This window comes from Budorcas taxicolor, chromosome 6 (assembly GCF_023091745.1).
Source record: "Budorcas taxicolor isolate Tak-1 chromosome 6, Takin1.1, whole genome shotgun sequence".
Classification (NCBI taxonomy): Eukaryota; Metazoa; Chordata; class Mammalia; order Artiodactyla; family Bovidae; genus Budorcas; species Budorcas taxicolor.
The window spans coordinates 86159503-86303681 of record NC_068915.1 but is presented as its reverse complement, the minus strand read 5'-3'; the positions used below and the strand labels follow the sequence as shown (position 1 = coordinate 86303681).

The 144179-nt window shown below is 39.8% G+C and overlaps 2 protein-coding genes across 3 annotated transcripts; one reads left to right on the top strand and one right to left on the bottom strand.

Moving 5' to 3' along the window:
* Positions 1-4366: 4366 nt before the first annotated feature.
* Positions 4367-22080, top strand: GRSF1 (G-rich RNA sequence binding factor 1). The gene is made up of 10 exons (XM_052641893.1): positions 4367-4741; positions 7213-7369; positions 8491-8646; positions 9032-9175; positions 11516-11651; positions 13208-13392; positions 14306-14427; positions 15794-15929; positions 16271-16346; positions 20951-22080. The coding sequence occupies exons 1-9, from the start codon at positions 4385-4387 to the stop codon at positions 16318-16320; spliced, it is 1443 nt and encodes a 480-aa protein (XP_052497853.1). The 5' UTR covers positions 4367-4384; the 3' UTR covers positions 16321-16346; positions 20951-22080.
* A 13136-nt stretch (positions 22081-35216) lies between these two features.
* On the bottom strand, positions 35217-129606 carry RUFY3 (RUN and FYVE domain containing 3). Of its 2 annotated transcripts, none has more exons than XM_052641738.1 (18): positions 129251-129606; positions 70347-70520; positions 69459-69576; positions 68530-68631; positions 63514-63637; positions 62405-62466; positions 61081-61146; positions 58872-58941; positions 54696-54788; positions 52415-52498; positions 50024-50191; positions 49207-49304; positions 44729-44848; positions 42911-43010; positions 41866-41930; positions 39372-39399; positions 38522-38593; positions 35217-36625 (listed from the first exon to the last, which is right to left on the bottom strand). In XM_052641738.1, exons 1-18 carry the CDS (start codon positions 129597-129599, stop codon positions 36482-36484), a joined length of 2037 nt encoding a protein of 678 aa, XP_052497698.1. In that variant the 5' UTR covers positions 129600-129606; the 3' UTR covers positions 35217-36481. The 2 variants fall into 2 exon arrangements, with proteins under 2 accessions (XP_052497698.1, XP_052497699.1); XM_052641739.1 differs by lacking the exon at positions 129251-129606 and adding an exon at positions 108323-108500.
* Between the last annotated feature and the right edge of the window lie 14573 nt (positions 129607-144179).

Below are 144179 nucleotides of genomic sequence, written 5' to 3'. Positions count from 1 at the left end.
CTGGTCCTCACTACATCCTGATTCGTTACTTCTCTATGGCCTGACTCTTTACCTCACTACATCCTGTCTCTTTTCCTCTCTATGGCCTGACTCTGATCCTCACTACATCCTGACTCTGGCTTCCAGTCTTGTTAACTTAAAAATATTTGCCATGGGAAAAAATGGACTACTAATATAAAATAATCCTTTTTTAAAAAAATTACTATTTCATGACTGTATTTCATTTAAACAATGAATCAGTTATTCTCTTTCCCAGATACTTAAATTTTAACAGGCTAATTTTAATAAGTGAAGAACCTGCAGTAGTTGGAGGTTTATTGGTCTGTCATATGTCAATCATTATTATTATTTTTACTCTGTCACAGAATGATTATGCAAATGCAATTTATGGAAAAGATAAAAATCGGTTACCATGGTCTTATTGGTGATGGACAGGGAAGTCCTGGCATGCTGCAGTCCACGGGGTCACAAAGAGTAGGACAGAACTGAGCGACCGAACTGAACTGATGGTCTTATTAATGTGAATATAAACCAAATGACAAAGCTAACCTCAGAAACATATCATTGCATCAAAAACAAATCTTTGAACTTGTGGATCCAGTGGATCAATTTTTCCTGTCAGATAAAAGAATGAAGCAGTGATAGTGGTGATAAAGTGCACCTTTGTCTTTCCTTGGAAATAACTGGTAGCTTCAATTCCCGAAGTTCTTTTGTATCTACTCAATGTAATAAACTTCCTTTAATCTTGGATGATGAATAGCACCTTAATCACAGGTTACACAAATGGGCACTGTTTCTTTATGGTACTTGACTTCAATTCCTTTTCCTTTTGCCACCCTAGGCTTATTGACATCCATGGTTCATGATTTTTTGTTTCTTTCAAATGCAAAGGCAGCTGTGGAGTGGGATCCTTTGAGATTAACTCAACTTCATTGCATATCAGAAGAAAAGTATGTTCACCTTTTGGAACTGAAGGGCACAGACAATAAAATGAGTCCCTTCATTTATTTGTTAGTAATCAAGAACAATTGTCCCCTTCTAGCTCCTTTCCCAGCTCCTAATAATGTGCTCTTTAGAGCCTAGAGGGCTTCTTTTGAAGACATTCCTACTGATGGGAAGCGGTTGTTTTTCTCATTCCTTTTCCTTACTTTTCCCCAAATTCAGAGTGTATCTTTCTACCAATTTAGACTAGTTCTACCTCTGAAATTCTTGTCAGAGAAGCAGGCTGACACCCTGTCAGTGCTGTGCTTAGTCACTCAGTTGTGTCCAACTCTTTGCAACCCCATGGACTTATAGCCCACCAGGCTCCTTTGTCCTTGGGATTCTCCAGGCAAGAATAATGGAGTGCGTGGCCATTCACTTCTCCAGGGCATCTTCCTGACCCAAAGATCAAACCTGGGTTTCCTGCACTGCAGGCAGATTCTTTACCATCTAAGCCACCAGGGAAGCCCATTTGGTACTGTGAAAGTGAAAAGTGAAAGTGAAAGTCGCTCAGTGTCTGACTCTTTATGACCCCATAGACTACATAGTCCATGGAATTCTCCAGGCCAGAATACTGGAGTGGGTAACCTTTCCCTTCTTCAAGGGATCTTCCCAACCCAGGGACTGAACCCAGGTCTCCCGCATTGCAGACAGATTCTTTACCAGCTGAGCCACAAGGGAAGCCCATTTAGTACTGTAGTAAGTGCTAAATAACCATACTAGAAGAATATGTTCATATGCTTTATGATTAAATTATCATAGACAAGGTGCTGGCGCTCTCTCCTATTTAATCTCTGCATCTGAGCTTGGATGCCTCTCCTCCTTCACCTTTCTAGGACCCCACACACCAATTATGCCTACTTTCTTCTAGTTATGCAACTAAATTTTTATCACCAGACTCCCTTCCCATCATTATTTCAACATTACTCTCGCTCAATTTAATCCAAACAAAGCAAAACATAGCCCACTTTTGACCTATATTTCCTTTGCTGCCTTGGGCCTCCCTAGTGGTTCAAACAATAAAGAATCTGCCTGCCAGTGCAGCGGACACAGGTTCGATCCCTGAACCAGGAAGATCCCACATGCTACAGAGTAACTAAGCCTATGCACCACAACTATGGAGCCTGTGCTCTAGAGCCTGGGAGCCACAACTACTGAGGCCACGTGCCACAAGTGCTGAAGCCCGCGTGCCCTAGAGCCTGGGCTGAGCAACAAGAGAAGCCATGGCGGTGAGAAGCCAGCACACTGCAACTAGAGAGTGCCCTTGCTTGCTGTGAGATAAAGCCATGCAGCAATGAAGACTCAGCACAGCCAAAAATAAATAAAAAGAAGATGAAGGCAAGACTAAATATGAGCAGAATCCCTAATATGTCCACATATTGTGATTTGTAGTAGTGATAATCTGTCAAGAAGGGCTAACCCATTTTCTTTCTTGAATGAGAGATCTAAGAAAAAACAATCTCTAGGATTCCTAATACTCCAGGTCCATAAAGCCAAGCCAGACTTTTTTCTGTTCACTTTTGTTTTTGGTGAGAAAAGGGTTTTCTAGGAAATACTGAACTTCCCCCTAAAAGTAGGCCAGAGTAAACAACTCAAACTTTAAATGCAATAATATCGAAACTTTACATCTACTATTAAAAACAAGACAACAGGGCCAAAATGGAGTCACTTATGCTAAGCCTCACATTTTCTGTTTTCCCAGAAATAGAATCTTAAATGAGTCAGTCAGGAATTACCTTGTCCCCACTAGGGATATAATCTTCCTGATAGACCCCAACTACTGGCTAAAAGAAAGAGACCTTGGCACAACCAATCCACTTTCTGCAAGTATAATTTCTCTGTCCTGCCCTCTTCTGCCTAGAAAAGTCTTTCATTTTATACAGCTCCTGTACAAAAGGGAGCTCCTTTTTACCATCCAACCTGCTAGGTGGGATGCTGCCCAATTCATGAATTGTTAAATAAAGCCTGGAAGATCTTTAAATTATACTCTGTTGAATTTTGTTTTTTAATGTAACTAATCTGAATGTCATTTTTTTCTAAGTCGTAAGTTTAAGATGAATACTGAAAGGGTAATTGACATGATCTTTGGAGTTTGCTTTAAAATACTCCAGTTAAGGATTAAAAAAAAAGGTTGGGAGTGGTGGTGAATTTCTGAAAGTCTAGAAATTTATCACCCTTTTGAGATTTTCCACAACAAAGTTTAAAATTTTTAGCTTTTTCTATTTTTCACTCTCTGATTTTTTTTTCCTGCTAAAACCTGAGACACTTGCCTGGGAAATTACATGGATAGAGGAGCCTGGTGGTCCATGGCATGTCAAGAGTCGGATAGGCCTTAGCAACTAAACATCATGGATTTGTCAGTTTCTGTTATGTGAGTACTGTAAGAGGCTAAATAATTAGAAGCATTATTTTTTATTAAAAAAAAAAAAAAAAACTTGAGCGGGTTCTGGCCACAGGAAAACAGCACAAGCAGTCCTTCGCAAACCTCTTGCTTGTCTATTCGTGAATACACTGAATCCTCGGGGGACCCTCTGATCTGTTACACACACTTCACTGGAAAGCAGAGCGTTCCTATGAAACCTGTTGGAAGCCAAAATGGCATAAAGGGAGCAAGCAATTACCCCAGCACATGTCTTGCTAAGGCGATAAAGCACAGACGGTCAAAGACGCAGTTCAAAGCTATGGCAGGGAGATGTTGAGTAGTTTCCCAAGAGAAAGCGTGGTGATGCGACCTCAGCCTCTTATCAAGGCTGCTGCAAAACAAACGCTGTTATTTTCAATTTTCGTCTTTTCACATAAAAGTAAAAAAAAAAAATCACAGCTTTCTGCTAACAAAAATAGGTACCGTGGGTCTTCCATAAAAGCTAAGTGGCCTGGAGTGAATTTTCCAACACCGGAAGAATATCTATGTTATCTACAGATTTCATTATAACTAATAAAGTTGGCTTTCCGCACATAACCCATGCTGGGCGGGGGGTAGGGGGAGCGTTATTAAATCTCCGCCGGCATCATCAATTATAACCAGAGTATCACAATTTCCTCCAGAAGCGGCGCTTTGGCACCTCACCTCACAAGGCGGGAGAAAGCGCCCGACCTCGGGCGTCTCCAGGGGGCAGCCCTCTCAGAACCGGAAGTCCTCTTCACGCCTCAGTTTCCACAAAGTGAGACAACCGCCGGCGGGTCTGACCGGTCCCCGGCCCCTCCCTACCCGCGTGCAGCCACGCCCCGAGGGCGGAGACCGGGCGGAGCCGCGAGCTCTCCTCCGCCTCCTCCCGACTCGCCGCTGCCCCCGGTGCCGGCGGCGCATGTGCCTGGCCACCCCTCCCCGGCCCTGGATTCCACTTCCTCTCCGCTGGCGCTGCCGCCGCAGCCGCCTTCAGGCCCCGCGCCGCCTCCCGAGTCCATGGCCGGGACGCGCTGGGTGCTCGGGGCGCTGCTCCGGGGCTGCGGCTGCAACTGCAGCAGCTGCCGGCGCACCGGCGCCGCCTGCCTGCCCTTCTACTCGACCGCCGGCTCCTTTCCCTCGGGAGTCTCGGGCCGCCGCCGCCTGCTGCTGCTGCTCGGGGCCGCCGCGGCCGCCGCCTCTCAGACGCGAGGCTTCCAGAGCGGGCCTGTGACCGCCGGGAGGCTGGCGGGCCCTCCCACCGCGGCCGCGTCCGCCGCCGCCGCGGCCGCCGCCTCATACCCAGCCCTGCGCTCCCCTTTGCTGCCGCAGTCACTGGCGGCGGCTGCGGCGGGCCCGGCCCGGGGCTACAGCCAGGTACGTGGGCGCCGAGAAGGGCCGCGCGCCGGACCCTCCCCTGGCCGCGCGCCGGACCCTCCCCTGGCCGCGCGCCCGCGCCCCTCGGCGTGCGTCTCGCCGGCGCGCGCGGGGTTCCGCGGCACGCGCCGCACCCCCCTTCCGCTCCCACCCCCGCCCGCCCAGTCCTCCTATTGGGCCCCAGAACAAGGGACGCTTTCCCAGGCCTCGGGTTTTCTTCTTGTTTTTGTTCTCCTCTCGAGTCTGTGGTCGGTTGGGCAGTGTAAGTGTGACTGGGGGTGAATGTTGAGGCCTTGTTTCCCGCCGGCCTATGGTAGGTTTTGTGAGGCGGTCTCCGTCCCCGCCGCGCATCCCTGTCGCTCCCCGCCCCCCGGTCGTGAAGTTGGGAGGCTGGACCCCCGGAGGGTCGAGACTTTATGTGTCGCCCGAGCACTAGGCCTGGGCGGTCCTCGGCGCACCTCGCGGTCCGCTGCTGCGAAGCTTCCCGCACTCGCGTGGGCTGGGTTGGTGGGGGGTGGGGGGCAGAAGCAGGCTGGCCCCCGGCGCTGTCCTAGCTCTCGAGTCCCGGGGGAAAGGCGGGTTGCCCTAGTTACTGAAGGTCACCTCCGCCTCTTCTGACGGAAGGTCCTTTAGGACCGTGGGTCACCGCCGGTGGGAAGGACAGCTTGGAGACCGATATGGGGGGAGGGGGGCCGAGGAGAGGAGGCGTCTGGGGCTGATGATGACTTGGGGACCCAGCAGTGAGTCTACAGTAATTTACTTGTTTTTTTTAGTGAGTGTGTACGGATTGCAAATATTTTGTGCCTCATAGGATGCTTTCCTTCTGCTTGTTAACGTGGCGTCTGGGAAATGTCAGCACACTTTTTTTGACTAACATGTTCCTGATGCCTTGGGTCATATTTATCTTAATTTGTGCTTCTCCTTGAACTTAGGGAAACTGGGAAGCTGATCAGCATGGCTGCTGTCTGCCAGTGGCTGAGCTAATGGATTTGAATCCGGGCCCAATAGTTTTTGCTGCCCTTTTTTGTAAAAGCTTGTGATGCTTATGGAATTCTGGGAAAATGGGGAATGTTGTTTTGATTAAAAGAAAATAGTATGCCTTTGTGACCTGGCTGCTCTCTTTTTCTGATTTTTTTTCTGTGAATTTGGCTAATATAATGATATGTGTTGAGCCTTTACAGTATTATACTGTGCTTACATTATTGATTTCTTAAAATTATGTGTAAATCTTCGTGAAAATGACGGGAACATAAAAAAGCATGAAGTATCTCTCTTCAGTAGAGTGCAGGTCACTTGACTTAAAGCCTGTCTTCCCTTGTTGATAATCGTAGTGCTTGTTGCATTCTTATTGAATACCTATTAGGCCTCAGCTACACGTTTACATTTATCATTGACTTCTTAAAATTAGACAAGTTGTCATGTAAATGGTAGGATGGTACAAAGGAATCTGTTTCCTTAGCCTAGTGGAGTGCAAGTCTTAAAACCTGAGTTGTCTTCCCTGGTTATGGTTGTGGTGCTTGTTAGAACCTTGTTATGTTCCGCTTTTTGTTTAGTCTGGTAAAATAGAGTTTTTTGGATGTGTCTCAAGCTCCAGTTACCTCACACTACTGCTTTTGCGATTAATGATCTTTTCGTTATTCAGTTGACCTGACATACCAGTTGACAGGTTAATCTTTCCAAGCATCCTGCTGACTTTTTGATTTATACGCTCCTAAATGTCTTTTATTAGCTCCCCTTTGCCTACCAGTTTAAGGACACACACTGAGCTTCACACTCAAGTCCCTCTGCTGTGTGGTACCCAGTTCCTTTTGCCAGCTCATCTTCTTTGGCTCCTAATTGCACCCTGCAGTTTAGCCAAATGCAATTATTGCTGTTTTGCAAATGGGCTTCTGTTCTTACTGTTTGTTCGCCTTACTTCTCAGACAGGACTGTCTGGCCTTTATATGTTGCTCTCAGAATTCTAGCCTGCTTTCAGTGCTCATCTCATATCTTGTCTTGATTCTTTTGTTTGTGCTCTGTTTTCAATTTCTATAATATCTTTTATCGTTAGCTATAACACTTAAAACATCTTGTCTGTGTCCTTGTCCTATGCTACATGGTAAGCTTTTCGAGATGGAGGCCTGTTTATGGCCTACTGTGTTTAGGAGATGTTTATACATTTGTCAAGTTAAAGGGACCTCTCTTGTCCTGCCTTAACTAAAACAGTATTAGGTGTAATTTAAGATTGATGCATTTAAAAACAAGCCTGGAATAAAATTTATGTTCTGCCAAGCCATTAGGCTGTGTATGCTTCTTGCTTTAGGATGTGCAGTGTAAGCCAGAACAGGATGAGTTAGATTTGTGAATTTTCCTGGCCTCTGAAATAACTAATTGTCCCTAAAGAATAACATTCAGAGTGTTTTTGTAGAAATAAACATTTGCTAAGTACGTTTTCAAGAAATATTTCTGCAATTCTTCATTTCTCTTGGAAGGAATCCAAAACTACCTACCTGGAGGATCTTCCACCTCTCCCTGAGTATGAATTGCCTCCGTCCAAGTTGGGAGAGGAAGTGGATGATGTTTATCTCATTCGAGCTCAAGGATTGCCATGGTCTTGCACTGTAGAAGATGTGCTTAGCTTTTTCTCAGGTATATTTTATGTGTGTTTTAAATATGTAACTTTGGGACTCCACTGCAATCCAGTGGTTTAGACTCTGCTTCCACTGCAGGAGCATAGGTTCGATCTTTGATGGGGGGCCCTAAGATCCCACATGCCACATGGTATGGCCAGAAAAAAAGTTGTCATTTCATCTGCGTAAAAGGTAGTCCCATAAAATCCAAGTTAGACTATACTATAGTCATCTTATTTGATGGATGGAAATTGTCACATTCTGAGGACATCATATGTATTATTTGTCATATATACCAGATTAAAGACCTTAAATATAGCAAAAATTTTAATGTTAAAATTGTATGGTGTGAAACCAGTTTTCTCAGAAGTTTTCATGTGTGCATAACCTGTTAGTGAGAATATACTTGAGTAGCTCTTTGTGTAACACATATGTTTGTTGTTGTTGTTCCCTTAATAACATGTTTGAAGGTTTATGTATTTATGGTTGATTTTAAGCTTTTGTATCTTCCTGCAATTTTTAATTTTCCTGCTTAAGAGGCTTCTAGAAGATGCTGACTTAAAGGTTACGTGTTAAATGAACATGTAATACTATACTAAGTACCTGATGTGCATTGTATTTACATCTTCAACTTGCTCCCAATATAAGGAGTGTGCAGTTTGGGGATGTCTTTTCTTTAGTAATGAAAAAAGAGGAAAAGTTAAATTATGTTGCAAAATTATTCTGATAGGAGATATTTTAGAGTTCTTATGGATATGGTCATAACAAAGAAGACACTTATGCATAAACCTAACCATATTTTAATTCCTTGAATGATGTCAAACCAGTTGTAGGAACATTTGGAAGAACATATTAATTTTGTGTCGAGCCTAGCCTGATTTGTCATTTACTGATCATGAGGTCATAAACTTATGTGCTAAGGTTTGCTTATCTTTTCCACACGGAACATTTAAGAGACTACCACCATCATTAGCATTTGGATGCCTTTGGTGCTGATTGTTTGTGTAAGGAATATGGCGGGCAGTTTGGATCCTGCTTCATTTTGTTGTTGGAAGATTGCAAATCTGATTACTTGTATTGATATGATTGAGCTAAAACATTGATTTCTGGTTTTGATTGATTCTACTCACAAACTTTCAGACTGCAGAATTCGCAATGGTGAGAATGGAATTCACTTCCTCTTAAATAGAGATGGGAAACGAAGGGGTGATGCCTTAATTGAAATGGAGTCAGAGCAGGATGTGCAAAAAGCCTTAGAAAAACACCGCATGTACATGGGACAGCGGTATGTGGAAGGTACGTGAAGTCATATTTTTGCTTTTTGGAATCATTACATTAAACTGTACTTTTCAAGGCAGTTTCATTTGATCCTGTGTTAAATATTATGAATAGTGAAGTAGTTAGATACTATGAATAACCCTTTTCCAAGGTGGGAAAACGAAGCCAAAAATAATCTCTGTTTCTTGTCTATAAAATGAGGATGTTGTCGAAGTTTACCTCTGATGTTGTGATGTTACAGCTGGCTCATGGTAAACATCTGAAAATGTCATTTATTATTTTCACCAGAGAAGTACTCAGACTTATGTTTTTAGATTCTTATATAATCTACCCAATGTGATTGTTTTTTTAATGGATTCTTTATTATGTAAAATTCGCATACCTTTTGTGTTCTTTTGCTTAGTTTATGAGATAAACAATGAAGATGTGGATGCCTTAATGAAGAGCCTGCATGTCAAATCTGCACCTGTGGTAAATGATGGCGTGGTTCGCTTGAGAGGACTTCCTTATAGTTGCAACGAGAAAGACATCGTAGATTTCTTTGCAGGTGCTTTTCAGTTATATAATGTTTGGGACCTCATATCATCTTCCTCCGGGCTTCCCTAGTGGCTTAGTGGTAAAGAATCTGCTTGCCAGTGCAGGAGACTTGAGTTCAGTCGCTGGGTTAGGAAGATCCCTTGGAGAAGGAAGTGACAATCCACTTCACTATTCTTGCCTGGGAAATCCCGTAATTAGGAGCCTGGCGGGCTAGAGCCCATGGAGTCACAAAGAGTTGGACACGACTAAGTGAGTAAACAACAGTAACAGTCTTCTCCCTCCGTTGTTTCCTTTTATCTTAGGTGAACATTTTCCCAGTCAGTCAGTTCAGTTGTGTTCAGTTGCTAAGTCGTGTCTGACTCTTTGCAACGCCATGGACTGCAGTATGCCAGGCCTCTCTGACCATCACAAACTCCCAGAGTTTATGCAAAATCATGTCCATTGAGTCGGTGATGCCATCCAACCATCTCATCCTCTGTCTTCCCCTTCTCCTGCCTTCAGTCTATCAGCATCACAGTCTTTTCAAATGAGTCAGTCCTTCACATCAGGTGGCCAAAGTATTGGAATTTCAGCTTCAGCATCAGTTCTTCCAAAGAATATTCAGGGTTGATTTCCTTTAGGATGGACTAGTTGGATCTCCTTGCAGTCCAAGGTATTCTCAAGAGTCTTCTCCAACACCACAGTTCGAAAGCATCAGTTCTTCGGTGCTCAGCTTCAGCTTTCACATCCTTACATGACTACTGGAAAAACGATTGCTTTGACTAGATGGACCTTTATTGGCAAAGTAATGTCTCTGCTTTTGAATATGCTGTTTAGGTTGGTCATAGCTTTTCTTCCAAGGAGTAAGCGTCTTAATTTCTTGGCTGCAGTCATAATCTGCAGTGATTTTGGAGCCTAAAAAAATAAGTCTGCCACTGTTTTCACTGTTTCCCCATCCATTTGCCATGAAGTGATGGGACCAGATGCTGTGATCTCAGTTTTCTGAGTGTTGAGTTTTAAGCTGCTAACTTTTTCACTCTCCTTTTTCACTTTCATCAAGAGGCTTTTTAGTTCCTCTTCACTTTCTGCCATAAGGATGGTGTCATCTGCATATCTGAGGTTATTGATATTTCTCCCAGCAATCTTGATTCTAGCTTGTGCTTCTTCCAGCCCAGCATTTCTCATGATGTACTCTGCATATAAGTTAAATAAGCAAGGTGACAATATACAGCCTTGACGTACTTCCTTTCCTATTTGGAACCAGTCTGTTGTTCCATGTCCAGTTCTAACCCTTGCCTCCCGACCTGCATACAGATTTCTCAAGAGACAGGTCAGGTGGTCTGGTATTCCCACCTCTCAGAATTTTCCACAGTTTATTGTGATCCACACAGTCAAAGGCTTTGGCATAGTCAATAAAGCGGAAATAGATGTTTTTCTAGAACTCTTGCTTTTTCGATGATCCATCGGATACTGGCAATTTGATCTCCACTTCCTCTGCCTTCTCTAAAACTAGCTTGAACATCTGGAAGTTCATAGTTCATGTACTGTTGAAACCTGGCTTGGAGAATTTTGAGCATTACTTTACTAGCATGTGAGATGAGTGCAATTGTGTGGTAGTTTGAGCATTCTTTGGTATTGCCATTTTTGGGGATTGGAATGAAAACTGACCTTTTCCAATCCTGTGGCCACTGCTGACTTTTCCAAATTTGCTGGCATATTGAGTCCAGCACTTTCACAACATCATCTTTTAGAATTTGAAATAGCTTAATTGGAATTCGGTCACCTCCACCAGCTTTGTTCACAGTGATACTTCCTAAGGCCCACTTGTTTAGGGGAGAAGTCTTCATTTGGAGTTCCAAAATTTATAGATTATATAAATATTTTGACCATTTGTGCTGATCTTTGAGGGTGTCATATTTAAAAGTGATTTCACGTGAAGTTGTTATTTTTTTTCTATGAGGAAAACATTCTTTCATAAAAGTGGCTGTATTTGTCTAAGACAGCAGTTTATATTACTTAAAAGCATTATTATCTAATTCTTAGCAGTAAGATATGCATGAGCAGTGATGTTAGTCTAAATTTCTAGTTCACTTAATGTGTAATTAATGGCAAAAAAAAAAGAGTTGTGTGTTTTAAATGGACTCCTTGGACCCTAAACATTCTTGGACTAGGTCGGTGTTATTGGCTTTTGACTGCATAATTTTCTTCCCTTTAGGCAGGTATAGGCTTTGAGACTGGCAAACTAGCTGCACAATTTTTACTAATAAAATTATAAAAGAAGTTTTTAGTATGTGATTGAATGTATTAAGTCGTAAGACTAAAAAAAGCTCCTGTTAGCAGCACTAATTTGTAATAATTTTTGGACACCTAGGACTGAATATAGTAGACATTACTTTTGTCATGGATTATAGAGGGAGAAGAAAAACAGGAGAAGCCTATGTGCAGTTTGAAGAACCAGAAATGGCCAGCCAAGCCCTTTTGAAACACAGGGAAGAAATTGGCAACCGGTGAGTGAAACAGATAGTAATGATGTAGAAAGATCAAACATTGGGTCATTTTGATAAACACAGTGTAACATGATTGTAAAATTATTTCAATACAGACATGAGCTGTCAAATGTCCATCACTTAGATGAATAAATTGTTAACATTTGTTATATTTGCTGCATGTTTTTTCAGTTTATGTCTTTTTTTTTAAACATGATCTCAGTATTTATTATCTAATGCCAGTCTGTAATCACATTTTCCTATTTATACCCAAAGTGTCCTTTTCTAGTTGCCTTCTTTTTCCCCACCAAAATCTAGACATGGTCCACACGTTGCGTTTGGTTATTATGCTTCCAGTTCTATTAAGTTTGAGAAAATCCCCTTTTCCTTTTTATTCCCTACTCCTTTTTATTATTTTTTTTCCCCATTAGGCCATGCCATGTAGCTTGTGGGATCTACGTTCCCCAATTAGGGATTGAACCCATGTCCATGGCAATAAAACACTGAGTCCTAGCCACTTGATCACCAGAGAATTCACCCACCCACCCCTTTTAAAATCCAGTTGGCTTTTGAAGAAATTGAGTCAGTGGTCCTGTATAGTGTCTCACATTCTGTATTTATATTTTTGCTTCCTCATGGTGTCCTCATGGTGATAACTAGATGTTAAAATCTTAGATTTATTCAGGTTAACATTTTGATATGAATACTCTATAGTGGCTTCCCAGGTGCTCAATGGTAAAGAATCTGCCTGCCAATGCAAGAGATGCAGGTTCAATCCCTGGGTTGGGAAAATCCATCCATGCTAGAGGAGGAAATGACAACCCACTCCAGTATTTTTGCCTGGAAAATTCCATGGACAGGAACCTGGTGGGCTAGAGTCCATGCGATCACAAAGAGTTGGACACAACTAAGCATGAGCACAGTAAATCTTAGTAAATTTAAGAAATGTTGCCCGTCTAGGTCTGTAAATGCAGATGACTCCTATAATTTGAGCTTGATAACCTAATTTGGAAAAGCATTGTTCAGAAAAAGGAAACTGGTTCCAGAAGCCTGAATTTAATAGTTCCACAGCCATACAGAAAGCAAGTTAGAACTGACATTTAGTTCATGAATTCTCCTTAGCCTCTAGTTAAGTCCTGAGGCAAGTTAGCTCCTCACATACAGTGACTTTTAATGTCTTGGCAGATATGATGAATTTTCACAGAAATGATTTGTAAGACCTCAAAAGATTATTAATTAACTGTATTATAAAAATAACAAAACCTCTCTTAACAGATTCTTTTTATATATACAGTTGACCTTTGCATATTTGTCCTTGTGGAGTTTGAAATGGGGTAGAAAACATTGGTAAAAGAAAACTGTTATCTTGTGGAGGATTAAATCATTGACCTAGTCTGTTGAGAGTACTTTTTCATGGGCTAATGTCTATGTCCATTCTTACTTTTCTCCCCACTTGTTATCTTTGGACACCCATGTTTGTTGAGCTTTGGAAATATATATGCATATTTTATTTTAAAAGAGTTCACTATGAAGTTAATTGGTACCATTTGCACATATTCACATTTGTTTTGTCATAGATATATAGAGATATTTCCAAGCAGAAGGAATGAAGTTCGAACACATGTTGGTTCTCATAAGGGAAAGAAAATAGCATCTTCTCCCACTGCTAAATATATAACTGAGCCAGAAATGGTCTTTGAAGAGCATGAAGTAAATGAGGATATCCGACCTATGACAGCTTTTGAAAGTGAGAAGGAAATAGGTAAGGCTTGCCTCTTATTGAAATTCATTGGGTCTGCCTTGTATGTTTTGATATTTGTTAAAAAAAAAACTTTTATGACCATGTTGTATGACACTAATAATATAGGATAAAGGGTATTGAGTTAAATATTTAATATGTCTTTGAGTGTAGTGTGTACTGTGAATGCACAGTCTTCCCTCAGTATTCAGAGGGGATTGGGTCCAGGACTTGTCATGGATACCAGAATCCATGAATGCTCAAGTCTGATAGTCAGCCCTCTGTATCCAGAGGTTCCACATACAGGGTATGAAGGGTTGACTGTACAGGCCGAAGATACAGGTTTTTAAAAACTTTACTTATTTTTTTGTAGATTCTGTGTCAAAAGCCAGGTTTCACATATATAACAAAAAGAAGTAGGTTTGTCAGCATCTTAAACTTAAGTTGGGAAAAGATGTGTGTAACAGAGCAGGATTGTTGACAAAGGAAGAAATGTTGTCTGCCTCTTTGTTTAATTATTCCTTTGATTCTTAATCCCAAAACAGTGTTTAGAATCTTGAAAGTTTGATAATACTTTCTAAGTTTGTAAGCTAGAAAAATCCCATTACCATATTAATTTTTTTTAAGTGATTATAACCCAGGAAATTTCTCTCCTTTATTTTTCATTCATAATTGTTTTTCCTTCACTTTGTTGTTAGAAAAAGATACGTTCTTTATAACCTGGTAATGGTTTGAGACACTAAATCCTTGTAAGTGTTCAGGTGATATCTGTTAGGTGGGGGAAATTTCAGATGATTGGCTTTTAAAATGGAAGCCCTCTTCCTTACTATTTGAAGAGGAATTGAGGATTTTGAAATTCAAATCATTCATAATTGCAGTCTGCTAAGAACTCTGAAGCTTTGATGTTCCTGACAGTGCTTTTTGTTCCACTTCTCAGAATCGCCTAAGGAGATGTCAGAAAAGCTTCCAGAGGCTGTTGATTTTGGAACTACGTCTTCACTACATTTTGTCCACATGAGAGGATTGCCTTTCCAAGCCAATGCCCAAGACATTATAAATGTGTGTGGCAGTAAGATATCCAGTCTCAATAGCTTTGAATAACAGTTCTGAAGTTTTGAACTTCTGTTTGGGCTCAGAGGTTATATATTCTGCCTGCAATGCAGGAGACCTGGGTTCGATCCCTCGGTTGAGAAGATCCCCTGGAGAAGGAAATGGCAACCCCAATCCAGTATTCTTGCCTGGAGAATCCCATGGACAGAGGAGCCTGGTGGGCTACAGTCCACGGGATCGCAAAAAGTCAGACAGGACTGAGCGACTTAACTAACTCTAACTTGGGAAAGGTAGAGCAAGATGGCATCTCCATGACTCTGGAAGCTTGTTTTATTTTCATTGGCTGAGAAGTGTGGGTTTTGTTACATTTTAAAGTCATTATCTATAATGCATAAAACGATTTTACAGATAGAATAATATGGTATCGGTTTAGTATTCAAAGTAAAAAGGCTTGGTTTTCTCTAAATTAGTTCAATCAGCTAATTTTTGAGTTTAAAAAAAGACCCAGAGCTTTTCTCACATTGTAATTATCTACTAGACATGAATCTACTTCTCCTAAATGCCTGGAGCTTTCAGTAGACCATATAACCTTCTTGCATCCAGCTTCCCTGATTTTTGAGAAAAGAAATTTTTAAAGTATTTTTATTTTATGATAGATATTATATGAAATGAAAAGATATGAAACAACAAAGTATTTACTGATTTTCTGAACTTGAGGATGTATACTTAAGGTAGATCCAAAGCTGGAGCCTTCAGTTAGCAGTGCATCATCAGAATGGTCATTATTTCAAAAAGCCTGATACAAATCATATCTTTACTCAAATGAAGGTTGCAGTCTCATTAAAGAATGGCTTTCTGTTGCTTTGGTTTGGAATATTAACCACTCAGTGTGGTAGCTCTGTTTAGGTGGTGCTGGTAAGAAAATGATTATTAGCTGCATATCTGATTAAAACATGGTAAAAATGAATGATTATTAAAAAATGAAGTATTTTTGATGGGTGATTTTTTAGAAACACAGAGGATGTATGTGGGAGGGATAATAAAAGTAGTCTTTGTTGGTATCAAGGAAAATTTGAAAAATATTTGTATATTATTGTATTTATAGTGTAAGTTCTCTGTGAACAGATATTTGAAATATAACCTTGAGTTCTAAGAAGATCAGAAGAGCCAAATGAAGTGGTAGATGTATAATTACATAGTTGCTTAGAGATTTCCTAAAAATAAATTTATTAGATGTATGAATTAGAGTCTGAAAGAAAAGTGCAGGGCCACCAGACTATGAATTAGAGTCTGAAAGAAAAGTGCAGGGCCACCAGACTTGTAGAAATTGGACCTAGTAACATTATGTTCCCTTTGGCTCTCTTTGTTTGTTTAGTTTTTTGCTCCATTGAAGCCTGTTAGAATCACCATGGAATACAGTTCCAGTGGGAAGGCCACTGGAGAAGCTGATGTGCACTTCGATACCCATGAGGATGCTGTTGCAGCTATGCTCAAGGATCGGTCCCATGTTCGTAAGTGCCGCCCATGATTTTTGTTATCAATTTTGACAACAAATCCCTTTTTCTCTTGTAGAGTTTACCCAGAAGTCTTTCATGGGGGAACTGTATTCTGCTAATACTATTAAATAAATGTAAAGAAGACAAAACTCCACCTTATAATGAGACACATTTATTTGTCTATTTACTATTCTGAATATTTCTATCCACAGTTAGGTTTTGTTTTGTTTTCGTTTTTAATTAAGGAAAGGATGGGACAGAGGGTTTGAATTGCTGGCTAAACTCAAAAAAATGGCTACAGTATTACTTCTGCCTTTGTAACTTTTTAAAAATGGACCCTTTTATGTTATTCTCAGACCATAGGTATATTGAATTGTTCCTGAATTCATGTCCGAAAGGAAAATAAAACTTCAAAGGATTCCAGATAATAAGGTAAATTTAACAGGTAGAATTGTGGAAATTATTTTCAGTTGATAAATTAATCATTAACTCACTACTTTGTAATATATAAAACCATTCTCTTTTTAATAAAGATGAAACTAATCATGATTGAAGCCTCACTATAAGAAATGAAATTTTCTGGGAAATAGAATTCATTATGATCGTATAGTGGCTTGATTTTCCCATTAGAATCTCTTTGCATCATTCCCAGCATTCATCATGCCGTGTGCCTAAAAAGAACTTTTCACCTTTAGTAGCTGTATATTATAATACACTGAAAATGTGCCTCATATTAGCTTGTCTTCGTAAAAAATTAACTCACATTTCTTAGTTCTAAGGTACAGCCTTGTCTATTAGTGAAACTAGGAGCCATGCAAAATGGATGGGTCATGGTGGAGAGTTCTGACAAAATGTGGTCTACTGGAGAAGGAAATGGCACACTACTTCAGTATTGCCCTGAGAACCCCATGAACAGTATGAAAAGGCAAAAAGATATAATACTGAAAGATGAATTCCCCGGGTCAGTAGGTGCCTGTATGCTGCTGAAGAGTGAAGAAATAACTTGAGAAAGAATGAAGAGACCAGACCCAAAGCAAAAACAACACCCAGTGGTTGATGTGACTGGTGGTGGAAATAAAGTCAAATGCTGTAAAGAACTATATAGCATAAGAACCTGGAATGTTAGGTCAGTGAATTGAGGTAAATTGGAAGTAGTCAAACAGGAGATGGCAAGAGTGAACATTGACATTTTAGGAATCAGTTAGCTAAAAATGGACTGGGATGGGTGAGTTTAGCTCCAGTAGTCATGTATGGATGTGAGACATGGACTATAAAGAAAGCTAAGTGCCCAAGAATCGATGCTTTTGAACTGTGGTGTTGGAGAACTCTTGAGGGTCCCTTGGACTGCAAGGAGATTCAACCAGACCTTCCTAAAGGAGATTAGTCCTGAGTGTTTGTTGGAAGGACTGATGTTTAAGCTGAAACTCCAATACTTCGGCCACCTGATCCGAAGAGCTGACTCATTTGAAAAGACCCTGATGCTGGGAAAGATTCAAGGCAGGAGGAGAAGGGGAGGACAGAGGATGAGACGGTTGGATGGCATCACTGACTCAATGGACGTGAGTCTGGGTAAACTCCAGGAGTTGATGATGGACAGGGAGGCCTGGCGTGCTGTGGTCCATGGGGTTACAAAGAGTCGGTTACAACTGAGCAACTGAATGGAACTGAACCATTATATCTACTACTGTGGGCAAGAGTCCCTTGGAAGAAATGGAATAGCCCTCATAGTCAACAAAAGAGTCTGAAATGCAATTCTGGGGTGCAGGCTCAAAAATGACAGAATGATCTCTTGTTTGTTTCCAAGGCAGGCCATTCAATATCACAGTAATCCAAGTCTGTGCCCCAACTAGTAATACTGAAGAAGCTGAAGTTGAGTGGTTCTGTGAAGACCTACAAGACCTTCTAGAACTAACACCCCAAAAAGATGTTCTTTTCATCCTAGGGAAATGGAATACAAAAGAGGAAGTCAAGAGATAGCTGGAGTAACAGGCAAATTTGGCCTTGGAGTACAAAATGAAGCAGGACAAAGGCTAACAGAGTTTTGCCAAGAGAACACACTGGTCATAGCAAACACCCTCTTCCAAAAACACACGAGAAAACTCTACACATGGATATCACCAGATGGTCAATACTGAAATCAGGTTGATCCTTTGCAGCCAAGATGGAAAAGCTCTATACAGTCAGTGAAAACAAGATCAGAAGCTGACTGTGGCTCAGATTATGAACTCCTTATTGCCAAATTCAGACTTAAATTGAAGAAAGTAGGGAAAACTACTAGACCGTTCAGGTATGACTTAAATCCCTTATGATTATACAGGGGAAGAGACCAATAGATTGAAGGGTTTAGATCTGATAAGACAGAGTCCCTGAAGAACTATGGACAGAGGTTCATAACATTGTACAGGAGGCAATGATCAAGACCATCCCCAAGAAAAATGCCAGAAGACAAAATGGTTGTCTGAGGAGGTCTTACAAATGGCTAAGAAGAGAAGTGAAAGGCAAAGGAGAAAAGGAAAGATATACCCATTTGAATGCAGAGTTCCACAGAATAGCAAGGAGAGGTAAAAAAGCCTTCCTAAGTGATCAATGCAAAGAAATAGAGGAAGACAACAGAATGGGAAAGACTAGAGATCTCTTCAAGAAAATTAGAGATACCAAGGGAACATTTCATGCAAAGATGGGCACAGTAAAGGACAGAAACAAACTGGACCTAACAGAAGCAGAAGATATTAAGAAGAGGTGGCAAGAATACATGGAAGAACTATACAAAAAATACCTTCATGACCCAGATAACCACAATGGTGTGATCACTCACGTAGAGCCAGACATCCTAGAATGCAAATTCAGGTGGGCCTTAGGAAGTGTCACTACAAACAAAGCTAGTGGAGGTGATAGAATTTCAGTTGAGCTATTTCAAATCCTGAAAGGTGATGCTGTTAAAGTGCTGCACTCTAAGGGGATATGTCAGCATTTCCATGTCACATGTGGAAGCAAATGTGGAAAACTCAGCAGTGGCCACAGGACTGGACAAGGTCAGTTTCTGTTCCAATCCCTAAGAAAGGCGATCCCAAAGAATGTTCTCATTACCACACAATTGCACTCACCCCATACGCTAGTAAAGTAATGCTCAAAGTTCTCTAAGCAGGGCTTCAACAGTATGTGAACCATGAACGTCAGATGTCCAAGCTGGATTTAGAAAAGGCAGAGGAACCAAAGATCAAATTGCCAACATCCGTTGGATCATCAAGAAAGTAAGAGAGTTCCAGAAAAAATCTACTTTTCCGCTTTATTGACTACACCGAAGCCTTTCACTGTGTGGATCACAACAAACTATGGAAAATTCTTAGAGATGGGAATACCAGACCACCTTACCTGCCTCTTGAGAAATCTGTATGCAGGTCAGGAAGCAACAGTTAGAACTGGACACGAAAGGACAGACTGTTTCAAAATTGAGAAAGGAGTACATCAAGGCTGTATATTGTCACCCTGCTTATTTAACTTACATACAGAGTACATCATGTGAAATGCTGGACTGGAAGAAGCACAAGCTGGAATCAAGATTGCCGGGAGAAATATCAATAACCTCAGATATGCAGATGACACCACCCTTATGGCAGAAAGTGAAGAACTAAAGAGCCTTTTGATGAAAGTGAAAGAGGAGAGTGAAAAAAGCTGGCTTAAAACTCAACATTCAGAAAACAGATCATGGCATCTGGTCCTATCACTTCATGGCAAATAGATGGGGAAACAATGGAAACAGTGACAGACTTTATTTTGGGGGGCTCCAAAATCACTGCAGATGGTGACTGCAGCTATGAAATTATAAGACGCTTGCTGCTTGCAAGAAAAGCTATGACCAACCTAGATAGCATATTCAAAAGCAGAGACATTACTTTGCCAATAAAGGTCCGTACAGTCAAAGCTGTGGTTTTTCCAGTAGTCATGTATGGATGTGAGAGTTGGACCATAAAGAAAGCTGAGCACTGAAGAATTGTGTTTTTGAGCTGTGGTGTTGGAGAAGACTTGAAAGTCCCTTGGACTGCAAGGAGATCCAACCAGTCAATCCTAAAGGAAATCAGTCCTGAATATTCATTGGAAGGACTGATGTTGAAGCTGAAACCCCAGTACTTTGGGCACCTGATATGAAGAACTGACTCATTGGGATAGACCCTGATGTTGGGAAAGATTGAAGGCAGGAGGAGAAAGGGACGACAGAGGATGAGATGATTGGATGTTTTTAGCGACTTGATGGGAATGTGTTTGAGCAAGCTTTGGGAGTTGTTGAAGGACAGGGAAGCCTGGTGTGCTGCAGTCCTTGGGATCACAAAGAGTTGGACATGACTGAGCAACTGAACTGAACTGAAGGTATTTTTAAGGTGTTTAAAACAATACGTTTGAAACCAGGGTGTATCATGGATTTATATACGTTTAATAGTACTACTGTACATTGGACACAACTGAGCGTCTGAACTGAACTGAACTGAACGTACTACTGCATCTTTTCCGAAAATGGTGTCATGAAAATTGTTTTCCTAGAAAGTACATAGATTTCATAGAGGTTTATCTATGACAAATCAAGTAAATATGTTTTGATGTTGCTTCCCTGACTCAGTGCTATGTGGTATCTTTTCCCCCATGATTAATGTATTGTGATCATTTTTCTACATGTAGTGGTGCGTTCCTTTAAAACATTTAACTATAATGATTTCTTGAAAACACATGGGGCATTTCTTTACTGTAGTCATAGGCTATTTTTGGATATAAAATCCCACAGTTGTGGGCCTTAAATATATTTACATTAGCTAAAATCTGTGTAAAATATATTTCGTGTTCAGCCTTGAAAATCTGCTATCTTCCTACCAGGCTGCAAACACTCATGCCTAACTAATTTTCTTTACCTTAGTTGTTTATTAGATAACTTGCAGTAAATCAGAAAGGAAAAAAGTTTTGAATTTGTAGTTTTAAATGATATGGGAATGTGTGCAGCACTTTTTTAGTTTGAGTAAAAATGTGCAACTTTTTTGTTTCATTTTCAGGATGAAGCAAGAAGCATTTCATTTGCACGTCTTTCTTGGACTTGGGATCTAAAGTTCCAGTTTTTTAGCGTCAACTGCTAGAGAAGTGATTTCAAGATTTTGGATTAATTGCTTAAAAGAAAAATTCCATAGTGGACTGTTCAGAGAAAAAGATTCAGTTTAGGATTATGATACAAACCTCAAATTTAGTTTTTTTGTTTAAATTGTCCAGGATCTGTTTTAAAAATCTGGTCTTTATTTTATATAATTGAAGTTTGTTTTCATAAATGATTTGTGACCCAGAATGCTACATATTTTTATTCAGCACTGTCCTTCAAAATCTTTCTCCCATTTTAAAAATTATCCGTTTGAGGTTTTGGTTTTTGCCTATGAATTAAGAGATACAGTGTAAAACTTTTCATGGAATAAAATACTGATTTATTTTAGCCAAATGCTCACCAAAGCAAGGAAAGGTTTCAGGCCCTTGAACCATTATAGTTTTGCAGAGTTATTTTAATTTTAGATGTATTTGATTACTTAGATGGGGTAGGAATTAAAAAAATAAATAAATACCACATGTTAGTGTAAATGACAATAATTTGGCAGTTTTATGTCTTTAGAAATGTTTTGCCTTTTTCAGCCTTGTGCTAAAGGCATTTAATATTGGTGCCTGTATGATTAAGGAGGGAATTACAGTCTCAACTTAAAAGTTGTCTAACCCATCCCCTCCTCATCCCAGTGCCCACCCCACCCCCACCCCCACCAATCATCTTGTTTTGATTTTTGGGTAAACCTTAAGGTGTGTGTTAGTCTGAGAACTGTGAAGTGACATGTCATAACAGTCCTGACTTGTAAGGACATTAATGGCTTCACTTGAATTTAAACCAGCTCTAGGTAGGAAAAAATCTTGTCTCCTCATTTGCTTTTTCAGTGGGGTAGCACATCCCATATTTTAGAACAAGTAGGGGTGCCTTGCTTAAATAAAAATAGCATTTAATGTATAATTGTGTGAAAGGTTTATGGGTAAAGCTGTATTTCTGTCACATTGTGGCAGTACCTTCTGCTTTAATATTAAACAGCTTGTTATTTAAATACTGGATCAAATTGGCTGGCTTCAAACTGTAGTCATTAATAAACTAACTTTATGTGCACCTGTGTAGGAGAATCAAAGTTCTGTATAGTTTCTTTGCCTTGTTCCTCTTCTCAGGGTGACAACTGTCATGTGGTTACCAGGAGATGCAGTTCTAGTTCTTAAAGTTGAATTAGCCCAGATTTCTGAGAGGTGGTATCTGAAAGAGAGATTATGCCTTCTCTCACTTAAAACATAACCATCTTCGAATACCAGCTAAGATGAAATCGCTGTACTGTAAGTAGTCAATAAATGAAGACTTGTTTCAGGCTGAAGATTACCTAAGAGTATTTATTTTGGAGTGTGTGAATCAACCTAATATATTTTTGTTACAAGTCCTGGTTTATTAATATAAGAAGAAATGGTTAATTTTTAGTTGTGTTTGTTTTTATCATCCTATACGAATGTGATTCAATCAACCAGCTTAACATCTTCCATGTTACTACCTAGATAGAAATGTATTTTCATATGTGGTTGAGTGTACTGAGCTATGTGAACTGGTGTTTGTAGCCGTATGAGCTATTAGAATATGATCTTTTTCTCTCTCTCTCTCTGTACAACTCTTAGAAAAGAATGAGAGCAAAAGCATTAAGATGTTCTGTGGTGGGTAAGCTTGAAGGGGTATATCTTCTTACTGCATTAGTGGCCAAGTTCTCAAAAAAAACTGGTGTGCATTCTTGGGAAGTCATCTCATGAATTCATGTAATACTTTTCAATACTCCCTTTAATAGGTTATTGCTCATAATTTATGTTAGTAAGTAATAGCTGACAAGGCAAATGTAGTGCAGGAAAGAGAAGAAAAGCACATAATAGAGTAAAATTAATTTTTATTTTTATCCAATCAAAAGACATACTCCCCCTGCCCCCCTCAAAATGTGGCAACACTGGTTTGTGCATCATCATTTTCTATTGAAAGAATAGTGGCAGTGAATTTGCTCTTGGCTTTGGGTCCTTTGTGTCTTTATAATCTCCTCTGTGGTAAAGCTGTCAAAAATAGTGGGATTGGATGTGTTGAGGTCTACCTGTATCCTTCTTTGGCCTGCTCAAAAGAATTACAAGGGGGAGGGGGTGGATACTGATAAGGAGCATATAGATACCAAGGGGAAAACTGCTGAAGACTGTGTTCTGATCTGATATACTCACTGTTAGCAGAGAGTGAAGCAGAACCGTTTTGTTTGTCCCTCTGTGTCTGGTTGAGAGGCTTCTGCCAGGTGCAGGGGGAGACTGAATCCACTACGGAACGAAAGGCTCTGAATCCTCCTCAGTATTTCTTCAGTGTGGCCAGGAAGAACCAGAAGAAAGCCACTGCTATTATGTGACATTTTGAGGAAGTGACCCTGCTAATTATTAGTTAACATGCTCTATTGGCATCCTCTGCCCTACAGTCCCTTAGCACAATGGTCTGCAACTTTTTTGGCACCAGGGACCGGTTTTGTGCAACAATTTTTCCACAGATGGTTTCATAATGATTCAGGGGCATTGCATTTATTATGCTGCAGCTGATCTTACAGGAGGGGGAGCTCAGGTGGTACTGTGAGCAATGAGGAATGGCTGTAAATGCAGATGAAGCTTTTCTTGTTTGCTTGCCCACCTTCTGTTCACCTCCTGCTCTATGGCTCAGTTCCTAACCGGAGTGCTCCGTGGCCCAGGGGTTGGAGACCCCATCCCTTAGCAGATTCTCATTTGGGAGATTTTTCTCTGGGTTACATCCTATTTATCATAATTTAAAACATACTGTTACTTTGAGAATTTTCCCTAAATTAAGTGAAAGGGTGGACATTCAGTTGCTAGGACCTGAATTAGTAGAATGTCATATCTCAGCAGTAAAGTGCCTAAGTTTCAGCAGTTTAGGGGAAAAAAATTGCTCTAATGTAGTAGGAATACATTTTCCTTGCTTGAATTCAGCAGATTAGAAAATAAATCTCTGAAGTTTGTACTAAGGGAATAAAGCTGCTATAAACATTTGTGTGTAGGTTTTTTGTGTATGCATAAGATTTCAGCTCATTTGGGTAAATACCAAGGAGTGTGATTGCTGGATCATATGGTAACACTATGTTTAGTTTTGTGAAAACCTGCCAAAATGTCTTCCAAGATGGTTGTACCATTTTGCATTTCCACCAGGAATGAATAAGAATTCCTGTAGCAACTCATCCTTGCCAGCATTTGGTGTTGTCAGTGTTTTGAATTTTAGCTATTCTAATAGGTGTGTAGTGATATTTAGTTTTAATTTGAAGGTCCATAAATTGTATAAGATATTGACATCCTTATATATATTTGCATGGGCATGTTGTCTTTGGTGAATTGTCTGTTCAGATCTTTTGCCCAGTTTTTTAGTTGGGTAGTTTCCTTACTGAATTTTAGGAAGGAGGACTATAGGAAGATTTAATTTGGTTCTAAAGCCTTGATAATACAAGAATAAATAGGATAATTTAAAAATTTTGTGTTTTTACTTTTTGAAGGAAATAAAATTCAAGAGATATGAAAGGGTATACAGTGAACAATCTACTTCCATCCTATACTTCAGCCACCTAGTTCCTCTTCTCAGGCAACCATGTCATCATGGTTATATTTTCTAATGTAAACTTCCAGTGATTTTACTGTATAATAGGTGAATATTGGCATTTTCATTTATTTTAAAAATATAGTATACTACTATTTACCTTTTTTTCCCATTTAATACATCCCAAATATTTTATATTGGTACATAAAATACTTTCTCATTTTTTAAAATGGTTATACAGTATGGATGTAATTTATAATTTAACCTGTCATTACTGATGAACATATAAATTGTTTATAGTCGTCTGCTATTTTAATGCTGGAATGAATTACCTTGTATAAATTTAGGTCATTTTGTACATGCATAAATTTCTCTATAGGATAAATGGTCAGACCATGTGCACTTGTAAACTTATATCTAAAATTCAGTTTCTATCTGTAGCTTGTTTTTTCTTAGTTTGCACCAGCAATGCAAGTTCCCATTTGTCCACAACCCCCTCAAACAGTGTATTAGCAATCTACTCTTTGCCAATCTGCCAAGGTTAAAAATCCACAATGGTATTCTCTTACAATGTAGAATTTCTTCATGTTTAAAGGCTTTTGGATTTTCTTTTGTATGAACTTGTCTTCATAGCCTCTCCCCATATTTCTTTTTCTCTTATAAGCCCCATCTACTTATCCTCATTAATTTTAAACAGATTCAAGACACCATCATTTTTTCTGAATATATGTATATCCTGTATTTCTTTTTAAAAAGAGGACTTTAGGGACTTTCTTGGCTTAAGACTTGTGCTTCCAATTCAGGGGGGTGGGTTCAAGCTCTGGTCAGGGAACTAAGATCCCACATGCTGCTCAAACCCCCCCCCCCCCCCCCAGTTTAAAAATAACCATTACTCCAGAAATACTAATTTCTTATCAAATAATTTCTTAAAAAGTACATTTGAATCAGGACCTAAGCAACAGACCATACTCTGCAGTGGTTATTATGTCTCTTTTTCCTCTGCAACATGTTTTGCTGCTAAGTTGCTTCAGTCGTGTCCAACTCTGTGGGACCCCATACATGGCAGCCCACCAGGCTCCCCCATCCCTGGGATTCTCCAGGCGAGAACATTGGAGTAGGTTGCCATTTCCTTCTCCAGTGCATGAAAGTGAAAAGTGAAAGTGAAGTCACTCAGTCCTGTCTGACTCTTAGCGACCCCATGGACTGCAGCCCACTAGGCTCCTCCATCCATGGGATTTTCCAGGCAAGAGTGCTGGAGTGGGGTGCCATTACCTTCTCCGGCAACATGTTTTAATAACAAATTTTAATAAAAACTTCAAATATTTGGAAAAATTGAATGCCTATACATACTACCACCTAGATTTTGGAAGTAATATTTTACCATATTTTCTTCATGTATTTATGCATCCATCAATGCATTTTGTTTATGTGTGTCCAAGTTGTAGACATCTGTACTTGAATCTTAAGCTTTGTAGCATCCATATTATTAAGTAGACTTCTTATTCTTGGGGTAAAATGTACAGTGAAGTGAACAAATGTTACTTTGATGAGTGTTGATACATAACTCTAACCCAAACCCCTTACAAGCTATGGAGCATTTCCATCACTTCAGAACATTTCTGCAGTCAGTTCCTGTTCCTCCTCTGTCCTTTCTGGTTAGGATTTTGTTTTCACCATAGTTTCGCCTGTAAATGGAATCATTATGTATTCTTATGTAAATTTCTCCCACTCTGCATTTGTTGAGGTTCATCTTTGTGTGTGAGCTCTTTGTTCCTTTTCATTGCTGAGTAGTATTTCACTGTATGAATATGCTATAGTTTAATTTTTCACTGGTCTGGTGAAGGGCTGTTTATTTTTTGGCTATCATGAATAAAGTTGCTATGAACATCTTGTGCAAGGCTTCTTGTGGACCTACGTTTTAATTTCTTTTGGCTAAGTACTTAGTGGAATATCCTGAATTACAAAGAGATATATATATATATATATTTTTTCCTTCTTCTTTTCCTAGCCATGCCACACAGCATATGGAATCTTAGTTCCTTAATAAGGGATTCAACCTGTGCCTCCTATAGTGGAAGTGTGGAATCCTAACCACTGGACTGCTGAGGAAGTCCCAAGGTTTATATATATTTAATTTTACTAGAAATTGACATACCCTTTTCCAAAGTGATCATTCTATTTTAGATATCCCAGACAATATGACAGTTCCAGTTGGTCCACATCCTCACCAGTTGATATTTCCAGCCTGTAATTTTAGCCATTCTCTGTGTAAAATTAGACACAAAAGGTTTTAATTTACTGTCCCAGTCAGTGATGTTAAGCATATTTTTGTAAGCTTATTGATCAAATATCTTAAGTGAAACTGAAGTTTCTGTTTTTTGTTTCTTTTATGTTTCCCCTTCCATTTTATTTATTGGAGAAATGCTGTGAACCTTTAGAGGTTTCCACAGGCTGAGTTTGAGTTTCACTGATCGCCTTTCAGTGATGTCAGATGACCTCTTTGCTATTGTGTGTGGTCTTTTTCTTAATTAAGTGGCAAGAGCCTTTCTCACGATGACCTGGCTTTAAACACACCCTCCCCCGCCCCCCAGTTTGTCACTTTATTTGCTTTTCATGGCAGAAATTACATGGTAGGTTTTTAAATCTCCCTTTTTTATGGCCTCTCGGTTCTGTGTCACAACTAGGAGGTTCCAGTGAAATGATTTTGAAAGCACCTGGTGATAAAGCATGAAGGTGTGTAGCCAAATTGACTCTAGGATATGGACTACTCTGAGAAACTCAAACATCACAATAGTACATTTAAGAATAAGCTTTTCAAGTGTTTCAGACTAAATCTGAAGCCTGTGAAATTTCACAAATATATTTAAAGACTTGTGATTCGAAAACTCACTTCTTTCTAACGGAAATAAAGAGGCTCTCAATCTTTCTATCACTTAATGATGTTTGGAAATGTAGACCAGAAGTAATAAGCTGAGTTGCTTGGAATTTCTAGTAGGCTGGCTATAATTCCATTTCTTGCCCCCTCAAGAGAACAAATAGGGGAATACAGGTGGTAATGTTGGGTTAATTTTTAACCTCTAATTTACAAGAACAAACGATTGGTGACAGACCTTATAATTGAATATGAATGATACTGTTGTGCTGAGATGGAGAAGGAAATGGCAACCCGCTCTAGTAGTCTTGCCTAGACAATTTTGTGGACAGAGGAGCCTGGTGGGCTGCTGTCCATAGGGTTGCACAGTCGGACACGACTGAAGTGACTTAGCACAGCAGCATTGTGCTGAGAAGTAGCATCCCAGGATGGCATGGTACTATGGCAGTCTGGAGACTTGAGCAGGTTTTTCCACCCTACCTGCCCATTGGAGGCCTGAGTTATCTTTACCAAGCTTACTTATATCCTCAGCAATGCTTACAGCTGGTCACTGGTTCTGTTTTTAACCAAGTTTACATTTCAAGGTGATACACCCTTGAATAAAGTTTGTCTTGTATCATAGGTGTAGAACTTATCAGATGCTTAATTTTTGATTTCGTAGATTGACATGCTTGCACAAATCTCATATACAAAAGTAATTAATGTGTTAACAAAATCAGCTGTCCTCATGAATGGTGAGAACAAAATAGAAGACCTTAATAATGGACAATCCCCAAGGTAACAAAAGTCTAAGACTCATTAAGATTTGACCCAGGAGAACATTTGGGGGTTATTAGGATGACAGGGACTGGACTGCAAAGGTAGGAAGTCAAGAAACACCTGGAGTAACAGGCAAATTTGGCTTTGGAATGCAAAATGAAGCAGGGCAAAGACTTAATAGTTTTGCCAAGAAAATGCACTGGTCATAGCAAACACCCTCTTCCAACAACACAAGAGAAGACTCTACACATGGACATCACCAGATGGTCAACACCGAAATCTGATTGATTATATTCTTTGCAACCAAAGATGGAGAAGCTCTACACAGTCAACAAAAACAAGACCAGGAGCTGACTGTGGCTCAAATCATGAACTCCTTATTACCAAATTCAGACTCAAATTGAAGAAAGTAGGGAAAACTGCTAGACCATTCAGGTATGACCTAAATCAAATCCCTTCTGATTATACAGTGGAAGTAAGAAATAGATTTAAGGGCCTAGATCTGATAGATAGAGTGCCTGATGAACTATGGACGGAGGTTCATGACATTTACAGGAGACAGAGATCAAGACCATCCCCATGGAAAAGAAATGCAAAAAAGCAAAATGGCTGTCTGGGGAGGCCTTACAAATAGCTGTGAAAAGAAGAGAGGCAAAAAGCAAAGGAGAAAAGGAAAGACAGAAGCATCTGAATGCAGAGTTCCAGAGAATAGCAAGAAGAGATAAGAAAGCCTTCTTTAGCGATCAGTGCAAAGAAATAGAGGAAAAGAACAGAATGGGAAAGACTAGAGATCTCTTAAAGAAAATTAGAGATGCCAAGGGAACATTTCATGCAAACAAGGGCTTGATAAAGGACAGAAATGGTATGGACTTAACAGAAGCAGAAGATATTAAGAAGAGGTGGCAAGAATACACAGAAGAACTGTACAAAAAAGATCTTCATGACCCAGATAATCACGATAGTGTGATCACTCATCTAGAGCCAGACATCCTGGAATGTGAAGTCAAATGGGCCTTAGAAAGCATCACTATGAACAAAGCTAGTGGAGGTGATGGAATTCCAGTGGAGCTGTTTCATATCCTGAAAGATGATGCTGTGAAAGTGTTGTGTTCAATATGCCAACAAATTTGGAAAACTCAGCAGTGGCCACAGGACTGGAAAAGGTCAGTTTTCATTCCAATCCCAAAGAAAGGCAATGCCAAAGAATGCTCAAACTACCACACAATTGCACTCATCTCATGCTAGTAAAGTAATGCTCAAAATTCTCCAAGCCAGGCTTCAGCAATACGTGAACTGTGAACTTCCTGATGTTCAAGCTGGTTTTAGAAAAGGCAGAGGAACCAGAGATCAAATTGCCAACATCCGCTGGATCATGGAAAAAGCAAGAGAGTTCCAGAAAAACATCTATTTCTGCTTTATTGACTATGCCAAAGCCTTTGACTGTGTGGATCACACTAAACTGTGGAAAATTCTGAAAGAGATGGGAACACCACCAGATCACCTAACCTGCCTCTTGAGAAATCTGTATGCAGGTCAGGAAGCAGCAGTTAGAACTGGACATGGAACAACAGACTGGTTCCAAATAGGAAAAGGAGTACGTCAAGACTGTATATTGTCACCCTGCACCCTGCTTATTTAACTTATATACAGAGTACATCATGAGAAATGCTGGACTGGAACTGGAATCAAGATTGCTGGGAGAAATATCAATAACCTCAGGTACGCAGATGACACCACACTTATGGCAGAAGAGGAACTAAAGAGCCTCTTGATGAAAGTGAAAGTGGAGAGTTAAAAAGTTGGCTCAACATTCAGAAAACGAAGATCATGGCATCTGGTCCCATCACTTCATGGCAAATAGATGGGGAAACGGTGGAAACAGTGTCAGACTTTATTTTGGGGGGCTCCAAAATCACTGCAGATGGTGATTGCAGCCATGAAATTAAAAGACGCTTACTCCTTGGAAGAAACATGACCAACCTAGATAGTATATTCAAAAGCAGAGACATTGCTTTGCCAACTAAGGTCCGTCTAGTCAAGGCTATGGTTTTTCCTGTGGTCATGTATGGATGTGAGAGCTGGACTGTGAAGAAGGCTGAGCGCCGAAGAACTGATGCTTTTGAACTGTGGTGTTGGAGAAGACTCTGGAGAGTCCCTTGGACTGCAAGGAGATCAGCCCTGGGATTTCTTTGGAAGGAATGATGCTAAAGCTGAAACTCCAGTACTTTGACCACCTCATGCGAAGAGTTGACTCATTGGAAAAGACTCTGATGCTGGGAGGGATTGGAGGCAGGAGGAGAAGGGGACGACAGAGGATGAGATGGCTGGATGGCATCACTGACTCGATGGATGCGAGTCTGAGTGAGCTCCTGGAGTTGGTGATGGACAGGGAAGCCTGGCGTGCTGCGATTCATGGGGTCACAAAGAGTCGGACACAACTGAGCGACTGAACTGAACTGAACTGATTTAAAAGTACTTGTTTCAGGTATAAAGTAAAGTGATTCAGTTATACATGTATATCTGTATGGATAAATAGTATATATCCTTTTTTCCTTATAGGTTATCACCAAGTATTGAGGATAGTTCCCTGTGCTATACAGTAGGCCCTTGTTGGTTACCTATTTTATATGTAGTAGTATATATATGTTAATCCCAAACTCCTAATTTTATCTCTCCCCGCTGCTTTCCCTTTTGATAATCATTGTCTTCTATGTCTGTGGGTCTATTTGTGTTGTATTTTGTATATATATATTTAAGTGTTTATTTGGCTGCATCAGGTGTTAGTTGTGGCCTTCGGGGTCTTCGTTGCTCCATGTGGGATCTCTAGTTGTGGAGTGCAGGCTTAGTTGCTCCGTGGCATGTGGGCTCTCATTTACAGTTCCCTGCATTGCAAGGTAGATTCTTAACCACTGTGCCACCAGCGAAGTCCCTGTAAGTTAAGTTTTATCCTTTTTTTTAAGATTCCACAAATAAGCAGTATCATATATTTGTCTTGTATTGGTGTAGCTTACTTCCTAAGTATGATAATCTCTAGGTCCATCCTCGTAGCTGCAAAATGGCATTATTTCATTCCTTTTTATAGCTGAGTAATTTTTCATTGTGTATATATACCATACCTTCTTTATCCTTGCATCTGTCAATGGAACATTTAGGTTACTTCCATGTCTTGGCTATTGTAAACAGTGCCGCAGTGAATATTGGGGTGCATGTATCTTTTCAAATAATCATTTTAATAACTTCACTAAACAATGAAAGAGCCATGTGCTGAACTACAGATCTGATTTAAAATCTTCATGCTGAGGAAAATCCTCAGATTCTATTTGGAAATAAACTTCATTTAGGGAGTTCCTTCAAGTTCTGTAAGGTCTGACCTATATAGTTGCTTGGAGTATGAAAGCACAATTTTTTAAATTTAAATAAGCTTTATTTTGGAATACAATAGTTTGAGATACACAAAAATGTTGCAAAAGCAGTAGAATTCTTGTAAACACTGGCCTAATTTCCCTCTTTACATTTTATATTGCTACCACACGTTTGTCATGGTTAATGTTAATATATAACCATTGACTGAATTCCACACTTTGTTCAGACTTTATTAGCTTTTCCCTAGTATCTTTCATTCCAGGATCCCACATTATGTTAGTCTTCCTGTCTCCTTAAACTCAGTCTTTGTTTTTGATGACCTGATAGTTTCAGAGTACTGGTCAGATATTTCATTGAATGTCCCTCAGAGTTTTCTAAGGTTTTCTCATGGTTAGACTAGTCTATTGGTTTTGGGAGGAAGAATACAAAGGAATTATTCTCACTGCTTTCACATCAAGGATTCTTGTTATCAACATGACATCACCACCCATGTGAGTTTGATCACATGGCCGAAGAAAGTATTTCCCTGGTTACTATAAAGCCCGTTTCTCTTTCTGTATTCTACTTTTTTGAAGCAAGTTACTAAGCACAACCCATATTCAAAAGGTGAGGAAGGTAAGCTCCACTTCTTGAAGGAATAGTAGCTACATAAATTTCTTTGTAGGAGACATGATACTTCTCTGTCATTTATTTAATCATATTAATATGGACTGATTTATTCTCTGGGTAATGCTCCTACATTATTTTGCTTGCATTTTTTCAGCTTTACCCACTGGAAGCTTCTAGTTTTTTCCTGTATACCTTTGCTATGCCTTCCTCCTTTTTTTTTTTTTTTTCCAATAGCACTTCCTTACTTTTTGGTGTTGCAAGATGTCCCAGACCTAGAATCAGCCATTTCTCCAATGAATCCTGGTTCCTTTTATTGAAGAATGGTATTATAAACCAAGCTATGGTTTCTGATGAAAGACCGGGCATTGGATGTGCCCATTGCTACTGGGGTGTCAGCTTCCAGCCCCTCTCAGCAGATGGGGATATATGTGTGTACCCACCCATATACACGTACATATCTATTTTCTGTATCCAATTGGTGTTTTAAAAGTTGTAAAATATACCAACACATTTTACCATTTTAATCATTTTTAAGTGTACATTTCTGTGGCATTAAGTACATTCATATTGTACGAACACCACCACCACCATCCATCACCAGAACTTTTTCATTCCCTCCCCCCAGTTGAAACCCAATCCATTTCTCACTTCCCCAAGTCCTTGGTAACCTCTTTGTTTGTCTGTCTACTGTTTGTGAATTTAACTAGATACTTCACATAGGTGGAATCCTATTTGTCCTTTTGTGACTGGCTTATCTCACGTCAGGGTCCATCCATGTTGTAGTATGTGTCAGAGTTTCCTTGCTTTTTAAGGCTGAATGTATCTACCATATTTTGTTTATCCATTCACTGATCAGTGAACACTTGGGTGGCTTCACCTTCTGGCTATTGTGAATGATGCTGCTATGAATGTGGGTATAACCCTGCTTTCATTTCTGGATATATATCCAGAGGTGGAACTGCTGTATTACATGGAACTTTTAATTTCTTTAGGAACTGCCATTCTGTTTTCTGTAGTGGCTGTACCACTTTACATTGCCAACAACAGTGCACAAGGATTCCAGTTTCTTTGCAAGTTTTTTTTTTATTTTGACAAAGCTAACCTATTTTCTTACATTGCTTGCATTTTTGGTCCTATCCAAAAAAGTCACTGCCAGACCAAGTGTCATGAATCTTCCTCCTCTTTGTTCTAAGAATTTAATAGTTCTAGATCTGTGTTCAGATCTTTGATCCATTTCAAGTTACTTTTGTATATGGTATAAAAGTCCATCTTAGTTTTTTTGGCATGTGCATATCTAGTTTTCCCAGTATCAGTTTTGAAAATACTGTCCTTTTTCCATTGAATAGTCTGGCACCCTTGTCAGAAATCATTTGAGTGTAGATGTGAAGGTCTATTCCTGTGCTCTGTACTCTGATGGGTCATTATGTCTGTATGCCACTACCATTCTGCCCTCAGCACTGTAGCTCTGTAAATTTTGAAATCAGGAAGTGTGAGACATTTAACTTTTTTTCAAGATTATTTTGGCTGTTTAGGCACCTCTTGAGGTTTCATATAAATGCTTCTATTTCTGCAAGATATTGGGATTTTTGATAGGGGTGGCCACCTCATGCGAAGAGCTGACTAATTGGAAAAGACTCTGATGCTGGGAGGGATTGGGGGCAGAAGGAGAAGGGGATGACAGAGGATGAGATGGCTGGATGGCATCACCGACTCGATGAACGTGAGTCTGAGTGAACTCTGGGAGATGGTGATAGACAGGGAGGCCTGGCGTGCTGCGATTCATGGGGTCGCAAAGAGTCGGACACAACTGAGCGACTGAACTGAACTGAACTGAACTGAACACTGAATCTGTAGATGGTTGAGGTAGTACTGACATTTAAAAGATATAAACTCATCATCAACTGAGGGAATTTTTCAGAAACTAAAGGCTGTGGTCAGCGATTTTTCTTTTGGCCAGCCCACAATTGTGTTATAACACTTTGTGGGTTATTACATTCAATAGTTACACCTGACATACCTGTAAAGTCGTCTTCAGCACTGTGAGTCTCATTTTCACTTTGTGTATTAGAATCAGTCATTAAGGCTTTTTGTGTGTGTGTAACATTCACATCATTGGAATCAACTGTATTCTGAAGAATACCATCTTCTGAGACACTAGTATGTATATCTCTTGGACAGTCAAAAGTATCTGCATAAAACCACAGAAAAATTCTTAGCTCAAAACTTCACAATGTGTCATTTGTTAAAGTTTTATGCTAATATACTTATGTTTATAATATACACAAGGTAGGAACAAAAACCTAACAGTAAAATGTGAATGATAATGACAATCTTCAGCTGTATAATGAATCCTTGATCAATTTTACATTCTAAAAACTCTGCACAGTGATGTTAATTGTATCACTCTTTAAAAATGTATTTATATGTCTCTGGTCAGTAACATTTGGGTAACAAAGATGTATTAATAGGTCTGGTCAAAAATGTAAGTTTTCCAATTCATGAACATGAGGTGTCTTTCCATGTACTGGTATCTTCTTTTGGCAGTGCTTTAGTTTTCAGTGTGCAAGTCGTTTGCTTCTGTGGTTAAGTGTATTCCTAATATGTTATTCTTGGTGATACTACTGTAAACAGTGGAAACCACAATTTTTAAGGAAGAAAGGCCTATCATTAAGTCAAGGTATTCATGACTTGGTCCCCTTGCTTTGTGGGCATATGCACTAATAACAAATCTCTGGAGCTTTGGTTTTAAAAAAATAACTGAAACACTAAACAGCTTATGTGCATTTCCAAAATAAATCTCAAGTGGCTAGTTATGCCTCCTTACATTCCATGTACAGAGTGGCCTCTTCAATTTAGTTCAAAACTAATTATAAAATAACTTTTGCTAATTTAGGATAACCCCCCCCCCCCATTTTCTGTAGAGCCTAGAACAGTGCTAACACATATATGTAGTCAAAAATAAGGAAGACGGAGAATCACAAGCAATAGATATTATTTAAAGAGAAAAAATGACAACAAACGACCTTGGAATTACTAATTTTATTTTTCCCTAGGACTCTTAAAAATTATATCCACCAAGTAACAGGTCACACTTTCCTGGGCTATCACTCTTTTCAGGAAACAGGATTTATCAAATATCATAGTTCCAGGATGTTTCCACCCCATAACTCTAAACCAGTTAACAGAATCTTATCTTCTTAGGTTTTAATTGGAATCAAACAATCTATGTACATGCAACATAATCCAAAGAGCATAGACCATTTCTTGCCTTCCCCTGCTGAATGCACGTCTCTTTTTTTTCCCCAAAGGGTTTGTTGCTAAGAACTGTTTTGAGTATCATACTTTCCAAAAAACCTGTCTACCAGTTCTGAATCTTGGCATGGAATAAGGAATCCCTTATTCACAAAAGAATTTAACAAATATTCTCAGCTAATTATTCTCAGCCATGGACAAATTAAATTTCTTCACTCTACACCTGACATGGCTTTGCTTTAGTACTTCCTGTTTGCGAAAGTCAAACCCTATCTTTAAAACCCCTTATAATTTCCATGACCCAGAGAGGAGGGAGACTGGGGAAGAGCTGGCTTGTTGCGTAGCAGATTCTGAAAAGGGCAGGTATTTACTTTCGAAGTCACTAAATGGAAAAACGGCAAACATTCTTCCTCTTTATTTTGATAGTGAAAACATGTAGGCCAGAACTAGAAAATTCTGGTCCTAAAACTATAATACATTATAATATTGTTTTAAGTACATTCAAAATTTATATTACTCTTTAATTTCTTTTCCCTGAGTTTGGGTTCACAGTTTGGTAGAGCTCTTTTAAAGAAGAGGTAGGTAGTAGGGGTAAAGAGGAAATAAATGTTTATGTCTAGCAGCACCTGAGAGAACATGTAACCTCCATCATTTCAATCTCGGTTAACAATGATCTTTCCCTCTTGAATCTCCATATATAATAAAGGGATGATCATTTTCTTTTTTATTCTTCTTCACTAAGGACCCTCTCTCCTTTAACATGCAGCTCAGTATTAATATCACTATTCATAAAAATGAATAGCCCTTCCAAAGACAAGCTATAAGATCAATGCTTCAAAGTGAGGTTGTTTAGATTTAGCAGAGAGAGGCTCAAATGAGTAACTTTTATTCATACAGTCGTTAGAGAAAACACGCAAATTTCCAGCACTGCTAACCACTGCCTTTTCTTCCTGGACCTGGTTTATTTAAAGCATTCCTATCAACTCAAGTTGGTTCTAAAGTCTGCACTAGGGGATTCCGACATCTAACATGGGTGGATACATTCTGGTCCAGATCTTAGCCTCCATCTTATGATGGACTGGTGGAATATTGTTTCATCAGATGCTCGTGGCAGGGATTGCAAACTCGCTCAGGCTTGATACTTGAAGGAAGAGGCAGTTCATTTGTTGAGCAGATGTTACAGAAGGTTCCTCTGCAGTTCCTACATACATTCTACAAAGAGAAAGCGAGGTCAGGTGGGTAACAGAAGAGCAGGGCATAGGTATGCATGGGATGCAGGAGGCCAGATATGACGTATGCTAAACGTCCAATAAAATACTGGCTGAGTATGTGCTGTATGCCACACAGTATCGGACCAAACGACCTGTCTGCAACGTGTACAGTCTAGTTCTTAGATTTAAATGAAGAGAAGCATTTCCAGAGTTCACGTGAACAAATGACACACAAATTGTTTATCTTCAAAATATATATACTTCCATTTATATTCACTTTTAGGTGGGCTAGTTCTAAAATTAGTTTGCTGTTACCTAAGCATACTCCAAATAAGGCAGGCGATGACCTAGCCGTGGTCATCGGCATAATTTCTAACACGTGATGTGTTTAATGTTTTCCTGCGATGCTCTGCAAGCACATCTTTTGGGATATTAGTGCAGCAGAGCACAGCTGCCTGCCTCCTTTCTAATTGGGAAATTAGTCTATTAAGCAAAGGCTTCCCTGATGGCTCAGCAGGTAAAGAATCTGCTTGCAGCGCAAGAGACACAAGGGATGCAGGTTCAGTCCCTGGGGTGGGAATATCCTCTAGTGGAGGAAAATGGCAACCCACTTAAGTAAAATTCCCTGGAGGAGCCTGGTGGGCTACAGTCCAAAGGGTCGGAGGCGACTGAGCGACTAAGCATTTGGAGTCTTTAGTAGCCAAACTGTGGGACAGCATGTGGGTCATTATGGCCGTGTCACAAAGAGTGACAGGACAGTGCACACAGCTCCAAGGTTCCCTATATAAAGGCTGTGAAGAATAATTTTCCCCATAAATAATGCTCCTTTCCCCCTAAACAATTCATCTTTCTGAGGGTGCAGTGGAGGTAGGGGGGAATCAATCTTATTTGAAAGCCTGGGAGGAATGTTTCCTCTGACATATTGCAATTACTTTGCAGGTCTTAGACAGGAAAAGCCAGAATTAGATTAGCAGCCTCTTCTGTTTCGGAACACATTTCTCTTAACTACAGCTTCCAGTTCTATAAAGGCAGTCCATCTTTATCTTGTTTCTGCTAATTTAAGACTAGGTCATACTACAATTTTGCTTGTTAAAATTTTAGCATGATCACAGACGCTGGCATGTAGGTTGTTAACGTAGAATTTGGGCACGTTTCCATCTCCTCTCTGCACTTGTTCCTGACATTTTTCTGTAACATTTCTTGAGCATCTGCTATGAACTGGGCACATGTTAGATACTAGGGGATCCTACTGGGAGCAAGGCACAGATGTGGCCATCAAAGATGCTTATTCTTCCTTGCGTGCTTCCTTCACGCTGCTGACTCTAGAATGACAAGCTGGGAAGGTGCTCAGACAGAGACCCTGAGGATCCAATGGGAAAACAAGTGGTTTGGTGGAAAGAGAGCTTGTTTTCCTTTCAGAGGGTGTTCCCCCAACTAGTTCAAAAAATTCCCTTCCCTAACCTGTCTTCTCTGTTGTAAACAGGATGGAGTACTGGAAGGAGTGTAGACTTTGAAGCCGAAGTCAGGCTGCATCTGAGCTTTCAGTAACTGGGAAATGCACGTGACACCTCTGAGCCCAAGGCTCTTCATAAAATGATGGCACAAAGGACATAAGCTTAACGAGACCAGAACTTCATGTACACTTTGCTCATTATCCTTTTGTAATGAACAAATTTATACATTTGTATATTTTAAATTCTGTAGTAAATTTTGTATTTAATATGCTAATGGGGATTTACTGACATGACTTAATAGGACTGAAAATAATAGGTGCACACCCACTGCCGTTCCTTTCACTTCCCCCCGACTCTGCACTCGACATGGCGAAGTCCCTGTCATCAGCAGCAGCTAGTCATGCAGTGGGCATCCCTATGAAGAACCTGTTTTTCACCATTACCTTTGTTAGGCCGCAGTCTTCCTGGCATAGCTGACAAGACTTCTGTGGCTTTTCGGAGGGCAACGGCTGATCCTAAACCACACAGTGAGCCAGTTAGTCTCCCTTAGTCCCAGAAATATCAGTATTTTCAGAATATGCATTTTTAGTTACATAATTAATATAATCACACTGCAGACTACTGGAAACTAGAAAAACAAGTTACATATATATATATATATATATAGTCTTACCACCTTAATACAACTCTGATAATATCATTATCCTTGTTGACCCTCTTAATTTTTATAATAAAGTAACATGCAATTTTACTGATATATGAAACTCATGTATATAAATGTAAAAAGCTCCATCCCTTTTGTATTATTCTGTCATGAGGAATGGAAGGGAGTAGGCTTCAGTATACCCAGTAAATAAAAGACCGTGGTAACTCAGACATAGTAGCATTTTTCATCTTTCTCGTGGAGTTGCCACTATATATTGTAATGTATTTCTTAACTAATGATGTTTGCGTATTTCCAAGTGATCAAGAGGTATTTTTTCCCTTCCTTTTATTTAAGGGAAAGCTAAGGGCAAGGGAGGTCTGGTGAGCTCTCTGAGGTCTCACAGTAAGTCAAAGAGAATCTAAAATACGGAGTGAGCATTGCTGTTTTACTTAGTAAATCGCTCAAAACTGTCCTACTTGCTGTGAGAGTGTCGGGGAAATGCATGTTTAGGATATTAAAAGGATGGGGCACAGAGACTTGTATGCATTCACCTACCTCCCTTGCTGCCCTGTTTACAACTAGGCAGGGCCCAGCCAACTACCTACCTAATGTTTTACAAGACGTTTTAGGACAGGAGACTCAGTTACCTGTTGATCCACAGGGTGAGACTGCAGCCTATAACAGGAAAGTAAAAACAGTAACTAACAGTGGCTTATATTTCCTTTATCATTTTAAAAGTACGGAGAAAGCAATACCATGGTTCTTTTATGTTGTTGGGACCAAAGTAATTATTAATGTTGACCTCCGAGGAGAGGAAATTTTGGTTGTTAAATCTATTACTAGGATAAGATCCTATATTAGTCTAGGTTCCTGTTTAAAAATAGACTAGAGTTATATTTTGTTTCCTTCCTACTATCAAGAAAATAGTCTTCATGTTTCCCAACCTACAAAGCCCCAGTGGCTGAGGCCATGCATTTTAATAGCTTTTTTTCCTGTCTAGTAGTATGGAAACCTGCCGATTCTCATATGTCATGTATTAGTCCCTTCTCCCAAGTTATCCATTTAGATTGAACTATTTCTTCATGATACCAGCTGAACTAACCCCAATTTTCCCAACTTGGAACAGAACTTATACAAGAGAAGCAGAGCCCACATTCAATTCTGGGGGAAATGGACCAGAAATCTGTAATGATTCCAATTCTCTTCAGTCGAATGGCAGTGTGACCATCAATATAACCAGGTTGGCAGCAGTTCCTTGGACCACAATCCAAGGAAACTTGGGTATGTTTTAAGATGGCAGTTTTCGCCAGGCGAGGCCCTGGAAGTGCAGAGACAAAGGAAGACATGATAAAGAGAGGCAACTTGGGTCTTTGTGTGCCTCATTTTTCTCACCTGTAAAGGAGTGGATGATTGAGCTTTTTTAAGGAGAAGTAAATTTGTAAGGAGACAATGAACGTGACCCATTTTTTAAGCTGCAGAGTACAATACATATATAAGGAAATACACTCATGCCTCCCGGTCTTCAGGTTCCACATCTGTGGTTAGTTAAATCCCAGAGGCACAACCCACAGATAAAGTCCATTATGTTCATTGCACCAGGCCATTTTTTGTAAGAGACTTGAGCATCCATGGATTTTGATATCTGAAGGGGCTCTTGGAACCCTGGATACCAAGGGATAGTCATTGTATTGTCTCTTATTTCTAGGGCCTAAAATCAGAACCTGGCATGTAAGACACTCCTGAAAGTAAATGACTTGATTTTTGTCTGGCATGAGCTGACTCTGAAAGGCCCTTTTAAGCCTTGGTTAATTTTATGGTCTAATTCCTTCCCACAGCCCATGCTGATCTGTAATGTTAGATGGACTGGAGTTTAAGGCTGGTCCTGGATCAGACCATGTTCTCTTGAGAGTAAAGCTTAAAGGTATTGGAATCACTCTGGCCTTGGAGGCAAGGAAGGACTGTTTAGGCTAAGCACCTGCAAAATCATCCTGCTGTTGGATTGTGTGATTTATCTTCTCCAGCAGCTAGTTTTGCTCCAGATGACATATTATCTCATTCTTAGGGCATCAAAGATTGGACAGATTCAGCTGCCAAAAATGTATACTGTATAGGTCTCTCAAAACTCCTCTGTGGTATCTTTCCTTGATAAGAATCTTTTGTTATTGTTGTCATTATAATTGACTTTAATTTTTGGTGCAGTGATAGGTTCACAGCAGAGCTGAGCGGAAAGGACACAGATTTCTTATATATTCTGTTGAACCTCCCACCTTTCCCCAATATCAACATTCCACACCAGAATGGTACCCGATGCTAACAGTTACTGAACCTAAACTGACACACTGTGAGTCACAGTTTACCTTAGGGTTCTCCCTTGGTGGTGTACATTCTGTGGGTTTGGACAAATGTATAATGACATGTATCCATCATTACAGTGTCACAGAGTATTTTCACTGCCCTATAAAATCCTTTGTGCTCTACCAATTCATCTATCCATATCCCTTAATCCCTAGCAATCACTATCTCATGGTTTTGCCTTTTCCAAAAGGTCATATAGTTGGACCTCCTTCATTTTTTAATATAGTGGCACTGTGTAATGTTTTGTTGTTAAAGTAACTTGTTAAAAGTCAACTTCCTGGAAGTGATCCCATGTTCTTCAGTGAGCGAATGAGATGAAGAGTTAAGAAAAATAAAATTAAACTGTTTTTCTCTTTAAGAGAAAAACATAAGGGAAATTAGGGAATTTATTTGAAACATAGCTGCCATTCACTTAGCACAAGGGGGAAGCAGGTCATGCTCAAGTCCATTAAGAACCCAGGAAATGCTATGATTTGTCTTTCATTCACTTGTCCTACTGATCCAGTAGAGATCAGATTAGAGCTAATCTTTTAAGTGATAGTTTGGGGATTAACTGGGAAAGAATCAGAAGACAGCCTGATCACCTTTCTTTCTTCTGAAACTGACTAAATGGGTTTGGTTCAATATGTGTTATCTGGTTTATTCCTTATTCACTCTCCCTTTAAAATGTCTTTCTGGAATATTAATATTACAAGTCAGTATCTGATCTGAGTCACTGCCAATGTATAAGAAAAGTTCCCTCTGTCCCACCACCCCAAAAGAGCTTAGTACTTTATTAATAAACACCTGTGGCTTTCTTCCAGGGGCTTGTTTAGTTTAACATTTTCTTCTTGGATTTTGTGCTTCCCATCCTGCCAAAAGAAAACAGCCCAGTTTATTAATTGTTCAGACTGCTAAACAAGTTTAACCATGCAGATATTTTCTTCTGTGTTGTCCTAGCTTGGTACGAAGCTAAGCAGCCTTTTTTTTTCTTTTTTTTTTAAGGTTAGGGGAGGAATTTAACTTTCAAGATATTTGTCTTTATTCTTTGTTCCAAGTAGTTTCTTAACAAATTATTTGGATAGGACTTGCAACAAATGATTTTCAGAGTAGATACTTTCTTTAATTCTTGAGATTGAAATGAAATTCAAAATATATCCTATTTACTTACAAAATGGGCTCAAGGTATCAGTTACTTCTTAGGAGAAAACCCTGTATCCTGGGTCCCAGGGATGATCCAATTTTGGCTCTCTCACCACTACAGGTGCTAGAGGTCTCTTTCCTAACACTATTCTCTAGAAGCTTCTACTCCTGCTCCTTAAACCACTCTTATTTCCCATTTCCCAAGCCTAATTCCCTCTTTTTTAAATTTTCCCCAGAGAAGCACCTTGAGTATGCTAAACTTGAAATCTTCATGACTTGGAAAAAGGTATACAGAAGCAAATCAACATTTAAGACAATTCTGTTAAAGGGGAATTCAGGATTAGGGAGGGATGGCTACCATATTATTAAAAATATCAGATACTAAAATAATCTTAACAAATTGAAAGGATTAAGATGGTCACTGTAGGACAGAGAAGTAAAGGTCAGGGAAGCCTTAGTGACTGAACAACAACGAAAAGATGGTCACTGGAAATTATGGTTATCAATCTCCTTTTCCAAATGAATTCAAGTTAGAGTGTCCTAGAAGCAGACTTAGAATCAAGCCTCCGTGTGTTTACCCCAGCACCTGCCTGCCACCTAGGTACTCAAGGCCATAGTAATGAAACGTGTTCCATAAGAGAAAACAGCCTGGTCCATCAGGGTAACCTCTAAAAATTAAGTAAAGGAACAAGGGAATAACAAGCATTACCATTTTGGGTTCTGGCTTCTGGGATCCCTTTCCTGGGATGCTCCTGCTGTTTTGTAACCTTCTTTCTCTTTCCTGTTTTAGCTCTAACTCAAGATGATTCCTGGGATGGGTAGGAGGAAAAAAATGATGAAAATTTGGATTTCTGTACTGTTTCCTAAAGAATGCCAAACCCTTTTCTTAGAATTCAGTAACTGAATTTTAATACTTGATTAACAGCATCACTGATTCAGTGGACATGAACTTGGGCAAATCCCGGGAGACAGTGAGGTACAGGGAGGCCTGGCATGCTGCAGTCCATGGGGTGGCAAAGAGTCAGACACGACTTAGCACTTAGCAACTGAACAACAACAATAAAAACAACCATGTATATATGGACAACCAAGTTTTAAAGTGCATGTGTGCACACTTGCTTTAGTCGTGTCCAACTCTGCGACCCTATGGACCGTAGCCCACCAGGCTCATCTGTCCATGGGATTCTCCAGGCAAGAATACTGGAGTGGGTTGCCGTGCCCTCCTCCAGGGGATCTTCCCAATCAAGGGGATTGAACCGGCGTCTCTTTATGTCTCCTGCATTGGCAGGTGGGTTCTTTACCACTAGCGCCACCTGTATACCGGGTATATATGGACAACCAGGTTTTAAAGTAAAATACAATACAATAAAACCAGTAGTACTAGAATACATTTGATGTATTTAAGCTTCCTGAGATGATTAAGAATTACTTTAGGATCTCCCAGTGCCTGTGGGCACTACTCTGAGTATTGACAATTAATACTAACTCTTAATGAACAGTTGTGGTCAACTGAATGCTGGTAGGATTCACTATAACTGAAAGATAGTATTTCTAAAATTTCAAGATACAGTATGAAAGCACTGATGCCGTTAAGTCCCATTACATTTTAATTAGCTATCTCTTTACAGTTATGCAGTCAATCCCCAGTTACACCCTCAGCCACTAGTGTCCTTAGTAGCTGTGTACTTTTATATCCAACAACAAACTTATATTTGTTTGAAATCAGTGCCTTTGGCACAGAGTTGAGTCTCATTTGAGAGATGGTATGGAAGAATTGGCTTCCCAGGTGGTGCTAGTGGGAAAGAACCCACAGGCTAATGCAGGAGATGTAAAGAGATGTAGGTTTGATCCCTGGGTTGGGCAGATTCCCTGGAGGAGGGTGTGGCAAATCACTCCAGTATTCTTGCCTGGAGAATCCCATGGACAAAGGAGCCTGACATGCTACGGTCCATAGGGTCACAAAGAGTCGGACACGACTGAAGTGACTTGGCACCCACACACGATATGCTGACTTAGCATGCACGTGCATGGAAGAATGGTTAAGGGCTTGGAGTCAGAGAAATACTTTTCGAATGTGGCTACACATTAGCTATAAGAATTTGGACAGTTTAACCCCTCTAAGGTTCCATTTCATCTGAAAGTACGGGAGATGAGATCACAAACAGGGTTGAAGGGAAGATGTTAGGAGAAAATGCATATAAAGTGCTTAGTAAAGTACCCAGCACACAGTAAGAATTCAGGAAATCCTGTTATTATTAGTGTTGTGTTGGCCATTACGGTCTCTTACGCCATCCTATTTATCTGGGATCTTGGGTTCTAATTTCCTATTTCTTTGGTAGCAAAAGATGCTGACAAGATGTGGGGAATGCTGGTGTACATGAAGCTTTCTGAATTCTAGTTCTGGAGAAAGGACATGGCAGAGACAGAATGGAAATGGCTGGAGCAGGAGACGCCCCCCTACCCCCTGGCTGTCTAGCATCAGTACTTCCCACGACCGCCCTGGCCAGCAAAGCTGCGCTTTCTTCACCGCTGCCTGGTGAGCGCTTCCACTTCCAGCTGCAGACTGTTGATCTTGTCTCCGAAGTCCTGCTTGAAGAGCCGGTTGTCCAGTTCAGCAGACTGGCGGCCTCGCTCAGCCTGGCGCAATCTGGATGTGAGCCATATGAACGTGTGATAAAAAAAACAAAAGCCATGGCGGGGAGGAAGACCAAGTTCACAACACAAAATAAAACAACCCAAGGAAGAAGGCATGGAGATACAGAGAGAGGAAAATAAACTCTGCAGGACATGGGAAGAAATTACGGGGGGAAAAAAGATGGAGGAGGAACAAATTCTTTAAGGAAAAAAAGCAAGATGAAGGTGAACCAGGCAGAGGAAAAGCTGATTTTCCATTTTTTTTTTTATTCTAGTACTACAGTTTACAGCCATTAGATGATAAACAATAAAACATCACTTTTTAGAAAATCCATACCAAAGCCAACTTCAAGTACACAGTAATTAAAGTTAAATCCACTTTTTTTTTGTTTTTATTTCCTAATAGGTTTGGTACTTTATATTTCTGTTTTACACTCATAACTGGAACTTGCAAATGGGCAACTACCTTCTTACGATATGGAATTAGAACATCTTCCTTGTCCCTTTCCTTAACCACAAAGTATATTAAATCACTGGACACTATACATCAACCTTTACCCAGGCTTCGGGTTTTTACATAATGAAAAGCCTTTGTCAGAGTCTGGCCATCTCTTTCCTTTTCCATATCTACCACATAGTGTGTGACTAAGTGGACATGGATTTCAGCACTGGGCCTGCCTAAGATTCCTGACCATATTCTCTGGAAGATTCTGATCAATGTTTTCTCCCATATATCCTATAACTTTGCACCTATAAAAAGTATGTTTAGGTGAAGTATCTGGGGCTGTCTCTAATAGAATTTGGAAGCATGCTATGTGTAGTCTTTAAAATGTTTTATTTTGGTGTTTGAGCACTCCTTCCAAATACTCATAGAAAAGGCAACTCATCACCATAAAAGGTTGATGAAGATAAGAGTAGATGCAAAATTATAAGAAATAAACTAAGTTCAAAAGCACAGGAGCTTCCATGAGGTTGGCCATAGGCTCTTTGACTTGACTTTGGCTCAAGTCTGCAAGGACCTATAAAAACACACCTATAAAAATCTATCTTACCCTCTTAATTCTGGTTTTTCTAAGGTGATAAAGAATTTCAACAGCTGGAAACAAAGGGGTTATCTTTGTCCCCACTTAAGCAGCTGAAATGCTGCAAATCCCATCAGAATGAGAAAAAAGAGGAAAACAAAAATTTTGCCAAGCCTTTTTTGAAGGAATAAAGGCTTATGTAATGCCTGTCCCCCCAAATCAAGTCTTTATAAAAATCAAAGTATTTATAGGATTATTATAATGTAAAGTCTAGGAAGGATTAGATCTGTGGTCACTTAGAAAAAGAAGCCCTGCTAATTACTGTTTATGAATACCTACTGGGAATCTTTATTTTTAGACTAAATAATAACAAATACAAGTTTATTTAAATTTGTCTGTTTCCTACTCTGAAATGGTTTTCTAATAGATTGTTATTTTTCTGAAAACTTAAGCAAATTCCCTTCTGAACAAAAAGTAATAGAAACTCTTAAGTAGAGGTTGTCAGCAAGAAACAAGAGGCAGGGAACCATTACTCGGGTCCATGCCTTGTCATCTTTACTTCAAAAGGAAAAGCAGAATAGATTTGAAAAGTGTGTAGCATATTTTCTTATATAGGAGAGGAGTGTCTGTATTAAAATTGTTTTCTCTGAGCTACCTAAACAGGAAGTAGAATTGCAGGAAAATGGCAGAGGTAGAAGATGACAAATATTAGGAGGGTTTTCCCAAGCTTCCATATTATTATGTTATCATAAGTTACCTAATCACTAAATTTATCTCTATGACTTTAAAGAACTGGAAGGATGCTGTTTTTTTACCCCCTGAAGTCACTAAGGCAAAAAAGTTGCAAGCAATCTCGGTTATGGAGAAGAGGACTGTACTGAAATATTAAGTACTTATCCTTGGCTTGGGGATTAAACCTAGATAACCAAAGTGAAAAGGGGTCATGGCCTAAGAGATACAGAACTACTTTAGGAGAGTCCAAAACCGTGTGGTCGTCACCTCTACTTCATTACATCGCAACGGCAGAACAGGCTCACTGACACAGACATTGTACCTAGAAACTGGTATTATTGGGGACTGGGTTGTAAAGGCATCAATCATGTATGTACAGAGCTTCCATTCCCTAGGATTTTTTTTTTAATGGGGTGTTTATATATTGGTCAACTCAGAAGTAATTTCTCAAAGTTTATTCGGTATTTCATTAAGAACTTATACTAAATTTGCTACCTCTGGGGAGAAAATAAAGAAGAAGGAAAAAACACAGCCTATATATCAAACTGTTTTTTTTTAAAGTCCAGCAAATTCAAAGTCAATTTTTGGTGACATTTTATGTAGAATCAGAGTGTAAATGCAATAGCTTTTAGATTTCTTCCTTTTACAATTAAGTCGTGATATCCAACTTGTGAGGTGACCAGCTGTAAAATGCCTAATGATGTTTTGGGATCAGTTTATTTGCTGCACTATTTAAGGTCTTTGCCTGTTTCACCAAATCCTTTTCACTATGTTAATACAAGTAGAAATAAAAATGAAGTGAAAGGGGAATGAGAAAATGAATAAATAGGAAAGACAAAAATAGCAAGAGAATAAGTCAGCTTAATATCTGAAGAGATAAGTCATTATTTCAGTTTTGTCTGCTTTAAATACCAAACCAAAAACCCACTGAAAAATAATCTGACACATTTCAAAAACACAATTTACGAACACTGATATTGATTTGTTAAATCATAAACATACAAATTTTATGAGCAAGTACCTAGACAACTTTTGAGATAGACTGATAACTTTTTCATTTACAATCAGCCAAGCCAGAGGTTTCAAGCTTATTTATTAATTTACAATTAATTTCTGAGTCAACAATAATATGCAGTGCTGTTCAGGACCTACCCTGGTCAAGAACCACTTGAATACAAGAAGTCATCCATTCACCTATTCATTCACATGTCTACTCAGTGAATGCTTTGGACACTTGGCACTGTGATAGATCCAACAAGGGAACCTAAAAGGTACAGTTAACTAGCTTTAATGAACTCACATTCTCATCAGAAGATAAGATACATATATAAAGGTTTATAAGGTAAGGCAGGAAGTGAGAAGTGCTATGAGCAGTATGGCTAGGTATAGATATAAGGCTACAGGAATTCCAACAAGGACAAACTGGCAGTTTATTTTTAGCTGGGAAGAAGTATCAGAGGAAGCTTTGGATAAGTGGCATTTTAGCCTGAACATAAAAAATGTATCTGAAGAACAAGGGAGTGAAAAGAGGAAGGACATTTCTATTTGATGAAACTATTAGAAAGCACAGTCAATTCTAAAGGAAATCAACCCTGAATATTCATTGAAAGGACTGATGCTGAAGCTGAAGTTCCAATACTCTGGCCACCTGATGTGAAGAGCCAACATTGGCTCTTCCAATGAAAAGACTCTGATTCTGGGAAAGATTGACAGCAGGAGAAGGGGACAACAGAGGATGAGATGGTTGGATGGCATCATCGACTCAAAGGACATGAGTTTGGGCACTATCCGGGAGATAGTGAAGGACAGGGAAGTCTGACATGCTGCAGTCCACGGGGTTTCAAAGAGCTGGATACCACTTAATGACTGAACAACAACAACAATTAGGAAAGACATGGATGGGGAAAATGGGAAGTGTGTCCAGGGGCCAGTTAGTAGTGTAGTTTTGCTCAAGTGCAAGAAGGGTGATCAGTGGGTGTTACAGGTAGCAAAGTTTTCATGACCATGGGTACTGTGGCGCATTCAATCTTGAAGCCTTAGCCATTTCTCCTGGCAGCTGAGTCACTAGCAAGAATGTGGTGATTTCAGACAGAAAGACAAAAGAATAGCATAGGAAGAAGACATACTTTGGGCAGACTGAGTTGTAGGTACTAGTGGGAAATAGCTGATCAGGGGATGAAAATACAGAAGGAAGACAGAACTAGAGACCAACAGATCTAAGCATTGTGGGCAGGAGGTGACAGCGGAAGCTACAGAACTGTTGAGGAGAAAGCAGAGAGAATAGGGAGATGAAAAAGGAGGGAAAGAGGTTCACAGTACCCCTCCATCACCTAGCACTTAAGTCTTCAAAGACCTCAGTAATAAACAGAAACAGACTCACACACAGATTTAAAGGTCCTTTCATCCTTGTACGTATCCCTCCTCTAACACATGACACTGAAATGGTTTTTAGTCACATCTTGAAAAACAACATTTAATTGGCTTTCTTTCTACTAAGATGCCTGGTGTTAAGCTGGGTGATTTCCACATACTCTCTGTTGGTCAAATCCACAGCACGTTCTCTTCACTTCCAGGACTGAACGTGCTAAGTGTTTTACTAGAGAAACAGAAATTTTACCTTTGTTCCAGTTGTTTAATGGTAGCAGCCATCTGATTAGTCTTCTCTTCTAAGCGACTGTTCAGTTCACTTTTCTGTTTTACTCCCAAGTCCGAACTCTGTTACAGAAAAGAATTAGGAGTTATGTTTACATTGATATAGAACGTAAAATCCTGAAACAAGTCACACGTGCCTTTTGAACCGAATGATAAATGGGGAGTAAAGAAATAGAAATGCTTTATGTTAATATCTATCAGTTAATTCCCAAACAGAGAAAAGCAGGAAGCAACATTTAATATTAGTGTTGTTATCTGCAGTTTTGTCTCAAAAATCAACATCAGAAAGTACATCAATTTATCTATAGAACTCAGTTGGTAGGTCAGACTTGAGAGGTGCGGCAATGTGAAAAGCGGCTGTGGCTTTCCAGAGTAAGCACACAGGATCCTGTGATGGTCTGATTCCTAAAGTGGCTTATTGGCAGCTAGGACTTCCCTGGTGGCTTAGACAGTAAAGCACCTGCCTGTAATGCAGGAGACCCAGGTTCAGTCCCTGGGTTGGGAAGATCCCCTGGAGAGGGAAATGGCTACCCACTTCAGTATTCTTGCTTGGAGAATCCCATGGACAGAGGAGCCTGGTGGGCTACAGTCCATGGGGTCACAAACAGTCAGACGTGACTGAGTGACTAACACTTTCACTTTTCAGCCTCAAAGTGACACCACTCTTTCCTCTTGTATTTAAACTGTGATTCTAGAGAAGAAGAGGGGCAGAGGGAAGCCCTGGGATTAGGGAGCCACTGAGCCCAGTCCTTGTACGAGCCCATTCCTTGTACTTCTCGTACCTGCAGCTTGAAGGCAAGTTCATGCTTAAGAGCTCTAAGATCGTCCAGCTGCTGCCGCAGAGACACCAGGGCGTCCTGCTTCTCACAGACGTCCTTCTCCAGCATCTTCATAGCCAATTCCATCTCCTGTCTCATGCTGATCTGCATTTCCAGTTCTTTTTCAACATCCTGCCCCCAGAAGGAAACAAATTACTTATTCTCTCTATCCTCAACTATGTACAAACTACAAATTTCTGCAGGAAAAGGCAGGCCTAAATTCTCAGGTCTGAAGTCTGGCAAAACAGATGTAAACCATCATTCAATACAGAGACATTAATACTAAAAATAGGAATAACCAGGATAATTATAGTAATATTTACTGAATAATTTACAAATCTGAAAAACACGGTAGGCCAAAGGTAAAGCTATCTAATATGCCTAAAATACACACATACTTGAGGTACATCATTAGATATTAAAACAAACAACTGGGTCATGTCCTGTTATAAAAATATGAAGTATTACAGTAGCCAGCACAAAATTAAGCATCTGGAATTCTCTTTAGTTCGGAGGTTGTTGACATCTTCAATATCCCAACGAACCGAAAAGATACTGTGGGTCCTCAAGGTAACATCTCAGTTACTGGGAACTGTCAACATGGCCGAGTTTTTTTCTCTTTTATTTTATACTGGAGCATAGCTGATTAACAATGTGTGAGTTTCAGGTGTACAGCAACGTGACTCAGTTATACATGTACATGGCTCTATTCTTTTTCAAATTCTTTTTCCATTTTTACAGATTAAGCTGCATTTCCTGTGTTTTATAGTAGGTCCTTGTTGGTTGTCTATTTCAAATATAGCAGCTAACTCAAACATAAAAATAGGCTGAACACAGAGCTCTGTATTTAATCACTGATACCCTGCTTTTTGTATATATGCTCTAACTGAGAAAGCAGGTCAGTATGGCTGGAGGAATAAAAGGAGAAGACTTCATGAAACTAAGAGAAATGAATTCAATGTCCGATGACTATCAGAATGAAAATGCAGGTGATATACAGGTCCCGAAAAACTAAAACAGCAATTTGGACTTGACACTAAGTGGGATCCATTTCAGTGTCCTGAAAGGGAAAGTGATGCAATAAATCTGTGCTCATTTACTTCTATCATCTTGAAATTTTAAAAATATTACATGAAAAAGGTGCATGTATGTTTATATGAAGTTCTCAGCATAAAACAAAGTCAAATAAACCTTGGTTATTATTATTAAAATAAATAAATATAGTGGCTAACTGAACTTTTATATTCACTTAACATGAGGCCTGCTTTTGTTTCAACCATTATTACTGCCGTGTTATTTGGATGATCACAGATACAAAGACCTGAGGTTCTTCTGCATCCATGCTGTGCCCAGGGCACATCTAGAACCTTGCCTACTTGCTTGGTTTCTTTCTCTGTTAACAAACATTTATCATAATGTGGCATGGGAAAGTGGAAAATTTTTTGTACCATTTTTTCATTTGCTCCTTAACTGAGGCACTCCACTGTACATGGTGACCTTGACAGAAGGCAACTCAAACCGTGACTTAAAATACTGACATACATTATTTCTAGGACCTTCCTTATGGAAAGTATTTTGAGACTGAATCTAGAAACATATAGAAGGAAAACGATAATTATTTCAAGGATGTTAAAATAACATTGCTAAAGTAACATTAGCAAGAATACTGGAGTGGGTTGCCATTTCCTTCTCCAGGGGATCTTCCCAACCCAGGGATCGAACTCATGTCTCCTGCATTGGCAGGTGGATTCTTTACCACTGAGCCACCTGGGAAGACACAGATTTATTATTATAGTAATATTTGGATAAAATCTATTGCAGAAGTACTTCAGTCCTTATTATACATTCTTATATATGTATATATATGTTAATTTCTATGAATATCTTAAGACTAATACTGATGTCATATTTTTCTATTTATGTATAAAAACAAGAATACATTCAGAAATAATAACTAAGAGTAAAAGAGGACAAGTCTACGCTGATGACTCTTAGTAAGGAGAAGAGGAGCTGACCTATCCAAGGAGACATATCTTTGCAGGGGTGAGGAATGAGGTAGTAAGAGAGATCATATAGTTTAAAAAGTAGGTTCTATATACCTAGCGTTTTTGCAATACAAACTATAAAGCAAAAATAAAAATGAAGATTGGCAAAATTCCATTGGTTGTTGAGAATACGCAGAACAAGGACTGAGGAAACACTGTAGGGAATATGGGTTAAAAGGAGAAAAAAATTCACAGGATCCATAAAATTTGTTAGACTACTACTGATATTCCCTTGATCTATGAGATAAACCCCTAAGTGGGGGTATTTTAACATGGTGCTGAACTATGAGGCCATAAAAGCCAAGTTTACCAGTCGTAGTTGCGTCTCTTCCTTTAAGTGCTTCCTGGCTTCACTCAGTGCTTGCCCTTCTGAAGTCCGGTCTGGCTTAGGACCCTTGAAAAGATAAGTAAAATAGTACACATCTGAGGATTTAAAGAATCCAAGTTATCGGATGCTAGCACTGCTATTCAGTAAGGAAAATGATCACACCAAAGCATATATGACGATGAACGAAGACAACAAAGAAGCTGCAGAGGTTCCATAAATATTCTAAGCTGAACTGGGAATTTTTTGCCATTTTGCTTCAAGTCCTTGCAGCTTACCAAACCAAGTGGTAGAAGTCTCAAAATATCAGCCTCTATGAAACAAAATAGCATTCACTGTAAACTATAAATTGGGCCAAAGTTTCAAACAGTTATACAGTCCTCCTCCAAAGATCTCACATCTGGTATCTCCACCCAGACAGTGAGATAAGAGTGAAAGATGAAGGAAAGTGAAAGTCGCTCAGTCGTGTCTGACTCTATGCGACCCCATGGACTATACGGTCCATGGAATTCTTCGGGCCAGAATAATGGAGTGGGTAGTGGTTTCCTTCTCCAGGGGATCTTCCCAACCCAGGGATCGAACTCAGGTATCCTGCATTGCAGGCAGATTCTTCACCAGCTGAGCCACCAGGGAAAGGAACAGTTCATCAGAAAATTCTGAGCAGTCACAGTTGTTTTGTTTTGTTTTACAAAATCCATGCATTAAAGTCAAACTTTCCCTGGTGGCTCAGATAGTAAAGCATCTGCCTATAATGCGGGTGAAGTGAACTCGCTCAGTCGTGTCCGACTCTTTGTGACCCCATGGACTGTAGCCTACCAGGCTCCTCCCTCCAAGGGATTCTCCCTCTATGGGATTTTCCAGGCAAGAGTACTGGAGTGGGTTGCCATTTCCTTCTCCAGGGGATCTTCCTGACCCAGGGATTGAGCCTGGGTCTCCCACATTCCAGGCAAACGCTTAACCTCTGAGCCACCAGGGAAGCCCATAATGCGGGTAGACCCGGGTTAATCCCTGGGTCAGGAAGATCCCCTGGAGAAGGCAATGGCAACCCACTCCAGTACTCTTGCCTGGAAAATCCGATGGACAGAGGAGCCTGGCAGGCTACAGTCCATGGTGTCTCAAAGAGTCGGACGTGACTGAGCGTCTTCACTATCTTTTTATTCATGTTGGTCCCCACTCAGAGCCTAGATACTTACTCTTCAAGAACAATTTTAAAAACTGGATTTCTGGATTCCTAGGTCATAGTAGGTTAGAAACATAAGGCTAAGGAGTAGGGAGACATTTCCAAAAAGAGTAATGCTAACAGCAGTAAGAAATAAAAGATGCCAATGAAATAAAAGGCAAAAAAAAAAAAAAAAAGGAATCTGGGAATATTTTAAGTATAGGTTCTAGAAGCTCCATCAGTTTCAATAGCCCCCTTGAACAGTAGTACAGAATTGCCAATGTTGATAACTATGATCTTCAGTCACCATAAAGGGCCACATGGAGTAAATTATATCCGCTACTTAAGAAGGTTTGCTGCTACTGCTGCTAAGTCACTTCAGTCGTGTCCGACTCTATGTGACCCCATAGACGGCAGCCCACCAGGCTCCCCCATCCCTGGGATCCTCCAGGCAAGAACACTGGAGTGGGTTGCCATTTCCTTCTCCAATGCACGAAAGTGAAAAGTCAAAGTGAAGTCACTCAGTCGTGTCCAACCCTCAGCAACCCCATGGACTGCAGCCTACCAGGCTTCTCCATCCATGGGATTTTCCAGGCAAGGGTACTGGAGTGGGGTACTTCTTACTGCTCCGTAAGAAGGCTCAGAATTGTGCCATACACAAAAGGTTTGCAAAATATGTTGAGACATATATAAAAGGGACTGAGTTACCTAGAAAATTCATTTATATGGGAACTCTTTCCCAGTGATATCAGAGATATACTTATAAAACAGTACCATTATTTCTAAAAATAGTACATATCATTATATAAAAATGTATATAATGTATATAAAATGCAATAGTGTATATAAAAAAAGACACTGAATTAGACTGCATCTTGAAGCCTCTAAACAGATGTACATGGTGGTGAAGCCAAGGAGTGTCGATAGGAGAGAGGCATCAACCTCCCATAACCTTCATCATTCAAGCAATTTTGCACCCAGTCTCAGGGAAAACAGTGCACTTAACATACTTAACATATGCAAAGGCTTGCTGCTTCCAAGCAGTCCTCTGGAGGGTGCCACCCAGCCACCCCCGCCCCCACTGTTAACCCAGTGACATGCTCTCACCTTCCGATTAGATTCCAATATGTAGGAGCTTTCCTCTTTAACTCGTTCCATTTCTTCTTGCAAGGTGATAATTCTGTTGTTCGCAACTGCAAGCTGTTGATAAAATTTTGAAAATAATCTTTCTTTTATTAAACACAGAATAAGATAATTCATGATCTGCAAGGACATGAGTTTCACGCTTAGGTATTCTAGAAGGAAAGAAAACTATCTATAACCCCACAAAAACTTAGGAGAGCTATCTTGAAAGACAAATATCTCCTATTACTGCTTTTTGTGTAAAATCTTTTGTTTTTCCAGTAACAAAATGTTAAGTTATGATCATTTACCTCAAGGGTGTCCCCATGTCACTCATATTTAGCTACGAAACCTATTTCTAAAATGTTTGAAAGGTCACCTCATGCTTTGGGACCCATCTTACACACCCTCCTTAAGACCTGTTTTAGGGACTTTCCTGGTGGTCCAGTGGTGTTAAGGCTCTCTTCCCTTTCAATGCAGGGGCGGGCTGGTTTGATCCAGGGAAGTAAGAGCCCAAATGTCCTGTGGCATGGCCAAAAATTTTTTAAAAGAAAAAGACAAAAAGACCAAAGTTCTCACTCGAAAAGATGCCTTTAAACATCGAAGAGATTTTTCTGTTTCTTTTCAGTGCCTAAAGACAAGGTAATGTTATTGGCAGTGTGTCTCTGGGGGAGATGTTTATAACCCTGTCCCAAGGAGGGAAGAATGTGGTGGAAACACACTCCTCTGTATGTGTGGAGATTAGCTCCTGAGAGAATGGCGAGGGGCCTGCAGGAGGCTGGGAAAGGTGCTGAGCAGCTCCTCTCAGCCACGCTGGTCTCCCTTTTTGTCGTCTCTGCTTGGTTCCTGTTCTACTGTGTAAGTACAGCAGCCAGGCTCTGGTGAGCTTTCTAAAGGTGGGTCTGACAGCCCATTTCTCTCTCTGCTCCATGGGCCTAAAATGTGTAAAGAAGTGACTCTGGGCAAGCAGGTTGGCTCTCTTGATCCAAGCGCACCTCAGATGGCTTCTTCCAAGGTCAAAGAAACATTGGCAATGATGACAGACTCAAGTGGACTTCCTAAGTCAGCTTTACCAACACAAAGTGGATATTTACTTATCCTCATCTGCTCAGTTGTTTTCATCTTGTCCTGCGCGCAAAGTCGCTTCAGTCGCATCTGACTCTTTGCGAACTTATGGACTGTAACCTGCCAGGCTCCCCTGTCCGTGGGATTTTCAAGGTAAGAATACTGGAGTGGGCAGCCATTTCCTCCTCCAGGGGATCTTCCCAACCCAGAGAATGAACCGTTTCTCTTATGTTTCCTGCATTGGCAGGCAGGTTCTTTACCACTAGCGCTACCTTTGTTCTAGTTCAGATTTCAGGAGGGAAGAGAGGTCTTTCTAGGTTTAGTTTTTTTTTTTTTTAACTGGTCCCTTTAAATCCAAAATAGATGGGAATGAGAGAGGGAAGACCTTACTAGCCTTATCTGTTCTTTATAAAGTCTACACACAGTACTTGCTCATGATTAATATTGCTGGTAAAATAAACTTAGGCCAAGAAGACAAGTCCCATGACTTAGGAAATAAAATCAACGATTTTATTTACTGAGTGCATATGGTGAATGTGTCAAGCACTGACCTAGAGAAGTGTTAGTCGCTCAGTCATGTCCGACTTTGCAACCCCATGGACTGAGCCCATCAGGCTTCTCTAAGCCACCAGGGAAGCCCCAAGAATACTGGAGTGGGTGGCCATTCCTTTCTCCAGGGGACCTTCCTGACCCAGGGATCGAACCTAGGTCTTCCTGCATTGCAGGCAGATTCTTTATCAGCTGAGCCACCAGGGAAGCCCACTATCCAGGCCCTTATATATTAACATCATTTAATGCACACAAAAACTTTATTATCATTCTTGGCCCCATTTCGCAGGTAAGTAAACCAAAGAAGAGAAGCTTAAGTAACTGGCCCCAGATCAGAGAGCTACCAAGCACCAGATCAGGGACAGGAACCCAAAGAGCCTAGCTGTGGGGAGCATGCTTAACTGCTATCCCACATCGCCCCAATATATCAGCAGTAGAATCACAGTAGAAAATTTCTGTGCAGAATGTTTCAAAAGCCTTGTGGGATAAGATTCTAAGGATTGTATCCATAAATTAAAGTTTTAATATAATTTAACAATCTATGTCCAAACATACGGTCCACAGAACTGAGCAATAAGGGAGACATTTTAAAGTCATAACAGTGAAAATGTTAGTTGTGAAAAAAATCTGATTAGATGGCATTTCTTAACTAGTACTTTAACTTGCTTTTCTGTTTTTACTTTAGTTATTTATTTATTGGCCATGCTGCACAGCAAGTGGAATCTCAGTTTCCCAACCAGGGATTGAACCCATACACCCCGCAGTGGAAACTCGGGAGTCTTAACCACTGGACCACTAGGGAAGTTCCTAACTTGTTTTTTTAAGACCAGATTATTTTTTGAAGTATAGCTGATTTACAACATTATATTGGTTTCAGGTGGATAGCATGGTGATTCAATATTTTTATAGGTTATACTTTTGTATATACAATAGATTATATACTTTTATATATTATAACCTTAAAATTATAAAATATTGGCTATATTCCCTTTGAAAGTGAAAGTTAGTCGCACAGTTGTGTCAACTCTTTGTGATACCATGGACCATAGCCGTCCAGGCTCCTCTGTCCACAGAATTCTCCAGGGAAGAATACTGAAGTGGGTTGCCATTTCCTTCTCCAGGGGATCTTCCTGACCCAGGAATCGAAACCGGGTCTCCTGCATTGCAGGCAGATTCTTTACCAACTGAGCCACTACGGAAGCCATATTCCCTTTACTATATAATGTATCCTTGTAGTTTATTTATTTTATACATAATAGATGTACTTCTTAATTTTCTACCCCTATCTTGCCCTCGCCCCACTGTTTACCACTAGCAAGTTCTCTGTTATCTCTGAGTCTGTTTCTGTTTTGTTTCATATTCATTTTTGATTCATGTTTTAGAGTCTACATTCCACATTTAGATAACATACAGTATTTGTCTTTCTCGTACTTATTTTACTAAGCACAATAGCCTCCAGGTCCATTTATGTTGTTGTATTTAACCAACTTTATTTCACTATAGGATAGTTAGAATTTGAAAAACAGAAGACGAAGTCTTCGTCATCTGAAAAGTTTTATTTAAGGTTTCTCACAGAAACATTTAATGCTATTGAAGAAAAAATATATCGTTGGTAAGCTAGGGAAAAAATATTAATCAGAAGTAAACTGTGACATAATATTTTAATTCTTATTTTAGGGACTTTTTAAAAAGTTTTCACATGCATATTCTTATCTGATCTTCAGGGTAATTGTGAGGCTAAAAGGGGAAACACTCTACTTTGCCAGAGAAGGAACTGGGTCTCTTGAGGGTCAAGTGACTTACTTGCTCAGGAGCACATGACATGTTAAAGCATGACATGTAAGCAGGAATTACTGGTCTTCTGACTAGTGTTCTTTAGGTTATATACCTCATCACCCTATCACCCCAAGGAGAAAATAAAACCTGTGAAGGGGGGAACTTGCCAATCCAGCACACACAAATCAATGCCTGGCAGAAGTGAGTCTTTGTCTATCTCTGGTACATACACAGTATCCGAAATGTTTAATGAATAAATAGATGATGAACACATTATCTTAAAAGGCTCTTCCCTGGTGGCTAAGAGGTTAAAGTGTCTGCTTCTAATGCAGGAGACCTGGGTTCGATCCCTGAGTCAGGAAGATCCCCTGGAGAAGGAAATGGCAACCCACTCCAGTATTCTTGCCTGGAGAATCCCATGGACGGAGGAGCCTGGTGGGCTACAGTCCATGGGGTCGCAAAGAGTCGGACACGACAGAGTTGGACACATTATCTTACTAAACATCAACTCTAGGCTAGACCAGACAAAACATTCACACAAGAAAGCAAAATATTTGATGAAACCAGGTTGTAATGCTACATAGTCCAGCTGGATAACTAAGATACTTGAGATAAGCCAGCTGGCCACTCCTGGTCAGAACAAGGAGTACTAGGGTAGATATTATCTGAAAAATCAAGTCCTATATTTCTAAGGCTTCGGAGAAACTATTTTCTACTAATGCATTTTACTAAATTCTATTAAGTCAACTGAACAATTTCTAGAACACTTACCTCCTCTGTCAGTTTAGTGTTGGATTTTTCTAATGCATCCACTTTTGCCTGAAGGTTGTTTACAGTAGCACTATGAAGAGAAGAAAAAAATTAAGTTTCTTTTGAGATGCAGAACAATATCCTATACTTTCTTTTAAAACACCCATCATACTTATCATTCACTGTTTACCGTCTACAATTCTCAATAGGCTTACAGGCTCTCAGACAGCTTACAAGATGATGCGTGTCTTACCTGCTACATTCTTGGCACTAAAATTTGTGGGGGGTTTTTTTCCTAGGAAGAAAAGTACTGTTTATTCAGATCTTGTTCATATTAACCATCCAGCCAAAGTATTTGGCCCCTGAGAGGTTACTTCTCTGTCAGTGAGTCAATTAGGGCTTATTCTCAGTCTATAAATAGCCTCCTCCCCCAGGTCAAAATGAACACACCCAAAGGCTTTTTGTGGGGGTCATGGGGCATGTGGGATCTCAGTTCGCCAACCAGGGATTGAACCCTCAACTCTTGCAGTGGAAGCACAGAGTCTTAACCACTGGACAGCCAGGGAAATTCCTTAACAAGCATTTGTTGATGAAATTAAAAGGTTCATGCGCTACACTGTACTTCAAGGTTTACTTATTTAATAATAATAATAGGCTACATGAATTATGACGTGCTGGACACACACCAAGCACTCTTCTAAACGCTTTTACTTGCACGATTTCATTTACTCCTTTCAACAACCCCATGTGCTAGGCACCTCCAACTATAGATGAAGAAACAGAAGCACTGAAAAAATAAATAATACTGTCATATTTATAATTCAGGGGCTTCCTTGGGAGCTCAGCTGGTGAAGAATCTGCCTGCACTGTAGGAGACCCTGGTTCTAGTCCTAGATCAGGAGGAAAGAAGGGATAGGCTACCCACTCCAGTATTCTTGGGCTTCCCTGCTGGTTTAGATGGTAAAGAATCCACCTGCAACGCTGGAGACCTGAGTTCGATCCCTGGGTTGGGAAGATCCCCTGGAGGAGGAAGTGGCAAGCCACTCCAGTCTTCTTGCCTGGAGAACCACCATGGACAGAGGAGCCTGATGGGCTACAGTCCATGAGGTCGCAAAGCGTTGGACATGACTGAGTGACTACACATAGCACAGCACATTCATTGTCAACTGTAACCATATTTTTGCTAAGCTAACATCTCTACAGTTCACTGTTAGTCATTATTAGTACTTGGTCCCCAGAAAAAATGTACTTAAATTGTTTTTGAGTTTTCTAGATGGAACCAAGACTGTAATTTATACTGATACTGGTGTAATCACATTTTAGGTCTTACTTAAACTAAAATGATTATCTTTCATAAGAGAACTATAAATCAGATAATTAAATGATGTATTAATTCTTATGAATTATTCAACAGTTTTTAGACCATCAATGTACTTGATAATACCAATAAATTTTGGACAGCTCTCCTCAGGAGAGGAGAGATTATTTTATGTTCTGGTCATGAAAAATACTTGGTGAGTACTTGGTAAATTAATGGTAGTGATGGTGAAAAGAGGGTAAATTAATACTACTGATCCCCTATATGAAAAAAATATATATATAAGGGACCAATGAGATATCATTAACCTACAGGTATTACAGCAGTGAGTGCTTCACCTAAGACATGGTCCTGAAATACATGATTGGATCTACTGAACCAAGACCTCCAATTTCAAGTGTCTATAGGACAAACTGGGCTTCCCTGGTGGCTCAAAGGTTAAAGTGTCTGCCTGCAATGTGGGAGACCTCGGTTCTATCCCTGGGTTGGGAAGATCCCCTGGAGAAGGAAATAGCAACCCAATCCAGTATTTTTGCCTGGAGAATCCCATGGACGGAGGAGCCTGGTGGGCTACAGTCCGCCGGGTCACAAAGAGTCGGACACGACTGAGTGACTTCACTTTCACTTTCACTTTCATGGCACAAATTTAAGAGTTCTTCACTGAGTATGTTTACATAATCACTAAAACTCTAATTATATATTAATTTTGTATTGCCTTTCATTAAAGGCCACCAGAACAGGTAAATGCCACATATCCAGTGCCTAGGCTCAGAGCTGAACTAGCAGGAATCCTATATATATACTGTTGAGTATTGTCTGAATTTATCCTAACTGCTCATAGTCAGTTTATCCTTCTCTCCTCTTCGCCACACCAAAATCCCCATAAAGTAATAATATTTATTCATTCTTTACTTCAGGTGTCTGTTGAGTTCTTCTACATAATTCTTCTGATCCAGGATTGCAGTAATCTGGCCATCTCTGAAGGGAAACAAGATAAAAAATAGAGAAAAAGTAAATAACATTAGAAATACCAAGATGTCCCACCTCCAATATTTTCATAAAACATAGGAAGGAAATTACAGCTGACACACTGAACCAGAAGACAGGCCTGATTAGAACTTCCTTGACACAAGAGACATGGAGGTTTAAAACTGTGAAGACCTTCCCAGCGTATTCATAAAGCCCTTCTTATGGCTTATACACCTTAATAACTTAGGTTACAGGTATAATGTATAATCTATTAGAGGCATTTAAAGAAAAAAAATTATCTTCTTGCAATTCAAAGATTTTTTTTCTGCTTTGCTGCTGCTGCTGCTGCTGCTAAGTCGCTTTAGTCGTGTCCGACTCTGTGCGACCTGCTAGTATTATTTATAAGAACAATTTTCCATTTGTCATAGGAATAAATTAGGCTTATTCGGGTGAAATAATAATTGTACTCAAAGGCAATATATTTGCCTTTAAATGCTATTTGGTTTCACAATGAATTGTTTAAAGGGCTTTCACAAATATCAAATGTTTACTATTACATGAGAAAATCAAGTGTGGAAAAAGGAGGTTCACTTCTGGCAACAGCTAATCTAGAACAGACAAAAGTTAAACAGACAGACTTTTCAACTGAATGAAAACTTCAAGGCCACATACCTCTAGGACTACTTAAAGGGCAAGCAATATAATTTAGTTCAATGCCTAAGGTTAAACACTTCAGGCTAATTATGCTTTCACCTGCCACATTTATAATGGGTAAAGGGTAAGCTTGTGATTGCTAATTTGCAAGGTACCGTATGAATATTTTAAAAGCTTTCAATTTTAAAATCATTTTAGAGTTACAGAAGTTTAGTGCTGAGTTCCCATATACTCAGCTCCCCGTAACGTTGGCATTTTACATAATCCCATGATGCACATGTCAGAGGGCAAATTTTAAGCAAACTGAGAATACAATTCTTCTGGTCAAGAAGAACATGTTTTCAAATGCTACTTTTGAGAGATGGAGCATTAGATTCCCTTTATAATACTTTTTATTTTATTTGCCCCTCAACCACATACCAGGAAAATCCACTGAACTAAAACCCCTGTTAGGGTTTAGCAGGCACAATAGATATTTTTTTATAAGACTCTATTTAGAGATATATCATCAGAAATAATTTCAGCAAATCTCTTAAAGCAGTACTGTTGTAAACTTTAAATACTATCAAACAACATCGAAGAAAAAAAGAAAACAAATTTTCTTTGCACGTACCCTTCACTACCTTTACTGCTGTTCCCATCCTTGAGATACATTGAAAAATCTATAACTCCAACCTACAGAGAGAATTTTCGAAATTTATTATAAAATTAGACACTTTTATCAAGCCATAACATATGAACTTGCGCAAACTGGGAGATAGTCAAAGACCGGGGAGCCTGGCATACTGTAGTCCATGGGGTTGCAAAGAGTCGGACATGACTTAGCAACTGAACAACAACAACAAACACAATGTCTCTTTCTAGGCACTTAAAAACAGCATTACAGTCATGCCAATTACTAGGAAATTTTAATAAAAAAAGTAATGCTTTTTATAATCAAGAATTGACAAGGGTTATAAGATTCAAGATCAAGTCAGTAGGATGACTAAGAAAGTCAACAGAACACTTAACATAAACCTAAGGTTTTGCCTGGCCTCCCTGGTGGCTCAGTCAGTAAAGAGTCTGCCAGCAATGCAGGAGACCTGGGTTCGATCCCTGGGTCGGGAAGATCCCCTAGAGAAGAAATGGCAACCCACTCCAGGATTCTTGCCTGGAGAATTCCATGGACGGAGAAGCCTGGTGGGCTCTAGTCACTAAGTGGTGTCCGACTGTTTTGTGACCCCATGAAATGTAACCCACCAGTTACAGTTACAGTTCCTGACCCAGGAATCGAACCTGGGTCTCCTGCTTGGCAAGCAGGTTCTTTACCACTGGGCCACTTGGGAAGCCCAAATTTAAGGTTTACTGAATGTTAAATGAATAAATTAAGGTTTAACATTTTTTTCTCTTTTGCTTTTTTCAAATATTCTACTATTAAATTCCTGTGTATATATTTTGGTGTATATGTGTGTGTGTATATGTTTGCCACTGAACCACGTAGCTATATATATATATATTTTTTTTTTTTTTTAACCTGTGCAAAATATTTTTAATGGGAATCACTGTTAAGACAAGAATTTGAAAAATATTCATTATGTATAATTTTTTATATTCACATCAAAATTAAAGAAAATTCTATTTATGACTCAGAATTTCTGTTAATTTGGTTGGTATAATCTGATCAATCCAAATTCTGAGATAAGTCAGAGTGATATACTAGGCCACCAAGTATCTCTCTCATACCTGAGAGTCCAAATCTTCTCCCTTCATACAGAAATTGGCATCAATGACATTCAGGCCCACCAATAGACCAGCAATTATAGCTCCTTCTTCTTCCATCATGAGGGCATTGGGTTCATAGAATTCACTGCAAGAGAAATCCATGGAATGCTCTATGTAATAAAACCTCAAGAATCCAGTGATGTAATCATGAGACAAGGAGTAAAGCATTTGTCTTGTGGTTATATATGGTCACCTATGATATTACTTGGATACTTCATTTTAGATAACAGGTATATGAACAGACTTTAGAGAATAGTCCAGCTGAAAGAAAAGTGATCAGAACAGTGTTTTCACTGAAGTGAGTATTCGTACTTTCTCACACATTTATATTTGCAATGTACAGGGGATAACTTTTCAATCTTTCATGCATCTAAAAAAATCTGTTAAGTTTGTTTTTAAAAACTACCTTTTTATTTGATCTGCTTTAGTTTTTATTTTTATTAAATATACATATTTTAATTTCTATTTTATATTGAAGTACAGTTGATTTACAATATCAGGTTATTCAGATATACAACAAAGTGATTTAGTAATACATATACATATATCCATTCTTTTTCAGATTCTTTTCCCATATAGGTGATTAGAGAGTACTGAGTCGAGTTCCCTGTGCTATATACATCAGGTCCATGTTATCTATTTTATATGTAATAGTGTATATATGTCAATCCAAACTCCTAATTATCCCTCTCCCCTAGATCTGCTTTATTTTAAATTTTATTTAAGTACCACATTCCTTTAACATAGTGAATAAACATTTAAAAAATGTAACTGTCAAACTAGTTACATTCTTTCGCTTTTGGATAATTAGCAGAAGTTGCCTAACAAGCATGCATAATAGGTTGAGGATGATTTAAAATGCTTGTTATCTTTTATTTAATAAAATCAGTTTTCATTACAAAAAACAAAAAAAAGCAGCACAAAAAGAGGTATACAAGAAACCCTGTAATTCTACCCACCAATGACCTGTTAATACCTTGATATATAATGTTTCAGATCATTTATGGAGACATATACTAATAGTCCGTCTAGTCAAGGCTATGGTTTTTCCAGTGGTCATGTATGGATGTGAGAGTTGGGCTGTGAAGAAAGCTGAGCACCAAAGAATTGATGTGCTTTTGAACTGTGGTGTCGGAGAAGACTCTTCAGAGTCCCTTGGACTGCAAGGAGATCCAAGCAGTCCATCCTAAAGGAGATCAGTCCTGGGTGTTCATTGGAGGGACTGATGGTGAAGCTGAAACTCCAATACTTTGGCCACCTCACGTGAAAAGTTGACTCATTGGAAAAGACCCTGATGCTGGGAGGAATTGGGGGCAGGAGGAGAAGGGGATGACAGAGGATGAGATGGCTGGATGGCATCACTGACTCGATGGACATGAGTTTGGGTGAACTCTGGGAGTTGGTGATGGACAGGGAGGCCTGGCGTGCTGCGATTCATGGGGTTGCAAAGAGTCGGACACGACTGAGTGACTGAACTGAACTGAACTGATACTTATTTTTGAGGGATACTAAAAGGGCTGCTGCTGCTGCTGCTAAGTCACTTTAGTCATGTCCAACTCTGTGCAACACCATAGACGGCAGCCCACCAGGCTCCTCCATCCCTGGGATTCTCCAGGCAAGAACACTGGAGTGGGTTGCCATTTCCTTCTGCAATGCATGAAAGTGAAAAGTCAAAGTGAATTCACTCAGTCGTGTCCGACTCCTAGCAACCCCATGGACTGCAGCCTACCAGGCTCCTCCGCCCATGGGATTTTCCAGGCAAGAGTACTGGAGTGGGTTGCCAGTGCCTTCTCCAACGAAAAGGGCATTATACCATTAAATCATTGTGAATTTCTTTTTGGCTTAACAATACTGTGAGTATCTTTCTATTTCAATGGATAATTTTCTGCAGTTTCATTTATACTGGCTTTATACCATTCCAGCATATCACTGTAGTATAAGTATATTCAGCCAAAACTCCCTTTTCCTTAGCCAACTCTCTCTAATCAACTGTTAGGCTAGTTTTGGCCTGTTCCCACGACTAATTCCACAGACCAGGCACAATGTGCTAAAAATGACTTTGAAATAAAAAAGTAAAAGAGAAATAAAGTACTTGAATGATTCTGAATGGATAAAAATCCTAGAAGACCCCTGAATAATTAAATATTCTTTCATGATATACCCAAATTATCCATACATACAGATGAAATGACTTGAAATATTCATTTCAACCAATTTGATATCATAACTGAAACATGACTGCAATCTACTTGTTTTCAACAAAGTCACTTGGGACTGACTGTTCATGGTCAACCTCAATGATTGGTAATAATACATTTCACTGATGTGAGTTTCTCTTTTCCTTTTGATTCTCTGTTAAAAATATTAACAACTGGTAAAACACTTCAAAAGCAGCACATGGATAATCTGCAAATTACCATCTCTCTCGATAACTGCACACGTTAACAGCCTGTGAAGGAAACTAAGAATTGGAATGAACAAGGTTCTTTAACACTTTATTCTCTCCTCAAAACCATACAGTACACATTTTCCTTTGTCTGGCTTCCCTTGTGCTTTATATGTGAGATTTGTACATATTGTTGATGCAATGGTAGTTCATTTGCTTCCAATGCTGGACAGTATTCCATGGTGGAATAAACTACAGTGCATCCATTTTGTTTGCTCTTTTCCGTTGTACAGTCTACAGTACTTTTATGAACACTACTGCACATGTTTTTTGGTACATATACACATGCACTTCTCTTAAGACATACCCAGGGTGTGAAAGTGCTGAGTCAAAGTGATTGAAAATGTTCTGTCTAGTTCGTAAGACTGAACCCATTTAACTCTGGTGCTCTGTGGATAAAGATCAAATTCTTTGGACCTCAGTTTGAATCAATAATTTTGATTCGAATAATTTTGATTGAAGACACTCCCCTGTATCCTCCCTGGTAGCTCAGTCAGTGAAGAATCTGCCTGCAGTGCAGGAGACCTGGGTTGGATCCCTGGGTTGGGAAGATCCCCTGGAGAAGGAAATGGCAACCCATTCCAGTATCCTTGCCTGGAAAATCCCATGGTCAGAGGAGCCAGGCAGGCTACAGTCCATGGGGTCACAAAGAGGCGGGCAAGATTGAGGGACTAACACTTTCTCACTTTCTTTCTACTCCCCTGTAGCTACCTACAGCTTGAACACTAGACCCTACACCTCATCAAAGCTTGATCCTTGGAAAGTTGAGCCTTCTCTTTATGGAAATAAATAAGCTTTCCCAAATGGTTCTTGTTTCTCTTTCTCCTGATTTGCTTAATTTTCTTAGGCAAGGAAACAGCAATCAATAGCATATGCAGCTGCAGCAACATTAAAACAATGCTCCGTATTAGGATCCGTAGTGCAATTTCTTGTAGAAACTAGACTCTTAGAAAATTCAATCATGTCTTCAAATTCTGTTACTTGTTCTTATACTATTTCTCAGAGGCAATATGCTATATTTGTATTTCTTTCAGTAAATATTAAAGTCCTACAAGGTACATAAGGACAAGTACACAAATCATACAATACGGCAGACTGCGTTTTCATAAAGAGAGCATACCCATGTAACCACCACATTAAAAAACAGTACGATTATCAGAACCTCCAAAACCACGTTATGCTCCCTTCTGCTCCTGATTTTGTATCCTCACCCCACCAATGGTAGCCCTTTCCTGACTTCTTCTACCATGAAAGGTAAGTTGTGTATGTTTCTGAACTTTATATAAATGGAATAATACACAGAATATTTTCCAAGTATTTTCCCTGTCTGGTTTCCAACAAAACCAGATTAATCCATTGGCTGTGTGTAGCTGCTATATGGTATTTCACTGTATGAGTACACCATAATTTACTTACCCATTCTACTGTGAATAGATACTCAGGGTCTATTATAAATATTTGGGGCTGGTACAAACATTCTAATAGATATGAACATTCCTGTTCATGTCTATTGTTAAACATAACTATACATTTTTTATTGGATATAATAACTAGAAGTGGGATACTTGGTCACAAGAAATGCTTATGATCAGCTTTTACAGACGAGGGCAGTTTTTTTTAAGTTTCTATATTAATTAACTCACCAGCAGAGTTCCTATACATCTTCTCCAACACTTGGCATTATCTATCTTTTTCAGTTTTGCCATTCTGGTGGTTGTGTGAGGTTATCACACTCTTGTTTTAACTTATATGTACAAATGGCTAGTGAAGTTAGGTATCTTCTCATGTGTTTACTGGCCATTTCAATTTCTTCTTTTGTGAAATGTTTGTTCAAGTCCTTTACCATTTTTATATTTGCTCATTTGCCTTTTTCTTTTTGGACTGAAAGACTGAGTTCTTTATATACCCTGAATATGCATCATTTGTTGAATATATGTATTACATATCACAAATATCTCCTTTAGAGTAATGAGTTGCCTTTCACTCTTAAAGAGTGTCTTTTGATAAACAGAAGTTCTTTATTTTAAGGTAACTAATTTATTCTTTTTTTTTTTTTCCTTTATAGGTAGAACTTTTTGTGTCCTGTTTGAGAAATTTTGGTATACTTTATGTGTCTTCTAAAAGTTTTATTGTTTTCTCTTTTCCATCTGTACCTATGACCCAACTTGAAACTATTTTGCCTGCTGCATTGGAATTTAATGTTACATATCAACTTCTTGTCTTACAGAGCCTGGGTATATGTGAAGGTGTCAAAGCCTTTCCTGCTTTTCTGAAGGTGTTAAGTTTCGACCTGTCCTGCAAAGGACCATACCTATGCCACAGCCAACAGGTGGAACACACTTTATAGAAAAGCATCTAATCTTAAGTATGTGTGTGTGTTTGATGTGGGAGAAGGCATTAGCTGAACTACGTAAAACTGTCATGAATCAACTGTTTCTGATCCACAAAAATGATAAATTTATATGATTCAACCTAATATCATACAGAACATACCGAGAAAAGGAGAAAGTTCAACAAGAAGATCTTCATACCTGAGAAGTTCCTTCTTATTGATCAAAGCTTTCATGTATTCTGAAAGTTTCTTTTGCATTAGTGCCAGACGAAGCCAGGCTCTTCCTCTGCCTACAGGTGTTCTACGAAAACACAAAAACCAAAAAACTAGTAGAAGCAGCGACGGAGGCCACAGTGGGACAGGCTCATTTACTCTTGCTAATGATCCCTCAGTACAGTGTGTGTACGAGGCGCTCCTGACACACAGCCCCTCTGTCACCACATTCCTATGTGAGGAGTTCTATGAGGGCTGGTGGGGGCCAGGGGTGTGCTGGGACAAATGCTCTTGTGAGGAATTAATTACTGAACGAGACTACAATTTGAAGACCTCTGGGAGGCCAAACTGAAAATGTCCCATCAGATTTGTTTTGGTAAATCCTAAGTTTAGTGTGGATCGTGTAAGTACCCAAATAACCGTAATGAGGACACAGGCCATTCAGACCTCTACCTGATTAAAATTAGACCAATCTAATTTGGGAAGGCAATCACCTACTCTTTTTCAAGTTTCAAGGCAGGTTATGGATATCAGTCAGTTCCTGCAGTTCACTTGACAACTGTTTTAATCGTGGTTCTCAAACTCCATAAGCCAAGTCTAAGATGCCACCTCCCTAGATCTAATTTCTTGAGACTCACTAGCTGATACCCGCAAGGGCTTTGAAAAAAATAAGAGAATGTTCCGTATTTTAACATGAAGACAACCTCTCTTAGATCAATAATAATTATCCCTCACACTTCTCAATATTCTACACTACCAGGGCCCTCCTAACAATGTCTATTCATAACAATATTATGCATTTTGGATTGTTATGAAATACATTATTATGGTCATCACTGTCTTCAGTCTCACTCCTAAAGGAAGTGGGTGAGAAGAATGTTTTCCCTGACACATAGAATTCAACCTTAAACTTACTTAAGTCCTGGAAGATCTTTAACACTTGCTGTTATCTCTGCAGCTTCTGGAACAAGCTTTTCTACCAGTTCTAGAGGCCCCCAGAAGGATTTATTTTGTCCAAGAAAAGTTTTCTTAGCTAAGGTGATAAAAACAAAGCAGTAGTTTAATATTTTTTACATTAACATATTCTCAACACACACATACCCTACTAGCTATTCAGTGTGTTTTTCAGGGAATTAATCCCAGATTATTAGACAGTCTTAAAATTATTCATGCTTTCAGAATTGATAACATTTCATAAAAATAAAGAATTCCTACTTCCCAAGATTCAGTTCTTCCTCTTTTAGGAGGAATTTATGGCTCACTTGTATATGAACAATAAAATATTTTAATAATATCGTGCTTTAAGCTGTGTGGTATTAGTGAAGAAAACAGTCTAGTGGTAAAGAATGTGTAACTCAGGAGCAGGTTATCAAAGACTGGGGAGGAAAAGAAGCAAAGGTGAATAACACCAGGTCCTGCCCTTGAAAGCTAATGGTTAAGTGGGAAGAGCATGCAAGCAAGAGTCAGGACATCAGAGTTCTAGCACTTGCTTTGCCCCTACTTGCTGTGGGATTTTGAGCAAATCATGCCCCACTCTAGACCTGTATCCACCAGTGAAACACAACTGTCATCTTGAATAGATACTTGTAACAGTGCTTCCAGCTCTAGCTTTTCAGGATCTGTATTTTTTAAGCCTTATACCGTCAAACATATTTCTGTACCCACATAGGTTGTATCCCAGTGGATTAATATGAATTCAAGAGGTTTCTTATTCTTTGGCTCTATAAGGAAAGCTTCTCTTCTTGAACACGTATTGCTGGGAAACAGGTGCATGCACATTCTCATTTTGAGGCCACGGCCTACCTTTCAAGCCGTGTTTCAGGCAGTGCTCCATCACCACAAAGAACTGCTGCAGAGGTGCGTAGTCAGAATCCAGAGTTCTCCCCAGGTTCAGAGCAGATTCGATCAAGCCCTTGATACTCAGCTTGGCCATGTTCATCAGGTTCATGCGTTCGTTAGCCATGAGATAATTAGGATCTGCAAACCCAAGGGGGAGAGCGTGGAGCCTGGTTACTGGAAATAGAACATTTAAAAACTCAGTCTAATTTCACTACGTTGACATCTGCATTGATGGTGCAAAAGTCACAGTGGGTAAGACTACTGGTGTCTTGGCAAGAATCAAGGCAGTGACACCAAATTATAGTAATAGTTGCTGTGTTCTTCTCCACCATGCACTTGCTATTTAAAAAAAAAAAGAGAGAGATGCCAATCTTCCTTGGGAATATTCTTGGCAGAACACTAAAAGGTGTATTTATTTTATGAAAATTTAAACCTTGAGTACAGTCTTTTAATATTCTCACCACCACCTTTGCCACTACCCTGACCTAGGCTGGTCATAACTCAGTACTGCACAGCGCCCACATGGGCCACTTCTACCCTGGCCCCGCCCCATCCATTCTCTGCAGCTTGTGAAGCTCAAAAAAAATAAAGCCACTGTAGAAAAAAAGGATAAAGGGCTTAAACTTTGTTCCCAACATGCTATTTGCATTATTAGTATTTATACTAGGTAGAATTATTATTTAAACTGAGCATTCTTAAATGAACTAATTAACATTATCAGTATAATGCAGTCTTAGAAATTAACCAACTGCAAAATTGTTTTTAAGACTTAACATAGACTTAACGTGGCTCTCATCAACCAAATACACCATCTGGGGAAAGGGACGAAATACCACATTTTACCTGACGAAAGTCTGAATCACCTTTGTCCGCAGGTGCGTACCCTTTGTCTGGTCCTGTAGGTTCTTACAATGATGACCTCAGTACCTCCTCACTGCACTTTAGGAGACAGTTACACCAAGAGCACCGATTGATAGGGAAGAGAAATGAGGCTCAGAGAATAAAGGAGCTGACCCCAGGCACAGCCAGTACTACATGACGGAGCCAGAGTCTACACTCTGTCTCTCTGACTTCAAACCACGTGCTCCTGACAACTATTATCCACTTAAAAACGCATCAGTGACTCCAAATAATGTGCATCCTTCCCTCCTGCTGACCATTCTTTTACACAGTTATCTTATTTAATTCTTGTGACTCCATCATTTAAGTGCTATTCCCCTTTCCAGGTGCTAAAGCCAGCCTATAACGGTTTAGAGATCCAAGGCCAAACACTTCCTAAGTGGCAGAATATAGACCTGGATGTATTATAGCATGAAATGCTCTTTAATGCACTTTCCTAGAGAGGTATGAAATGTTTTACCTTTTTAGGAGGACTAAAAGTAATACTAATAAAAGCCCCTGCTCCCATAATAGAAACAAAGCAGAGATTATTTTATTCAAATTGTTCCAAGTAATTTTCTTCACACAATGTTTTCATTTACATCTGCTTTCATGCTTAACTGGAACAGAATCAACTGGCCAAATTCTAAGCTCACTTTCTTCTCCCGTTAAGTGTAAGAACTTGAGGTTCATACAAATTTTGGCTTGTTGTACTGTTCTCCGAGGTAATTTCTTTAGATGATAGTTTATTAGGAAGGTCAGAACTTCTATGTTGCCATTAATTCTTGCACACCAATAAATGTGTTAGGACCATGGCTCAAACCTGGTTTCTCTGTTCACTACAGGTCAAACTTGTCAAGAATGGAATAATCTCCCAAGGGACAATGAAATACACCAAAAAAACTATCCCTGAAAAAAAAGCCATGAAGAACTTTATCAGATATTAATTTCCAACACTATGACCAGCATTTACGTGCAATGTACTGTATCTGACCTTCCACAACCCCTGGGAGAAAGGAATAGGGCAGGGGTGTGTGGGCTTGCATGGATGTCTGTGGACAGCTACTGGAGTCCCCACTGAATGCAGGAAAACATGGCTGGAGTTGGGTTATCTGGTGGTCCATAAGGTACCACTCTCTTGGCCTCAGGTCTGTAGACCACTGTCAGGAAGCATTTAACAGCAGGCTTCCTGTGTGCTATTTTGGATCTGTCATGATCCCTCTGTTCCTTATTAATTCCTGAATATTCGGGAATTAAGAGGGGTGGCAAACCGCTCCTGGGGCTGAGGAATGCATGCATTTCCTTCGTTAGTTTTTCCATACAGTGATAAGTAACTATTTACCACCCTCTTCCTTTTTATGAACCATACGGTAAGAGTGATTATTTACAACCCTCTCTTTTTGATATGGATTGCCTTATGTTTCCTTGATAATCTGTAAGTCTGGACTTCTGATCTTTATCTTTGCTGAAAATAGCTACCTTGTAAGACAGTATATATACCCAAGCTATATGCCTCCCACAGTAAAGCGTCTGCCCACAATGCAGGAGACCCGGGTTTGTTTCCTGGGTCAGGAAAGGCCCCTGGAGAAGGAAATAGCAATCCACTCCAGCACTCTTGCCTGGAAAAATCCCATGGACAGAGGAGCCTGATAGGCTACAGTCCATGGTATCGCAAAGAGTCGGACACGACTGAGCAACTTCACTTCACTTCACTTATGTTGAATAAAACACCTTTGCTCCATCAGAGCTTGGGTCCCCGTGTCTTTCTTTCTCTCTCTCTCTCTCTCTCCAGCTAATTCTCTGGAGCCTAGAAACCCGTTGTGCTCATTCTCCTGCCCAGGCTTCTAAGACCCTCTTGAAAAGGCGCACTGTGCCTTCACCTCCTCGAGAGGATACCCGGTGCCTTCGTGAGTGACGCAAGCTCTGTGTCAAGGACTTTATTGGTTTTCTGGGTAAACCAGGGAATATCAGCCTCTCTCTCTCTCTTTTACTCTCTTATCCTCGACTCCGGACCACTAAAGGACCCCAACAGACCATTAATTCAGGGCCCTAACAACAAAATTAAACAATACTGCTAGTCAACATACACAACCTAACTCCAACCTGGTGACAACCAGTCACATGGGGAGAGCTGGATTTGGAACAAGTACAAAATGCCAGGCTTTGAGGCTTTTTTCAAAAGTGGTGGTACCAGCTCTTCTACATTGCCTCATCTCGTTGTAATCAGTAGCAGAAACGTTTAAGACAACTGATTATAGTGTCTAGGATGCATAAACTACAGAAAGAAATTAAATTCCTAATAACGCAGTTTGCTTAGGGAAATTAAATTCCCAATACTTTAGACTCCCGTTAGTATGCTGCTATAACCTGCTTGAATTAACATACATCAAACATAAACAGCCCTCCCATTCTTTAGGAAATATTACTCTCAACCTTGGCACTACTAATATTTTGGGCCAGATAACTCCTTCTTGTGTGGGGCTGTTCGGTGAATTAAATTTAGCCATAACGGATGCCTTTGCCCTATAGATGTCAGTAGCACCCTCTAGGCATGGCAACCCCAAATATCTCCAGATATGGCCAAGAGTCTGCTGAAAGACATCTTCTCCCTGTGGAGAACTATTATTCTGAACAAATGAAAGCAAGCCAAACAAAAATCAGGGTAATTTGACAACTAGACCTAAACGCTCAAAAGAATTTATTGCTCATTATTAATTACTTAATTAATGCAAAAGTCAAATGATTATTTCATGCTTTATTATCAACATTTTTGTGTTAGCAGTATATAAGAGATGGTCATTACAGTTAAGTTTGTTTCCTCGTTAACTACTGAAAATAATTAGTACTTATAAATTTTCTCCATTTTATAACTCTGGCTACTAATGATGAATATTACATCATTAGCTTGATTTGTCATAAGAAATTCTCTAGTCAGTTTGTTACTTATCTTGAATTGTACTGAAGTATAAAATGATTTTGTGTAACTAATGTATGCTGTTAAAAAGGGCTGCAATGACTGGAAGAGAGTATGGCGGGACTTATGAAGGGGAGGTAAAGTTCTGCTTTTGATATGGTGTTAGCTTTGTGAACTTGGTGAGTATGTGAAAAACCACTGAGCCGCAGCCATAATAAAGAATGAAATAATGCCGTTTGCAGCAACATGGGTGGACCTGGAGGTTATCACTCCAAGTGAAGTCAGACAGAGAAAGACAAATATCATATGATATCACCTCTGTGCAGAATCTAAAAAAAAATGATACCAATGAACTTATCTACGAAACAGAGACAGACTCACAGACTTAGAGAAAAAACGTCTGGTTTACCAGGGAGGAAGAGCTGGGCAGAGGGATAGAGTTTGGGACTGACATATGCACATTGCTCTATTTAAGACAAACAACTAGGAACCTCCCTGGCAGTCCAATGGTTGGGACTTCACCTTCCAAAGTGGGGGGTGTAGATTTGATCCCTGGTTGGGAGCTAAGATCCCACATCCATCACAGAAAAAAACCACCAATACAGTATTGTAAAGTAAAATTAAAAAAATAATAAAAAATAAAAAAATTTAAATAAAAAGCAGAAACCAAGAACATAATACAGAAGCAATATTGTGCCAAATTCAATAAAGACTTTAAAAAAAAGTCCACATCAAAATGTGCTTTAAAAAATAAAATAGATGGCCAATAGGGACCTAAAACATTAATTAATTAAAAAGAAAAGAAATGTGGAAGTAGATTAAGATTCTAGCTGTCCTCTCTGAGGCCAGACATTAAACAAATTTCCCCAAATATAACACATGACACCTTCTTGCAACATTTTGGGGGAAGAAATACAGTTTTCATGAAAAGTAAGTTATCTATGTTAATAACATGTAAAGGGTTAGTTATTAAATGAATGAATAAATATTTTTTAAAAATTCATTGAGCTGAATACTTATAAAGTGATCTTTTCTATTTTAGGCTTATAACTATAAAAGGTTTTTAAAAGTTCTGTTTTAATTGTATAGACCAAAAATTATTTTTAAATGCATAACTTTCACAATGTTGTTAGTCATACTTTTTCTATGAGAAAAAATAATTAAAATTTTAATTCTTCACAATGCTAACATTCAACACTATTTCTCCAAAACTGAACTTTTGTTTATTCATTCATTTGTTCAATAAATATTGAGCATCTACTGGGTGTTAGACACTGTATTTAATGCTGGGAACCCAGAGATAAAAGACTTAGTCCTCAACACTGAAGTGCTTACTATTCATCAAACTTGGGTAAATAGATGTCTAAAGAACAAAACTGGGCAGCTTACAGTGAATGCTTGAAATTTCAGAATAAACATTAACGTTTTCAACAAAGATTAACTTTATTACAGGACAACTAAAATGTCTTCATGTTAAGCCATATACACCCATTTTATGGAATAAAATGTAAATTTTATATATATTTAAAGCTAAGATAGTGAAAGTGAGAGTTGATCAGTTGTGTCCGACTCTTAGTGACCCCATGGACTGTAACCCACCAGGCTGTCCATGGAATTCTCCAGGCAAGAATACTGGAGTGGGTAGTCATTTCCACTCCAGTGGAATGACCCAAGTCATTCCCTTGTCCAGGGTGTTGGTGGCTCAGCTGGTAAAGACAGTAGATATGATATTAATGTAGGATTTCAGGCAAGCTCTAAGTCCAATACGATTTCCTCAGCCATTGGATGTATTCTCCAGAAAAGTTTAGTATCTATTACCCATGCCTATTACACAACATTGTACTGAGGTTGGCAGACCACTGCAATTAGAGAAGACAAAGAAACATAACCTGTAAAACCGTGGATCATGTATTATTGCTCTCATACAATCTAATGTTACACCCAGAAAATCACACTAAAATTTTTACAGAAACATAATAATTCACAGAGGTACCAGAGCACAAAATTAATATATAGAAACCACTAGATGCCACTACAAACCACTAGAGGATGAGACTTCTAAGTTCAGTCTTACAGGATAAAGAGAAATTAGGCAAGGAAGGGTTAGGAGGAGAGTTATGAAAGGAGCAGAAATGAAGTACAGCTAGGGTGAAGGCACAGAAATATGAAAAAACATAGCATGTGGAGGTAAACAAAATTGAAGAAAATGCAGTAAGTTCATGATACATAAAAATAAGACCTGTGAGATGAGACAAGGGAAATAGGTAAGGGAGAGATGCTAAGGACTTTGTTCAAGGAACATGGATTTTACCTTAAAGCCAGTGAAGATTCTGATGTGAGGTGTAATGTCACAGATCTGAATTTTAGAGAAGCTGTTCTAGCAACCTTGTAGAAGATGGATCAGAAGGAACTAAGAACTCAGAGCTCAAGAGCAAGTAAGGGTTTACTGCAAACGCTGAGGAGAGAAATTATGATCAGGGATGGAACTAGAGCAGTGGGTGCTGTGTGGAGAAGAGGGAGTTGGCTTTGAGACTTCCAGAGGTAGCATGTCTGGATTTCACAACTTGATGACCACGTGGATTGAAAGAAGAAAGAGAAAGAATGGAGAGTAACTTCAGTGTTTCTAGTTTTGGTGATTATCTGACTGTTTCTAGATTTGGATGGTGGTATGAAAGATGGGAATACCAGATCACCTGACCTGCCTCTTGAGAAATCTGTATGCAGGTCAGGAAGCAACAGTTAGAACTGGACATGGAACAACTGACTGGTTCCAAATAGGAAAAGGAGTACGTCAAGGCTGTATATTGTCCCCCTGCTTATTTAACTTCTGTGCAGAGTACATCATGAGAAACGCTGGACTGGAAGAAACACAAGCTGGAATCAAGATTGCTGGGAGAAATATCAATAACCTCAGAAATGCAGATGATACCACCCTTATGGCAGAAAGTGAAGAGGAACTAAAAAGCCTCTTGATGAAAATGAAAGAGGAGAGTGAAAACGTTGGCTTAAAGCTCAACATTCAGAAAACGGAGATCATGGCATCTGGTCCCATCACTTCATGGGAAATAGATGGGGAAACAGTGGAAACAGTGTCAGACTTTATTTTTTGGGCTCCAAAATCACTGAAGATGGTGACTGCAGCCATGAAATTAAAAGATGCTTACTCCTTGGAAGAAAAGTTATGACCAACCTAGATAGCATATTCAAAAGCAGAGACATTACTTTGCCGAATAAGGTCCATCTAGTCAAGGCTATGGATTTTCCAGTGGTCATGTATGGATGTGAGAGTTGGACTGTGAAGAAAGCTGAGCACCGAAGAATTGATGCTTTTGAACTGTGGTGTTGGAGAAGACTCTTGAGAGTCCCTTGGACTGCAAGGAGATCCAACCAGTCCATTCTGAAGAAGATCAGCCCAGGATTTCTTTGGAAGGAATGATGCTAAAGCTGAAGCTCCAGTACTTTCGCCATCTCATGTGAAGAGTTGACTCATTGGAAAAGACTCTGATGCTGGGAGGCATTGGGGGCAGGAGGAGAAGGGGACAACAGAGGATGAGATGGCTGGATGGCATCACTGACTCAATGGACGTGAATCTGAGTGAACTCCGGGAGTTGGTGATGGACAGGGAGGCCTGGCGTGCTGTGATTCATGGGTTCGCAAAGAGTCAGACATGACTGAGCGACTGAGCGACTGAACTGAACTGATAAACAGTCTTGATGGGAAATATAGCAGGAGCAGTAGACTAAAGAAACCCTGTAGAAATGACTGCAGTTATAATAAACCATATTGGTTTTCAAATCAAAGTCCTTTTAAGAGCATATGGGTCTTGGCTACACCTCTTTAAGGCTGCTAATTTCCATATGAGGAAGTTTTCATAAATTTTACAGTCATGTGGCTCATCTAATCAATAGTGATGATAAAAATGGACCCAGAGTCACATCGCTGAGTGACATTTAGTCACACTATTCTGCAAATCAATCATCTCTCCAAGATCCTATTTTACCTCCTTATAGTGCAATGGTGGGTTTCCCAGGCGGCTCAGCTGGTAAAGAATCCACTTGCAGCGCAGGAGACCTGTGCTCGATTGCTGGGTTGGGAAGATACCCTGGAAGAGGGGACGACTACCCACTCTAGTATTCTGGCCTGGAGAATTCCATGGGCTGTGTAGTCCATGGGGTTGCAAAGAGCTGGACATGACTGAGTGACCTTCATTTCCACAATGCAATGATGAACGTGCATATGGAGAAATACTGAAATGTTTTATTAATAACTGAAGGAAAGTAAATTATATTTAACATTATGTTAATATGAAGTATGCTACATCATACCCAATTCTTGGTAAAGTGGGAATGATTCATATGTAGTACAACAATAACTTTTATCTTAAATGTGACACAAAACAGTTGTCATAGAGAAATTTCCCAATGATACCTAAAAGCACTAATATGAGATTTAAAATGACCAACTAACAGAAAGATATTGAAAGGAAAGCTTACTTGAAGTTCAAAATGACTGAAGACCAATAATTCCTAAATAAAGCTATTTTGAACTTCTGTTGTAACAGTTCTTGAGTATAAAATTAAGCATAAAATGAATTGTCCATTACAGTGAAAGAAATTACTGAAAGTATTAAAAAGACCTTGTAATAAAACAGCATTTAACTAATCTGATGACAAATTTATACAAAATAGTTATGAATTTTTACTCAATCTTCATCTAAAAATAATCAATATGGAAGATAGTATGGAGATTCCTTAAAAAACTAGGAATAAAACCACCATATGACCCAGCAATCCCACTCATAGGTTTATGAGGAAATCAAAATAGAAAAAGACACATGTATCCCATTGTTTTTTGCAGCACTATTTACAATAGCTAGAACATGGAAGCAATCTAGATGTCCCATCGACAGATGAATGGATAAAGAAGTTGTGGTACGTATAAACAATGGGATGTTACTCAGCCATAAAAAGGAATGCATCTGAGTCAGTTCTGATGAGGTGGATGAACCTAGAACCTATTATACAGAGTGAAATGAGTCAGACAGAGAAAGATAAATACCGTATTCTGACACATATATACAGAATCTACGAAAATGGTACTTAAGAATTTATTTACAGGGCAGCAATAGACAAAATGGAAAAACAGACATAGAGGCTAGATTTATGGACATGGGGAGAGAGGTGGAGAGGGTGAGATGTATGGAAAGAGTAACAAGGAAACTTACATTACCATATGTAAAATAGATAGCCAACGGGAATTTGCTATATGGCTCAGGAAATTCAAACAGGGGCTTGGTATTAATACAGAGGAGTGGGATGGTGAGGGAGATGGGAGAGAGGTTCAAAAGGCAGAGTATATATGTATATCTATGGCTGATTCAGTTGAGGTTTGACAGAAAACAACAAAATCCTGTAAAGCAATTATTTTTCAATTAAAAAAGAAATTAAAAAAATAAAAATAATCAATAAAGTCTTAGGGCCCTTAGATTATCTATGTATCTATATCTGTATCTATTCTCCTTAATGTCATTTGAGATATCAAATAAGCTTCTACTCTCAAGAATAATAAAGAGGAAGTTCACTTAAGTAATATTTTCTCTGGGTTGAAATCTGTTAAAGGAGTTAAGAAAATTTAACTAGAGGGACTTCCCTGGTGGTCCAGTGGTTAAGACTGCATGCTTCCATGTTGTCAGTTTACCTGCCTGAAATATTTTCAGACCTAGTTTTGACAGTTTCTACATTACGTTAAAATGAATTTTTTTTTTTTTAAAGACTCCATGCTTCCACTCCTGGGGACATGGGTTCAGTCCCTGGTTGGGGAACTAGGATCCCACATGCTGTGTGGTAGGGCTAAAAAATAAATAAATAAAATAAATTTATTTATCCTGATTGCTACCTTTTCTTAGTAATAGCATACTCAAAGATATACTTTGCTAAAATTAAGCCTTATCAGCAGAAAGACTATATCCACCCAATAGCCTTACTCTATTTGACCTGAATCATCTGTGCTAATTAGCTTATTATATGATGTCAGGCAGGGAATCTTACTTCTTCGAGGCCTCAGTTTCCTCAACTGTAAAATTACTTGTTCAGTAATTTTTTTTTTTTAAAGAGATATCACATACCTATATCACTCATAACTAATCACAGCACTAATTATCAAGCAGGGGGCACACTAATATGCCTGGAATGGGGAGAAACAACATGGCTTGAAAAACCCCACTAACAACTCTGATACCAAATGACCTAGATTCTTACCACTCCAAGAGTGGTCCTAGAACATCAACACTGGCATTGCTTGGAAGCGAAATGGGAAAACTTGCCCTCCAATGTTACAACGGAATCAGATTCTGCACTTCAACCAAAACCTAAACCAATCGGTATATGCATTGATGTTTGTGAAGCAGTGAACTAGTGCCTCTAGCTCCAGCATGTCCTAATTCCATGATTTCATAGATAGATTCCTCAAGGGCAATCAATAAATACATTTATCAGTAGAAGGCCCTAAGGAGAAAAGAATAATAAAGATTAGAGTAGAAATCAATAACAAATAAAACTACTGAGAAAAATCAATGAAACTCAAAGTTGACTCTGAAAAGATCAGTAACACTGACAAATGGATAGACTGCCCAACAGAAAAAGAATTACTAAAATTAGAAATGAAGAGGAGACTCTACTCTTGACCTCACAGAAACAAAAAGGATTGTATGCGCAGTTGTATGCCAACATATTAGATAACCTAGATAAAAAGGACAATTTTTAAGAAAGATAAACTACCAAAACTGACTCAAGAAGAAATAGAAAGTCTGAATAGAACTATATAGTAAGTTAAGATATTAAATTCATAATAAAAAGCACATCCTGTAAAGAAGAGGCCAAAACCAGATTGTTTCACTATTGAAATTTACCAGACATTTAAAGAATTAATGCCAATTTTTCCCAAACATTATATGAAATGTCCGGAAGAGGCAAATCTATAGAAACAGGAAGTAGGTTAGTATAGTTGTCAGGAACTGGGAGGAAGGGTGAATAGGGAGTGAATGCTGATGGGTACAGAGTGTCTTTATAGGGTGATGAAAATATTCTGGGATTAGACAGTGGTGATGAATGCCCAACTTTGTGAATATACTAACAACCACTGAACTGTACAGTTTAAAGTGGTAACCCTTAATGATATGTGAATTATACCTCAATAAAGCTTTAATTAAAAAAAAACTAAAACTTGAGACATAATAAAATATAGCATATGGATCCTGATTTTAAAAAACTGACAACAGACTTTGAAAATGGGCTGAATAGTACATACTATTAGGAAATTATTAATTTTGTTAGGTGTGGTACTGAGTATTTACAGGTAATAAACCAATGTTTAGAGTTTGCTTCAAAATACTCTAGAAAAATGTGGGGGGTGATAGATGAAATAAGATCAGCATACAGTGATAATAACTGAAGCTGAGTGATGGAAAAATTAAGAGTTTCTTATGTTACTCTCTCTACTTTATGTACTTGGAAAATTCCATAATTAAAAATAGTTTCTGCTTTCTCTTGCTTCAGGTCATGGTTTACCTGCTAGCCTCCAGTAAGAATTTAGTGCTGTTTTCTTCTTCCCTGAACATAACCAAAAAATGCCCTTTTGACTGCCATTAGCATTGAAATGAATAAGTTTTTCTGGATATTTAGTATTCCAAAGCCACTCACCTGTATACTCTTACTCATTTTTAATCAGGTATTGTGAAATAAAGAGATCAATCAATCTCTCTCTGTCCACACTTCCTAATACAGAGCTCTTAAAATCTTAATAATTTTCCAAGTGATAAGAGCCATGGGGGCATCTTTTGTTATATTCTGTTTCTCTCTAGTTCCTGAAATAGCTCCACATCAAAGGTAAAAGGAGTATCTTTGTTATTCCTAACAACTTCCTCTCAATCAGAGTTTATGCTAGTGAGGTGAATTTTAGAAAGCCTCCGAAGGACTTGGGTGTGGGGGTGGGGGTGTTGGGGGGGCTGGTGGTCAGGGGAAACCAGTGGTGTCATAAGTTGGGACTTTCAGCCATCACTTCCCACCTACAAATCCAGGGAGGGGAGGGGGCGGGAGATTGGAGAGTGCAATCATAAGAGTAGTAGAAGTATTAGTCGCTCAGTTGTGTCTCAGTCGTGTCTGACTTTGTGACCCCACAGACCATGGCCCACTAGGCTCCTCTGTCCATGGGATTCTCCAGGCAAGAATGGGTGGAGTGGGTCGTCATTCCCTTCTCCAGAGGATCTTCCCGACCCAGGGATGGAATCTGGGTCTCCTGCATTGCAGGCAGATTCTTTACCATCTGAGCTACAAGGAACCAGGTTTTAATCAATGATTAAATCATAATCATTTGAGGCCTACATAATGAGGCTCCCTAAAAACCATAATGAAAGGGTTCAGAGAGCTTCTGAACATACTGAGGTGATGGGAGGGTGATGTGCCCAGAGAAGGTATGAAGTTTTGTGCTCCTATGCATCTCTTTCATCTGGCTTTTCTTGAGTTGTGTTATGTTAGAACCCACCTGTAATCTAGCAAGTAAACTCTTCCTGAGTTGTGTGAACTGGTCTAGCAAATTATAAAACTTGAGGAGGGGGCCATGAAAACCTCTAACTTAGAGCTGGTGGATCAGAGCATGGGTGACAACTTAGGATTACTGACTCAATGAAAGTAAAGTGCTGAAGAAGAAACTATTGGGCATCATTGGAGAGAGAAACTGACTTAGATTTTTGTTCAGTGTGACCAAATCTACTAAGGACAATACTGATTTAAGAAGAAATAGAAAATCTGAATGGAACTACAGTAAGTAAAGATATTAAATTCATAATAAAAAGCACTTCCCATGAAGAAGAGGCCAAAACCAGACTCACTATTGAAATTTACCAGACATTTAAAGAATTAATGCCAATTCTTCACAAACATTATATGCAATGTCCAGAAGAGGCAAATCTATAGAAACATGAAGTAGGTCAGTATAGTTGTCAGGAACTGGGAGGAAGGGTGAATAGGGAGTGAATGCTGATGACAACTTAGACTTGTGATCCGTACTGAAAGTGAGGGGGCATCTTGTGGAGCCTGTGTTAACCCCAGGGAGATAGAGTCCGAATTGAAGTGATGTTGGAGAACTGGTGGGTGTGAGAAAAAGAAAAAACCCACATTCAGAGTCAGAACATTGTGAGCAATAGAGGAAAACACTGCTTTCTTTTAGGTAACCATTTCTAATTTTTAAAAGATGTTCATTTCTAATCCAGCTTGTCCAAGAGTTCCCTAGAAAATCACACTGATCTCCTCTTCACTGGGCTCCCATAGGATACTATAATCAAGTTTAGTTTCGGCAAGTTTCCCAGGCTTCTTCAAGTACCTTTACCTGAAGAATTCCTTCCACACCACTGAAGAATACCCAGATTATTTCTGGGAACATCTAGAAGTTGGGACAATTGTCAATCTGCTTTGTTTTGATGCAACATAAGAAATTTAGGTGCTAAGTACAAATTGAAGAGTTCTTTGCTCTGCTCAATTTATTCCACAGAAATAATTTAAATATTAGGGGGCACACTGTGACTTAGAACAGTTAGATCTCTGATCTAGAAGAGTTAGAGCTGTCTTTCTCACATCCCCTGAGTGATGCTGGGGAAATTTCTCATGCTTTTTTATCTAACTTGTAAGATACGGACAGAGGACAATTCTTCTGGGACTTCCTGCACTACTGTAAGTCTTCATGGGTTGTATCAAGACTGCCAGGCCCTGATTGCTCTATTACCCAGGCCATTTCTTTGGCTTGCTTCTGCAGCTGATCATCGAGAGAGATGATGAGGCTTTCCTGTGCTTCCTATAAAAGTATCTGTTCCCCAAACTTAGTGTTCCTCAGCTGCAACATAGAAACACTATGCACACAGCATCTTCCTGATGCTCCCAGGTGCAACTCTTATGCAAGAGGAACTGATACTAATGTGCTGATGCTGCCCACTGTGTCATGGATAATAAAATCTTTCATTCCTTTACCAGTATCCAAGAAACAGTAATAGGATGGTTTTTTAGTTTGTAAGCAGAGTAAATCCCAACCTTGACAAAATACAGGAATAATCTCTACCCTTAACTTCCTGGAATACTGTACACTTGTGCTCCAAATGAGACAATACCAAAAGCAATATAAAGATAAAAGCATGGTAACTGCAGTACAGGATTTGAGGCAGAACCTAAATATAAACTCACAGACAACATGGGAGAAAGTATTCCATGTGGTGGGAATGGGAATGTGAAATGAGGTGAGGGAGATAAGAACACAGTGGGGAGCTCTTGCTGGGGACAATTAGAAAACAGGAAGGGTAGAGTTAAATGACGGGTCTGTAACACTACACTTCCTGCATATCCAGGAAGCAGGCAATGGGAACCCATTGTGGGTTCCGAGCAGGGAAGTCATATGATTAAAACGCTGTTTGAGGATGATTGCGTGCGTGCTAAGTCACTTGTTGTGTCTGACTCTTTGTGACCCTGTGGACTGTAGCCCACCAGCCTCTGTCCATGGGATTTTCCAGGCAAAAATACTGGAGTGGGTTGCCATGCCCTTCTCCAGGGGATCTTCCCGACCCAGGCATCAAATTCGCATCGTTTACATCTCTTGCATTGGTAGGCGTGTTCTTTACCATTAGCGTCACCTGGGAAGCTCCTTAAAGGATTATGCACAGTAAATTTGAAGAATTTGGGGGAGAGGATCAAAATGGCTTAACCTGTTAAGGAAACAGGAGTGAAGAATAACCTAACATTTTCACCCTGTGAGCCTGGAATACTGTGCTAAAAATGGAAATGAAAAACACTGAATAACTGTTTTGGAAGTAGAGGGTAAAAAAAGAAAAAAGGATCCAATGATGTGGAAGCATTCTATAATAATTTTTATCACACAGTTGTACATACAAACTAAAGTTTGGGGTTGGATAATTACTAGCAGAGGGATAATGGGTGCAATGATTAGAAATAAGATGTTTTCATCAGAGGAGATGATTTAAAGCAAAATAGAAGGATGCAAGATCACTGGCCCAGGCTTTAAAGGGTGCCAACAATTATAGGCTAGAACAGAACGCAACATACTGGCAATGCTGGAAGAGCTCTTTTGCTTATATCTTGTAGCGAGAGCTAAAATGGATATATAACAGAGAGGCAGTACAGGAAACTGGACTATGAAACTAAAGTTCACAACTCCTTGCTGCTGCTACTGCTAAGTCACTTCAGTTGTGTGCAACTCTGTGCAACCCCATAGATGGCAGCCCACCAGGCTCCCCCATCCCTGGGATTCTCCAGGCAAGAATACTGGAGTGGGTTGCCATGTCCTTCTCCAATGCATGAAAGTGAAAAGTGAAAGTGAAGTTGCTCAGTCGTGTCCGGCTCTTAGCGACCCCATGGACTGCAGCCTACCAGGCTCCTCCATCCATGGGATTTTCCAGGCAAGAGTACCGGAATGGGGTGCCATTGCCACAACTCCTTACTGGTGTATAAAAAGTCGATTTATTATAGTATGTCCCATATATTAAGGTTACGTGTTGTTTCATGAAACTTTTGTGGAAAGAAATGATGTGTGTGTGGAGTTCTGATGAAAAGTATTTTTGAGAGTCAACTAGGTTTGAACTTTGGTATAGTGGGTGAGCACAGCGCTGCAACTAGTTTGCTGGCATTTGAACTTTTCCCTTAGCTGTGTAACCCTAAGCAATTTTCTTTTTTCCTTTCTTTTTTTTTGCACTTACATTTTGAGATAATTGTAGCTTCACAAGCAGTTGTAAGACATAATAGAGAGATACTGTGTACACTTAACCTAATTCTCCCAAAGGTAAGATTTTGCAAAACTAGAGTAACTTACGATGACCAGGATGTGACATTGAACTGTGTCACAGGATCCCTCATTTTGACTTTTTATAGCCACAAGCATTTCCCTCCTGCCTCCTACCCTGTTATAACCCAGGGCAACTACTAATCTATTTTCCATTTCTGTAGTGCTGTCATTTCAAGAATGTTATATAAATGGAATCAAACAATATGTAACTTTTAAAATTGGCTTTATTTTTTGTTTTCACTCAGCATAATTCTTGAGGGATCCATCCAGGTTATCAATAGTTTGTTCCTTTTTATTGCTGGGTAGTATTCCACTGTGAAAATTTCTTAACTCTGCAGGCCTTACTTCTTTTATCCATAAGATGAAGATAGGGTTCTGAAGATTAAACAAGCTCCTGTGTGTTAAATATTTAGAAACGCTTAGGCTGTACTAAGAATAAAAAATTGTTAGCTTTCAAAAGTATTCTGGTCCTCCATAGATAAATTAAACAATTTTATTTAATTTAAAATAAGCCTTCAGAGACTGCCCTGGTGGTTCAGTAGTTAAGAATTCCCCTGCCAATGCAGGGGCTGCTGCTGCTAAGTCGCTTCAGTCGTGTCTGACTCTGTGAGACCCCATAGATGGCAGCCCACCAGGCTCCTCCGTCCATGGGATTTTCCAGGCGAGAGTACTGGAGTGGGTTGCCATTGCCTTCTCCTCCAGTGCACGGGATTTGTGTTCAATTCCTGGTCCAGGAAGATACCACATGCCCCGGAGCAACTAAGCCCATGTGACACAACTACTGACCCCATGTGCCCGAGAGACTGTGCTCCACAAGAGCAGCCTCTGCAATGAGAAACCCAAGCACCGCAAGTAGAAGAGCAGTCCCTGCTCACAGCAACTAGAAAAATAACACAGCAATAAAGACCTAGTGCAGCCAAAACTAACTAAATAAAAATTTAAAAACATAAACCTTCATTGAACATATGTGTGATACAGTACTAGATGCTAAAACAAATCTCTTAGATATAGTCCTTCCATTTTCCAAGGTGACAGACATCAAGTCTTAACTCATGAAATACATCAAGGGACCAGCAAGCCATCTTGATCAGGTATTATTTCACACAAGTATATTATTTCCCTAATTCAAATAACATCCCAGCCACTCCAGTGCTCAGAGAGAAGAGTAATCTGGGTAACTGCAAATATATAGAATTTGTTTAAAAGGTTTGTAATAAGTACAGACAGGAATTCAGTGTTTAGTGAGAAACTAAAGAGGGTAAACCATGTGCTTTTATTATTGCATTTAGTCTTCATAATCTTTTAGTGAGTTCCAAAACTTTTCAACCTGAATTAATAGCACATAATGAGATGATATGTGAGATAATTGATCAATGTTGTAAACATGATATGATTCTGTCCTAAGAAGACACTTCATATTCTACCAGATGTAAGTTATGGACACATTGACTGTAAAACCAATCATCACTGTACGAAATCAGTTCACTGGAAAAACCTTCAATCTTGCCAAAATCAAAACAGAACACAAGAAAAATCAAACCCCAAAATGAACAGTTCAAATCTGTGACCTCCTAGAGTTTGGTATTTTAAAAAGCAGTTTTTTAGGAAAATGGAAGCTAGTGTTAACATTTTGCCTATTAAAAAGCCACCTCTTTTGACACAGCCGTAATAACTGATAAGAAATATAATTAAAACAGTTCAGCAGTGAAGGGTCTCCTGAAAAGATCTGAGCCTACCATACATCAGTAGCTTTCTCCAGGTCTGACTGTAGGCTCCTCTCCCGACCCTGAGCTGCTATGGGTGTTAAGTGTGGGTAATACTCCATAGTGAAAGTCAAAGTGTTAGTCACTCAGTTGGGTCCAACTCTTTGTGGCTGCGTGGACTGTAGCCTGCCAGGCTCCTCTGTCCATGCGATTTTCCAGGCAAGAATACTGGAGTGGGTTACCACGCCCTCCTCCAGGGGATCTTCTTGACCCAAGGATTGAACCAGTGTCTCCTGCATTGCAGGCAGATTCTTTACCATCTGAGCCATCAGGGAAGCCTGACACACAAATTCTAGTATTTCATATAACTGAAACGAGACACAAGATGCAGAAAATTCTATACAAAAGGCAAGGATGAAATGACTCAAAAGAGTTAACAAGTTAAGCCATTTTCCTTCCCTGACTCTGATTTTCTTTTTTAAGCTATATTGCAGTAAGACTTTCCTGTAAATAGGTTCTTGGCTAACATTACCATATTCCACTTTACTGGTAGGGATCATCAAAGTAATACAACTCACATCTTCTTACATGCACCCTTATATTCATAGCAGCATTATTCACAATAGCCAAGAAATGGAAGCAACCTAAGTGTCCAACAACAGAGGAATGAATAAATAAGATGTGGTACATACATACAATGGAATATTACTAAGCCATAAAAAAGAATGAAATAATGTTCTCTGCAGCTATAAAAAAAGCACAAAATAATGCTATTTGCTATTTGGATTCAACTAGAGATTATCACACTAAGTCAATCAGAAAAACAAATACCATGTGACATCACTTATTATTTGTGGAACCTAAAATATGACACAAAGTAACCTATTTATGAAACAGAAACAGAATCAGGGATACTGAAAACAAACTGGTGATTGCCAAAGGGGAGGGGCTTGGCGGAGGGATGGAGTGGGCGTCTGGGATCAGCAGAGGCAAACTGGCATGCATAGAATGGATAAACAACAAGGCCTTACTGTATAGCACGGGAAACTATATTCAGATTCCTGTGGTAAACCATAATCAAAAAGAATATGAAAAAGGATGTGCATATATATATATATCCATATATATGTATGGATTTCCCTGGTGGCTCAGACAGTAAAGTGTCTGCCTACAATGCGGGAGACCCAGGTTCGATCCCTGGGTCAGGAAGATCCCCTGGAGAAGGAAATGGCAACCCACTCCAGTGTTCTTGCCTGGAGAATCCCATGGATGGGGGAGCCTGCTGGGTATAGTCCATGGGGTCACAACAGTCGGACATGACTGAGCGACTACACTTTCACGTTCACTTTATATGTATAACTGAGTCACTTTGCCGTACAGCAGTAATTAATACAATATAGTTCAGTTATACTTCAAAAAAATTTATATCTTGTTTTTTTTCCCTTTCTGATTTCCCCTCTAATGATTCACAAAAATTTCATCAAAAAAGAAATGAAAAAGAGGAGGCTGACTCACACAGTAGGCTTGATTCTTACAGCAGTAATTCATATTAAAGAAACAGAATTTTGCCACGACTAAGTCACAGAGAAGTCTCTTAAGAAGGACACAGATTTGTTGGCTTTTATGTATGAAGTCTATTAAAGGAATCAAAACCTTAAACCTGTTTAGTGTCTGGTAAATAATAATCATAATCAAAATGGCAGCTAACATAGTAGACAGTACTCACTGAATGAATCAACACAGCTCTCTTTCTTTCTTGTCTAGAAACTCTCAGGACTAGACAATACTGATCTGTTTTTTTCTTTAGAATACATATAGCTAACTATATTAAGAGTAAAACCTAAGATGGAATAAAAAGATAGTTTGATTCTAGGAAATGGCATGAAACTCAGGATAATTGACTCAATGCAAGTAAAGGGCTGAAGAAACTATTGGGCACCATTGGAGAGAGAAACTGACTTAGATTTTTGTTCAGTGTGACCAAATCTACCAAGGACAATACTGTCCCAAGTTGATATGAGTACCAAGAATTTTAAGTCAATCTCTGCTCTCAAGGATTTTACACTTTAGCTAAGAATGTAAACACACAAGAAGGAGAGAACAAGTGAAAAACCTTAAGCTCCAAGTTCTACAGGACTTGAGTTTATTGAAAAATGAACTGTGTCAAAGCTGTCAGGGAGTGCTTCCAGGTGCGGGGTTGGGGGCGGGGAGAAGGGGAGTGAATGTTCTGGTTGGGATGTCACGGGAACAAGGCAGGAGAGGAGGCTGAGTGCAGCTCATGCAGTCAGTGGAAAGGCCAGTGTGGGCAGAGTGGTGAGTGGGTGTGCGCTAAGAGAATGTACACTGAAGGTGGGGGGCTTTCAGTTGCCCAGCAAAAGTGGGAGAAAGTACAATGATACAGTGAAGTGGCGCCAGACTTGAATTTTTCTTATAAAAAGTGTAAATCACCTTGAACTCCTTAAGGTAAGGGACCAATTATGGAAGAAATAATTACTGGTTTGGGAGCCTTCATGCATTAAAATGTATGTGCTACTTGTCAAAGAAATTCCACCAGAAAGGAATGCTGTAAGATGACTAACCTCAAGGTGCTTACTGTGATGGAAATCTACAAATCAGAGCAACATTCAGACAAAATACTTGAAGTTCCTGGGGTCTGTTTCTAAACTGTTTGTGGAATTCATAGAAATAGGTATATATATATATATATATATACACACACACACACACATATATATATATACACACATATATATACATACACACATATGTATATATACATTTTTAAATGAATGATATAAAAACATTTACATTTTCCTAAGAAACAAATGAAAAAATAGACATAGAAAAAATTGATACAATCTTGAAATAAAGTCCCCTTTGAACATGTCATTTAACAAATATCCTAAAGGAACAGCATAAACATATTAATGCCACTTTACTTGGAACCATAAAGATTTTAAATGCAAGACTCTGAAAACCCTACCCCTGTATGAAGCACCTGCATGGACAATCTGGCAAACATGCTTACTGCTCCAGCTACTGTCAATGGGAAATAAAACCTAAAGTGGACACTTCCTCTTATGGAAAACGATCAAAAGGTGGTTAGAAAATTAAAAGAAAGAAAAAAAAAAGAAAGAAAAAAAAAAAGCTGAAAGATGCTGGTGTGGCACGCACCTTCTGTATCATCGCGCATTTGCTCCACCAAATCTGTCAAATCCTCCCAAGAGTCTTTGCAAACGGCAAAAAGAAAGGAAAAGAAAGATAAAATGTCATGCAAGCCAAGAAAGAAAAGTGTTATCAAAAACAAGGTATCAAAAGGGGTAACTGAAAGGGGGACTCCTAGAACTCTTTGGGCGTAACCAGGAGATTAGCAGTGAAAAGTGCTGGGAACGAACCCAAGGAGCTGTGCGACACTAACCAAGCAGAGATCAACTGTGACTGTTAAACATGTCTCAAAGCTAAGATTAACAATTTCGAAGCGTCTCATCAGAGGAGAGAAAGATGTATGCCCCATAAAAAGTAACAGATTTTTTTTCCCACCGAAAATCAAGATTTGCATTCTAAGTGTGAATACCATTGACCTCATTTAATATTTATTTTGACCTTCCGTGAAGCTGAAACACATGTGGAGTGTTTTTTAGACTCAAGCCAAATATCATGATGGAAAACTAGTGACTTTTCTTAAAATAAATGGTGGCTTAGACAGTAAAAATAATTAAAGAACAATCTAAATACTTGTCCCAAGCCCTCCACCCCGATGGTTCTCCTTCCTCAAAACAAAAATAAAGGAAAAATTGCTGTTTTGAAGACAAAATAAATCACTTATAATTCAGTAAAGATAGACGTTTACTCAGTTTAATGTATAGTACTCTTTCCTCTTGCTATAAATTCAATGTTTTTTAAAATTAAATTTGATTAGCATATAGTTGCTTTACAATGTTGCGTTAGTTTCTACTGTACAGCAAAGTGAATCAGCTATATGTATACAGATCCTCTTTTTTGGATTTCCTTCCCTACTATAAATTCAATATTCTTGTATACAGAATATTCCATGTGAGGCAAAAGGACAAGAATGTCAAGATTTCAAATATAAAAGATACTTCATTATAGTTTCTTCTAACAGTGTCTTAAGCTGTAAGATCATTATCTGTTCTATAAAATTTGAGAACTTACAAAAATTTTTTACAAAATGGATTAGCTTCATCCTTCAGAAACTCTGAAACCATTACACACAACTGCAACATTCATACTTAAACTCACAAAATCATGTGAATTTTATATGTATAAATACTTAGCAAATAAAAGTAAGTTCTCAGAGGATAAAGCATAACAGAAAAAAGAAAGTAAGCAAAGAATACTTTGCCCATGATAAGCCCTCTTTCTTAAAAAATTTATCATGGAAATCAGCATTGGATCTGAAGCAATAACTTGAAATAACCATCTAGAAAAAGAAATTTATCGTTTGTCCTATTCTCACAAATTTATTAAATTATCACTGTAATTAAACTGGTTAACTTTGGTTCTCATGTGGCATAGTGATTTTCAAGTGGCGTTAAGGGTACATTCCAGTGTCAAATATATGGTCAGTTATCCTGTAAAAATGTACCAAAAAACCCAAAAATATATAAAAAGTTTAAATTTAAATTCAGAAAACAGGGAAGCAGATAGGGATCTAGTAAGGTGACATGTGATGAAAATGGAATGAAAACTACATATATAAAGATTATTGTTAGGTCAGGCCCAAAGATAGCTAATATAAAAAGCAAGCAAGTATCTCTATTCTATTACATTTGTATTGTCTTTCCTTTAATGACTTTGCCCAGGCTCATATCCCAGCTCTACCCCTCACTGCCTGTTACGACCTTGGTCCAGAGACTTTATCTCTTTCTTCTGAGTCTCCTCATCTATAAAACACAGACAAGAACAGTATCTATCTTACAGCACTGTTGCAACGAGTGAAAGAGTAAAACATCAGTCCAAAATCTTTTATCTGATTATTTTCTGGCCAAATGAACTTTGAAATTCAGAATTTTATTTTTTTAGAAAGGTGAAATGGCAATACTGAGGCCAACAAACATGCAGAACTAGCAGGGTTTGGGGCAGCACGTCACAAGCAAGCAGATTAGTATTTCTTCAGGAAATCAATGGATATTCAAATTAAATAGAATCAATAAAGACTATAAATAGCTGCAAGTAAATTTAGGTCGTATTTCAGCACCAAATAAGTTCAGGCAAACTTATGAAAAACACTTTCAGAGCTTTTACTAGATATTATGATTGTGGATCAGTATGTGTAGACACTCAGAAAGTGTCTCATACAGAAAAAAGCATAATTCTATTATTTTACAATGGATTTGTGTTAAAATATATCATATACAGATATCTTTGCATATATGATTTTCAAGTATAATCCTCTGAAAATATAATGTGCTACAGATTTATACTGTGTAGGCTTAAAGATTTATAAGAACCTATTTTTCTAACAATCATGATATTTTTCTATATAAACTTGCTATATGACCTTGTGAAAATCAGTGACTATTCTTATTTTAGTCTGCATTTCTTTAACCAAAAACTGCATTTGTCACCTAACAGAAGTCTATCTTATTAAGCAGAATATACAGAACCTCCAAGATCTATGCAAAGAGCTCAGGAAAGTAAATTTCTAGGTAGAAATGGGTGGTGGGTACAAGAGGTCTCTCTGGCTTTCCCTTGGCATGTCTCATCTAGAGCACTTTTCTGTTCCATCCAGACTTACTTTGTTTTGTTTCTAAAACAACATTTAAAATCATGAGTGCCAGAGTGATAGAATCAGTTTAAAAGAGACAGCCCTGCTCCCTGGAAGGTAACAGATATGTTTTTTCTTTTTAAAGTTGTTCCCCACTTTACCTTGGCATGCTTAGAATTGCACTGTAATAAAGAATGCATACTGAAATATTCTTTTATAACCCCAAAGAAGAATTTATAAAAGATTTCTTTAAAAAATTGTGCCCTCTGGAATATGTTCAACTTGTTAAAACAGTAACGATAACAAAAACAAAAGCATCTAATATATGAATCAAAGAGGTGGGAGGCAGTAGAGCCAACTCCTGTCTCTTTCCCAGAACATTTCCTTTTTTGGAGGAGTAGTAGTTTGTTGCCTCGAGTATGTTTCACCTGATCTAAAAAGCTATATTACCTTAAATTTTTGTCATAATACATATTCACAGATTACAAAGAAGAGTAATATAGAACCTTACTGGTTGATACAGAAGGTAAGGTCTGGATTAAATTTTGCTCTAGACAAAGCATAGTTCAGAGCTGTGGAGATCAGAATTGTGCCAGACGTGCACTCTAAATGTCAAGTGGTAAAACGGGTGCTTCCAAAGTTACGCTAGCTACTCAGTTCTCACTCTGAACACTGACTCACAAGGAAAGGGGTGTGGACTGTCACAGGGTTGCCGCCATGAGACCAACGCAACATCAGGACCACCACTCCACTCTAAACACTTGGATTAAATGGCAAAATGCTGCTCCTAACAGTCTCTATCACCTTATCTTTAAGATCCATTTGAATGAAGACATACTTTAAGTCAAGAGACAAGAGACAGGCTGCAACTGTACAAAGGCTCTGAATTTTGAAGGAAGCATAGCTTATTTCCTGGCTAAATGAGCAGACTAATTTACTTGAATTAAATATTTAATTTAGTGATACTGTAAGACAGTTGCTCTTATGGTACATGGTGACTCAGTGATGATGTAGTGTGTCTGGGGAAAGAGGCCCTGGCTTTGATGCTGGGCCTTGTGTAGCTACTCCTTTTCTCTCTCAATGATGGAGGGGGCGGGGGGGAGGGCTGAAGCTCCCTTCCTCCTGAGAAGCACTGGAATAGCCACAAAGTGCCTCTCTACTGTTTATGTACCCATGCTCGTGAGATCGCTCTTCTTCATATACTCTCTCTTCAGTATTATTACTATAGGGTCTGTCGTATAGACAACTGAGTTACAGTCCAGTTTAGAGACAAGTTACACTGTCTCCTTGAGGCTAGCTGTGTTTTCTTTTTCTTTTTCTTTTATTGAGGGTATAACTGCTTTACAATGTTGTGTTAGTTTCTGCTATACAGTGAAGTGAATCAGCTATATGCATACGTCTATCCCCTCCCTCTTGGATCTCCCTCCACCCCACTCAATTCAGGTCACCACAGAGCACTGAGCTCGCTGTGCTATACAAAAGGATTCCACATATATGGGTCAATATATGTTTTTCTCTTTCTGACTTACTTCACTCTGTGTGGCACACTCTTAGGTCCTTCCTGATCTCTACAAATGATCCAATGTCGTTCCTTTTTATAGGTGAGTAATATTCCATTGTGTGTGTGTATATATACACACAGACATATACACACATACACACACAACATCTTCTTTATCCATTCATCTGTTGATGGACATTTAGGGTGCTTCCATAGTGTCTTTGATTTAGAGTGTTACTTTTTGAAAGTTTATTACAGTTTCTTGAGGGGAAATCCTTCCTGAAACCCAATCACTGATCACAAATAACTCTCTGAAGGACTGTTGTGAACATAATTGTTACTTAAGAGTACCTGTACTTAGTGTATCATAGGTAATAAATGTCAACTTTACATTTACAAGAAACCAATGCATGTCCTCTATTTTGATTTGGCTACAAACTGGAGTCCTCTAAGTATTTGCCATACTTATTTAAAGGAGATAGAGAAGACTGGATTGAAAAAAATAAATAACAGTAATTGGGTTGATAACATAATAATAAATATTAGCAAAGGAACTATCAAGCTAACTTCTAAAAAAAAAAAAAAAAGCTAAGAGGTCCTGTTATAATCAACCAGTAAGTTAGGCCAAGGTGTATTTTATTCCCAAAGTATAGTTAAAAAAAAAACTATTCTCAGGAAAATACAAACAATCCTGGAAAAAGTAATATTAAGTTATTGTGATACTGTGATTTATAATAATATTTGGTTTTAACTTCCAGTTCCTAACACAGGCTCCTGAAGTCTTATAAACTCCTAAGTGATAAGAACACTAGGAACATCTTTTGTTCTAATGAGATTACTCTGGGGATCTCTCAAATGGGAGTTGGTTCCCATAATTAAAAGTTTGGAATTATCAGCACCCCACTCCCACTTCTCTGGAGAGACAAGAGGGGCTGAAAATGGAGTTAATAACGGGTCATGTGTGGCTTAGAGGGTAAAGCATCTGCTTGCAATGCAGGAGACCCAGGTTTGATCCCTGGGTCGGGAAGATCCCCTGGAGAAGGAAATGGCACCCCACTCCAGTACTCTTGCCTGGAAAATCCCATGGACGGAGGAGCCTGGTAGGCTGCAGTCCATGGGGTCACAAAGAGTCGGACACGACTGAGTGACGACACCTTATCCATATGAGGAAGCCTCACAAAGAGTCGGACACGACTGAGTGACGACACCTTATCCATATGAGGAAGCCTCCTTAAAATCCCAATAGTATGGGGTTTGAAAACTTTCAGGCTGGTGAACACATTCATGAACCAGGAAGGTGATGTACATCAACTAGAAAGGGACAGAAGCTTCTGTGCTCTGGGCCTTCCAGACCTCACTCTACATGTCTCTTCATCTGGCTGTACGTTTGTATCCTCCAACACATCCTGTCATAAACTAGAAACATAAGTAAGGGTTTCCCTGAGTTGTATGAGCTGTTTAGCAAATAACTGAATTCAAGAGAGAGAAGGTCATGGGAACCTCCGATTTGTAGCCCAGTCAGCTAGAAATGGTGGGTAACCTGGGGACCTGCCACTTGCAGCCCAAGTCTGTGTGTGGTGGGGGTCAGGGAGTAGTCTTGAGGATCTGAGCCCTTGACCTGTGGGATCTGATGCTATCTCCAGGGGAACAGAGTTAGAAATGAGTTAAACTGTGGGACACCCTGCCCTTGTTAAAGAATTGCTGGGTAGCTACTGCCCATAGAACAGGACACGGTGACATTCTCAGATAAGACAGAGTATATCTCAGAAATATCCTAAGTTTTACAGCTCTAGAAGAAAGAAAAAAAAAAGCCCCAGCAGCTTTTTTAACCCCAGAAAGTAAATGCTAGCAATCTTAGAGAAGCATGGAATTTCTCAGTGTACAATCAGAAGTAAAACTCATCCCCTTCTGCCTAGAACATTGTCACTAGCTTAAAGAAAACAGAAAAACAGATAAAATGTTACGCAGTTTACAGCTCCTGAATCAACTGTCCTAAAAAACCACACTGTTTCCTTGGAGAGTTCAGATTTTAATCAGTGTGAGAAACCACAACCAACTACAGCAGTCACAGATAAAAATGAGTTGCAAGGAGGTAGCCAATGGGAACATTCATGATACCGTGGCATTAAATTTTTTTAATGTTTATGGCAGCTTGGAAATGTGTATAAAAAATTAAAATACATTACTATTTGAGCCAGAAATTCCACTTCTAAAAATGAAAATTGTTGAAGTCAGAAAGAATGTTTGTGGTAGCCTAATTAGAAATAACCTAAATGCTTGTAATAAGGGAATAAAGAATTCATGGCACATCCAAACAACTAAGGCATTAAAGGAGGTGGTACAGATTTCCATCTACTGATGTGGAGAGAAAAAAGGCAGGTCACACAACACAGGTATACACACAACTTATGTGTATAAAATTGCGTGAGTTTGTAAATGAACTCCATGTGTATATATTAAACAAGAAAATCTGGTTACTAAATCTCACTAGTGGTTATTGATAGGCGCTAGAATTGTAGATGAATTGTTTTATATTTTTTACTTTTCTGTATTCTGTGACCTTTTAAATGTGAATATATTCTTTTTAACTAGAAAAATAAAGTTGTTCTCACTAAAATATTACATAGTAATACTAAATGTATTTTCTAGAAGAACCCCATTAATTTTAATACACTGATTTAATTTTAATTATGGGGAAAAATATTTACTTAGAGGCTATTTCACAATAAGTCTGTTTCATTGTCCCTCTACACATGTATTTCTAAGCTCATCAAATTCTTCTATTTGTTCTCTGACAAAGTTCAAATAGGAAAAACTGCAAGGGAAATAATTTAATATTTACTTCCCTGTACTCAAGAGCACCTCATAGCAATCCAAGTGACTGGTGGGGGCTGGTACAATCACAGTGGAAAATCGTGCCCCATTATATTCTCTACCTTCCCCAAATAATACAGAACCAGAAGTGAAGAGGGGGCTTCCCTGGTGGCTCAGTTGTAAAGAATCTGCCTGCCAACGAAGAAGATAAGGGTTCAATTCCTGGGTTGGCAAGATCCTCTGGAGAAGGAAATGGCAACCCACTCTAGTATTCTTGCCTGGGAAATCCCATGGACAGAGGAGCCTGGCAGGCTACAGTCCAAGGGGTCACAAAAGAGTCAGATACTACTGAGCGACAAAACAAGTGAAGAGCAGAGAATACTGTGGGTTCTCTCAAATGACAGCCGTGCTCTCTTCCCAGTCAGGTCTCAGGTGCCCAGGCCTGGGCATCCAACAACTTGGATTCCTGAGCTCCATCACTGAGTACTAGTTACCTAATCCGGTATAGCATTTACCTCTGGAAAATGATACATAACGTCTGTGATTACCTTAGGACACAGGACGTTCTGGCACTGGAAGCTGATGAGGCACAGAAGAGTTATTAATGATGTGAACTACAAAGAAAGGCATACATTAAAGTAAAAGCTCCATCCAAAAAAGGTCCAGAAAAAGCTCACCAACATAGAGCAAAGACAGTAGAGACGCACCGTGATTAACAACCCTGCCCTAAAGCAGATGCCAGTGACAGGAGTAATAAGGAGCTGGGAAGAAACTGAAAGTACACCTGAGGAAAGATAATTTTAGGGAGAGCAGGTTACCATCAGCTCAGAGGCAGCACGGAGCTGTTCTATTGCTTCATTTGTGGATTGGGGTGCAAAGAGAACCCTGCTGATATTTCTCCCCAATTCAGGATTCTATAAAATCCCAGAGGCAAGTGGGTAAGGCAACTTACCATACAAGGGAGACTAGCCAGGCTATTTCCAGATCAGAGCAACAAGGAATAAACCTTGTCCAGAAAACTTTGTCTGGCAGGCTTCTGAGATGGCCATAGAATCTATAATCTATTCACTGTGAGAATTTCACAAAGACTGCCCTGTACACACATAATCACAACTCAGAGAACCTGACCATGTAAACTTGAGGCTAACCGGCTGGTAGCAACAAATGTTCCAGTAATCTCACTGAGAGCAGATTACAAAAGGAGGCGTGCCAAAGGAAAGAACAGTAACATGATTCTATAAAATAGACAATCCTACTCACTGCAGCCCTGAAATTAAAAGACGCTCCTTGCTCCTTGGAAGAAAAGCTATGACCAACCTAGACAGCATATTAAAAAGCAGAGACATTACTTTGCTAACAAAGGTCCGTCTAGTCAAAGCTATGGTTTTTCCAGTAGTCATGTGTGGATGTGAGAGCTGGACTACAAGGAAAGCTGAGCGCTGAAGAATTGATGCTTTTGAATTGTAGCATTGGAGAAGACTCTTGAGAGTCCCTTGGACTGCAAGGAGATCAAACCAGTCATTCCTAAAGGAAATTCTGAATATTCTTTGGAAGGATTGACGCTGAAGCTGAAACTCCAATACTTTGGCCACCTGATGAGAAGAACTGGCTCACTGGAAAAGACCCTGATGCTGGGAAAGATTGAAGGTGGAAGAAGGGGGTGACAGAGGATTAGATGGTTGGATGGCATCATCGACTCAATGGATATGAGTTTGACTAAGTTCTGGGAGTTGGTGATGGATAGGAAGTCCATGGGGTCACAAAGAGTCGGACATGACTGAGCGACTGAACAGAACTAACCCACTCAGGTTTTATTTTCTGAGCATAGGATAGGAGTAAATTAAATGCTGTACTGAATGCACCCAAGTCTGGACACTGTGGGCCACATGTGCACTGTATGCAGCATATAGTCAGCTTTGAAAACAAAGTATGCCAAAAAAGTAATGTTTTTTTGGCCTGTTACCTGGAAAAGCTCAAAATGTCTAACTAGAAATATTAAAAAATTATACTGGACATTGAATCCAAAGCAGTAGTCCTGCTTTTAGAGCTATGGTTCCTGTTCGTGGATGTGGGAAACTCTGTCACGGAAGATATTTAACTCTGAGGTAGACAGACGGATGAGTACACAAGTGTAGTTTTCATAAAGCTTTTTTCTTTAAAGAAAAAACAGCACAGTATCCTGATTATAGTAATATATCCTCTTATAGGATATTAGGGGGCAACAGGATGAGATGGTTGGATAGCATCATTGACTCAATGGACATGAGTTTGAGCAAGCTCTGGGAGATAGTGAAGGACAGGGAAGCCTGACGTGCGGCAATCCATGGGGTCACAAATAGTCAGACACAACTAAGCGACGGAACAATAACAAGAATATTTGGAAGACATGAAGAAGTATGAAGAATATAAAAATCCTCTGTTGTTCCACTCTCCAGAGAAGACCACTTTTTACGTTTTTGGTACATTTCCTTTCACTTGGGTGTACATGTATCTATATTTAAATCAATTTGTGATCACACTGTGTATGTGGCTTGGGAGACAGCTTTCAAAACTTACTATACTTTAAACAATGCCCTAGACCACTAAATATTCTTCCCAACACCATTATCAATGTTTCTGGTACTGATGCTCTATAATTTATTGAATAATTTTCCTGTTAGGTTATTTAAGTTATGTTTAAAGTTTTGCTACTATAAATCATAATACTGTGATGATTATACATACTTGTATATTTTGCCCATATCTCTGATTATTTCCTTAGGATACATGTCTGGTATAACCATTGGAACTTAATTTTTGAGGCACCTGATTCACACGGATAGAGTGATTTTCAAAAAGGCTGTGCCAATGAATATTCTACTAACACCTGAATTTTCCTATATTTTCATCAGCACTGAACATTATTCACAGATATGTTCAACAAAAAATTACTTGTTATACTGAACTTCTATTTTCAAAATAAAATATAATGAGTCTGAATTATGAGCTAAGTGATTTCAAAAAAAAATTTTGAATATCCAGAAACCATAAGTTGTGTGTAATGGAAGGTAAGGTGTTACAATAGTCTTTTTTTTTTTAAGTGATCGTTTTCTGGGGATTAAGGGGCATTTGTGCGTGTGTGCTCAGATGCTCAGCCGTGTCTGACTCTTGGCAACCCCATGGATTGTAGCCTGCCAGGCTCCTCTGTCCATGGGATTCTCTGAAAATATTAGAGTGGGCTGCCATTTCCTCCTCCAGGGGATCTTCCCCATCCAAGGATGGAACTCGAGTCTGTTAGGTCTCCTGCACTGGCAGGTGGACTTTTTATCACTAGTGCCATATGGGCATTGAGGTCACCTCAAGTGTATTAGATAGCTACCATAAATAGTATATACAGTAATATGAGGCCTTCTTAATGGTACAAAAGAAGTTTTCCCCTAAAGAACTTTCTGCATAATTTTATAAAAGTATGAATCACATAGGCTAAAATACATCATCAGAGGATGATTTCAAGTGTATTCAATCAAGTGATGGAGACAGAACCCAACGATTCAGGAGATGAAGGATACTGGACTTGTTAAAGAAGGTTCATGGATGAAGGGAGTCAGGGGTCCTTTCTGGTTTCTAATTTAATGTCAGTGAGAAGAATTTAAAGCAGAAATAGTATTAACAACAAGAATAATCACTTTTTCGGTGAAGTATAGAATCACAGCCTGGTTGAAATAGGCAAGTATTGAGAAGGAGTTTGAAAAAAACATTTGATAAGTAAAATTATCCAAAAGAAGGGCATGGGAATAGTTGGCTAAAGAATAAGGATTCAACATAGTTATTGTTTCTGACGATCCATAATCATGAATATTACTGCTACCACAAACAGCTTTCCACGTCACTTTGCACATTCATTTGAGAAACATTTAAAATTTAGCACATACAGGTGCCACCTGCCCACCAGGTCAGTCTCCGCAGTGTATTATTTTTATTGTTTGACAGCATCTGTACAATCATATAAATATTTTCACATACTTTATAAAAATGGATGGAAAGAGAAAAAAGAAAAAAACCAAGTGGATAAAATGCCCCAAATGGCCTGCTTCTGGCCACATTTGGGTGCTCCCTGAACATAAGCTGGCCAATGCCATGTTCCACTGTGTATAAAATGGATGGAAATATGTCACCAGAGACTGGGAAGAAGACGTCCCTTATTATGTGCAGGTCTATTGCTGGACTTACACTCACTGAATTCTGGTATAGGAGAGTTGCACGTAGGTTGGATCCAGGCTGCCCGAACGAGTCCTAGCTCCACCACTTACTACATCTGTCAGTCTGTAAAATGGGGATGATAATACCTAGGCTCAACGGGTTTTTCTACAGATTAAATGAGGTAATACATATAAACATTACTTAGAGCAAACAGGTCCTGGCAAAAAGTAGCTGTTCAATAAAAGACAGCATCTCTTCCTACACCACTGTCGTCATCACTTTTCCAAGAATATTCTACATTCAATATAAAGACTGTCTGAAACAGACTCTTGTACAAGAATGAAAAGTTTATTTTCATGAAGAATTACTTGGCAATTTTATAAAGGATCAATCAGTATAACAGGAAGAGAAATGGCCTGGAGAAAAGCTGAAAGTAGGTGTGGGAGTCTGAATGTGACACAGTTAGATCCTGGTAGTTGTGGAAATGAAAAGGGAAGAAAAAATTAAGTCTCTGTGGTGGAAAAGAGCACCTCTCTCTCTTTTATGCCCTAACACATATAGTACTATTTGTTTAATCATAATAGAAAACTATGATAGCTGGATGCCTTAAATCCAGGTTATATAATTTCATACATACACACACACAAATGCAGAAAAGATGATTTATATATAGCTAAGTGATACTTTGGATATCATTAACATATGTTTACTTATGAAAATAACTGAAGCCTTGATTTTTCATCAACTTCAGTTAAAGCAGTTTCATTTAAGAATCTTTGAGCTTCACATGGTTTATAATTTTCTTAGTAGAAAATACATGTTCAGCATAAAAAATATAAGGGAAGGTTCACACATAAATATGCGAAAATAGAAAGTCTTCTCACAAACTTGCATGTTACTGGTATTCAATATTAGGAGTAATGATTGTTTTACTTTTCTGTTAACTGGGAGAAACTCTTATTTAAGTCTTATTCAAGAGGGCTATTAAAATTCACATATTATATGATGATTTAATATATACTTATTTTACTAAAGCATGGAAATAAACACATACACTAATGAACTTATTCACTATTAAAACACTTCAGATTTTACTGTTAAAAAATAACATTATACACAATCAGAAAAGAAGAAATATACTATCCTCATCACTAACCCTAACATTTTGTCCCTGGTAGAGCATGTAGTTTTATTAGTATTTCTTCTCAAAGAAGTGAAAAGTTACTGGAAAGAAAATTTGGAGAGACTAAAAATCTCTCAGCTCTGGTATCTGGGTCTCTGCAAATGCTGTTTCCTCCCCATTCCCCACCCCTAACGTTCCTTGCCTCCAGTTTATAATCAGATTAACTCTTGCACATCCTTTAGGTCTTAGTTCAAACATTACTTACTTCAACTGGAAAATTTCCCTGGACCTTCCTAATAAAACATGCTTGGCTCTATACCATAGCACTCATGCATGGATGCTCAGGCATGTCCCACTCTTTGTGACCCTATGGACTGTAGCCTTTCAGTCTCCTCTGCCTATGGAATTTTCCTGGCAAGAATACTGGAGTGGGTTGCCATTTCCTCATCCAGGGGATCTTCCCAGCCCAGGAATCAAACCTGCATCTCCTGTGTTGGCAGGCAGATTCTTTAGCGCTGAGCCACCTGGGAAGCCATTTTATCAATACTTGTTGAAGCACCCCACCTCCTGCTTGTCAATAAGCTCAGAAAATACAGAGAAGCATGCTTGGGCACTGTGCTATACCTCAGGACCTAGCATAGCGTGGAGCATAAATTACAGGTGGGATACTTAAGTGTGTGCTGAATGCAGGGCCGAGGGTCTGATCTTATGATTAAAATTATGCATGATTTTCTAAACATTTATTTTCTTTGGGGGTTCTAATGGTCCCTAAGCTTTTTTCTTTCCCAGGAAAAATAAAGTACAGATAAAAAATTTTATATATAATTTTCTGGATCATCTTCCCAGGTTTAGAAGCCCTGCACTAGACTGTAGTGAGTTGATGCTATGAAGTTTCTTGGTCAACAGCCATTTGGCTTCCCCTGCCAAAATGCCCACTGGGTCATGCACTTGTTTCATTAAAACATATGCAGTTCCCAGGCAGAATGGGCTTTTACTCTTGTGCAATGATATTAATGAGTAAAAATACATTAGTAAATGTCAATGGAGTTATCTCAGAACCAGACACTTTCAGTAGTCACCAAAAACCAAACACTTTCTATTTTATCTTCAGGGGATTATTTTCCTTCCTTATTATAATCAGCAGATTATTCCCTACTATATGGGAAAAAAGTCTGATCTGAAATCTACACCCATACTGTCCCTTGGGAAGTATGGTCACTAGGGATTAGAATTCCGTGTCCAGTTCCTACAAAACATGATTGTCCTTTTGCAACTAAGTAGCTCATACTTGTTTTACAGCAGCCTCTGACATCATTGTTTCATCTTTTTTCCTTGACTGTGAATTCACTCAGGGCAAGGGCCACTATTTCTTAGTCTCTAGAACTGGATTTTGCATCAAGGGATGCTCAATAAATATTTCTGATCAACTGACAGACCAAACACATGTAGTACAGTAGTACAGGATCCTTACATGTAGTACAGTATCGTTACTACAGTCACAGATGTTACATGCAAGCTAACTCCTTACACATTACTGTGTAAGTGCCAGACACTCTAAACGAACACTAAAGCAAATTGTAACTACCAGGGGGAAACTGGACACTTATGCAGTAACAGTGTGTCTGAAGTTGGTCATCACACACAGTCTGTAACTTGAAAATCAAAGGCTTGACCAGAGGTTCTCTTCTTAATGTGTCTGCTGCTGTATCATTTCTTCGTAGTCTGCCTCTTACTATCTGTATTTGAGAAAGGTATTTTCTAAGTCAAAAAATAATTCAAATCTTAAGAGTTACCTTTGTAACCAAATGGTCTATTTTACTGTACTAAACTGATCTATTTCACTTCTCAATGTCGGATTCCTCTTCTTTAAAAGAAAGTTAATGGGAAAACAAGTATTTCTTGATAACCGACTTTTGTTTTTAACCAATTATTTTCCTGTTTGCAAAGGCCCAAGAAAGGGCAATGCTGAAATGTGAATTTAAGCTACTAACCACCTTTAGTCTGTCTGGCAAACAACTAGCTTAGACTATTCCAAAAGGTTACAAAAACAGAAACAAAACTAGAAATACATACTAAAAAGGCAAGAGATCTAACAATGGGGCTTACAACTGTTGAAGCTCAAACCACTGTCTCATGAATAACTATTACACAAATAACTAACATTTATAGGGCACAGAGGATGAGATGGCTGGACGGCATCACCGACTCGATGGACATGAGTTTGAGTAAACTCAGGGAGTTGGTGATAGACAGGGAGGCCTGGCATGCTGCGATTCATGGGGTTGCAAAGAGTCAGACACGACTGAGCAACTGAACTGAACTTACATTAAACATCTTAGTTAATGCTCCTAACTTACTATCATGGCTACCACTCCTAACAACTTACTATAGTCCAGCCCAGCATCTCACTGTGTGCTGTTGACATGTCCCTTCCAGTCCCCCCCATAACAGTATCTGCCTGTGATTCTACAGTTAGCGTACAAGGTGGAGCCTAGTCCAAGCATCACTTCCTGGATGAAGCCTTTCTTGAACCTTCTTCTTGCAATCAACGATTTGGACATTTGTTCCAGGTTTTTACAAAAGTGTACTAAAAGAAATGAGATAGCTGATCTCCTTGACTACCAGTAAGTACTGAACTAATGAAGTGAGTTTTTATTCCCATGTATTTAAGAGTTAAGGTGGGCTGAAACTCTGGGTCTGGTCTACACTGTGGGCAGCAGAGTGAAGACAAGAGCTGTTTTCAGAAAACAAAAGTTGGAAACCTCAAAGCTTCTACTAATGAGGCCACAATGAGATTATCATCTTAAGAAGATACATGATGTTTTTGCCCATTTTCTCTCATGGGGGTCGGGGGCCCCAGCGCAGAATTTGCACAGTCAGATGTCCTTCCCTCTGTCTACAAATCAACTGGGGAGTGTTCTGTGCACACTCTCTGTGTCTGGGCACCAAGTGCTCCATTTTTGTTAACACAGTAAGGTTCCTGTTATCACCGGTCCAGCAATCACCACTTACAGGTTAATAGCTAAATTACATTTAACAACTGTCTCTAGCATTACTATTCAGGCAGACATTTCTTGGGTTTAAGTCACTGTTTAGACATCCACAGTTAGCCAGTAGAATAAAATCCCTGTCTTTTATTTACCTGCCTTCCTAGATCACTAAACCTATGGATGTTTTCTTGGGCCTGGACTTTCTTTTATTACTTCTAGTACTAATAATTTGAAATTGTTGCTTCTTTTACCCAGTTGAAGGCAGAATTCCAAAATTCATTTGCCAGCCTCTCTCTATTTTCCTCCACCCCTTCTCCAGATGATTCTAAGGTGTTGGAAACTCTATTTGTCTGTTTCCTCTAACCCAAGGATGTGTCACTTGAGCTTAGGTTGCAGCCCTCATGTTTCCATTACAGATTTCTCTATAGAGAATTCAAACAGCACCACTACAAATGCTCACTTGAACCAAGCAGCTCACTTTTGCTTACTCACAGGAATCTTGCTCAAAAAACAAATAGGTATGCAAACGATTGTTGCTGTTGTTCAGCCGCTAAGTAGAGTCCGACTCTTCCTGATCCCCACAACACTGTACCCCACCAGGCTCCTTTGTCCATGGGGTTTCCCAGGCAAGGATACAGGAGTGGGTTGCCATTTCCTTCTCCAGGGGATCTTCCTGACCCAGAGATTGAACCTGTGTCTCTTGCATTGGCAGGCAGATTCTTTACCACTGAGCCACCTGGGAAGCCCATTCAAATGATTAAGTGTGCTCAAAATTAAAGACAATGACACACTAAATTTTATAATTAAGGGAATATATGATATTGTGTGCCTTTCAAAATAAATATTTTTAAAAACAAAATATGCAGACTGAGGCATCTGCTGAAAAGACTTTTGGTAGCATTCTCAAAATGTACTTTTATTCCCTAAAGATTTTTAAAGCTTGAGAGGCTGTTCTAAACAGTACTGGCATTGTATGTGCCTCCAGCTGATGTCTCCTGACCGCCATGCAGCACATTCTGAAACTCAGAGCCAAAGGAAGCTGTCCAACAGACAAACCAATTGTTAAAGGGTGCAAAGGGCCTTAGAAACTACTTAAACATTGCCCTTAAAAACACACCCAAATGACTGCTTTGTGCTTCGATGTTAACCCTCCCTAAAAGTGGCTAACTGGGAAAATAAAATCCTTTTCAGACACAAAGAGTGAAATCTGAGTCATGATAAGATTGCAATGCTTGGTCAAGGGCAAGGAATCACTTTTTCTAACCCAACTGCTAGGTGCAATTCACCTTGTGCCCTCTGCCCTGCAGTATGCCTAAACACTGGGCAGATTTTATGTAAAATTTATTCTCATATGTGAGCGTTTCTTTCTTCATTATTTTAATGGTAGAGAACAAACCCTAGCTAAGAGGCCAGTACACAAAGTACAAAACAATTTGATTCAAATTAATTTTCTTCCTTATGGTATTAAGTTCACAAAATTTAGGGGTAGAAGATAAAAGCCTCTCAGAATTTAGAAAAGGTTCTGGGAGAAAGTCACAAGTCAAGAGACTACAAAGGTCTCAAAGGGACTGACAGTGGAGATTTCACATGGGTCAACAGTTACCACAAACAACTTATAAAAAGCAATGCCTAATAGGTTCCATGGGTAGGAATTACCTTATCAATCATGCTTAACCTTTTAAGGTATTATGCTTTTTTGAGACCATATTCATTAAATAAGCACTGAATGTAAAACTGCTTTCTCATCTAATCTTACAATCTATATTATTTTAAAGAAAGAATGTTTGACCATGTATTTTCTAGATACCACAGCCTGTTTAACATTATATCCTGATGATAGGATACCCTTCGTGAGTGCTTCAACTATACCACGTACACTCCTATAATTAATTAGTCATGCAATTTTACCTTACTCTATTAAAAATAACTATAATTTCTATAATATGTTAGCATCTAATCAGAATTAATAGCTTTTCCATTGGTTGATTAGGGTCAGATGTGATAAGTGATCTCAAATGTTCTTTAGAGCCTTCAAGACAAAGAACTCTAAGCAAGCACCAGCATCTTTTGAAAGGATACCTCAGAGGGCAGGGAAAAAATATTTTCCCCCAGTAAAGTAGAGAAGGGGAGCTGGTGGTAGGTTTAAGGATGAAAGGTTTTCAGGGCCATTAGCTAGTTTAGAGTATGGGTTCCTCCTGCTTCTCCCTGACCCTCCCAGCCTGATTAACACTGAGGATGCTGGTGAGATACTGGAGGACGGGTTCTGACCATACCTTCATGGGTAGGCTCTGGGTCAGGTGTAAGTGAGATGTCATCCAGCTCTCGCAGGCAGAGCCATTCTCCATCCATAGACACTCGGAATTTGCAAAGGTAGATGGTCTCCATGGCAGCCTGTGTGATCTTGTCAGTGGTGGGGGTTGGCATGTCGGTTGGAGGCGTCAGAGCAGACATGATGACTCAGCTGGGACCACAATACACACACACACACACACACACACACACACCAAACAAAAATAAATAAAAACCCTCCTCAACAAAAACCCCCAAATCCGAAGCTCTGCAACAAAGCTCTCAAGAAAAGGGGCAGGTGAGGGTTTAAAAAAAAAAAAAAAAAAGATGGAAAAATACCTATCCTTTAAGCACCAAGTGTTCAAGATAAATAATTCTATGCTATGTTTTCTCAGAGGCAGTTCCTACCACATAGCAAAATAAGATGATGCTTATCTTCTTCCAGCTTCTCTCCTGTTATCTTCCCTTCCCTACCCCCTTCTTTTTCAGCTGAGGCAGAGGCTTGAAATCCTGCACAGTCGATGCTACCTTAGTTGGCTTTTAAAAAAAACTGGCCTCTGTATGAGTAAGTGAAAAATCCTCCTTCTTTTTACAGAAAAAAAAAATACAAAGGAAAAAAATGAACAAAAAATAAACCAATATTTTCTGTTTAGCTTTAAAAAAAAAAATCCTGAATTGCAGAAATCACTTCCAGGATCTGCTCAGAGGAGCCGGGATGCTGAGTTCTAATAGGATTGGTTGTGCGCAGTAAAGCAGGGTGTTGACCAAAATGGCTGACTAATGAACTGAACTGAAAATTCAAGCTCATGTGACCAGCTGCTCTGAACGTAGGGCGAGCAATTCCCAGGATGCTTTATAGATGCTGCTGATGCAGGGAGAGCAATTAGGCTGCCTGCTCTCATCGTGCACAACCCACTTCCAGACTGTGCTAGTCAAACTGTGATCAGACATAACACAATGCACGTATTCTCATCAATTTCCCTTGCTGTAGGATAAAAGGGCTGGGTAACAGGAGGACAATTAATACTGGGTAAAACGCTGCACAGCAAAAATGGTAAAAGAGGTAGTTAGATTAATTTAACAAGCACATAATTCACTTCTTTTATCCTTATATACTTAGCTATCAAAATTCTTTGCTCTGCTAAAGGTGGTGTTTTAAGAAAAACTAAAGCAGATTTTTTATTTAAATATACTTTCAGGCATTCATAATTTTCTTCTCCAAAGTATAAAGACTTAATTTTTCAGACTGGACAGAAGTGCAAGAAAAACAAACAAACAAACAAAAAACCCTAGAAGTTAAATCCTTCCTGATTTATGGCAGTCCCTCCTTCACTTCTGACACTGCTGTATTCACTAAGTTTCTACATTAGACTGTTTCTAATAAGAGGATAAAACTATGCTATATCTTAAAATTTCTCCCACCCTGGAACATCCTAAGTGCACATTATCATATTCTCTCTATTTTGCACATTTTATTTTTCTATCTTTTGGCCACACCACAAGGCTTGTAGGGTCTTAGTTCGCTGACCAGGCATTGATCCTGTGCTCCCTGCACTGGGAATGTGGAGTTCTAACCACTGGACCACTAGGGAAGTCCTATCATATTATCTTAAACCAATCAACCAGTTTGTGCATCTACATATCTATATTATCTAATGAGGCCTTTATGCCTTGGAAGTGAAAACTTAGGTACTTGCTTTCTGAGCTACAAAAATAACAGAGATAAGGGATGACAGAGATTTTCTTTGAAAATGCTTTGGATGGTTGAAAACAATTTTTTTTTCTTTTGCTGGAGGGTCTGGTTTTAAGAAAGAACATAAAACTTCAAGAAATATGTCCCAAGATGATTTATTCTGTTCTAGGATTTCTTATGAGAGGGATATCTAACAACTGAAAGAAAAATTTCTTCTTGAGTTTATTAAAATGTCATGTTACATATACATAAAAAACTGAATCACTTTGCTGTATATCTGAATGTAACACAACATTACAATTCAACTATATTTCAACAACAACAAAAATTCTTTAAAAAGTAAATGAAAAGGAAAGCCGTACTGCAATAAAGTGTTTACAACAAATACAAAAAAATTTGTAAATGCCTCCACTCTAATTTGAGATTGAACTCAAAGGAAAAAATACTAAGAACCAGATTCTGTAGGTAAACAGGCATTTTTACACTGTTAGAGGGAAGGCAAAGTGGCAAAATGTAAGAATGCATATACAAATATACTTATTTATAATCAGGAGGAAAATCAGCAAGTTATAAGGAAAACAAAATATTCCAGGTAGGTTTATTCCTTTCTGTTTAAATCTCTTCCAACATTACCTCTACATCTGGACCAGACCTGTTCCTTCATTCATTCAGTAAATATTCACTAAGAGTACTCCACATGGCAGGCACTCGGCATGGAGCAGTAAGATCAGAACACTTTTTCTTTTTTTTTTTAAGATCACTTTCTCAAGGAAGCAAACTGCAGCCATGAAATTAAAAGACCCTTGCTCCTAGGAAAGGAACGCTATGACAAACCTGTGAGAGTGAAAGTCACATCCAACTCTGTAGAGTCCATGGAATCCTCCAGGCCAGAATACTGGAGTGGGTAGCTTTTCCCTTCTCCAGGGGATCTTCCCAGAACAGAGATCGAACCCAGGTCTCCCACATTGCAGGCGGATACTTAACCAGCAGAGCCACAAGTGACAAACCTAGATAGCTTTTTAAAAAGCAGAGACATCACTTTGCTGACAAAAGTCCAGATAGTCAAAGCTATGGTTTTTTCCAGGAGTCATGTATATCGCATCTGTAGATGTGAGAGTTGAACCATAAAGAAGGCCGAGCACCAACAAACTGCGGTGCTGGAAGACTCTTAAGAGTCCCTTGGATTGTAAGGATATCAAACCAGTCAATCCAAAAGGAAATCAACCCTGAATATTCATTGGAAGGGCTGATGTTGAAGCTGAAGCTCCAATACTTTGGCTACCTGATGCGAAGAGCCAACTCGTTGGGAAAGATCCTGATTCTGGGCAAGACTGAAGGCAAATGAAAAGGGGGTGGCCAAGGATGAAATGGTTAGATAGCATTATTGACTCAATGGACATGAATTTCAGCAAACTCCAGGAGATAGTGGAGGACAGTGGAGCCTGGCATGCTGCAGTCCATGGGGTCTCAAAGAACTGGACACAACTTAGAGACTAAACTTGATTTCCAAATACGGAATATAAGCTTTCATTTAACACATTCACATTTGATTATAGCACAATTCTTTTCTAGCCAGACAATTTTCCATCTTTATGTATTAAAACTTAAAGGGAGATAGTTTATAGTTTGAATTTTAAGCCATGCAACACTTTAAAACATAGTTAAGGAGTCATTAAAATCTTCAATCCAATACCAAAGAAAGACAATGCCAAAGAATTGCACTCATCTCACACGCTAGTAAAGTAATGCTCAAAATCTTCCAAGCCAGGCTTCAGCAATATATGAACTGTGAACTTCCAGATGTTCAAGCTAGTTTTAGAAAAGGCAGAGGAACCAGAGATCAAATTGCAAACATCTGCTGGATCATGGAAAAAGCAAGAGAGTTCCAGAAAAAAACATCTATTTCTGCTTTATTGACTATGCCAAAGCCTTTGACTGTGTGGATCACAATAAACTGTGGAAAATTCTGAAAGAGACGGGAATACCAGACCACCTGACCTGCCTCTTGAGAAATCTGTATGCAGGTCAGGAGGCAAGGGTTAGAACTGGACATGGAACAACAGACTGGTTCCAAATAGGAAGAGGAGTACATCAGGACTGTATATTGTCACCTTGCTTATTTAACTTATATGCAGAGTACATCATGAGAAACACTGGGCTGGATGAAGCACAAACGGGAATCAAGATTGCCAGAAGAAATATCAATAACCTCAGATATGCAGATGACACCACCCTTACGGCAGAAAGTGAAGAGGAACTAAAAAGCCTCTTGATGAAAGTGAAAGAGGAGAGTGAAAAAGTTGGCTTAAAGCCCAACATTCAGAAAACAGATCATGCATGGCATCTGGTCCCATCACTTCATGGGAAATAGATGGGAAACAGTGTCAGACTTTATTTTGGGGGACTCGAAAATCACTGCAGATGGTGATTGCAGCCATGAAATTAAAAGACGCTTACTCCTTGGAAGGAAAGTTATGACCAACCTAGACAGCATATTAAAAAGCAGAGACATTACTTTGTCAACAAAGGTCCATCTAGTCAAGGGTATGGTTTTTCCAGTAGTCATGTATGGATGTGAGAATTGGACTATAAAGAAAGATGAGCACAGAAGAATTGATGCTTTTGAACTGTGGTGTTGGAGAAGATTCTTGAGAGTCCCTTGGACTGAAAGGAGATCCAATCAGTCCATCCTAAAGGAGATCAGTCCTGGGTGTTCATTGGAAGGACTGATGTTGAAGCTGAAACTCCAACAATTTGGCCACCTGATGTGAAGAGCTGACTCATTTGAAAAGACCCTGAAGATGGGAAAGATTGGGGCAGGAGGAGAAGGGGACGACAGAGGATGAGATGGCTGGATGGCATCACCGACTCGATGGACGTGAGTCTGAGTGAACTCTGGGAGTTGGTGATGGACAGGGAGGCCTGGCGTGCTGCGATTCATGGGGTCGCAAAGAGTCGGACACGACTGAGTGACTGAAGTGAACAGAAAATCTTCAAAGATACACTAAATAGTTCCTGGAACCACAATATCAAACAGCCCTGGCTATCTGTACATATGATATCAAGATTCTAGGTCACTGATACATTCTTAAAACATAGGACAGGAACAGGAACGTCGCTCAGTGGTGTCCAACTGAATATATAAATTGATCTGAATGCTCTGGGATTGCCTGTGTTGGGCTTCCCAGGTGGTACCAGCAGGTAAGAAAAAAAAACACCTGCCAATGCAGGAGACCTAAGAGACATGGCTTCAATCCCTGGGTGGGGAAGATTCCCTGGAGGAGGAAGTGGCAACCCACTCCAGGATTCTTGCCTGGAGAGTCCCATGGACAGAGGAGCCTACAGTCCACAGGGTCGCAGAAAGTCAGACATGACTGAGTGACTAAGCACAGTACACCAACATATGAATCCAGCAGGTCACAAACAGTGACGGACAATCTTCCCATCAACCACACAATAAAGCATTTATTTAACCTTGAACAGGAGATTTGGCCTGATTACAACATAGCGGCACAAATAGAACATCTATGTCAACAAGCAGAGTACCTTGGTTAACATTCCTTCCAAGGTCCTTCTCTTCAGGTGGAGGATATAGGGAGCAAAGTCCAAAGCAACTAAAACTTCGGCCCAGGAGAGAAAAATTTGTACACACTGGTTACCCTTGAGTTTCCCATATCTACCAGTCTGAGGAGGTGTTAACACTTATTTCAGAAATAAGAACTGTGGATGGGCAGGAAAACCTGTACTTCTATGAAGTTACACCTGTTTGCAGGTAAACACTCTTGAGTCTTCAACATGACAGCTGCTCATTGTTCATAAGCAATACATTTACTATGAAAAGCAGCACAATTTATAGAGAACTATGCTCAGTCGCTCAGTTGTGTCAAACCCTTTGTGACCCCACGGACTGTAGCCTGCCAGGCCAGGCTCCCCTGTCCATGGGATTCTCCAGGTAAGAATACTGGAGTGGGCTGCCATTTCCTTCTCCAATAAATAAAAGTAATTTAAATTATTGCTTAGTCATGTTTTCACATTTGGGTCTTTACTAAGTAAACATATTAGCTTAGAACATAAAGGCAATATTAAGTCATTGGCAAGACGTACAAACTTTGAACTTTTTTCTCATAAACATACTACTCATAAACTGTATTTGACTATTTTCTCATGTGAGTGCACTTGTGAATAACAGCATATATTTGTAAAATAGTTGTGAGGGGCTGGGGTACAGTCTGTGGCCGTAAAACAGAATTAACAAGACTATGTAAAGTTTAAATTCAAAATAATGATCTGAATAATACCTATGTTCTAGCTGTTTACACAGCTCGAATTTTCCATATTATGATTGAAAGCAAATGAGATTCATTTTTCAAAGTTAGTAGTTACATTCCTTTAAAGTATATTTACTCAGCTCCTAAGACAAAGACTGATTTGTCATGCTCAGTGTCCCTGTTATATAATGTGGAAAAATTATTACTACTTAAAGCTCAACATTCAGAAAACTAAGATCATGGCATCTGGTCCCATCACTTCATGGGAAATAGATGGGGAAATAGTGGAAACAGTGTCAGACTTTATTTTTTTGGGCTCCAAAATCACTGCAGATGGTGACTGCAGCCATGAAATTAAAAGACGTTCACTCTTTGGAAGGAAAGGTATGACCAACCTAGACAGCATATTCAAAAGCAGAGACATTACTTTGCCAACAAAGGTCCATCTAGTCAAGGGTATGGTTTTTCCTGTGGTCATGTATGGATGTGAGAGTTGGACTGTGAAGAAAGCTGAGTGCCGAAGAATTGATGCTTTTGAACTGTGGTGTTGGAGAAGACTCTTGAGAGTCCCTTGGACTGCAAGGAGATCCAATCAGTCCATCCTAAAGGAGATCAGTCCTGGGTGTTCACTGGAAGGACTCATGCTGAAGCTGAAACTCCAATACTGTGGCCACCTGATGCGAAGAGTTGACTCATTGGAAAAGACCCTGATGCTGGGAAGGATTGGGGGCAGGAGGAAAAGGGGACGACAGCGGATGAGATGGCTAGATGGCATCATCGACTCGATGAACATGAGTCTGAGTGAACTCCGGGAGTTGGTGATGGACAGGGAGGCCTGGCATGCTGTGATTCATGGGGTCGCAAAGAGTCAGACACAACTGAGTGACTGAACTGAACTGGACTGAAGTTACTGTCATTTATTGGATTCCTTTTTTCTGTTAGGTGCTTCATACATAAATATTATAGTAAGTCCTCACAAGACTCCTGCAAAGTAGATATTGATATGCCTTCTTACATTCAAGGAAGCCAGGCGGAGCCATGTAATTGGTCCAAGATCACACAATTAACAGGTGGCAGATCTGGGATTTCCAGCTGCTTCTAGAATGCTCCTAAAGTCCATGTTTTCTTCTATACTTTGCAACTTCAGCACTTCACCCCAAGGATCACAGGGAAAATAAAAGGAAATAAAAGCAAAAACAAAGTAACACAGGCAAGGTACTCTTGAAATTTCCTAAACATCAATTTCAACAAAGTTAAGATTTGAAGAACAGAAAAATGTTATCAGCTTTCATACTTTACACCTTAATGTTTTACAAACTATATATTCTACTTGCTGCTAAGTCGCTTCAGTCGTGTCTGACTCTGTGCGACCCCATAGATGGCAGCCCACCAGGCTCCCCCATCCCTGGGATTCTCTAGGCAAGAATACTGGAGTGGGTTGCCATTTCCTTCTCCAATGCATGACTTAGTCGACCCTTATATAGTTAGTTTAGGTTTTTAACAAGTGGGCCTTTTTTCTTTCCCTCTTTTTTTTTGGCCATGGAGTATGGCTTGTGAGATCTTATTTTGAGGATCAGGAATTGAACCCAGGTCCCAGCAGTGAAAGTACCAAGTTCTAATCACTGGACCACCAGGGAATTCCCAAGTGAGCATTTTTTGAACAGCTCCAGAATGGATCTTTCTGCTTGTGCTGGCAAAGGGTTAACCGAATTCTTCCTGACTATCATGAAGGATGTCACTTGCTTACTGTACCACCACTCTGAGAACTGAAAAAAACACCTTGCCAAGTTTCTGCCACATTTACTTACTCAGGTGAACATGTTAAGAGTACCTGATACATTCAGAAGTGTGAGAAGATAAATGAAGGAGGGAATTATTTTCTAAAATGACTCATTTCAGAACACCTTTAAACAAGAAACTTCAATGCATAATTTTAAGTCTTAAAAAATAATTAATAAATTATAAAAATAATTAATATCCATGAAACCATTGCTCAGCTGTAGAAATAGACCAGTGTCTTACATGTACATGTGCCTTCTTTCTTCTGATAACTTCCCCGATTGCTCAGTTGTTAAAAGAATCCATCTGCAATGCAGGAGACCCTGGTTCCCGCTGGAGAAGGAATAGGCTAGCTACTCCAGTATTCTCGGGCTTCCCTTGTGGCTCAGCTGGTAAAGCATCTGCCTGCAATGACCTGGGTTTGATCCCTGGGTTGGGAAGATTGCCTAGAGAAGGGAAAGGCTATCCACTCCAGTATTCTGGCCTGAACACAACTGAGCGACTTTCACTTTTCTCTTTTGAATTTCTGAATTTCTGCCTCCCCTTTTGAGACAACTACTGAATTTTGTGTAAACCATTCCGTTCAGTTCAGTTCAGTCACTCAGTTGTGTCCGACTCTTTGCGACCCCATGAATCGCAGCATGCCAGGCCTCCCTGTCCATCACCAACTCCTGAGTTCACTCAAATTCACGTCCATTGAGTCAGTGATGCCATCCAGCCACCTCATCCTCTGTCGTCCCCTTCTCCTCCTGCCCCCAATCTCTCCCAGCATCAGGGTCTTTTCCAATGAGTCAACTCTTCGCATGAGGTGGCCAAAGTACTAGAGTTTCAGCTTTAGCATCATTCCTTCCAAAGAAATCCCAGGGCTGATCTCCTTCAGAATGGACTGGTTGGATCTCCTTGCAGTCCAAGGGATTCTCAAGAGTCTTCTCCAACACCACAGTTCAAAAGCATCAATTCTTCGGCACTCAGCTTTCTTCACAGTCCAACTCTCACATCCATACATGACTATTGGAAATACCATAGCCTTGACTAGACGGACCTTTCTTGGCAAAGTAATGTCTCTGCTTCTGAATATGCTATCTAGGTTGGTCATACCTTTTCTTCCAAGGAGTAAGCGTCTTTTAATTTCATGCCTGCAGTCACCATCTGCAGTGATTTTGGAGCCCCCCAAAATAAAGTCTGACACTGTTTCCACTGTTTCCCCATCTATTTCCCACAAAGTGATGGGACCAGATGCCATGATCTTCGTTTTCTGAATGTTGAGCTTTAAGCCAACTTTTTCACTCTCCTCTTTCACTTTCATCAAGAGGCTTTTGAGTTCCTCTTCACTTTCTGCCATAAGGGTGGTGTCGTCTGCATATCTGAGGTATTTCTCCCAGCAATCTTGATTCCAGCCTGTGTTTTTTCCAGTCCAGCGTTTCTCTTGATGTACTCTGCATATAAGTGAAATAAGCAGGGTGACAATATACAGGCTTGATGTACTCCTTTTCCTATTTGGAACCAGTCTGTTGTTCCATGTCCAGTTCTAACTGTTGTTTCCTGACCTGCATACAGATTTCTCAAGAAGCAGGTCAGGTGGTCTGGTATTCCCATCTCTCTCAGAATTTCCCACAGTTTATTGTGATCCACACAGTCAAAGGCTTTGGCATAGTCAATGAAGCAGAAATAGATGTTTTTCGGGAACTCTCTTGCTTTTTCGATGGTCCAGCGGATGTTGGCAATTTGATCTCTGGTGCCTCTGACTTTTCTAAAACCAGCTTGAACATCAGGGAGTTCACGATTCACATATTGCTGAAGCCTGGCTTGAAGAATTTTTTTTTTTTTTGGCTTGAAGAATTTTGAGCATTACTTTACTAGCATGTGAGATTAGTGCAATTGTGCAGTAGTTTGAGCATTCTTTGGCATTGCCTTTCTTTGGAATTGACCTTTTCCAGTCCTGTGGCCACTGCTGAGTTTTCCAAATTTGCTGGCATATTGAGTGCAGCACTTTCACAGCATCATGTTTCAGGATTTGAAATAGCTCAACTGAAATTCCATCACCTCCACTAGCTTTGTCCGAAACCATTACCTTATTTTAAAACTATTCTTACAAATAATAGATGCCTGAACAATATCTTGGGGTTCCCAGGTAGCTCAAATGGTAAAGAATCTGCCTGCAATGTGGGAGACCTGGGTTCGATCCCTGGGTCAGGAAGATCCCCTGGAGAAGGGAATGGCTATCCACTCCAGTATTTTGGACTGGAGAATCCCACGGACAGAGGAACCTGGCAGGCTATACAGTCCATGGGATCACAAAAAGTTGGACACGACTGAGTAACTCTTTCTTTAAAGTAGTATTTCAGCTTCAGTTTTTTTAATTTCAGCAAAAAGGGCTTCCTACTATATATAATCTAAGCCTTTCACTCAATATTGCATTTTCTAAGATTTCTCTGGTGGCTCAGACCATAAGGAATCTGCCTGCAGTGTCAGAGATTGGGGTTTTATCCCTGGGTCAGAAAGATCCCCTGGAGAGGGAATGGCAACCCACTCCAGTATTCTTGCCTGGAGAATTCCATGAACAGAGGATCCTTGCAGGCTACAGTCCATGGGGTTGCAAACAATTGGACATGACTGAACGACTAACACACTTTCACTCAAAACTGCATTTTCTAACATGTATCCATATTGTAGTGTGTAGCTGTACTTTACCTTTTGGGCTACTGATTATAAGGTAATAGTCCATCCTATATATAAACAATTTTTTACCCATTTTCATGCTGGTGAGCATTTGGCTTATTTGTAATGAATTTTCATTTTTAAATGATATTATTTAGATGCTTTTCAGAAATAGATTTCTGGTAGGTATGCCAATTCTTCTCCAACAGCTTTGAAGGTAAGAGATCACTTCACTTATTCTTTTTATAGTTAGCTGACTACTCCTATTATGGAGTTCCTATTCTACACACAATAGCGCTTCTTAAAATTAGTCAACTTGTGCAACTAAATCAGTTTGTAAAGCTCACAAGTTCTGTTTCCCAAGGCTTCCTGGGTCACGGTTTCACAATTTAAGAAGAAATGTCTTACCCTCCCTCAAATTTCACTAATTGCTGTTAGCACAAAAGTGTTTCCTCGATGAATTATTATCATGATGACACATGGGAAAGACCAGACGTTTCTGCTAAATTATAAGATTATCCAATTGAATGATCATGACTTTGTCACATGCTCCCATCCTCCCTCCACTTCCTTCCCTCTCCCAGACAAAGCTCGGTTATATCTACTGCTAATGTTGAGATTGTTGCAAGTTTAGGTTTATGCATTTGGCAAGCTCAGTACTACTTGGTTAGATACTAGCCAAGAATGATATTATATACAATGAATATACCTGAGAAGCTGAGTCATGACTGCCAGACTATGACTGCCAAACACCATCAGGAATAATATTACAATGCACATTTTTCTTGTTAAAATTAACCAACATAAGACAAAAATAACTCCTGCCTTAATAACTTAAGTGGATTTCATGGCTAAGTGGCAGGAGGTAATAATTTACAGATATAAAGCTACCAACTGCTTAGTAGGCCATTTTGAGAATTTTATCCTCCTCCTATCTCAATTTATTTAGGTATTAAAAAGGAAATAAATAACTAGCTTCACGAAGACCACAGGCTTTGTAAGAACTTGGCCTGTTTTGCACACCATTACACAGTTGCTTAAAATAGTACCTTCCCAATACCAGACTCTCAATAGATACTTACTGGTATAGATATGAAACTTTAAAGTACTCTATATTTTTGCAATGGTATATTTCCACCCTCGTGTTTCACTTCAATCATGAAAACCCCAAGTTCTAAAAATCAAGCTATATTTATGCCCTAAAAGATACTTCATTCTAACACAGGCTTTATTCGTTTATACATAACAAATTCAGTCATTGAACAAGTATTGTTGTTGTTCAGTCACTCAGTTGTGCCGACTCTGTGACCACAAGGACTGCAGCATGCCAGGCTTCCCTGTCCTTCACTATCTCCTGGAGTTTGTTCAAACTCATATCCATTGAGTCGATAATGCCATACAATGTATAAGGTATTATGTGCTAGTCACTATGGATATGAAGAAAGAACAAAGGCAATGGACAAGAAACAGAAAATTATGGGTGTTTAAGGAATTCTGAAGTCCCTGTCACACACGTGGCTAATTCAGTGTTACTTATACATATAACTGTTTTTTCTATCACACTGGTATCTTGTGAATTTCATATTCATTCTTTTTTATTTTTTTTTTTTAGCAAATAGGGCTTTGCTGGGCAGAACAAGAAACTTGAGGGCCACTGCTGCCTAAGGAGGAGCCTCCAGTTTAGAATGTGATTCCAGTTATGGGAGACAGCATGTAAACTCAAGTCAGAATGCCCACAGTGAATCCTAGTCCACCACTTAGAAGCTGAGTAACCTTGGCAAAGTATTTGTTTTGGCGCCTGTTTCTTCACTGACAAAATGGGGATACTCCTATTAACTACTTCAGAGTTAGATGAAATAACGTAAGTAAAATGCTCAGCATGGCACTTTGCACAAAGCAGACAGTCAGTACATGGCAGCCATTATCATCATTTTCACAAGTGATTTTGCCTTTGAGAGTTCTGGAAAAAAAAAAAAAGAGGAAGGGGCTATATGTATAACACATAGCTGATTCACGCTGTTGTACAACAGAAACTAACACAGCACTGAAAAGCAATTATACTCTAATATAAATAAAAACCTTTCATCACATGAAATAAAAGTCAGTAAGGATCAATGTTCAAGGGACTAAGGTAGAGGAAAGTAAAAAGGTGATCTGAGCAAAGGGTATGCTGGGGTATCTCTTGAGCCTTGAGGAAGGAAGAGGAGAGGGGTCAGAGTTTTACCAAGCCTTCACATCCAGTGACTGCATCTCCTACGTTCATAAAAAAAAGGCAGGGGAAGCAGATAAATGTCTGTGGAGAGCCCCTAAAAGATTGTATGGTTAGAGAGAGGAACCTCATTTTAAAAGGTAACACGCTGAACCAATTAATTTCTTCTGCTTCCTATGTGCCACTTGGCACAGTCTGCCAATCTCTTCTTTCCTTATGGATTGTCAGGTTTCAGAACTTTCCACCTCTGCCCCACCATTCACGCCACTCTCCCGACACATGCGGAGTTTCATGTCTACTCCATATAGAGCAAGCCTAGAACCACACACTTAAGATGTTCTTTGCAAAGAGTAAGATCTTGGCCCAGCAGCGCCTGTTTCCTGATCTGTTATGTTTTAGGAAGACTATGAATTAACTTTGCACAGTTATTCAAATACCTACAGTAGAGGACATGACCATATTGATATGTACCCTCTCAAGTACCACTGCTTTTGTAAATCTAAAAGCGTTTCTTTTCACATAATTTCATATCAATTCTTTAATGCTTTGGTATACTATTAAATTATTCCCAGAATAAATTTAAAAGCTCATATTTGAGCTACTTTGCACTGTAGAAGACATTATAATGTTAGTAAGATTTGCGTAGAAATGTGATAGGTGTGATATTCTACAAAGTTCATTAAAATGTGATTCTACTTTTATTTATGATGGCTACCAGTTGCCTGTGCAATGACAGAGAAGCAGCATGTCTTTTATGTAACTTGTTTAATTATTTCAGGAATTTTCAAAAATATTAGCTGAAAAGGAGTTATCATCATTTCATCCAGTTAATAAGGCTAAACTCTTATCATCATCCACCTAGACTTTTTACTACCTATGACCTACACTAGAAAAATATGTTCTCTTAGCTTCTGAAGGTGGGAGGGAGGTTGAAGTGGGAGGGGCCATATGTATACCTATGGCTGATTCATGTTGATGTATGGCAGAAACCAACACAATATCGTAAAGCAATTATCCTCCACTTAAAAATACATTTTTAAAAAGTCACAAAGGGAAAAGATGTAAGACAAAATACATTCTGGTGAACATGTTTTGAGGCCAATACTATTCTTTCAGTCTGAAAAGCTGCTTTCTTTGTCACCCTTCCTCTGCTGTCTCTCCCACCCAGCAACTTTTTTTACTGCCCTCTCTCCAAAATGGTTTCTTTAAGGCCTTGGTGAGGGAGCATACTGTGATTAACTACATGAGCTTTGGATACCCAGACTATTCAGGAATGTGAATTCATTCTCTATCTTTCAGTTTAAAAAAAAGCAATATATACAAATATTGAATTATCAAGTTGTGTACCTGAAACTAACATAATATGTCAATAATAGTTACCAAGGGAGGATGGGTGGGGAGAGGGTTAGATTGGGGGTTTGGGATTGACATGTACACACTGCCATATTTATAGCAGATAATCAACAAAGACCTACTGTGCAGCAGAGGGAACTCTGCTCAATATTCTGTAATCATCCAAATGGGAAAAGACTTTGAAAAACAACAGATACACGTATACGTATAACTGAATCACTTTGCTGTACACCAGAAACTAACACAACATTGTTAATCAACTATAATATAAAATTAAAAATGTCAATTATACCTCAGTAAAAACAGAAAACAAAACAAAACACACACACACACACTTCTAGGGACAGGGCCAGAAATCTCTGTTAACAAGACCTCCAGGTGATTCTGATGTGTGTTGATGTTTGAGATAAGCTCCCCAAAACCAAAAAATCAGTATCTCCAGAATGTAATCTTCTAAATCCAAGGTTACTATCAGAATTTATTTTATGTAATAGTTTTGATCAGGCACTTAAAGAGATTGAGTCAAATACTCCTATGACAAACATCTGTGGCACCCATCTATCTCCCTGTATGAATTCTATAGGCACTGCTCCTCCCCATTTTTTATTTTCAGCTTTCATTGTTAAGTGAGTAGTTTTGTGTATTGGCTCTTCTATCTGATGGAAATTCTAAGAAATACCTCATAAATATAACTCCCCAAACTGGTAAGTACTGATACATGTGAAGTTTTTGCCTGCCTGCTTAGCACATAAAAATATTCTATTCATAGAAATGGTAGCCACTAAGTACCACGACTCGGAGAAGGCAATGGCACCCCACTCCAGTACTCTCGCCTGGAAAATCCCATGGATGGAGGAGCCTGGTGGGCTGCAGTCCATGGGGTCGCGAAGAGTCGGACACGACTGAGCAACTTCACTTTCACTTTTCACTTTCAGGCATTGGAGAAGGAAATGGCAACCCACTCCAGTGTTCTTGCCTGGAGAATCCCAGGGACGGGGGAGCCTGGTGGGCTGCCGTCTATGGGGTCGCACAGAGTCGGACACGACTGAGGTGACTTAGCAGCAGCAGCAGCAGCAGCAAGTACCATGACTATCTTGCTAGTCACGTTCTTTATTCATAATTGTCTGGGTATGGAGAATAAAAAAAATAATAATTGTCTGGGTTATAGAACTACAGTAAAATTTTTGCCATCTAATGAACAGCCTTTAAGGATCCTATAGTATCTAAACTGAAGCTAAGATCAGAACTAAGAAATAAGAAAACTCTGAATGAACGAACCCACGATTATCACTAGCAGAGCAGCCAAAACAAAGTCAAAGGCTCAGAGATTACATCTAATATTCTGAAACTGTTGCTTTGTCCATTAAAAGCCTAACAGGATTTTTTGATAATGCCAGGCCAGAAGAGCAGGTAAAAGAAAAGAAAGTAGGCAGAAAAGAAGGGGAGAAGATGGCTGGGGAGACAACTGCGACAGTCCAGGCAGCAGCGGTGATGACAGTTACATCAGGAGGCAAGAGCCAGACACTAATTTAGTCATGAGGCAGGAACTGGGGCCCAACCCAGTGCCTGAAATGCTCAGGATCCCAGGTCATTTCAACTGTGTGTAGAAAAGACCCATCGGGATTTATTAATAGATACTCTTAAGGACTAAACTGGAAAAGGGCATGGCAACGCACTCCAGTATTGTTACCTGGAAAATCCCATGGATAGAGAAGGCTGGCGGGCTACAGTCCACGGAGTCGCAAAGAATCGGACAGGACTCAGCAACTGAGCAAGGTCAAGAGTTAAACTACAGGTCTCTGGTAGTCACTAAGCTACAAACAATTACACACTGAAGATGCTGCATTTCTGAGGTTTTCCCCCTTTTCTTATGAGTCCTTATAACTGCCATTTGACAAAACAGCATTTAATGGATCAGAAAGTGGCTCCTTGCATTCTGAACACAGTTGGAAAAGAGCTGATGGTCATAGATTTGTGAATTACAAGGCTGTAAAGAAAGGCACTGCTTTACATTGATTATAACAAAAGGCTTCTTTTTAAAAGTCACAAATCAAGCAAAAACCTACTAATGAGGTGAATGCGCAAAACTTCCGTTCTCATGGCTAGACCCTTCCCTTCATACCTCTGCATTTGGGGCAGAGGCCTCTATATTTGCAAAACCAGAAAAAGTACTTTTGTCTTTTCAAAGTTTAAAAAGCAAAAAGCAGATGAACTGATTAATGTGTATTCAACTCCTAACCAGGTATAATGTTTTCTACAGTACTGTTGAACAATGAAAAAAGGAGAGAGACATAATAATAGAAATATCCATGTTGAATAAACTAAAGTCAATGAATACATACATATACAAATAATATATATATGCACACTTACATATATAATATATACATATCTTTAAACAGTAAATGTGTGTATGAAACTAGGAACATAAAATTGACTTTCTCCCCTTAAATACACATTTCTGGTTTTATATGTAAATATGAAAGTTCCTTCCCTAAATCATGGAATCTTAAAGTGCCTCTGTGAAAAACAGCTGAATGCTTCTAGAAGCCTCGTCCTCTGTACTTTCCAGGGCTCAACCAAGGCATTTACTGTTACTTATACTCAACTTTAAAGTGGGTAGTCATAGTAACGCTGCCAGTCCTCCCCAAGGCTTTTTCTCCCTTCTTTCTATTCCTTTCCTAGCCCTCCTCCCATCTCAAAACAGCACACACAAATACAGAAAGAAAACTGCTTCTATGAGAGTGTGACTTTTTGTACACTGCTGTACTTGAGAGAGAAAAAGGCAGAGATGTGGGCTATTTGCATGGCACTGCCTTAAACACAAATGTATGTGGTGGCTCTGAGAGCTGAAAGAGGAAAAGAGCTGTCAGCAGAAGCTGATAACCATGCAGATGGCAGGGGTGCCTTTTCCTTCTGACTAAGGAAGGAGAAGCCATCTCTTGTCCATTCTGTCTACCCACAAGACAACTCAAAAGTTAAGATGGAAAAGGAAGGCATTAAAAATGTTATTGAAAGAAAAAATAAATAAATAAAATAAAATAAAAATAAAAGTGTTATTGGTGTGCCCTTGGCACAGAAAGCCAAACTCTGGTCACAGGTGTTTGAAACAAGGTATGGGTTTATTTGCAGGATGCCAAACAAGCAAAATGGGCAGCTCATGCCCACAAGACCTGAACTCCTGGATGGCTTTCAGCAAGAGGAGAGGGTCACAGGATGCATGATCAGCTCAAGAACCTTCTTCTGATTGGCTGATAACATGCTTCTGTTTCAGGAATCTCAACTTTCTGGTTCCAACCAGTCTGGGGTCTACTATGCTTGAGATCTGCATGTGGTGGACATCTTCCACCTGCGTGGGGGTCTTACTTTCTACAAAACAATTCAAAGGTATGTGTCAGATTGTTATCTATATTCCTTCAGGAGAAACTAGGAATGGAATCCTGTGACTCTACTGTCCTCTTCATTAACCTGTCCTTGGGTTGAGTCTGCTCTTTGGCACTCAGGAAAGGCCTAAGAGTCTAAAGGCTTTTTTTTTTTTTACAAACAAGAAATGGGGGACACAGAATGACTTTTGTGCCTGGAAAGGCCCCACAGGGTCCTGCTTGGTTTCAATCGCCCCTTTTCTTTGATACTCCTTAATCCTGAGGGGAACAGTTGTGGGACAAGAAAGAGAATGAAGTCTTCAATAGAGGGTTTAACCATAAGCTCAGCATAAGAATTGTGTTTTAGGGGGACTCGGTTTCAAAAATATTGGGCTGTGGCATGCAAGAAGCTCCTTCTCAGAGAGCTGATGAAAAATTGGAATGAACAGTCATACACCAAGGGGGAGAATGCCCCATGAAATATGAACATACACAGTTGTGTGAATGCCTGCAAAAGTTCTGGAAGAAAACTCACCAAACTCAAAGGTGGTATTCTCTGATAATAAACTATGGTGTTGATGGAAGAAATCGGGGGACAGGAGGGCTTGAGGGCCCACAAGAGGAAAGTTCACTTCGTGCTCAATGTACTTTTTAATTTATTTGGTGCTCAATGTACTTTTGCACTATAAAACATTTAAAGAGTAAGAACAGATGCATGTATTACTTATAATTTTTATTAAAAAAAAGGCATGATAGAATTTTGAGACTTAAAAGCTAGAAGCATAAAAATTTAGCAGATTGTTAGCACACAGTCAGAATCTGACACAATCGGACAAGGCACATCAGAAAAGGTTCATATTGCATTTAAGCTCATTGAGTTATTTTATAGACCATATATCCTGCAAGATTTTACACTGAAACCTTATATATCATGATTCCTGCACGGTTTAGGCTACTTCCTCTGCACACATTTTTGCTATTCTTCATCGGTGTCATTTACAACAAAGCTCCTAAATACAAACGTAAAGGTTAATTTTTTAAATCTCTGAGTACAGTCAAGATTTCTAAAATGAAGAAAAAATAATACCTTAATACACACCCTGTCAAAATTATTGTATATGTATACAATTCTGGCAAATACATTAGCAAGAGTTAAAAATTTGGTGTTCAAGAAGCAAATATTCATTAGGTTGAGGTTGAGTTTGAGTCTAAGTACTTGCCCTGGTAACTGAAGTGAGAAGTCTTTTAAAAACAGTTGGTCTGAGGTTGCTCAAATGAGGAATCAGAAGACCCCAGGATCTGATATCCAGGTACATTACACAAAGCAATACTGCACTGACTCTACAGAGTAGCAACAAGGAAGTATTTTTATTAATATCTAGGGTATTCCTTTTTCTAAGTATGTGTATTCTAAAGTATATATTAAAATAACAGGTAAAAATAAAAACAGTACAAAATAAGAACCACTTTAAGATAATGTATAGTTGAATAACTTAAGTATCAGTGATCTTTTACAATATAAACTGTCCCTCAGTGACTGGTCTATAAAAAGTGTTAAGTGGGACACATATTTTCCCAATAATTTTTCTGGGTATTTACACATGTATAAACTATTTCAGAAATTAAGACCAGGAGAACTTTATGTGTGGACAAATTATGCCACATATCTCCTATTATAAGGTAGAGACCAAGGAATCACAGTTACAAAATTTAAGCTTTAAATTCTCACTGCTGATCTTGATCAAGCTAAGGCCCCAATTTTCTGAAAATACTTTTAAAAAATGTCAGCCCTTGTAAGAGGAAGGAATCCAAATAATCAACTGAAATTCAGGTAATGCCCATAACAGATACTGGCCAATAACTGAAAATTTTTTCTACATTATAGCTTCTACCACAACTGTTACACAGAGTTACAAAGAACTGAGAGGAGGATCTTTATTCTATAATGAGTGGTTAATAAGCAGTATACAAAAATACAGTTTTAGGAAGCAGAAGGCAGTGCTTAAAGAATCAGAACGCAGATTACTTAGAAAATGAAAACTAGTGTTGAGAATATTCTTACCTTCACCTCCCCTACTTATAAAAAGACCCATTTCTGACAATATCAGTTATATAGTGGATTACTGCAACACCCAAAAGAAGATTTTACTAAGACTCTTAGTCAATGGTTAGTGTTGGCCCCCATTCTAGGTAAGTAAAACAGAGAAGCTAACAAAGGACTCCCTCTAGGTGAACCCAATGGACCCTAATTTAGGAAAGAACCATCCAATCACAGTTTTGGACGTCTGCTCTTCGCTCAAAGAGCGTTGGACTCGGTAGGCAAAGAACCTGGTCAACTTCATTCCTTCTCTCACACTGTTACTTAGGACAAATCACTTAAACACACTGATTTTCAGCTTCCTCACCTGAAAAAGCGGCATACTGACTTATAGCGATGTGAGGGTTAACTGTGATCATCGCACCACAGGCACACAGAAAATATTCAACTAATGTTAACCTTTTTCTAGGGGACGGATCAGAGGGAGAAAGGGCAATGTCAGGGTTTCTTGGCAGTGCAGAACATTAACTGTTGCTTTGGTGCTAAAAAAGAAATTTCTAGCTCTGAGACAGACCTGAGACAGACAGACTGATTCTCTCTTCGCCTTAGGCAAGTCTCCCTTTTCAGAACTCAAACAAGCCAAGTTTTCGGCAATTATTTCATGTCTTGTTTCCTCAGTCACATTTTCACACTCTAAGATCCTGTCGTCTTAAACCAGACTTCACACTCCCGCAAGTCTTGTGTACACACTGCCTACTCTAGGGCCGCGCTCACTAGCAAGGAGCGCCAGACATTTCTGGACCGATCCAGCACAAAGTGGGTCCTCTGCATTCAGAGGGCTCCGGTGGCAGTGTTCTTAAAAAGGTGGAGGCCTCTTCCTGTCAAACGAGATCATCCCAAGAGGTGCCCTCCCCAAGCCACACTTTCCCTTCTCATCACCCCGCGCACAGTTCCTGATTTCTCTTCCCACTGTGGGAGGACGGATCTGTGATATTTACGCGTGTAGACTGAACGCTCGTAAAAAATTCAGTGGTCCAACCGAGGCCACGCGGGCGGCGGCGGCGGCGCAGCAGCCACACCTACTCGGCGGCCGCGGCGCTGGGAGCCCGCAGCCTGCTGACCTGCCCGCGGCCCGAGCTCCGGGCGCCGCCCCCTCCTCGACTCCTCCGGGGACGACTCCCACCCGAAACCCGGGGCTGCGATCCGCGAGCACGTGGGAGGCTGGCAAGGACTAACGCCCGGCCCAGGAGGGGAGTGGTGGGGAGGCCGGGAGGGAGCCTGCGGCCTGGGGAGACTCGGAGGTAAACAGTCCGGCGCCCGGACCGCGGCCGTCCCCCCCACCCCTGCCACCCCTGCACCCCGGGACGCGAGCTTCCCGAGAGCCGCCCCCAGCGCCCCTTCTTCCCCGCTGGCCCGGCGCCCCGCTCCGCTCCGGGGAGCCAGCGGGAGGCGGAGCTCCGCGCAGCCTGACTGGCCCTTCACGGCCGAGGCCCCCCTTCCCCGCCGGCATCTCCCTTCCCCGCCGGCATCTGCCTTCCCCGCCGCCACTCACGGTGTTTGCCGCCGCCGCCGCCCCCGCTCGGGTAGTTCAGCAGCAGGAAGGGCAGCGGGGAGCCCGGCGACGGCGGGGTCCTCCAGGAGCGCTGCTGCTGCGGCGGCGGGCGCGCTACGAAGCCGGCGCCTCCATCGCCCGGGTAGAGCAGGAAGAAGGGGGCGGCCACCGGAGAGCCGGGCTCCGATTGCCCCGCGGGGGAGGCCAGCGGCGGCCCCGCCTCGTCCTCCCGGTCCGCACCCCCGGCTGGAGCGCGGCGCGGCTCCTCCGGCCGCTGCTTCCCACCCCTCGCCGGCTCCTCGCTACAACTTTCCGCGCCGGCGGTGGGCGGCGGCGAGGTCTCAGCCATGCTGGCTCCTTCCTTCGCCGCCGCCTCGGACTCGAGCCCGGACCTGGGCGGGGGAGCAGAGGGTCACGGCGGGCAGCCGCCGCCCCGTCCCGTCCGCGCCGCCGCCCCCTTTCTCCTTGGTTTACGGGCCGGCGTCCGGGCCCTGCCGCTCCGTCTACGGCCCGCCCCGCCGGGGTCCGAGCCAGCTGGAGGGCCGGCCCCGCCCGACGGCGCGGTCTCCCTACCGGCCGCCTCCTCCCGCCCGCCCCTCCCGCCCCGGCCCCGGGCCTGCGGCGCGGCTCCCCTAGGGGGCGATCTCCTCCTCTTCCCAGTGCCCACCTTCCGCCCGGCTCCCGCGGCGCTGAGCTCCCTCCCTACCCGGGGGAGGAGACGGCGCCCGGAGCCCGGTCCTTACCCGCCCCCGGCACGGCCCTCCTAAGCGGTCAGGTGTGTGTACCCCCGGTGCTTGAACGATGGGAGACCCGGCGAAATAGCTGGCGGCGCTTGTGTGTGTAACCGCCCAACTTCATCAGTAGCACGGAGGCACAAAGATCTGGGTTGAAGAAGAGGCGAGAGCTAATTTTAAATAGGAACCTACCCGCTCCCCCCACCCTCTTATTAAACTGTACGGTTTGCCTTGCACACACTATAACTTGAACCGTTCATTCAAGGTTTTGATTTATGAGATTTTTATGTGAGAAACCAGAGGTGGGTGTCCACCTTCCCCCACCTCTATTGTTCGCTGTCATGTGCCCTGTATAAAAATCTTATATTTGCTTTGACTTTTAACTCCCTGGTTTTCCGGTGTTCCGGGTGCGCATCAATGCGTGTTAAACCAAACAGCTTAGAATTTATATGACAAGCGTCTATTACAGGTAGACAGTTTTCACTTTCATATCACCCGTGTCTCGCTAGCAATTGGCCACTGTTGCTTTATCTTGAATATCTGAATCAACGATTACTGATCCAGTAATTCCCATAAACAAACATTTCCTTCTTGAATAAAGACAATTTCCAGTTACTGTTGCTATTCGTAATACGCTAGATTCCGTGAACGTGCCCGAGTATTTCCCAGCTGTTTAGCTTTGTGTTCAGACTGCAAAATGCTGGCATAGAATCCATGTTGACTCGTAATTAAAAATCACTGTTGTGTAACATTTTGTCCACCTGGTTTTCCTTCTTTCTCTGGTCTGCCTTTCCCTCTGTAGTTATCCCTCTCTGAAAGGGAAAGTAAACCTTTCTATTGTTGTTGTTATTCTCTGAAGATCACTCTTAAAATTACAAGAAATTATCGTGAGACTTCTAATACTATCAACAAATCTTTTGAACAAAACATTTTAAAAAGAGGTGTTTATAAGCTAACTTCAAGAAGTTAGTGGTTTTTCAGTTTCTGGCATTTTCCTGACCTGTTGATTCCAGTGCTACTACTGCCTACTTAAATTATTTGTCCTCTGAACCTGGATTCCTGTTCTGGAATAGGGTGAAATAATTGTTATTATTAACTATGTATTATTATTTTCTTAAAACAGCATACAACCTGCAATAATAAAAACAAAATGGGGGAAAGCATCTTCATCCTATTTGTATCATTTTGGAAATTTGCTGGGCCTTTCCTTTTCAGTCTGAGGGTGGAGTCTTGATAAAAAATAAAATTGCCTTTTAGGAATTATAAACTATAATACCTTGAAGATAAAAACTATAACATTCCAGATATTTTATTACCCATTCTTAACTGCTTTTTTTTTTTTAGTTGAAATATAGTTGATTATAATGTTGTGCTCATTTCTTCTGTATAACAAAGTGATCCTTAACTGGCTCTCTTACCATGTTTTTGCATGCAGAAATTTATAAGTATCATATTCTTGTCAGGTTCCTTCACAAAGATATTTTGCAGTTTTTCAGTAAAGAATTTAACAATAATATATACCAATCCCATTGTAGGTAGAAGAAAAGAGATCAGACTTTTGAGAAAGGCCAGTTGTAGCCAAGGGAGTCACCAAGTTAACATGTTAAAATGTTATCTAGTCTAAACTACCAGCTTTCTCCTTTCCAGTTAGCCAGGTTACCTACAGGTGTTAGAAACATTGATATGCTATGGAATCTTGCAATATATTGAGTCTTTCGTGCCTCTTTACTTTTAAAACAGTTCTATTTATGCTTTATGTCAACAATTACAAGGAATTAGCTAAAAGAGTTCACCATGTACATTCTATATACAATGAATATAGAAAATCAGCTGACATATGAGTCCTTTAAAATTTACAGGCAACGCTGTTTATAAGCATTTTCTTTAAAGGTGGATGATATTCAGGTTCCTAGTTTCTTATGCTTTTAGCTTTTGGATCAATATTATAATCACAGCTCTACATAAGGTTTAGTGACATATAGGGCTGAGTTAGCTGGAACATTTAGGGAAGCTCAGGTTATAAAAATGAGGCTAATCTTGATGCTCCTTTCTGAAGTGAACATCTTCCTATACTGTTTTAAAATCCAAGCCACTGTAAGAATCAAGTTCTATTAATTTTGCTGTGAAATAAAGCAAAAGGTGTTTTTCAATTTTATTTGCATTTTGTTTTTAGTTATTCATGTTTGGTTTTCTGAAACCCTTGGTGATCTTAAGGATGGACACAGAATATATTAAAACTTTTATAAGATCAATGTCATGGATGTTCTTTTCAGTTCAGTTCAGTTCAGTCGCTCAGTCTTGTCCAACTCTGCGACCCCATGAATCGCAGCACGCCAGGCCTCCCTGTCCATCACCAACTCCTGGAGTTCACTCAGACTCACGTCCATCGAGTCAGTGATGCCATCCAGCCATCTCATCCTCAGTTGTCCCCTTCTCCTCCTGCCCCCAATCCCTCCCAGCATCAGAGTCTTTTCCAGTGAGTCAACTCTTCGCATGATGTGGCCAAAGTACTGGAGCTTCAGCTTTAGCATCAATCCTTCCAAAGAAATCCCAGGGCTGATCTCCTTCAGAATGGACTGGTTGGATCTCCTTGCAGTCCAAGTGAGGCTAAGCTTTTTAGAACTGTGATAGGAAAAAAGATATCACTTGGGAAGGGATAATATTCCTTTTCAAATTTCAGTCTTCTTAAATTTATTGAGACTTGTTTTGTAGCTTAGCATGTGATCTATCCCATATGTATTTGAAAAGAATGTATATTCTGCTGTTTTCATAAGGAATATTCTATAAATAGCTATTAAGTTTATCTGTACCAATGTGTCATTTAAGGCCATTGTTTCCTTATTGATTTTCTGTCTGGATGTTCTGTCAATTGATGTAAAATTCCCCCTAGTGGGTATTAAATTCCCCCTAGTATTCTTGTATTATTGTCAGTTTTTCATTTTGTATGTTGATATTTGCATTATATATCTAGGTGATCCTATGTTGGGTGCATATATATTTATAATTGTTACATCTTCTTGTTGGATTGATTCCTTTATCATACTAAATGTCCTTTTTTGCAGTCTTTGCTTTAAAGTCTATTTTGTCTGATACAGGTGTTGCTGCCCCAGCTGTCTTTTAATTTCCATTTGAATGGAATACCTTTTCCATTCTCACATGTTCAGTACATGTAGGTGAGATAATTTTCTTTCATACTTTTTATATTTGTAGTAGTAGCGGCCTTTTCTTTTTGGCTTAGAGAAGTCCCTTTAAGGTTTCTTTTAAAGCTGGTTTCAGTTCATTTCAGTTCAGTCGCTCAGTCGTGTCCGACTCTTTGCAACCCCATGAATCGCAGCACGCCAGGCCTCCCTGTCCATCACCAACTCCCTGAGTTCACTCAGATTCACATCCATCGAGTTAGTGATGCCATCCAGCCATCTCATCCTCTGTCGTCCCCTTCTCCTCCTGCCCCCAATCCCTCCCAACACCAGAGCCTTTTCCAATGAGTCAACTCTTTGCATGAGGTGGCAAAAGTACTGGAGTTTCAGCTTTAGCATCATTCCTTCCAAAGAACACCCAGAACACCCAGGACTGAACACCACAGTTCAAAAGCAACAATTCTCCGCTGCTCAGCTTTCTTCACAGTTCAACTCTCACATCCATACATGACCACTGGAAAAACCATAGCCTTGACTAGACGGACCTTCTTTGGCAAAGTAATGTGTCTGCTTTTGAATTGCCATCTAGGTTGGTCATAACTTTCCTTCCAAGGAGTAAGCGTCTTTTAATCTCATGGCTGCAGTCACCATCTGCAGTGATTTTGGAGCCCCAAAAAATAAAGTCTGACACTGTTTCCCCATCTATTTCCCAGTTGTGGTGAACTCTGTTAGCTATTGCTTGTCTGTTAAATTCTATCTCTTCTTCAAGTCTGAATGATAACTTTTCTCGGTAGAGTATTCTTGGTTGTAGGTTTGTGTGTGTGTGTGTGTGCCTTCTGGCTTGCAAAGTTTTTGTTGAAAAACTTTACAGCCTTATGAAAGTCCCCTTGTATGTACCTAGTTACTTTTCTCCTGCTGCTTTTAAGATTCTCTCTTCATCTTTAATTCCGGATTTTAATTTTGATGTACCTTTGTGTGGACCTCTTTGGGCCTATCATGTTTGGGACTCTGTATTTCCTGCACCTGAATATCTGTTTGCTTACCCAGGTTAGGGTAGTTTTCAGCTGTTATTTCTTCAAGTAAGTTCTCTGCCCCTTTCTCTTCTTCTGGGATGTTTATAAAAGTATGCTTGATGCTGTCATAGAGGTCTCTTAACATATCCTCATTTTTAAAACTTTGTTTTTCTGTTTGGCTTGAGTAACACTACTCTAGATCACTCATCCATTTCTCTGTATCATCTGATCTACTGTTGATTCCTTCTAATGTATTTTTATTTCAGTTATTATCTTCTTCAGCTCTGTTTGGGTCTTCTGTATGGTTTCTCTTTGTTAAAATTCTTACTGTGTTCCTCTATCCTCCTCCACAGTTCGGTGAGCATCTCTATGGTCTTATCTTGAACTCTTTACCAGGTTGGTGGCTTCCCTGGTGGCTCAGACGGTAAAGAGTCTGCCTGCTAATTCGGGAGACTTGGGTTTGATCCCTGGGTCAGGAAGATCACCTGGAGAAGTAAATAGCAACCCACTCCAGTATTCTCTGGGGAATCCCATGGACAGAGGAGCCTAACAGGCTACAGTCCATGGGCACACGATTGAGCAACTAACACAGACACACACCCACACGCTTTATTATTAGGTTGGTTGCTTATCTCTACTTCATTTAGTTTTTTCTGAGGTTATGCCTCTTTGTTTGGAACATATGTTTCTGTCTCCTCATTTTGCCTCTGTCTCCTCAACTCCCTATGCTTATTTCCTATGTATCAGGTAGGTTGTTAAATTTCCTGATCTTGCCTTTTTTTTTTTGGCCTTGTAGTGAGGCTTGTGGAATTCGGTTCCCTGATCAGGGGTTGAACCCAGGCTGTGACAGTGAAGGCGCCAAATCCTAACCGCTGGATACCAGGGAGCTCCCTACATTTCCTGATCTCTGAGAAATGGCCTTCTGTAAAAGAAACCCTGTGAAGTCCAACAACATGCTCCCCTCTGGTCACCAGAGCGCTCTAGCGGTGCCCGCTCCACGTGGACTGTGTGTGCCCTTCTAAATGACTCCTGCGGGTGTACGGTCGGAAGTGCTGGCCCCTGGCCCATTCAGCTTCAAGGCTGTGTGTGGCTGCTGTGACCCGCTGTAAGGCAGGGCTGGGTCTCTGGTGCTAATAAGCTAGAGGGAGGATTCCAAAGTTGAACTTAACAGCACTGATGTTATCACAGTAGAACGAGCTCCCCGAATGGTCGCTGCCAGTGTCTCTGTCTCAAAGGGAAGTCCCAATTGCCTCCTGCCCAAGGTTTGAGCCTCACTAACTGGGTTTGATCCAAGTTCATTTCAGACTACTGCCTCTGTGCTGAGATTTGGAACATGTGAGATATTGCACATGACCTTTAAGAGTCCAGTTTGTTTCCTATAAGCCTGTGGCTCTGCTGAACATAAGCCCTGCTGGTTTTCAAAGTCAGAAATGCTGGGGGCTCATCTTACTGATCCATGACAACCAGGCTGGGAGCTTGATGCAAGCCTCAGACTCCTCACTCTTTGGGGAAAGACCTCTGTGATTAAAATATTCCTCTTGTTTGTGGGTCACCAGACCCAGGGGATGTGGGTCCTGACTATACTGCATATCTACCCTTCCTGTCTCATTGCGGCTCCTTCTTTGTGTCTTTAGTTGTGGGAAATCTTCCCTGCTAATCTTAAGGTTGTTCTCCTAGGCCATTACTCTTTCAGTTCAGTCGCTCAGTCCTGTCTGACTCTTTGCAACCCCATGAATCACAGCACGCCAGGCCTCCCTGTCCATCACCAACTCCCAGAGTTCACTCAGACTCACGTCCATCGAGTCCGTGATGCCATCCAGCCATCTCATCCTCTGTCGTCCCCTTCTCCTCCTGCCCCCAATCCCTCCCAGCATCAGAGTCTTTCCCAATGAGTCAACTCTTCGCATGAGGTGGCCAAAGTACTGGAGTTTCAGCTTTAGCATCATTCCTTCCAAAGAAATCCCAGGGCTGATCTCCTTCAGAATGGACTGGTTGGATCTCCTTGCAGTCCAAGGGATTCTCAAGAGTCTTCTCCAACACCACAGTTCAAAAGCATCAATTCTTTGGTGCTCAGCTTTCTTCACAGTTCAACTCTCACATCCATACATGACCACAGGAAAAACCATAGCCTTGACTAGATGGACCTTAGTCGACAAAGTAATGCCTCTGCTTTTGAATATGCTATCTAGGTTGGTCATAACTTTTCTTCCAAGGAGTAAGCGTCTTTTAATTGTATGGCTGTAGTCACCATCTGCAGTAATTTTGGAGCCCCCAAAAATAAAGTCTGACACTGTTTCCACTATTTCCCCATCTATTTCCCATGAAATGATGGGACTGGATGCCATGATATTCGTTTTCTGAATGTTGAGCTTTAAGCCAAGTTCTTCACTCTCCTCTTTCACTTTCATCAAGAGGCTTTTGAGTTCCTCTTCACTTTCTGCCATAAGGGTGGTGTCATCTGCATATCTGAGGTTATTGGTATTTCTCCTGGCAATCTTGATTCTAGCTTGTGTTTCTTCCAGTCTGGCATTTCTCGTGATGTACTCTGCATATAAGTTAAATAAGCATGAACAAAGCTAGTGGAGGTGATGGTATTCCTATTGAGCTATTTCAAATCCTGAAAGATGATGCTGTGAAAGTGCTGCACTCAATATGCCAGCAAATTTGGAAAACTCAGCAGTGGCCACAGGACTGGGAAAGGTCAGTTTTCATTCCAATCCCAAAGAAAGGCAATGCCAAAGAATGCTCAAACCACTGCACAATTACACTCATCTCACATGCTAGTAAAGTAATGCTCAAAATTCTCCAAGCCAGGCTTCAGCAATACGTGAACCGTGAACTTCCTGATGTTCAAGCTGGTTTTAGAAAAGGCAAAGGAACCAGAGATCAAATTGCCAACATCCGCTGGATCATGGAAAAAGCAAGAGCATTCCAGATAAACATCTATTTCTGCTTTATTGACTATGCCAAAGCCTTTGACTGTGTGGATCACAATAAACTGTGGAAAATTCTGAGAGAGATGGGAATACTAGACCACCTGACCTGCCTCTTGAGAAATCTGTATGCAGGTCAGGAAGCAACAGTTAGAACTGGACATGGAACAACAGACTCCTTTCAAATAGGAAAAGGAGTACATCAAGACTGTATATTGTCACCCTGTTTATTAAGAGTACAATGGACTCTAAAGAAATATATTTCTCTTAAGTAATATATTTGTGTGTCACTCAGTTATGTCCAACTCTTGACCCCATTGATTCATGACCCCATTGCCTATACCCCACCAGGCTCCTCTGTCCATGGAATTTTTGGGGCAAGAATACTGGAGTGGGTTCCCATTTCCTCCTCCAGGGGATCTTCCCAACCCAGGGATCAAACCTGCATCTCCTGTATTGGCAGGCAGATTCTTTACCACTGTGCCACTTGGAAAACCCAAGCAATATATTTAATCAAGATCAAACAATGGCCCTTTTCTTTGGGTGGTAGAAATATGGATGTATTTTTCCATTTTTCTACTTTTCTGCATTTTTAAGAAGTCTGTAATGAATATATTACTTTTATAATAGAAAATAAAATGTTGAATGATTATTAATAGATTGATAATTATATCTTTTTAATAATCTATTCACAGCAAAATTGTGTTGAGTATACTGTGGAGCTCGAGAGGCACCCTAGAGGAGTTTATCATTATTTTGTGTCTATTTAGATTTTCAATATCTTAATAGAATTCGTGAAACTACGTGGCTACTTGCTTTTGCTGACCTTTGTTACTTTGCTTTGTGGCTTTTTCCACACTTTGTTCCAATTTTCATTCTTTTTTTTCAAGTTTCCTTCAAAATTTCTCTCAAATCTTTCCTTGAATCTGTCCTCTTTGTTTTAATTGAAATTTTCATCTCTTCTTGCCTGTGTTATTGCAAAGGACTCCTAGCTGGTTTTCATCCCCCTGTTTTTAATCTAACTCCATTGGTATACAGCAGTTAGAATGAGTAATTTACTTTTCTAAAGGTTGATCTAATTATGTTGGACTGATCTTAAAAAGCTTGGTTGCCTTCTCTATATTACCTAAGGAATATTATCTAAGCTCCTTAAGATCATTCCTGATCTAACCCTCCCCGACTTTTCCAATATTATCTTCCTACCCTTGCTTTTGGCACTAGTGGTAAAGAACCCACCTGCCAAAGCAGGAGATACAAGAGGCACAGGTTCAATCCCTGGGTTGGGAAGATCTGGAGGAGGGCATGGCAACCCACTTCAGTATTCTTGCCTGGAGAATCCCATGGACAGAGGAGCCTGGCAGATGTCCATAGGCTCGAAAGGAATCTGACAACACTGAAGCAATTTAGCCCACATCCACCCTTGCCTCACCCTTGCCTCTGGATAAATGTTTAACTTGTTTGACATTCCTTATATTGCCACACCCACTCTTCCCTCCATATTGAAAAGCAGAGACATTACTTTGTCATCAAAGGTCCATCTAGTCAAGGCTATGGTTTTTCCAGTGGTCATGTATGGATGTGAGAGTTGGACTGTGAAGAAAGCTGAGCGCCAAAGAATTGATGCTTTTGAACTGTGGTGTTGGAGAAGACTCTTGAGAGTCCCTTGGACTGCAAGGAGATCCAACCAGTCCATTCTGAAGGAGATCAGCCCTGGGATTTCTTTGGAAGGAATGATGCTAAAGCTGAAACTCCAGTACTTTGGCCACCTCATGCGAAGAGTTGACTCATTGGGAAAGACTCTGATGCTGGGAGGGATTGGGGGCAGGAGGAGAAGGGGACAACAGAGGATGAGATGGCTGGATGGCATCACTGACTGGATGGATGTGAGTCTGAGTGAACTCCGGGAGTTGGTGATGGACAGGGAGGCCTGGAGTGCTGCCATTCATGGGGTCGCAAACAGTCAGACAGGACTGAGTGACTGAACTGAGCTGAACTGAACTCTTCCCTCCTGATTTTACACAGATCTTCCCTGCCCTCTGTAAGTAGAGGTACATGCTTCTTTTGAGGTCCCAGTGTATGCTGTTAATGGCTGCCCCATAGGGCAGTTAATGGCCCTAAATGTATTATATGTCTCTTTCACCAATGTATCTACTCCCAAAGTTGACATCTTCTAGTTTTTCCTTTTCACAGTGCACAAAATTTACTTTTAAAAAATAGTTCCCATGTCCCTACCTCCTTTCCACACCCCCTTTTTCAATTAACAATTTTCATTTTTTTAACATTTCCTCTTTCTAAAATCCTACCAAAATTTGATTCTGTGGCTATCAGAGACCTTGAATAGAAGTGATTCAGAAAATTTGGACTGAATATGAAGCTTAAGTTATAAACATTCATTTGGCTGCAGTTTCTTTTTGTGTATGTGCAAGCATGATATGATTAGAAACATAAGTGAAAGTGACAGTCAATCCGTTGTGTCCGACTTTGTGACCCCCATGGACTATATAGTCCATGGAATTCTCCAGGACAGAATACTGGAGTGAGTAGCCATTCCCTTCTCCAGGGGATCTTCCCAACTCAGGTCTCCCACATTACAGGCAGATTCTTTACCAGCTGAGCCATCAAGGAAGTCCCCAAGAAACATAAGTACTGTATGTTTAAAAGAGCTTGCTTAATAAATATGAAGAATTTTAGGAGCTAATAAAATTTTGTTCAGTCTTCTACTTTGAGCATATATATTTATATATATATATATACACACACACACGCGCGTGCACACGTGTGCACACGTGCACTTACATACAGGGGCCATATAAAGCAATGCTTAAAGGTTAAAGGAACAGTCCTTTCAAGTTTCCCATGAGGTCCAAGGATTTCTAGCTTCAGGGAGTCCAGGAGCCCAATGACATGGTACGTAAAATGTTCTGATTATATTCTAGGGAAGAAAAAATCTGACTCCATATTGGTGTGTTTCTTTTACTTTAGCCTTTGTAGTCTATTGCTTTTGCTACAAGAATGTTGCCTATGGTATGAAATTAACAGGATAGCCAACTCTCAAGTTTCTGACCTTTAAAAATGTAACATTTTTCTATTCATATATTGCAAGGGAAAGAGCCAGACAGATCTCCAGATTTTTATCTGCTTACATCTATGATTGACCTCTGAATCATACATACCTAGAACAGACTCAACCCAGCCCAACTAATGGCTTCCCAGGTGGTGCTAGTGGTAAAGAACCCACTTGCCAGTGCAGGAGAACTAAGAGATACAGGTTGAATTTGGGGTCAGGAAGATCCCTGGAGGAGGGCATGGTCATCCACTCCAGTATTCTTGCCTGGAAAATCCCTGGAGCCTGGCAGGCTACAGTCCATAGGGTTGCTAAGAGTCGGACACAACTTAAGTGACGTAGCACATTCACATGGAGATAAAATCTGCAGAATAGAGACTAACATTTGCCTTTGTATGTATGTGCTTGTGTGCTCAGTTGTGTCTCTTTTGTGACCCCATGGACTGTAGCCTGCCAGGCTCCTCTGTTCAGGGGATTTCCCAGCCAAGAATACTGGAGTGGGTTGCCATTTCCTTCTCCAGGGAACATTTGTCTTTTTGGAGCTTTGTAGGAACTCTGTGATCTGACCTATAAGGATAGTTCCAAAAGCAAAGGATTCCCACACTAAGAAGTTTGTGACAACCAACTATACCCCCTCCTTTTTTAGTAAACAAGAAGCCTACATTCTAACTTGGGTAAGGTATTTCCTTGGACACCATCTTCTTGGTCTGACAGCTTTCCGAATAGTTAAATAAAGTTACTGTTCCTTACCTCAACAACTCCTCTCGTGATTTATCAGCCTATCCTGTTGTATGAGCTTGGACTCGGTAACAATTAGGCCTATGTTATTGTTCTGAGGGGAAGGTCTGTTCCTTTCAACAGAGTCTCTACCCTAGAGTTTTTATAGTCTCATGATGCATAATACCACATCATATTTCACTTTGGTAATTAATTTCACTCACATGCCTATAAGTGAAGAGAAACCTAAAAAGCTGTGTGCTCAGAGCAGTGTTTCATGTTTTACTGATCTTTTAGGTTAGCATCCTCAGAGGTGTCTCTTAAAAATACAGATTCCTGGGTCCACACCAGGATTGCTAAATAAGCAGTTGTGGAGGTGGGGCACAGGCATCTGCATGTTAAACTTACCAATTGGTCCCTAGGCATTCTGGTTTAAGAACCATTATGATAAAAACAAAAAGAAAATGAACTCTTTCACGGGGAGTAAATTCATTTTTTTTTGATGGGTTAATGGTAACAATAAACACTTGCTACATGCCGCGTGCTGTCCTAAATGTATATGGTTTAATTACTTAAATGGTTATATAACAATCATATATTATTCAAGGTGAGGAAATTGAGACAGAGAGAGGTTAAACAGACCAAAGACACAGAGTCAGTGGTAAAAGTGGGATTTAAACTCTGTCCTGACTCCAGAGGTCATTGTTTCACTTAAGAGAGTACATTTTTATTACTTTTCTTCAAATTTTTATTTTATAGTTTTAAAAACTGTTCATTCTTAATTTTACTGTTATTCAAAGCTTCCCTTTGAAGCAAATATAAAAGATCAGTTTTTCTTCACAAGTGACTAGCTTAAAGAATAAATATGAAAGAAAACATTTTCTGGAATACATTACCAAGGCAACTACATCCAATTAAAAACTTTGATATGAGACTAAGCAAAATTTAAAACACATTTATATTTGTTAATGTGGGTAGTGTTAAATTTTCTATAGTGTTTCTATGTTTAAACTTGTGATGGCAGACCATAAATGTTTTTAGAAGAATCAATATTTAAAATATTTTTAAAAACTTTGATTATTACCTGAAACAATATTGTTCACATGGTTTGAACTCTAGTTGAATTTTACATGATTTTTTTGGATCACCTACTATCCAGACAGTGGTTACATGTTCATCATGACCGGAGATTACATACTGATTTTCGCCTTTCCTGAATTACTTTGGTAGTGTTAAATTACTTTAACATATTAAAATTCTTTTACTTCATACAACCAGTAAGAAAAAATAAGCAACTCTTATCTACTTCTCAGATACATCAACTATTTTGTCAGGTATGTGAATATATTTATTTACATTACCTAAGCTACTTTTTATTTTTAAAATCACAGAAAGTAATTTCTCAGTTTACCAAAAGTTTTGGCATTCAAGGTGGTTTTAGAAGTCTGACAAATTTACTTCTACAAGAAAAATTAAAGGGATATGTTTATTTAGCTCCATAAATAAGACAGGTGAGAAACTATGGCTTAGAGAATTGACTAGCCCAAAGAAAGCTCGTCAGCTGGCTAGTGGCAGAGTAAGTTACTGGATCAGTATTTTGACATTTTCTTCTTTAATCTTTAATATTTTGCATTTTCAATAGCTGCCTATAGCTTACAATGGTGACATAAAACCAACAGGTTGTTGCTTTGTGCTGATGCCCAATACCGGAAATCTATTTTATTGGAACTCTTTTCCATGAGACTCTACAGTTCATGAAGTGAGTCTATGAAAAATGGTCACATTGAATAGTTAACAATTTATTATTCATGTGTTAGGACAGTATCCAGCACATCTCAGTGCTCTTTAAATGTTTAAGTGAATACAAAATTTGGAAGATGTAAATATTAAATGCAGTAATTTCTGTTCCTTCATTTACTGTTAATTCACCTCTGACAAAGTCACTTTAGGATCGTACCATCTTGTCCTAGTTATTAGAATGAGTTCATATTTAAAGTGTTGTGATCATTGAAAAAGCACGAGTTCCAGAAAAACATCTATTTCTGCTTTATTGACTATGCCAAAGCCTTTGACTGTGTGGATCACAATAAACTGTGGAAAATTCTGAAAAAGATGGGAATATCAGATCACCTGACCTGCCTCTTGAGAAACCTGTAGGCAGGTCAGGAAGCAACAGTTAGAACTGGACATGGAACAACAGACTGGTTCCAAATAGGAAAAGGAGTAGGTCAAGGCTGTATATTGTCACCCTGCTTATTTAACTTATATGCAGAGTACATCATGAGAAACGCTGGGCTGGAAGCACAAGCTGGAATCAAGATTGCCGGGAGAAATACCAATAACCTCAGATATGCAGATGACACCACCCTTATGGCAGAAAGTGAAGAGGAACTCAAAAGCCTCTTGGTGAAAGTGAAAGAGGAGAGTGAAAAAGTTGGCTTAAAGCTCAACAATCAGAAAACGAAGATCATGGCATCTGGTCCCATCACTTCATGGGAAATAGAAGGGGAAACAGTAGAAACAGTGTTAGACTTTATTTTTTTTTGGCTCCAAAATCACTGCAGATGGTGATTGCAGCCATGAAATTAAAAGATGCTTACTCCTTGGAAGAAAAGTTATGACCAACCTAGATAGCATATTCAAAGGCAGAGACATTACTTTGCCGGCTAAGGTCCATCTAGTCAAGGCTATGGTTTTTCCAGTGGCCATGTATTGGATGTGAGAGTTGGGCTGTGAAGAAAGCTGAGTGCCAAAGAATTGATGCTTTTGAACTGTGGTGTTGGAGAAGACTCTTGAGAATCCCCTGGACTGAGAGGAGATCCAATCAGTCCATTCTAAAGGAGATCAGTCCTGGGTGTTCACTGGAAGGACTGATGCTAAAGCTGAAACTCCAATAGTTTGGCTACCTCATGTGAAGAGTTGACTCATTGGAAAAGACTCATGCTGGGAGGGATTGGGGGCAGGAGGAGAAGGGGACGGCAGAGGATGAGATGGCTGGATGGCATCACCGACTCGATAGACATGAGTTTGGGTAAACTCCCGGAGTTGGTGATGGAGAGGGAGGCCTGGTGTGCTGCGATTCATGGGGTTGCAAAGAGTCGGACACGATTGAGTGACTGAACTGAACTGAAGTCTCTCTCCCCTCTTGCTTCACACTTAGAATATTAATTTCTTAAGAAGCATTTTTACATAGACAAGTACACTTTATTCTCTATGTTCCTGTAATGAACAAGAATCACTATGCTATTAGTTGTAATTTGTTTAGTATCTGCCTGTCAGATGTGGATCCTCACAACCTGTAATAAGAACCAATACCTATCATGTGTTTGCT

Coding starts and splice junctions, on each gene's coding strand:
- RUFY3 (XM_052641738.1), bottom strand. CDS start 129,599: ATGGCTGAGACCTCGCCGCCGCCCACCGCCGGCGCGGAAAGTTGTAGC. Junction 49,305..50,023: donor AACTTGCCTTCAAGCTGCAG/GTACGAGAAGTA, acceptor TTTCTGTAACAG/AGTTCGGACTTGGGAGTAAA. Junction 43,011..44,728: donor GAAGCGCTCACCAGGCAGCG/GTGAAGAAAGCG, acceptor TACCCATCCCAG/GAATCATCTTGAGTTAGAGC.
- GRSF1 (XM_052641893.1), top strand. CDS start 4,385: ATGGCCGGGACGCGCTGGGTGCTCGGGGCGCTGCTCCGGGGCTGCGGC. Junction 13,393..14,305: donor TGAAAGTGAGAAGGAAATAG/GTAAGGCTTGCC, acceptor TCCACTTCTCAG/AATCGCCTAAGGAGATGTCA. Junction 15,930..16,270: donor CAAGGATCGGTCCCATGTTC/GTAAGTGCCGCC, acceptor TGTTATTCTCAG/ACCATAGGTATATTGAATTG.